We start from the raw sequence: 144179 nt of genomic DNA on the forward strand, positions 1-144179 counted from the left end.
TCAAACTGTCGTCAATGCTGTCAGGTTGACCATATACTTCTTTGCAGCTTCTTGATTCGACAGTTCTGACTGTATTTGAGTGAAGTTTTTCGCATTTAATTTATGTAACTGCATTATGCAAAATCAAGCTCTTGTTTGAAGCACTTTATAGAAGATAAACATGATATTTACGAAGGTTTGGTTTTTTTCTTGAAGTTCTTCGTGTAACTCATTTAGTTTAACTGTCATGTCAGTTACAACATCAGATCCAACAGGCAGCTCAAATGAGACAGTTGCAAATAATTTTCCTCTCTTTCACTCATAAGTCTGTTGACTACATTGTTCCTGAGCTGCGCTGTTGCTGTAGTGTGTACTGTTGCGCTACTTTGGTTGCGATTGTTTCGAAAATAAGTTCAAATGTTCAAATGTGTATGAAATCTTATGGGGCTTAACTGCTAAGGTCATCAGTCCGTAAGCTTACACACTACTTAAGCTATATTATCCTAAGGACAAACACACACACCCATGCCCGAGGGAGGACTCGAAGCTCCGCCGGGACCAGCCGCACAGCCCATGACTGCAGCGCCAGAGACCGCTCGGCTAATCCAGCGCGGCCGAAAATAAGTGATCAGGCGTTTATTTGACATGTCAATAGAAACAACAATCTTAATTTCGATAACACGAAGTTTTCAACTTATCATTGGCTGTGTCGTGGTCACTGTTATTTCGTGGAAGTCAAAAAACAGAGGTCTGTGTTGCCTTCTAGAGGCAGAGCACGTTAGCTCGTTCACGCTCCCCCCCCCCCCCTCCCCCAACCCATACACACATACACACACATATACAAACACGCCGGACACAGTACTTCATCCCGCAGCAGTCCGTGAGTGCTCTCGGCGTTCGCCACAAGCACAGCTGACAACGCGCCACGTTACCTTACCATGCAGGAGGACAGACCGTTGGCTGGCGCGAGCGTTAAATGCGGTGAAGCGCAGATGGAAAAGATAGAAGCGGAAACAATGTTGTCAGATTTACCGCCTAAAATTCCGTGCCGAACACTCATTGTAAGCAAACTGATATATTACAACAGCTCACTTAAACACATTTCGGACAAAGGTTTTGAAAGATGGACTCAAAAAGCTGTGGCGAAGGAACGGCCGATCGAAACGAGCCGAATATTGCAAGCTCTCTGTTTGTGGAATCCGTGCTGATTTTTTAAAGAGGAGATTTTCGTTCTACAAATAGATCACGATGCGACAGGATTTAAAAAAACCTTCCATAATTCTACGAAAGACTGGCGTCTGCGATATAGGCCCGTAACTACGTCCATCGCTCCGACGAACCTTCTTGAAAACGTGAAAGACCTGTAATTTTTTTTCTTTTCAATCACTTGGCACGCTTTCTCCAGCGATCAGCGACAAATTGATGCTAGATGGGAGCATGTTGTTTCAATAATCTCTGCGGAATATAATAGTGCCAAAGACAATGCTTCACTCAGGCAGTGAGCATTGCAAACAAGCAGGGAAACTTGGCTGTTGAGTAAACTCCACGTTATATTGTTTCTCGATTATATCTTACACCAGAAAGAAAAACGCTCTTATCATAGCACAAAAAGGAGACGCAGATTTAGGGATCTAAAAGAGGGAAACCAGCTTTTTGACTTATCTAGCAGCTTGTAAGATCCCCCCACTGAAGTGTCTCACTTTAGTTACTGAGTGTGTAGTGGATGGAATTAGGGGCTGCAGTATAGACGTGCTTTTCCATCAGATATGTACAGAGATTAAGACGACCCGTCCTTGGATTAATTCTGAGTCGTTGCGTCGGATTACCTCCTACCAGTTTTGACCCCAAAGATCTCGTAGCTGATGTCCCTCGCAGAAGCGCCATCGGGTTCTCTGCAAAGTGCAGAACTTAATTCTAAGTTCAAATGGCTCTGAGCACTATGCGACTTAACTTCTGAGGTCATCAGCCGCCTAGAACTTAGAACTAATTAAACCTAACTAACCTAAGGACATCACACACATCCATGCCCGAGGCAGGATTCAAACCTGCGACCGTAGCGGTCGCTCGGCTCCAAACTGTAGCACCTAGAACCGCACGGCCAATTCTAAGTGATGATGCGGGAAACTATATTACTTGAGATGATGTTCGTGGATGCCCTTATATGTTTATTTACGAGAGCATCGTAATCTGATTAACTCAAAATTAGCCATTTCTTGAGAGTACGGTCTTACGACAGAAATAGTTCGGAAGGCATCCTATCAGATTGGCGACTATGGCGCACGGTCTAGACCTCGTAATAAATCCTGAAACATCGAAGCCGTTCGTACAACTTCGTTATTTTAAACATAGTTCATTTGTTTATTGAAACGACTACTTTCTTGTGTAGCAATATTATTGTAAGAGAGCATTTACGACCAATGGGTTTCTCCTGATATCTGTAGTGAAAACCGTGGTTTTTATTAGTAGATATTTATTAAACAAAATTTTCTTACTTCGCGCCAGAATGACTGTGGTTTCTCTGCGTGTCATGAGCTGATGTAACTCTTTCTCACAGGTAGCAGCACCTGACGCCTCCGTCAACTGGCAGCGCCAGATGGACCAGCAGCTATATAAGCGAGCGTGGGAACTGAAATCTTACTCCCTGCTGTGCGTTCTGCAGTATTGCCTGAGGCTAGTGTATGCTACTGATGTCTGCAGTTGCGATGTAAAACATAGATCTGGAAAATAAGGAAATAAAATGTGGGCTGAAAATAAGGGGTACCTTACAGATTCCCCTCCATAAATTATTTTCAAAATCGTGCTCTTTTTTCTAAACAAAACCGCATTTTTGGAAATACTAGGAGCACGGTTTTACAAGTGTTAGGAACAGTCTGTACAGTTCAGGTATTTTATATATTTTCTGTCAAATTATTTATAGTATTTCGTTATGAAAAGCTTTAAACACAAAATCTGATTGCATAACGGATGGCATTAAATTTGTAGCTAGTAAACAGATTTCCTTAGCTTTCTGATTACTTGTATCAACAGAATCGTAGTATTCTATTTCCCATGCTCTCATAACATTAAAGATACATACTCTTTCAAGTTGAGAACTACTGAACACAAGTAACTTCGGAAACATAACACTTAAAATGCAATGTCTAAGACAACAAATATCAGTTTCTGAATATTGATTATGTATATAAAATGTATTAAGACCACCATCAAATAATATTTGAATTTAAAATTCATTTACTTCATTATTTTAAGAAAACAATAAAAACGTTACGTTCACATTTTCCAACGGCTATCTGGCCGCCCCAAAAATATCCCTTGGAGCATTTTTCCAACAATTAACGCGATACAGATACAAAATAGACAGAATACACAGCCCCACTATAGCCGATAAACACGGAAAATTTGTTTCTCTTTACCCTACTACGGTGCACTGCCGTTACCCATAACATTTTTTAGGAGCAGTTGCGACACAAGGTCGTTCTTTCAGAACTCGTGACATTAACACATTAATTTTACTCGAAACACTGTTACTCGCTGGCCGAAGTCGCTGGTCCTTGGAGGTGTGTTTCCCCTGTGTCTCCCTGATACAGCCACCATGTACGCATACACCAACTGCACCTCTTGTTGCTAACTGTTCATCTAGTTTGGCACGTAGGCACGTCTTCTGGTTGTATGTGGTCCGAATTTTCCCTTGTTTCCATCCTCCATTAAGTTTAATACGAGTAAGTGCACTAAAACACATATTTGAGAAACAAGATAATAACAATTGTTTACGTTTCCCATACGATGAATATTTTCAAAATTCTTTTTCTTATTCTGCCCAAGAGGCAAATTAAAAAGAAATCTCTACAAGTGATAATTTTATTAACTAATGAACTCTTCACCTTTAAGTGCATTTCTTTAATTAATTAGTCCGCAACAAACAACTAAATCATTATTTGATACATTAATATTTTTCACTGTCTCATTCCAATGTTTTTCAAATTCTAAGTCCATAAACGATGATTGCTTTAGATATTATTCTTTAATTGATCACTCAACAATGTCCTAATCCTCTACTGGAAAACAATTATACATACGTAGTTCGTTTATCCACTTCCTTGAGCTCAATACCATGCACCTGGTCTGTGTACTAACAGACGTTTTGAGACGCGTCCTTCATTACGTCACGTCGGCGTTCATTCATTCTCACACTCTGGCTGCGTCAGCAGTCGGCCACGTCCTTCACAGACAGTTACCACCGCCCAGGCTGTCCGGGCTCTTTAAATGACTCGCCAACGCTACAACATGCCTGACGTTTGGCTCTCGCGAAATTAATTCAACTACTGTTGCTTACTGTATGTAACAAAGAACTAAATTAGACGGCATATCTTCGTCTTTTACGTCTCACGTGCCTGGGAAACAACACGTTCCAGATCGGCAATAGAAAGGTCTTTTGCAACACAATAGGATAGTGGCTACATAAAATACTTCCTTCTTGCAAGCTTAATACAAAACTCTCACAGATACTGATCAGATGTTCGACTAGAAAAGAACAAAGATAATTAAGCTGAAGAGACGTAAAAGGTACTCAAATGAAGTTTCGCACTGGAAGGAAGGAGAGAGTACTCGGCAGTAGCTGGCTGAAGATATTTCTCAGGAGCGACGTTCAAGAGATCCAAAGCCCAACTGATTGAAGGGATAGTGTTAGCCGGCACAAGAGTTGTCCCAAAGCGTCTGCGGAGGACTGCCGCTGACGGGAGCTGCGCTACCATAAATAGTCGGTGCGCGGAGATACACTTGCGGATCTTCTTCTGCACACGTGACTCGGCGGAGCGAAGCAGATATCTAGTGAGCCGGCGGCCGGAGTCGTGAGGCAACGCCTAGTAGTTATGCATGTGCGCGATGGTCCTGCGTTTGCAGGGTTGCCGGTCCGTCAGGCGTACTGCTGGTATATGTGGCACCCTCCATTTGTTTGCTTAGTAGAGAGATATTCTCGTCGATAGCTCGTATTCAAAGTTGTCGGACCAGCAGGCTTCCGCTTGACCTCCACGGTATCTCTTAGCATCAACTACACTGCATATATGTATACCTCTCCTTGCTTTGGACTCTGGATGTGCTACTTCTACTGTTTGGATCATCACGTATGTCCCTTAAAAAATTTCGTAAAGTTTATTTATCGCAGCATCTTCCTTTGAGCCCTTATTAGTACAATATCTCCCACTACATGTTGATTGTGTACCACTTTGCTGTCATATCTCGCTTTCCGAGACTCTCCTCTTGCTATGAGGGTTGTTAGGAAAGTAAGGAACGATTGGTCGCGAAATGGAAACCACACTGAAAATCAAAACTGTTTTCTTTGCACATTTAGCTACACCCTCCAGGTACTTCTCTACATAATCGCCGCTCCGACTTAGACATTTGTCGGAGCGTTATACCAAATTTCCAACACCATCGTCATAGAAGGCAGCCACTTGTGCTGTCCGACAATTCTCTACGCTGGTCTACAGCGCGTAGCCTGCACCCAACTGTTCGTATCCAGCGCTGCATGTGAACAGAGATGATACTCATGGCGAGCCAATTAGGGCCGTGTTGTGGGTGATCGAACACTTCTCATCGCAAAGGTTGCAGGGGCGTCTTCACTGCCCCTGCAGAGTGCGCCTGAGAATCGCCATGAAGAAGGAAGTGCGTAGCAGTTGTGTTAGGTGGGCTGCATTCATTAAGGCAAAACCTCTCAGCGGGCACTCCTACTTGGCGGGAGACATTGTTGTTCTAGGCACCTTTACTCGCTCGCAGTGCGCTCAGAACTAGAAAGAGCGTCTTTATGCAATCGACAGGCATACTAGAGACACTGCCCAAAACGCCTGTGAAAAGCCTCGTCGAAATTGCACAGTGGTTCCCATTTTGCGACCGATTGTTTCTCACTTTCCGAACAGGCCTCGTACAAACTTCTCAAAAGCCTGTTTACGCTTTTCTGCCAAACCCATGTCACTTCTTTTGGAAATTTCACCCAGCGTTGGGTCATAGTGTCAGGCCTCTTACCCGTCAGCAATACCTTGACTGTTCAAGGTATCTGCTTCTGTCTACGAAAGTTGCGTACTGTCTACATCTTTCAGCTAATTGTATCTGTCAGTAGCCAGCGATCAAATCAAGGCTAGATTACATACTAGCTCCTTCAGATTTCTGTAACAACCTCGAGAAATTCTAGCCTATCATTTTCCGGCTCTATTGCTTTATTTAATACTCTAGCGTCCAATGTTACTTTTACTGAACCATCCTTTTTTGTAACATACACTAACAGGTTGCAGTACTGACTAGTTGATGTCTCAATAATTTGCAAAGACAGCTCCACTGAAGTCAGTGACAACGACCAAGAAACCTCGCAGACTGGGTTGTTAGGCCGCATCGTATTTCTTCAAACAACCGACGTTTCGACCTTTCTGTTGAGATTTTCTTCGGGATGTTTTGGTGTCCAATAAAGATTGATTCCTGAAGAGGATTCCAAACAGAGGGACCGAAACGTCAATTGTTTAAAGAAATATGACGCGGCTTAACAATCCCGAAGATTTTAGCTTAATTTTAGTGGTTGGTGTGGACTGACATTAAACTCATAATGTTCTTCCGTTATTAATATTGGTTTATCAGAACTATGCCTTTATATTTTAATGGTAAATTTCGCAATTCTCCTTTCACATCTTGATGCATGGCATCAATATTTTTTACTTTATCTCTTATTTCACCTGATATTTCTTCTCCAACTTTACTTTGATTTTGATTCCTCCTTTATAAAATACTTTTCTTCTTATTAACTTCCTATTGAAAGCACTCACGCATTTTTTCAGAAAGTATTTATGCTGTGCCTTCTCTTTGTGACCAACTGTATAACCAAATTTAATTTTGCTTTGAGTATCAGGATCATGCTACCATTTCTGAATCCATAACAGCCGCCGGCTCCACCAATAAATCAGCGCCTATTATCTAACGAATGCAAAAGATCTGGAACCACCATGGCACTAACCTGCAACACCACTCCTTTTATTCTTACTTCTAATAATATTTGATTCTTTATCGTTTTACTCTTGCTACCTAATACGCCGATAACTAAACTCCTTGCAAAGACAATAACGGTGCTTCTTTATTTAGTATTTGGTAAGGAAGTCCCTCTGCTACAGTACACAAACTCACTACCCATATCTGTAACCACAACTGTCTTAATGCCATTAATTTCCACATTTACTATAGGTTGCTAGTCCTCTTTACTTGTTACATTTTCCTCCTTAAAGAGATCTTCCTTAATATCCCCAGAATCTGCTTTTATTAAATGTTTCACTGCTACTGTTCCGTCAGTCATGAGTTTATGCTCAGACACCACACGAACCTCTGTATAGTTTTCCCTCTGGTAGACATCTTTTCGTGATCTCTATACTCTATCACCATTTTTTCTCGTATTAGGTTCCTCATATCGACTGTTACTGTAATTATTCGTACGTCTTCGGTTAAAACTCCTCTTCCACGCCTATTAAAACCATTATTATCCCTCTTTTTCCTTGTCTCATTGTGATTATCGTCACGATCCTGTCAGTTTCCATTTTCTCTTGACCTCCAAATCACATTTCTTTATTCATTAATGTTTGTTTCTTCTCCTGATAAAGCATCTAACTGGTCTAATGCTTGAAAAAATATTTTCAGTTTTCTTTTTGTAAACCTTTATTCATTTTTCCTGTTCATTCACTGGCAGTTTGACCAATACCAGTGCAATAAAGGCTTCTTCATCAAATGGCTTATATAGACATATATTCTTTTCACATACACTTTGGAAGTAATCTTAATAACGTTCATAACAACTACCCAAGAAATTTCTGTCCTGAGAAGCACTATTCTTTACTGTACGTTGTGTACTGTTAGATCAATAGTTGTCTACTATTTTTTTAATAAACTACTCGCATGATTGTTAAGATTCTCCTGATCTCATTCGCCATGACAGAGAACCCCTTTCCATCCTGTCGTCCCACTTCTCTGGTAATATACCTTGAAATTGTTTTACAAATGCCTTGGACTGTAGTATCCCTTTTGCTGCGAAATTATGAAATGTACACATCTTTGAGTAGAGGTTCTCGTTGCTACTGTTTCCACTAGCATTACTCATTACAATAAGATTTCTTAACTATGATCCGAACTTTTTTTCTACCCTCTCAGCAAAGATATCGGTACATCTGGCATTAAAATCACCGACCTCCTGCTGAATACCAGCTACTCTTTGAAATATCTATTTAGTATCAGTTCTGTGCTGAATATTTTCTGTCAGAGACTGCTGGCCCAGTTTCATCTATTTTTTTTGTTTAAATTGGAGACTGACAGATCACGTTGTTAAACCTCCTGACTGAAATTTTCATCTGAAGTTTTAGTATTCTGTTGTAGCTCATTGATCACATCTACTACTAGTTACTATCGTGCCTTCTAAACTAAAACTAAACTTAGCTCCTCCCGAACAGGCCATGAAGCCCCAACGGTACCGACCGGCCGTTGTGTCATCTTCAGCCCACAGGCGTCGCTGGATGCGGACATGGAGGGGCATATGGTCAGCACGGAGGGGCATATGGTCAGCACACCGCTCTCCCCTCCGTATATCAGTTTCCGAGACCGGAGCCGCTACTTCTCAATCAAGCAGCTCCTCAGATTGCCTCATAAGGGCTGAGTGCAGCCCACTTGCCAACAGCGCTCGGCAGACCGGATGGTTACCCATCAAAGTGATAGCCCAGCCTGACAGCGCTTAACTTCGGTGATCTGGCGAGAATCGGTGTTACCACTGCGGCAAGGCCGTTGTCACTATTGTGCCTTCGCCAGTAATTATTCCCTTTGAAGATCATTAGCTACTGCCCCCTATTCCTTTATGACATCTCCTATTCTCTCATCCACGTCTTTAAATCTTTTACAGCTCTCCCTGATATATTTCTCTAATTTATCTTTCATTAGCTGTTGGTTGGTGTCCCTAACAGCTTATAATATTTCATTATTAGTCGCCTCTAGCTTTTCTGTCAGAGCTGAAAGCATTTCCGTCATATTAAATTCTATGGTTTCCTTCTTATTAGTTTCATGTCCTGTGGTCGTACACGCACTAACAAGTGTCTGCGTCTTTGACTCAGCCATGTTTTCTGTTGATTCTAAAGTTCCTAATGGTATTTCCTGCTCCTCGTTTACTGCTACATCACTCATTCTAACTGCTGGTCCTTCCTCAGATTTTCCAAGCCGTAACGTACATCTTGAGCCAGATTTTCCTCTGCACTTTCACTTACGTTACTCATTTTAATTGTTTGGCTTACTCTGCCGCTTCTAAGAAACATTACATTATCATGAATACAGTCTTTTTTATTGTATTTCGAGTTGAGCCTCTATGGACTGCGTGGTAACAACCAATATTATTTCAGTGTCTAGATCTTCTTCTTGTTCCAGCTTTGACTTACTTCTTCCGAGCCCACCAAGAAGTGAGTGTTTATGCTCTTCGGACAAAGGTCCTCTCCGTCTTTTGGACGTTGATGTCATTTTAAAACCTTGGTAGTGGATGCCATTTTAAAACCTTGGTAGTTGTTCACCAATCTTTTTAATTTGTTCCTGTCAGGAATTTCTCTCTCTGAGATACCAATTTGCCTAAGACCTTTCTGTCATTCTTCGAACCATTTCGGCCAGGTTTACTTAGATTTGATGAAACTCCACATTCTTTTTGTCAGTCGGTCACCGTTCATCCTCATGAGACGACCTTTAAATTACACTCGTCTCTTCTTAATGGTTGCTGTGATAGGTTGTATCTTGCTGTACAATTCTTCATTTGCTCTCATTCGCCATGGTCCATCAACCCATCTATTACCTAGGATTTTTTTAATATCCTACGCTCTCGCTTTTCCAGCCACTTATCTTGACCTTGTCTATTCCTGTTCAAAGTTTCTGACGCACGTAAGCCGCACGTAAGCCCTCAGATTTTACAACTGTATTATAATGTCGGAACTTGGCCCCTGGTATTCTTTGTCAGTTTGTATGTCTGGCCTAACTTCCTCATCCTGACATTAATTGCTTCTTTTTCTAAACCATTCTCCTGGATGACTTGACCGAGATACCTGAAATTCTTAACTCGTCCGACTTTCTCCGATTGGTGATCATCCATTCAGGTACATTACAGATGTTCGTCATATATTTTGTTTTTGAAAAGAAATCTGGAGTCCAACTTTATTGACTGCTGACTATGATGTTAGCAAAAATGGGCACGTCATCCGCAAAGGTAGAGCAGTCAATGTACACCCCTTTGTTCTTAGGACCAAGTCTGAACCGCTCTTCATTTGTTCCTTCTTCTCGAATGACCTTTCCCAAGACGTAGTTGAAAAGGATTGGACATAGTCCATCTCACCTATAAATTATACTATTGACACTGTGTTAGTGACAGTTTGTTTGATCAGCTTTTTTGATGTATCCTCCACCTCAAACTCATCCAAAATATCCATTAATGTCTCTCGAGCGATGGAGAGATATGCTTTCTGAAAATCAACAAATACGACGACGTTGTTATTTCCTCCCGTTTTTTGTACCTGATGATGATCTTTAGGTTAAAGATCTGTTCTGGGCAAGAACGGCCCGAACGGAAACCAGCTTAATATTCCGCAATGAGTTGGTCAAGATGACCTTCTATTCTGTTCTGTATTGCTTTGGAGAGAATCTTATATGGAACAGATACAGTCTTTATACAAGCAAAATGAATTTTAACTTACTTGAGCTAGGTTTCAGTAATCTATGGTCAGTGTAACGCTCCGGTTTCTCGTAGCGCCTCAAAAATCGAGACCTATACGCAAGCCATACGCAGCGCGCACCGCCTTCTCTGCCGCTGGGCTGCTAGCCTGCTACCCGCGCGATCCATGCGCTTTGCGACGTTTCCTCTGGTCACACGGCAATCCTGGCAGTGCCTGACGCTGTTACTTTCTTTCTTCTCCATCACGACGTCTTCTCGAAGACTGTTCGTTAAGTTTCACTCGCAAAATGTTCGTAAACCCTGGGCGCGGTTTGTACTTTCCACTACGCGGACTTACTACGATTCGCGGCACACTTTTCGCACTCCACGGCGGTTCGCAGTTTTAATGTTGCTCACCCGCAAATCACAAAGTTCAGTCATCTTTTAGACTTAATGTTCGCTTCCCGCTTCCTTTTTCGTTCCACTTGCTGTCGAACTGCACCTCCCATTCTTAACGAAAATTTGATATAAATAATTCCTTCCGCCGCATGTTATCCAAATGCTATCGGGTTCTTCCATTAAGAGAATGTCAAGTGTCTCCGCCGTAGATTTATTCAAATGCGGTCTGATTTCCTCACGCAAGGGATGCCAAATGTAAGAGCCCCACATTTTACTAAACTTCCTAAAGTATCTCAGTTTAATTAGCGAGCAATAGAAGATGCTATAACAGGCATATAGTCAACAGGCCGTGCTTTTCCGTCGGAGATTTTTACAGATTAAGACAAACCGTCCTTTGATTATATTATTGAGTCGTTGCCTATGATTTCTTCCCATCTTTTTTGCCGAAAAGATCTCGTAGCTGACGTGCCCCGTAGAAGCTGTATCAACGCCATCGCATACTCTTGGTTCAAATGGCTCTGAGCACTATGGGACTTAATTGCTGTGGTCATCAGTCCCCTAGAACTTAGAACTACTTACACCTAACTAACCTAAGGACATCACACACATCCATGCCCGAGGCAGGATTCGAACCTGCGACCGTAGCGGTCGCGCTGTTCCAAACTGAAGTGGCTAGAACCGCTCGGCCACACCGGCTGGCTCGCATAATCTGGAAAGTGTAAATCTGTATCCTGTAGTTGTAAGGGATAAGATGGGAAGCCGTATTACTTGAAATCGTGGATGCCCTTATAATGCGTTTAGTTACGGAATCTGATGCTAATGAAACTCAACAGCAGAAATTTATTGAGAGCATGTCTTACAACAGAATTAGTTCGGAAGGCAAGCAGTCCAGATCCAGTACTCAAAGTAGTGAAACAACGTAGCCGTTCGCACAACTTCATCTTAAACAGTGTTCATTTGTTTATTGAAAAAACTGCTTTCTGGCGCGTAATATTGTTGTAAGTAGCTGTTTACGAAGAGAATCTCCTCCTAATATCTGTAGTGGAGAAAATGGCTTTTATTTGCAAAAACGTTTGATCAGTATCCCTTGTTTGGCACCAGAATGGCTGTGGCATGCCTACTTATCGAGTGCTTGTAAAACTACCTTCCTCACAGCTTGCCCCAGTCTCCCATCCCAATTTCTATTGGCAACGCAAGATGGTCCTGCGGCTACTTCAATTAGCGTGGGAACTGAAATCTTACTCCCTGCTATCTGTACTGCAATATTTCCTGAGCTTGCTGAATGCTACTGGTATCTGCACACGTAATATAAAATATAAATTTGGAAAATAAGGAAATAAAATGTGGAGTAAAAATAAAGAGTATCTTGCAAGTTTCAAAGGCATTTAAATCAAAACATCTTGACATATTCACGCTTTTTTTACTTGTCGGGTCTTAGTACTTGCGTCATGCATCGTAGCCAGTAAAACAACATGATACATGATGTCAGTTCTTATACCATGACACGTGTCATCATGTCATCCAACATGGCATTTGTCTTGTGATGCAACGTGATACAGCGTGTCATTAAAGTTAAGGATTCATGCAGCCCCACTCTGGGATACTGCCTAGCGTAGATGGATCCCACTCTCTAGAAGAACGTATAGTTGTGCCTGTTTGCTTTCACGCCCCTCACCACAAAATTAACAGGGGGGTGGATCACACATAGAAACAAAAAAATTGTTTAAGCGTCACCCCAGGAACAAACCCACCCCAAGAAATTTTGACCCCCGCCCAGTAATTATTTTTACTTATTACATATGTGCTCTTCAGCCATAAAATTCCGTGTGTTGTTTAGAATGGCTGGTGAATCTTCTGGATGTTGGGCACAGGATCAGGGAATTCAGCCTATAAGTTTCAAGATGCAGGCGTAGCAACACCTTGCAGCTAAGAGATCTGACTGCAATGGGGAAGCATGGTTAATACGCAAAAAGGTGCGAATGTGTCAACACGTTATGACATAAATGTCCTTTAAGCTGCCAGATAAGTCTATAAGCTAGTTCCCCCCTTTTACATCCGTAACACTTCCCAGGACATATTCCCCTTTTTGTGCTCTGGTAGGTAAATATTTCATTCTGGTTCCCAAATTTTACCCTACCACAATTTTGACAGTAGACCAGCATAGCTCCGCAAATGTTGTTGACTTTTGTTGACTCTGGCGACGACTAATCCGGTACAGTGTTTTTTATTCTCTTCCTAACAACGCTTATTGCGTTGGGGATCGTTGGGCTGGCTCCTCTGCGGTTACCTGCCTGATATAGTCGAACCTGTCCAGTATAGGCTACTGTATCCTCAGAGCACACAAGCCTCATCATCATGTCAAGGCCAGAGGCTTTCCGTTTTATTTTTATGTTTTTCAGTTTCTTCGTTTTTTATTTTTCATTATTTTTGTTATTTCGTTACTTTGTTTTATATTTTTTAATTTTGTTTCATTTTTAACTCTTTTGTTTTATAGTTTTACACATTTTAATCGTACACACATGAAACTGTATGCGAAAACATTTAAATAATAACCAATACTTAATACAGTTTACAAAATAACAGCAAACATACAGGGTTGAACTATATGGGAGAAAAACTTAAATTAATCACATACTACGGCGTGAACACACTTTACTAAACATGTAAACGTCACTACAGATATTCGGATTTAGGTTTTGACACGTTCGATAGCCCTGCCATCATTGGCGATGACGTGGCGCAGACGAGTAGTGGAATTCTGCATGACCCGCTGAAATGTCGGAACATCGATGCTTTAGATGACTCCTGAATGGCTGTTTTCAGCTCCGAAATGGTTTTGGGGGTATTGCTGTACACCTTGTCTTTAATATAGCCCCACAGAAAGGAGTCGCATGTGTTCAGATCCGGAGAATATGGTGGCCAATCGAGGTCAATGCCAGTGGCCTCTGGGTACTCCGGCGCCAAAATACGGTCCCCAAAACATCAAACGTTTACATGCTTCGATGGACGTTTCGCAACACACAGCCACCCGTTAAGGCGGAAGAGATTTTTCGATCGCGACATGCGGATTCTCAGTCCCCCAAATGCGACAATTTTGCTGACTGACGAATCCATCCAAATGAAATGGCCGACAACAACAAGTCACATCCGCATTCCTATCATGCCCAGCGGCCAATCGTGCAATTTGAACATCCTACCGCAAACCGTTGAGAAGTGATGACGATTTTATTTCATATAGTTCAAGAACTGTCACCCTGTAAATGTAATACCGAGCGAAATATTAAACATTGTGTTAAATTTATGATAATAATGCATGTAAATAGTTTAGATTAGGTAGGTAAACTTACGATACGAGCATATTATATAGACAAACCGACGTTGCGACCATATTGCACAGATAAACTTGCGATATGTACAAAAATGTAGAATGGTTGTACAAAAGAAGACGTGATCAAGTGTTTCATGTGAGGTAGCAGCTTCGAAACCTAGGAAACTGTGCGAATCTCTCTGTGTCCACATACTGCTGTTTACAAGGTTGCTTGTCAAATGACGTCTGGACGGCAAAAGGCTTTCGCATAATATATAAGCAGTATGGAACAATACATTATTGTGTTTACTAAAAATAGTTGCAAAGTAACCCACGAGAATGATATGACCAACCACGCGCTGAAACAGTACGAAATAGTACGCACACGAAGATACAGTCGGCCATTATAAAATGGGGAAGTATCTTTATAATGAATGACAAAGCGATAACAACAATGCACTAGGACGGGATGGGTCTTCGACATCCAGTGATTTGACAACAGCAGGAAGAAGCATCCTTAGATTCAAGAAGAACCAACTGACAATTTAATTAATTTGACTGACAATTCATTTGATCATTTAACTAGTTGAGGATTTAACACATTGACTAGTTAACTGATGGACCACATTACGTGCAACTTATTGGGAACCCTATCGATCTGTGGTTAGCCCGTAACAGAGGAGGTGATGTTTTTGTAACGCAACTGGTGATGTTGGGTTATACATACACAGTAATTTCCGCGACCCCTGTACTTCAATGGTAAAGGAGAAATGAAAAGTTTCAACTGACATTTCAAAAGTAACTTTTATTGACATCACTAAACAACTTCGGGCACAGAAAATAAATTATATTTAACAGAACTGACAAATTTTCAAACATATGCAAGCCAATATTTAAATTTGTTACATCTTACATAATACATCTGCTAATTTTACATGAACAAGTAAACCAAATTCTCACAATACAGTATAAAGGTACACGAACCTTTAGAAAAACACATTATGCTGTGGCAAATTGTTCCATATACATAAATTTGCAAGTCACGGCAGACAGTAACAGTGCAGGCTTCGCAAATCGGCACCTAGCAGCCGTTGCAGATCTTTTTCTGTCAGTGCGGTACACGCTTTTTGCATCTCACTTGTTTGCCTAAGTACTGTCTGATTTCATAAGGAACTGCTATCTGGAGTATTCTACTGTTGTTTAGTCGCAATTCATTTGGCAGCCGGGTGTTCAGAAGTCATTGATTGAGATGAGGCTCTCCTTGTTTTTTGGTACGCTTTCTGGGTACCTCTGGATTTCCACGGGATCCTCGTTAGATAACACAGACATTCACAAGGCTAATATTCATGAGAGTGAAAAATATGGCTCACGGCCATCGTCTTGTGCGTCGACTTGTTGAGTACACCGTGCACTTGTCATCTAACGCGTCGCCCCGCCTTTCGTGCTGTTGCAAAAAGCAACGGTTTCCGGTTTTTAGATCAGTCGACTCGGTGTGGTGCATTGAAGATACAAATAGGACAGCCTCGCCCTTCTTTGGCACACGAGAGAATAGTGTTGTCTACTTTGTGAAGCATGGAGGGCTTCTCCTACGTCTCTTTTCTTGGCAGGTAAAAACCAGTTTGGAATTTGTTTTTCGCAACGTTCCCACGTATGTCAAGCCCATGCGAGGGTCATAGCCGGAAAACAGTTATCAGTCGTTATATTGAAGTTATTTCCCATAATGGGTTTAATCAATTGCAACACTAAGTTGGTTTTGAAAATTTCCTCTTGTCATCACTGTGTGTTCTGCCATCGTTATCCTTTCTGGAGTAAATGTAGGCGTTTAGCAAGTAGTGGGTTTTTGCATCTGCGAAAGCCATTATTTTCAGCCCCTATTTAGTATATGAAGAATGGGTAGCTTTGAGGGATGAAATAGTGAAGGCAGCAGAGGATCGAGTAGGTAGAAAGACTAGGGCTAGTAGATATCCTTGGATAACAGAAGAAATAGTGAATTTAATTGGTAAAAGGAGAAAATATAAAAAGGCAGTAAATGAAACAGGCAAAAACGAATACAAACGTCTCAAAAATGGCTAAGCAGGGACGGCTAGAGGACAAAAGTAAGGATGTAGAGGCATATATCACTAGGGGTAAGATAGATACTGCCTACAGGGAAAAAAAAGAGACCTTTGGAGAAAAGAGAACCACTTGTATGAATACCAAGAGCTCAGATGGACACCCAGTCCTAAGCAAAGAAGGGAAACCAGAAAGGTGGAAGGAGTATATAGAGAGTCTATACAAGGGCGATGTACTTGATGACAAAATTATGGAAATGGAAGAGAATGTAGATGAAGATGAAATGGGAGATAAGATACTGCTTGAAGAGTTTGACAGAGCACTGGAAGACCTAAGTCGAAACAAGGCCCCGGGAGTAGACAACATTCCATTAAAACTACTGACGGCCTTGGGAGAGTCAGTCCTGACAAAACTCTACCAGCTGGTGAGCGAGATGTATGAGACAGGCGAAATTCCTTCAGACTTCAAGAAGAATATAATAATTCCAATCCCAAAGAAGCAGGTGTTTTAAGGAAAGGCAAACCTATGTTTCTAGCATTTGTAGACTTAGAGAAAGCTTTTGACAATGTTGACTGGAAAACTCTCTTTCAAATTCTAAAGGTGGCAGGGGTAAAATACCGGGAGGGAAAGGCTATTTACAATTTGTACAGAAACCAGATGGCAGTTATAAGAGTTGAGGGACATGAAAGGGAAGCAGTGGTTGGGAAGGGAGTGAGAGAGGATTGTAGCCTTTCCCCCATGTTATTCAATCTGTATATTGAGCAAGCAATAAAGGAAACAAAAGAAAAATTCGGAGATGGTATTAAAATGCATGGAGAAGAAATAAAAACTTTGAGGTTCGCCGATGACATTGCAATTCTGTCAGAGACAGCAAAGGACTTGGAAGAGCAGTTGAACAGAATGTACAGTGTCTTTAAAGGAGGGTATAAGATTAACATCAACAAAAGCAAAACGAGGATCATGGAATTTAGTAGAATTAAGTCGGGTGATGAAATTAGATTAGGAAATGAGACACTTAAAGTAGTAAAGGAGTTTTGCTATTTGGGGAGAAAAATAACTGATGATGGTCGAAATAGAGAGTATATAAAATGTAGACTGGCAATGGCAAGGAAAACGTTTCTGAAGAAGAGAATTTTGTTAACATCGAGTACAGATTTAAGTATCAGGAAGTCGTTTCTGAAAGTATTTATATGGAGTGCAACCATGTATGGAAGTGAAACATGGAAGATAAGTAGTTTAGACAAGAAGAGAATAGAAGCTTTCGAAATGTGGTCCTACAGAAGAATGCCGAAGATTAAATGGGTAGATCACATAACTAATGAGGAGGTATTGAATAGAATTGGGGAGAAGAGGAGTTTGTGGCACAACTTGACAAGAAGAAGGGACCGGTTGGTAGGACATGTTCTGAGGCATCAAGGGATCACAAATTTAGCATTGCAGGGCAGCATGGAGGGTAAAAATCGTAGACGCAGACCAAGAGATGAATACACTAATCAGATTCAGAAGGATGTACGTTGCAGTAAGTACTGGGAGATGACGAAGCTTGCACAGGATAGAGTAGCATGGAGAGCTGCATCAAACCAATCTCAGGACTAAAGACCACAACAACAACAAAACTTTGACCATCATCAGTTATTTTGCTCCCCAAATAGCAAAACTCCTTTACTACTTTAAGTGTCCCATTTCCTAATCTAATTCCATCACCCGACTTAATTCGACTACATTCCATTATCCTCGTTTTGCTTTTCTTGATGTTCATCTTACAAATTGTAAATATCCTTTCGCTTTCTGTATTTTACCCCTGCCAACTTTAGAATTTGGAAGAGAGTATTCCAGTCAACACTGTCAAAAGCTTTCTCTAAGTCTACAAATGCTAGATACGTAGGTTTGCCTTTTCTTAATCTTTCTTCTAAGATAAGTCGTAAGGTCAGAATTGTCTCACGTGTTCCAATACTTCTACGGAATACAAACTGATCTTCCCTGGGGTCGCCTTCTACCAGTTTTTCCATTCGTCTGTAAAGAATTCGTGTTAGTATTTTGCAGCTGTGACTTATTAAACTGATAGTTCGGTAATTTTCACATCTGTCAACACCTGCTTTCTTTGGGATTGGAATTATGATATTCTTCTTGAAGTCTGAGGGTATTTCGCCTGTCTCATAGATCTTGCTCACCAGGTGGTAGAGTTTTGTCAGGACTGGCTCTCTCGTCAGTAGTTCTATTGGAATGTTGTCTACTCCAGGGGATTTGTTTCGACTCAGGTCTTTCAGTGTTCCGTCAAATTCTTCACGCAGTACCATATTTCATCTTCATCTACATCCTCTTCCATTTCCATAACATTGTCCTCAAGTACATCGCCCTTCTATAGACCCTCTATACACTCGTTCCAGCTTTCTGCTTTCCCTTCTTTGCTTAGAACTGGGTGTCCATCTGAGCTCTTGATATTCATACAAGCCGTTCTATTCTCTCCAAAGGTCTCTTTAATTTTCCTGTAGGCAGTATCTATCTTACCCCTAGTGAGACAAGCCTCTACATCCTTACATTTGTCCTCTAGCCGTCCTTGCTTAGCCATTTTGCACTTCCTGTCGATCTCATTTTTGAGACGTTTGTATTCGTTGTAAGGTGTCAGGCAAATCCAACACCTTCCATGAAAACCCTGACATGATAAGCAAACCCAGTAGTATGTCACATAGCTCCGAATAAATCGTGACATTAGATTGACCAAAGTAATACGAGTAACGAGTGAGCAAATGGAATACCACAGACTAACACAAGAATGCCTAAATGCATGTCATACCTTCCCACCGTAAGACAGACGCAGTTCCGAGGGGAAAAACGAGAACAGAAGCCGAGAGTAGAACCGTGTTAAGCTGGAAGGCCCTACGATAAGGGACGGACACCCACGTCGCCAGCTAACCGCTAGCACCACCCCAGCCGCAAGTTTTAGGGTGAGACTTTTTCGTGTCTCTGTTACGTCAGGACCACTCCCCAGCCCATGTTAAAAGCTAGAGCCCTCCAGAAGAACAGTATAGATCTTACGATAACACTAAAAGGACCACACCAGCTGCAAGTTTTAGCGTGAGACTTTTTCGTGTCTCTGTTACGTTGCAAACTTTAAAAACATTGCCCCACCACGAAAAGTATAATGTTTCTCATTGGATAGACAGAATTTTTGTAGGCGGAGCTTAAGGTTAACATTGAGACCCTGATTGGTCAGATGAAAACACAGCCAGATAGTTTTTTTTAAACCAACTTTGGTAAATTGTAGTAAGAAGAAGTTAGGAGAGAGTTGCTTCCGAGACGGCGAGGTGAGCAGAGCTGTGCTGTCCGCCGCCCCCTGACGAACACCGACAATGTAATGAACGCACGCGATGCCGAATAACAGCGCATAAAGCTTCACACAGAACTGCAGAAGTCTCATCTGTTACACCCCCTTTTTGCGTAACACTAGTGTCGATCGTCAATTAAAGCTCATGGTGTTCACATTTGCCACTTGAAGTAAAAATCTGAAACGCGATGATTTTTCTGTTATATAGTTATTGAGAAGCCACATCAGCCACTGTAATTTACGACAAGTTAGATAAGTAATTAAAGATAATTGAGGGTCACTGTAGACCATTTTGATAGTTTTCTCTTTTGTGAAACTCAATTTAAACCTAGATTATAGATGTGATATGGCATAGGTCATCCTTCGATCCATTGTAGAACTTGGAAACTCGTTCAGGGAATATTCGTTCACATTTTTGTTGAACGCAGTTGGTTTTTACCATCCTGTATTAAAACATTTCCTTTTATCAATAGTGAAATTTATAAACAATGTTTTGTGAGTAGAATAAAATTTCCAATGGTAAACTTAACTGCTTTTTCGACGTTATTTTAGTAGCTAACTAAAAATAGGAAAGCCTTGAACCCCTTCCACTAAATTTAGTTAGTATTAAGATTCTTTTACAGGGAGTGCAGTGGAGCTGACGCTGAAATCATTAAGTATTTGGTTATATCATCGCTAGTCTCAATGAACTCTTCTGAACTGTACATGTCATGTGTGGTCTGGCGTCTCCTTACCAGCAACAGGTCGCAGGTTCAAACTAGTCAATTCCCTAAAAAACACGCTCAGAGCGTCGTTGCGCGAAAGTGGTACGGAGACACGATATAGAACAAACAGACACCAAGCAGAATGTTAGATCGTTTTTGCCTGCTTCATTTACTGCATTTTTATATTTTCTCCTTTCACCAATTAAATTCAATATTTCTTGTTACCCAAGGATTTATACTAGCCCTCGATTTTTTACCTACTTGATCCTCTGCTGCCTTCACTACCTCATCCCTCAGAGCTACCCATTCGTCTTCTACTGTATTTCTTTCCCCCATTCCTGTCAATTGTTCCCTTATTCTCTCCCAGAAATTCCGTAAAACCTCTGGTTTAGTCAGTTTATCCAGGCCCCATCTCCTTAAATTCCCACCTTTTTGCAGTTTCTTCAGTTTTAATCTACAGTTCATAACCAATAGATTGTGGTCAGAGTTCACATGCCCCTGGACATTTCTTCCAATTTAAAACCTGGTTCCTAAATCTCTGTCTTACCATTATTTAATATATCTGATACCTTTTAGTATCCCTTGATGGACATCGTTCCACGGTTGATGACATCTTACGGTTCATGGACATCTTACCTTATTTCAGTTGTTGTGGTTTGTATTCCGCCTGTTAGCCGCGTAGCGGTTAGAGCGAGAGTTCCGGCAGTTGGATGGAAACACAGACCGAAATCAGGCCTTCCGATGGCGGGGTTCGAGGGTGGCAACCAAAATCAAGTATTCCAGTGGATTGGGAACAGAAAACTACGTTACCTTACAACAAGCTTAATTGCAAGATATAGCCATGTTATATACACCGTACAGTCACATCTGCAACACCCAAGGAACGTAAATATCTGCCTTTAGAACGTAAAGGTTATATTAAGACCGCAAATGATATGTAGAACGAACTACGTCGGTTCTTAGCTGCAAGAACAGGCACGCTTGATATTTGTCGATTACAGTGCCATCAACCTCGAATGAAAAACAATGATTTGAGCAAACTGTACGTAGTTGTTTGGCGTAGAATGCGAATATACAAGAAAATGGGGGAGGGGGTTTCCCATTTAAAAACACGAAGTTGACCCCGAGTCTGCATGAGAGGTGGTTAGGAGATCGCCCATTTACTAGTATTCAATATTTTTTCGTAAGATGCGTCGTTTCCGAGCTACTTTGTCGTCTCAAGTCAAACAAAAAAACCATCATATATATAGTGTCCAGAACGGCAGCAGAAAACGAAATGAAACTTAACAGGTTGAGAGCATATGTCATGTTATTTCTGTGATTACAAAATGAGGTAAAGTTCAGAAAGATATTGGCTGTGTGAGCACGCTTAACAGTATGACGTTGCTCCTCATCTGTGCTGGATACATGCACTGATTCGGTTCGTAAAGGCGCCAGAAAGTCTTTGTATACTGCCCTGTGGCAAGGTGAGCCACGACTGTTGTAGCTGGTCCTTGAAATGCTGGATACTGGCACCGCGACAGAGTTGACGTCAGAGTTTCTCCTACACACGTCCCACTGACCATACGAATTCTTCTCCTACCACGCATGCAGTTCATAGAGACGGGTGCTACGTATGAACGAGCATTGTCGTGTTGAAAAATGGCACAACACCAGCACTGTAATAGAGGTAACGGACGAGGCAGCAGGACGCCCGCAACGTATCGCTGTGTCGTCAGCGTTCCCTCCATGACTACCAGTCGTGACCTGAAGTCGTACTCATGGCGCTCCTCACCATGGTAGCAGGAGTAACAGTGTCGTTCCTCTCCAGAACATTGGAGGGATGGGACCGGTCGGTACGTCACCACCATACTCGCTCACGATGGTGACTCATGTAGTGAGGAACGGAGATTCATCGCTGAGTATACTGTGACGCCATTCATCAGCAGACTATGGTTCCACGTCACGGCACCACTTCAGACGCAGCCGTTTTTGCTGTGGTGTTGGCGGCAGCCTTCGCATGGGTCGGTAATTCCCTAGTCCGGCTGCTGCTAGTCCCCGACCAATGGGGTGGGAAAGAATGTTTTAGGCAGTCCATTACTCGTTCTCGGATGGCATGGGCATATGTGATGGGTTTACGATATGCCGGTGCACATTACGGCGGTCTTCCATTGTGGTGGTCAGACGTGGTCGACTGAGATCTTGACCATGAGCACGTTTCGCCGGCCGGGGTGGCCGAGCGGTTCTAGGCGCTACAGTCTGGAACTGCGCGACCGCTACGGTCGCAGGTTCGAATCCTGCCTCGGGCATGGATGTGTGTGATGTCCTTAGGTTAGTTAGGTTTAAGTAGTTCTAAGTTCTAGAGGACTGATGACCACAGAAGTTAAGTACCATAGTGCTCAGAGCCATTTGAACCATTTGCCATGAGCACGTTTCCTCTCATGTTCCCAGGTAGTCCAAAATAGCGTATCCGAATGCTCCACAAAATTGAATAGTGCACGAATCGACCAGCTATCCAAATGGAGACGCACACCGAGTGCATTTTCAAACTCTCTCAGGTGCTGGTAAACGCTGTCCGACATGAGTACATGGCATCTTAAGAGTCTGTGGGGCGGCGGGTGGAATTTTAGTTGCTGTTTTATATTTGAATGTAGAAAAGATGCATTTCCCGGCCGATTAACCATATGTGGGGCGGCGGGTGGAATTAATTGCTATATAAATGTTCCTATTATTTATGCTGTGTTTTGCCATTCTCAACACTGGCTCTCTAACTACAATATTGGCAACCAGAAAGTGATTAGCAAAACGTGAAGCCTGTAATTAGAATTCCTAGTGCCCACTTCATCTGAGAAATACACTTACAGCTACAGCTTAAAGCTCTGAGGAATTAGGAAAATGTCTGGGATTCATAATCAGAAACGATCGTGTAAAAACGTTCGCTATATTCTGAAAGTAACAGATGAAAAAAAAGAAGAAACCACACAATCCAACTACCAGAGCAGTTCAGAGTCTAATGCGCTGATGCAACTATAACTGTCCAAATTAAATGTTTAAGTGAATGCTCGCCATAATTAGATGATAATGTTCATCAAACGCCACGCTAAATAATGGTAGAATGTTTGTCCCGCGGCGGCACGTGAAAATACGACATACGCAAACTGAAGATAGATCATTAAAGTCATCCCAGAATTAACACTTCACTCGAAAATGATTTCATGGTTACGCGTATCCCGAGTAACTTATTACGGCATCCGAGGCTGTTTATAGCAATGATACCGACGCGACGCGACTCCCGACACAGATGGTGTGCTATTCAGCGTCTGGAGAGAACTGGGGCCTTACTTTCTCGCGCAGCGTTCTTATATATAAAGCCGCGGTGCGGACGGCTAAGGGAACGCCTGCTCAAATCGGCTCTCCCGACTAGCCGCTGGGCTAGTAATGCACCACATTAAGTTATTGAATAAATCATCGCTTCCTTTGCTGATGGCCGATGAAGCTCAATTTAAATGTGCATTCAGCACACAGGTAAGTAATCATAATAAAAGTCTGACGTGGCTAAGTCAATTATTTTGGCCGAGAGAATTAATTTAATTACACTACACACAGTAGACGAGCTCTGAACTTGCCCTTTGGAGATACGCTATCGCTATAGTTATATAGTTATTGAGTTGAAACTTCTCACATCTTTATGGTTATAGTGGATCTCCATTCTACTTAAATTTAATCATCCTAGGCTCATTTATTAGCCTACTTAATCTATCTTGCTTCCTTAATTTTTAAGACAAAAACCAGAAAATCATGAATTTCAACAAAAATCTTAATTTATGAGATCCAGAAGACTGTTTCTATTAAATTATTATGAAAAATGAATCTAAGTATAAATTTTCAACTCTCTAGCTCTTTTCTGTTGCGCCAATGATTTTTACAGAAAAACGTCCAAATTTCGAAAATGGTTAAAGTTGTTGAACTGACATTCAACACATATTGATTTAGTATTATTCCTGACATGCTAGAAACGTTTCAGGTTATTTACTTGATTTGAAAAGTATTGCGCAACATTTATGGCGTCAGAGCTAGTTACAGCGGACTAGGCTGGCACACAATGGAAAGACTAATGTGAATTTTATACGGCGTGAGTAGGCTGCTTCCCTACAAGTCCTCCCTAATAATCATTCAACATCTGGCGCTCTTCACGCCTCATTACCAGGTACCTGCCACGATGTACTGTGAAGAGATACGGTACTTAACGTAGGACATATACGTCTAAATCTTCATCGACACATATGTGTATGTACTACAAAAGTCATCCTGCAGTACATGTCGGTGGATACTTCGTACCAATACTAGCCATTTTCTTTCTTTTTCCATTCGTGTATTGAGCCAGAGAAGAATGACAGTCTGTATGCCTCTCTTTTATCTTATTCTCATAAACTCCATGCGAGAAATGCAAGGATAACAGCGTAATGGTCCTAAGATCATCGTCGAATACAGTTTATTTAAATTTCACCAATGGGGTTTTGCGAGAAACGAATTCTTAACTAAATTTTCTGAGAACTTCCGTTGCTCATTTGAATCATACCGAACGGCTACTGTCCTAGGAATGCTCTCTGAATTCATTCAATTCGTTCAATTTATATGGTCTTGCCTACATGTTAAGTACTCCAATCATTGGAACGATACTATTGAAATGGTGGCACATGCATCTTACATGCTACTTCCTTCCTTCCGCCAGGGCGCGCGGCCAGGACATTCGTGGTTTACCATTTTATTCTTTCTGTCAGTCTCTGTCTGTTTTCTCTTTAAGCTGTTTCATTTATAAATTCTTTCCTTGAGTCAATTAAATTTAGCATCTCATATGTTATCTAAAACTGTGCCCTGACTATTTGTGTCGTTGTTTGTACATTTTCACCATTTCATCTCTCAAAGCTACCCGTCAACCTTATATTGCAGCTATTTTACCCTTATCAATGTGTCCCTAATGCTGCCTTTGGAAACCTCTGGCTTTTTCAACATAGCAAGGTTCTATCTACTTCCCATGATAGAGGAGGTACAGGGAGTGAAAACTGAGTGGTTACAGAACTTAAATCTTTTCAGTGTTGTTCACAACGGCCACGGTCAAGCCTAACTGGATATGGACAAATTTAAAGTGGTATGTTACATCAGGAAGTATTCTTTTCTATTATTCCTACTTTATAGATCTGACAACCTCCTACACGGTTACTGCGATCAGCTTTTAAGATATGAAATCTTGCCAAACTCCTCTTTGAATTCTAAATTTTTATTTCGGCTATGAAATTTGATGAGTGCCTTAGAGCTGGTTTGTACCCTCTTTTTTATAGTCACATAGATTGACTTAGTGCTCTCCTTCTTCCCACACGAATGGAGCAGTGAAAAGACGGTGTAGTAGTAGATAAATAAATATATTGATCTATATGAAAATTAAATAGGTATAAGAGGAATAATGTCATATAGTATGGTAACGGAAGAAATAAATCTATCCTAATTAAAGCAAAAATAGCATAATCACCATGTTGTTTACGAATCATTGCCTAGTACTACAAAATATGAACATGACGTTACGTACCAAATAAACAACTTAAGACAAATATATTTGAATATAATTCTAAAATATCGAAGAGATAAATGAAAGTTATGGCTTTCAGAAGAAGGTATCCAGTACATTCCGAGTCAGGATGGACTTGCAGAAGACATTACGGACAACATAAATATCAAATGAGACGTGATAATTAGACCACGGATTTTTAGGTGGTAAAAAAGTGTGTTTTAGGCACCTAAAATAGGCACCTTCAGTAGTTCATTTAGGCTATATAAAACATAAAATAGGCTCCAATAAAAATGATGTAGAGAAAATAAAAGTAAATTAAAATACACAGTGTTGACAGTATGAACATGTTATTAGTCGTTAAAACAAGGAGCATGAATATTTACACAGTTACGGAGCACAGCAATCTACAACATTAATGTTGTACATAACTCCAAATATTTTTGAGTTCCTGCAAGATAAAGACTCCGTAAAAAAGATGTGGCAATGGTTTAATTAATACATTCGTAGTTTCACATATTCTGACCATAGTTGGCTTCACAATAAATAACCAAAATCTTTTCTAGGTTTTCTAGTGAAAAACTGTGGCGCTTGTCAGTCAGAATCAATTTATACGCTGAAAAAGAACAGGGCGTACTTCATTTTCGGCACATGTTGGACAGGAATGCTGCAGTCAGGAGTGCTGGATTTTCCACTAAGTATGTCGGCAACTGCACGCAACTCCTTCAGGCCAGTGTTCTTCTGCAAAACCGTTTGCATTTTTGTCCGTACTTTTTCCCCTACTTCACCTGGCGTTTCATTAATTTTCATTTTGACTTCTTCAAGCAAAGAAATATTATCGTAGATAGGTCTCCCTGAGCCTGCTAATTGTGAAATTATTCTTGCCATAAATGTGTAGTTCGCCCTAATGTAAGGTAAGTTCCGTTTTAAAGAAGAATCTTTGAGTAGTTCCACTGCTGCAGTTACAGATGCAGCATCCTCCGGTATATTTTCAACCACCTTCTGGACAGTTGAGAGATGCGTACTATAGTATTCTGCTGCTATCAGCCACGTGCCCCAGCGGGTGACAACAGGCTCTGGCGGCAATGGGGCACCTGGAAGCTGTTCTTTGAATGCCTGTATTCTTGATGATGCCTTAACAAAAATTTTCTTCACCATAGATATTACTTTATTTACTTTAGGAAATTGTAGCCTTACTTGCTCTGCTATGCGGTTGATCCCATGCACTACACAAGTTACGTGCAGCATCAGTGGGTAGAATACTTTTAATAGTTGAAACGCTGCTATCAGTGGCGGCCAGAAGCACCTTATTCTCATCCACTCCGTTTGGGTATAGCACCTTAAGCCCATTGTTCACAAACTGTGCTATTCTTTGTTCGTTAGTTTTTGCAAGCTGTTTTGGGTAAATCAAATGAGCCCTGGATGGAGCATCTGGATCTAGCTTGCCAATAATCAGGTTTGCAATGTAACGGCCAAGACTGTCAGTAGTTTCATCCACAGAAATCCATATACAAGATTCTCCAACATCTTCTCTGATTGTGTGCAATGCAGCATTGCAAGCTGAATCCACATAATTCTTACGTAAAGTTGAATCTGCAGGAATAGACTGATGGTAGTACTTCTCAAGAAAACCTCTGAAAATAGGGTTTTCTAGTTTCCGAAAGGGAATGTTTGCTGTCACAAGTGCATGACACAAATTTTCGGAGGATTCACCAGATTTATTGGTTAAAAGAGTTTGCTTCAATTTTGACTTTCGTTCAACATTAGCTTTATGTGCGATTCCATCTGCATGCTGAGTTAAGTGAGATTTCTTAACACTCGAAACCCAATACGAGAGAAAAGGGAAATGCAGTTTAGAATCGCATATAAAGAGTATTTCGTATTACTAAGGGATAGCGATAAAAAAGAATCCTAAGTGACAGGAAAATAAGAAGTCTAAGAAAAACATCAACTAACCTCCTTGTTGCATCCTTGGCAGAAAATAATGTTCCCATCTGTTGTATAATGCGGAAAATCTTGCAGCCACTGCCTTATATGAGTATACTTTGAACAAGCTGTTTTCGGCATGGCGTAGTATTCTCACACAGAAACTAGAATTTATTTTGCAGTTAGAACGTCAGTAACACTTAACGCGTCGGTCGCTACACAATGTACTGATTTGTTTTCGCTGGGAAAAAGCGAACAATGACCTTTTTTTTTCCTTTTACTGTGGTCATGGGAGATGTAGGGGAAGTACCGTACTCGTTGCTGACAGATGGCCGCCCCTTCTGAACAAGCGAATGGAATCTACCGGTGCTTCAGATGAAAACATCTCACTGCTGGCAAATTATTTTTCGAACCGGAAAATTCACGTATAATACCTTTCATGAAACAGAGAAGTTTGATAGGACTGCCTGTAGACAGCAGCGAGAAAATGCGCGAAGGGCAGTAATTTAGCTATAGAGGGCGTCTACGATTAACATTGTGATTTTTTAATCCGTGCTCAGCTGAAGGCCTATTAAACCGTTTCTTTGCGAAAATACACAGCTGGCCAGAATCCTACGAACGAAATATTTTCAAATATAACATTTAGTACTCCCTCGTTCGATTCTAATGTGCAACTCAAATCTTTGACCGGTTCCCATTCGCTCACCGTACTTGAGCACTGTCGCGCTCGGCGCGTACTTGGATGGAGGACCATTCAACCGTGCCGGGTGTTGTTGGTAGTAAGGCAAGCAAAGGAACTGTAAACAGTCTCTAACGACCTTCGCCTTCGACGAGACGTAAAGCCCTAAGTTTACTTCCTTTTTCTAATCTTTGAAAACACAAGAACTCTATGTCAGATTAACGAAATAGGTACTTCTTAGGATTTTGATGCCGAAATAGGCAGAATTAGGCACTAACGTCGAAATAGGCTTTTTTAGGTCCTATAGAATTAGCGCTATTAAGTGTAAATAGTCATGAAACGCATAAGTACAAAATTTTATGCAAATAGGAACTCGGGAACAAAATAGGTTTTTACCTAAAATCCGCGGTCTAGTGATAATACATATGAATCTCTGAAAAACTAGATAATAAAAGACAGAAAATGGAAATTTTACGATTTTCGGACTACTTCAGTACTGAATACCTTCAGTCGAGATCAAGTTTTTAAGAACAAAATGTCCTGCCTGGGAAGGCCACATACCGACTCTGCATCTACGTCCGTCCTCCATAAGCCGTCTTACGGTGTGTGATGGAGGGAACCTTCGGTATTACTACCTTCCTCTTCACTGTTCCACTCGCGACTACTGCGACTGTCGACAAATCTCCTTACCAATCTAATTTCCCCAAAGTTTTCCTCGTAATCATTTCGCGAGACACATGTGGCAAGAAGTAACATGTTTCCCATGGTCGTTCCTAACATTAGGCAAGATTAGGCGGGCGCCTAAGGCGGCAAAACTTTAGGGGCAGCAAAGGGCGAAAAAGAAATTAATTTCAAATGAAACAGAGATAAAATGAGCATATAAGGAGAAAAAATGAAAATTAGGAAAAATTAAAACACCGGATTGTATTCAAAAGCATACCGAACAGTCACTACATAAGTCTACTTACTCTGGCAAAAGTAAACACATTGCCTCTACGAAGTATGAAACGTAAACTAACATGGCGATTCATCTCTGTCGAGCGCTGGAGAAAGGCACGTGCGCTGGCTTCTGATCATATTGCGACTTGACGCCATACCTCCCTCAGCTCCTGTTTTCGGTTTTGCCTCTGCCTATCATTTGTTCGGTCGACGTTTTTAGTTCTGCTATTATTTCCTGTGGATAATCGATCACGTATTCACAAGCTTGGTTTTGTACTTCTCTTTCAACATATCTAAATGCAGTAAAAGGTTAAGTGCAGTTCATCGTATCCATACATAAAAATAAGTTGGCGTCTTTCTGTAAGTCTGGTTCTCACAGCACGAGAGAAGAACTAAATTTTCGTTTTCTTAAAATTTGACGCATACACAAATAATAAGCAGAAAGAGATTATAATGACTTTACGATCTTCTAGCAACGTTGAGGAGCTGGGTCAGACACTTCTGTTAATCAGCAGAACGAAAAGCCAGTCCAAAGTTGCAAATTTTTACTTTTTATTCACTCGATGACTAGCTTCGGGCCGGCCGCGGTGGTCTCGCGGTTCTAGGCGCGCAGTCCGGAACCGTGCGACTGCTAAGGTCGCAGGTTCGAATCCTGCCTCGGGCATGGATGTGTGTGATGTCCTTAGGTTAGTTAGGTTTAAGTAGTTCTAAGTTCTAGGGGACTGATGACCACAGCAGTTGAGTCCCATAGTGCTCAGAGCCATTTGAACCTTTTTTTTTTTTTTTGACTAGCTTCGGGTCGAAACCCATATTCCGATCATCGTAACATAGTCGAAAATGGCATTTCGGAAGATGTAAATAAAATGGAAATGTGTGACGAGGGCCTCCTGTCGGGTAGACCGTTCGCCTGGTGCAAGTCTTTCGATTTGACGCCACTTCGGCGACTTGCGCGTCGATGGGGATGAAATGATGATGATTAGGACAACACAACACCCAGTCCCCCATATTCCGATCATCATAACATAGTCGAAAATGGCATTTCGGAATATGTCAAAAATGTGCAATGAACATTTAAAGTGCATACAGAGTTATCTGCATAATGGCTCGTATCCTAACTGTATACCTTCTCTTCTTCGAACAGATAGATGTAGGAGGGGAGGTGGGGATATCGAAGAGAGCGATGGTAGTAGAAAAAAGGGTGCGTAATTTTTCTGTTCGCGCCTAGGGCAGCAAAACGCTTAGCAATGGCCCTGATGTTTCCCGACCCTTCATCGAAAGTATGCTCTCTCAGATTCAACAGTAATCTTTTCCCTGACACACAAAGCCTCTCTTGAAGCCATTGGAGTCTGTTGAGCTTTTCCGTAGCTCTCTCGCGCTTATCAACGATCCCGTGGCGAAACGCGCCGCTCTTCGATCGACCTTCTCTCTTTCTCTCTCCCCCCCCTCCCCCCCCCCCCCTCTCTCTCTCTCTCTCTCTCTCTCTCTCTCTCTCTGTGTGTGTGTGTGTGTGTGTGTGTGTGTGTGTGTGTGTGTGTGTGTCCCTCTCTCCCTCTCTTTCTCTCTTCTGTTGATCCTACTTCATAAAGGTCCTGGGATGATGAAGAATACTCAGGAATCAGCTCAACCTCCTTTTTGTAAGCCACTTCTTTTGTCGGTGTAAAGCATTACCTCAAGATTCTTGCAATGAATCTCACTCCAGCAATTGCTTTTCTTACGTTTTGTTTTCTGTGGTGATTCTACTTTAGCTCATCCCGGACGGTCAGTCCTAGGTATTTTACGTTTCTTACTCTTTCCGATGACTGTTCACCAATAAAGTAATCGAACAGTAGTGGACCTATTCGTCTGTTTGCGCACAACATGTATTATTTATTTACGTTCGGCGTCTATTTCTAGTCACTGTAGCAATCATCGTTCCTCTGCAGGTTGTTGCATACTTCTCTACAGTATCTTGGCGTTGCAAACTTCCTACAGAGAAGATAACATTGCTATCTTCTGTGAAAGTGAGGATTTGTTAATGGAATGAACAGTCTAATGAATACAGAATATGGACTGAGAGTAAATCAAAGAAAGACGAAAGTAATTATAAGCAGCACAATTGAGAACAGCGAGAAACTTAGCCTCAGAATTGGGGATCAGGAAGTAGGTGAAGTTAAGCAATTCTGCTACCTAGGCGGCAAAGTAACCCATGATGGGCAGGTAAGTCTACTAGTATGAGACATAGACCTCAATTTGAGAAAGAAATTTCTAAGAACGTACGTTTGGAGCACAGCGTTGTGTGGTAGTGAGACAAGGACTGTGGGAAAACCGGAACAGAAGAGAATAGAAGCATTTGAGATGTGGTGCTACAGAAGAATGTTGAAAATTAGGTAGGCTGATCAGGTAAGAAACGAGGCGTTTCTCCGCAAGAATTGGTGACGAGAGGACTATAAGGAGAACACTGACGAGAAGAAGGCACAGAATAATAGGCCATCTGTTAAGACATCAAGATTATATTCCACGGTACTAGTGGGAGTAGGGGGCACAAACTGTAGAGAAACAACAAATAACTGAGGACGTAAGCTGCAAGCGCTACTCTGAGATTAAGAGGTCGCCACAGGAGAGGATGCTTAATAAAAGTAAACATTGTCCGTAGTAGGCTGTAATGCGATGTTTATTTAATCGTTCGATTACCTGATTTCGGCTAAGCATTATAGTCATGCACTTATGTGACATCTGTATTTCATGTCATTTTTAAATCACTCTTAATTACAAGCGAAAATTTGCCATATTCCGTCATTTTGCCGGTCGTTGTGGCCGAGCGGTTCTAGGCGCTTCAGTCTGGAACCGCGTGACAGCTACGGTCGCAGGTTCGAATGCTGCCTCGGGCATGGATGTGTGTGATGTCCTTAGGTTAGTTAGGTTTAAGTAGTTCTAAGTTCTGGACTGATGACCTCAGATGTTAAGTCCCATAGTGCACAGAGCCATTTGAACCATTTGAACCGTCATTGCCGGTCGATGTGGGCGAGCGGTTCTAGGCGCTTCAGTTTGGAACCGCACGACCGCTACGGTCGCAGGTTCGAATCCTACCTCGGGCATGGATGTGTGTGATGTCCTTAGGTTAGTTAGGTTTAAGTAGTTCTAAGTTGTAGGGGACTGATGACCTCAGATGTTAAGTCCTTGAGTGCTCAGAGCCATTTGAACCATTTTGAACCGTCATTTTAGGAAAGGATCAACACTACAGTGAACCCTTCAAAGACCTTTTTTAAGGTTATACAACAAGTATTAAAAACCCTTTGGGAGCCGTTCAATGTCAATATACGATCTTAAAAGGTGTCACTGTAGTATGGATCCTTTCGTAAAACGAAGCAATCTGGCTAATTTTTGCTTATAATTAAAGAGATTTGAAAATGACAAGAAATACTGGTGGCACAAATTTGCTTTCAATGAAGCTTAGTCGAAATCAGCTAATCGCACGATTAAGTGAATACCGAATTACAGCCAACTATGGACCATGTTTTCCTTTATTACGAAGAAGAATAGCGTATTGAGATCTACGTCTTATAAGGTGCTGGGTGCAGTCACAAATCTGGTCCGATACTCTAATTTTTTTCACGAGACGACAGTCGGTAGCCATATCAGATGCCTTGTGGAAGACAAGCAATACGGAATAAAACTGAGCTCTCCATTCATGGACGAACAGAATTAGTTTTGTTTCGCGAGATCGCTGCTTGTGGAATTCATGTTGGTTTTCTTACGAGACTCTCGACCTCCAGGTACGTCATAATCCGTAGTAACAGATGATGTTCCACAATTACACAACAGACTGACGTGAACGTCACAGGGCTACGCGCGTCGGTCCGTCGACCCTTCCCGGAAACATTAATGGCCTGGGGTTTTTCCGGTTGCATGGTATCCTTCGTTGTGCCAGCGATCTGCGATAAACTGTTCCTACAAGGGGGCGAAGGTCTTTCACATAAAGGCTGTAGAAACTCAACGGTATCTCATCTGGTCCAGATGCCTTTCCACTATTGACTAATATTAGTTGATTTTTCTGTTCCCTTATCACTTACCTGAATACCAGTGAAGATTGAAAGGTGATATGATATTGCTATGATCCGCGATGAAAGAAGTATCGATCTATTAGTACAACAGACTGAAAAAATTAAACAAAGTATACTCGAAAAGGAACTTTGATAAGCCCAGAAAATGAAGGCTAGTATGAAGACGGATTACTTTTTCAGACCAGCCCGTGAAATGAAGAATAAGAACAGAATTTTCCTATTTCACAGTGACGGGAACACTTGGACTCAGACAGACGTGGACCGATAAGAGTTATCAACGACGATACGGAGAGAGACACTTGCTTAGTGATTAGCCTAGGCGTATCAGTTTGCTCAGGGCCCGCAGGAAGTGGCCACTGGAAGTATAAGCCCGAGACAACAGTGGTACAAGCCGTTTGTCTTCTCGAAGAGGCACACACAGCCAAGAGATGGGCATGGAGAGGTACGCAGGCCGCGTCGCCGTGGTGACGGGCGCCAGCTCCGGCATAGGAGCCGCCATCGCGCAGGCGCTGCTCCGGAGGGGACTCACCGTCGTCGGGCTGGCCAGGAGGGTCGACAGGGTCCAGGTAGGCCGACGCCCGCCCGCTCACGTACTTCTCCTCCCACAACCAAAGAAGGAGGGCTACCAACTAAGTCATCCAACTGCGGTCACGTGACTGCTTTTTAACGTTGAAAACTATGTTGACAAAAATTTCGCAACTACTTACATATTTTATCTTCCTTAGACCACATTAAATAAATATTGTTCTAATGTGACGTCTATTAATTCCATGGCGAGGATGTAGATGTCAACGTGTTTTACACGATGGCTGTTCGGAAAGTAAGGTCCGATCGGTCGCGAAATGAAAACCACAGTGAAAATCAAAAATTTTTTATTCGCAACAGTTAGCCATAACTTCCAGCTATCCTTCTAAACAGTCGCCGCTTCGACTTAGACATTTATCGTGGCGTTGTACAAACTTCCCAATAATCTCGTCACACAAAGCATCCGCCTGTCCTTTCCGCCAATTCTCTACGCTGGTCTGCCTTACGTTGTTTGTGCCAAAACGTTGTCTTCGTAGCCAGCGGTTCATGCGAGCAGAGATGAACAACGGAGAGACCCAGTTAAGGGTTGTATTGTGGACAGTCAAACACTTTCCATCGAAAACGCTGCAGGAGCGTCATCATTTCCCCCTGCAGAATGCGGCTGAAAATTATCGTGAAGAAAGAAAAACGGGTGACTTTTATGTTATGTGAGCTGCATAGCTTCAGGCGAAATCTCTCACCAGATCCACATACTTAGCGAGAGGCGCTGTTGTTTTAAGTATTTCTACGTGATCACTTTGCGCTCTGAACTTAAAAGAGCGACGCGAAGCGATCGACGCGCACACAAAATACACTGCCCGACAAAGCTGTGCAAAGCACCATCGGATTTTCACCGTGGTTTCCATTTCGCTCGTAATCGGACCTTACTTCCCGAATACGCTTCGCAAGAGCAGGGTTGTGTACGTGCGAAGTGTGTGATGAGTCACTAATAAGTCAAACCGACGGAAGTCGCAGATGTAGCGTATAAATGCAGTCATGCGCAATCCTAAGCATCTAGCGTTTTCTCTACTCGTACCATGTTACATCGAAACGCTGAAGATTCGGCAGAACGAGTAACTGCGCGAGTTTACATTTCACACCCTGTAGAAATACGTTGCGAAACTTGGACGCAAGCAGAAGTCTTCCAGCGTGTGGCGCTAGCATTTTCTGCCTGTACGAGCTGCTCACCCGTTTTGTGATGTGGTATCGGGATAAACAGGTGTCATCTGTTCGTGGATTTCAGAACTAATTAATTTCTTACAGGGTGTTAAAATTGCTTAAGGATTTCTTGCGTTTAGTCTAAGTCCCAGATTTCGCCTCTGAAACCATAAACCGTGATTCATCCGGTCGATGTTAGATTTGATATCTTGAAGTGGTGCACTTACGTAAAGTAGAAATGTTATTTGTAAGAGGCTATAATCGATGCGATGTCATTGCCCGACAAGGACAACGAGAGTTCTGCCAGTTGTGGCACTCTTGAGAACTTCATTCCAGAATTACTTTCCATTCCTATGAATGTCTAGTGATGATCCAGATGGATACGATGATGATTCGGCTATTGAACTGGCGGAAGATATGGATGTCAATATACGGTCGTGATGGGAGCGCCGTTGTTTAACTGGTAGTTGCTGTAATAGATGAAGTAGAGGCTACTGTGACTGCTGGATATGGACTGAGAGAGTGGAAAAAAAACACACACACACACAGAGGGAGAGAGAGAGAGGGAAGGAGGTAGGACGATGAACAAATAAATACATAAATACGTGTGTCTGCGATACTTATAAGTACTTTAAATTTTTACGTAATTTCTTTGGGCCAAGTTAATACTAAGGAAGACTACTTTGTATTCAAGTGTTATGTATATTAACGAGGTATCCCTCTTTGAAAGCAAGAATAATAGGTGATTTTCGCGATTCTTTTTTGCAAGTAAAATAAAGAGTAATGCCAAATCTGATGATTTAGTTTTATTCTTTACACTTTTGACTCTAAGTAATCATTTTTTTTTTTTGTTCACACCGGACGCTCCCTACTATAGTTGTGTCAGATGGAAGGACGCGTCGCAGCCGAAACGTCGTTCGTCGCCTGCATTTCCCAAAGACCTCCCATTGGACCAATAACAAAATAATTTGTTCTATAAGTCATTTTCAATTTATTTTCTATCAGCATGCGGAACATAATAGAAAAATATCAAGAATTAACAAAACGGTTACGTGCTAAAGCTATCGTCATTTTCTTCGCCTACAAAATCGAGACAAAGGCTTGCACCGAAAATAGACTTCTGAAGAGATCACAAAACGGCTACACACACTGGTAGAGAACTAAGTTTATAATGCCAGAATAAAATTACGATCAAAATCTTGTGTACGGTTTTCGTGTTATGTATCCTGCCAATATGAAAAATGTGGTTTCGAAAAAATTGCATTTAAAGGTTTGCGTAACATTTTTTGTAGTTACGTTAAACATACCTGTAGTAAGCGATGTCTGGACCACACTGCAGTCCTTCCAGATCCAAACGAGGCCCTATTCGTCCGCTTTTGTGCAGAAGTTGTAACAGTCCGATCTCAAGTTCATTATTTCTGTAATGTCTGTTGGGCCGTCGATGAAATTACGTATCAACTATTTTGTTCCCGCTGAGAATGGTTTTCGGAGACGCTTTTTCATAAATCGCCTTGAAAGTCGATAATGGAGTTTCTGGCGAACTCGGGATGAACTCTGAAACAGAGTAGACATCCCAGAGAACATATTAAGAAAAGAAATCACATTTTCTTAGAATACTTCCACATTAAAGGTGACGTTGCTTTGAAAACCGGAGCATTGTTATTGTCAGATTGCTTCAGCGGCTAAAAGTAACGTATGATTGTTGTCAGTACGTCCGCAAGAGCCTCGACAAAATTCTAGGGAATGTCTCCTGCCCACGAATGCAAGGAATTCAATCCCTGTGCAGGCTGTAGGTGCGAGAGAAATCTAACAAAGAGCTTTCCTCCCCACTACAAGTACTGCTCGTTAGGATGCTCCTTTACTAAGATCCGTCCACAACTAACTTCTGGCTGCTGCCGCATCTTTGCACCAGATGAGTTTCACCTCTTATCATACTATTTTCGTAACCGGTGCGTCACGTCAGCTTGAAATTTAGTTAACTGAAAGCACATCTATAACACAGCTGCCTTTCCTTTGATATTAAATCTCCACGTATTTCTACTGCTTACAGCTTTCATCCTCATTTGACTTTGCACACGGAAAGTTTCCGGTGAAATGTATAAAGAATTACTTTCTCTTAAATATTTCCCGTAGCATATATCGTTTTCCCCATCAGTAACTTCTTATGGTTCGACAGCCCGGTGCTCGTCTTCCAATTGGAAGCCACTTCTGCCACTTGCGTGTCCCTAAATTACCTGATTAGTACTACCGGAAAGACGCGACCTACAATTTAATGTAGAATCTGGCGAATGTTCGTATCACAGAAGAATAGAAAAAGGAAGAGTGAAAAATTTCCGTGGTTCGACCGGGATTCCATCCCGCGACCTCTCGGTTCCCAGTACGCGTTTTATACTATAAACTAGATTCAACATATTTCTAATGTCTCTGCACCAATATACAGTACCAGCAAATTGTGACTGTATTTTAATTTAGTCTATGTCATGTATGTCTGTCCAAGCTTGTTTGTTTGTGTTTTAGTGAGAAGAGACGTGTGTTCAGCTCCTTTTACACGATCGACTTTCTTGACTCTTTTCCTATCCAAGACAGTTGAGTCTATTGCAGCGCCCCTGGCGTTTTATTTCTGTACTGACTCTCATATGTTTCGAGAATTCATTTTCATTTACACGTCGGGGCCAAAAATTGCGTGTGATGTGAGAGATGTCTGCTATGCAGTTTGACATTTGAACTGTGAAAGTGAGGTTATTAGGGACTATCCTTTTCACGAAAATATCGGACTACAGTACATGATGTAGGAACAAGCGAGGGTAATAAAGTGTATTAGTGACCAAAGAAGAGTTCATAATGGACATTCCCTCAAAGGTCGCGTGATGAATTCCTATCTCTCCTGGGAACTGAAAGAATACGAAACGTGTCATCCAAACGTTGCAGAACATATATATTCATTCGCTGATAGAAGCAAATAGCACATTTTTGCTTTATCCTTTGTATCTTATTTTCTTACTAAGTGCCAAAAACATCGAAAATTATTTTTCTCGACACATATTTTTGACTTCTTCACTGCTGATGTAATTTTCATTATAATATGTTAATCTATTTACGTTTGTATTTATGATCAGTGTAGGTTTTTTCTCTGCAAAACTTAAATGCCTTTATGCTTTCAGGTATTTCGTCTATCTTGTAAGAGAACACTTGCAGGAAAAAAATATCAAGACCTTGTGACACTTATCGATGTGTCACGAAAACAAACGAAACAACACAATAAAGTTTAAGGAGACACGAAAGCAGAAAATCCATTTCTATAACAGGAGGGACCTCGGCCACAATAGGTTAACTTGAGATGTCAGCAGACGCCGCCGTAGTCCCGTATCTCAGCGCGTGCAGAACACACTTAGCACAACCTCTAGATCATTGACGTCCTACACACACTCTAGTAGTGGTTGGTTGTTGATTTATACGGAGGTACAAAATATGTACACACTTCGAGAAGTCGATTTATATAAGAAAGTCGCTCGTGTAAAACAGGATTTAGACCAAAATTACGTGAACAAATCAACGAGATTTAGTTATTCGCTTCTTGTTCATTGCCTTGTTGAATTTGTTATGTGGTGTAGACAATATTAAATACACTGCATGGAAGACAATGTTCATTAACCCTAACAATACCATCGCAATTTCCATAACGCGTAATACCAAGGGCATGGGGGTTACATTGTGCCCACAAGAAACGTAAACAAATTCATTAAATGTGTAACTTTTATTAACAACACACTTGTTAAATGGGTCCCGATATATGAGTTCAGTACCTGAAAATATCTTTTTGCACAGTCTGATCAATATCAAAGCATTTTCCATTATGTTTGCACCGAGTACAACTGTACTTTATGAGCAGAACAAAAATTTTTAAAAATTTAATTTCGTTAATTGTCGTTGGTTATCTAGATGTGTAAGAATGGTTCTGAACCTGAAAATATTAATATGACATTTGTTGCGAAACGTCACATTCCCTTCTAAGACTTAAATTTTTGGGTTAAGTTTTACTGAAAATTTTGCAACAGTTACGGAATCTGATATAAGAAATCATAACAATAATAAATATTTCTTTTCAAAACTTTAAAATATAGAGTAGCAGACTAAATTACGATGTTTTCAGAAGGTAAGCACCAAGCACCGAAGTAACCAAATACCCCCCCCCCTCCCCTTTGTCCCCTCGACACCTTGGTATAGAGTGGGTTCAAAATGGCTCTAAGCAAAGGTCATCAGTCCCCAGTCCCCAGTCCCCTAGAACTTAGAACTACTTAAACTTAACTAACCTAAGGACATCACACACATCCATGCCCGGGCCAGGATTCGAACCTGCGACCGTAGCAGTCGCGTGGTTCCGGACTGTAGAACTGCTCGGCCACCGCGGCCGGCTATAGAGTGGGTTAATGGGATTTAGTTGTTATGCAGATATTACGAGGACATAACGGTCGGAAAATAGTGTTCTGCAGTTAAAAATCAGCTACTTGTACTCACTCTTCGTGGAATCGTTAGCGCCATGAGAAAGTAAGACGTTACTACCTCCCATTCATAAGAAGTTGGGTTAATGTTATCAACTCAAGTCATGGTCGTGATCATAACTTTTTTCAAACTTCTATTTATGCTCCGAGTTCAACGTTTTTCTAGACTCTTGTTTCGGAAACTGAGGATATCCGAGCTGAAGGACTTCCGTCGACAGGCGCTCGAGCTGAAGGACGCGCCTGGCACACTACACGCTGTCGAGGGAGACGTCAGCAGCGAGGAGAGCGTCCTCGCAGCGTTCAAGTGGATCAGGGAGAACCTGTCTGGCGTCGACATCCTGGTCAACAACGCCGGCTTGGGCAACGACAGCGACCTGACGTGTGAGTACTTGGTGTCTTTCTAAACACGTCCAGAATCACGTAAGTAGTAATGCGCAGGGTGACGATTATTGAACTACTATGTGAAAAAATGTAAATTAGTCACAAACTACGGAGTGCACACGCTTCATTCAACATGTAAACGTCACTACAGATATTCGAATTTAGGACATCAAACACTCTCCTGCTTCGAAGGGTCGACGGATCTTGCATGAACAAAATATTGTCGAAATCAGGGCCACTTCGGATAATGGGGATGAAGTCACCTTCCAAAACCTTCACGTACCGTTCGGTAGTCACCGTGCCATCGATGAATATCGCACCGATTATTCCGTGACAAGACATTGCGCACCACATATTCACCCGTTGAGGATGAAGACACTTCTCGATCGCGAAATGCGGATTCTCAGTACCCCAGATGCGCCAATTTTTCTTATCGACGAATCCAACCACATGAAAGTGGGCTTCGTCGCTAAATCAAACTATTTTCACATACTAATTGCCATCATGCTCCGCGGCCAACCGTGTAGTTTAACTGTCCTAACGCAAACCGTTCAGAAGTTATGACGATTTTATTTCATACAATTGAATAATTGTATCCGTGTAATTACGGCGAAATTTTCTGTGACTTGTCACCTCCGTTAATGAGGCTGAATCGTCACTGCAGACGATGGTATAACATCACAAGGCGGCTCCGAGGCAAAAGATGCGCGTTACGTGAACATCTAATCGGTCGCCCGGCCTCGTTGTTCGCCTCTAAACAAAGACCTCTCGAATCGCTGAAACGTAGTTGATTTTAAAATAAGGAAATGTGGCTGAGCTGCTGCCCATCTATGTAATTTCGTAAGTCTTGGAGGTTATTTTTATTTGTAATGTCTCTTTCTTAAATTTAATGTAAAAAGTTTGTCGGAATGTTTAAGTTGACCTATTGCTAACACAACAATTACGAAAAATTTTTTTCAGAAATTAATTATGTTGTTCAAATCAACGTACGCGAAGTTAATTGTTTATTTGAGCAGTCCTGAGAATTGCAGTGCCAGTACTTGTAACGTAGGCTGTGGTCAGTACAACCCGTCTCTAGAAACTGCACCGGTGAACAGTCAGTCGCCAGTCCCAATAGAATAGTTATTTCTGTTGTTCCCTAACCAGTTAGTTACCAGTATCTTTTGTGTTGCTAATTTTCTGCATTGGTGAAAACAAACAGTAGCTGCCTATCTTCATATCAGCAGCATACATCTCTCTTCACTACCAAATTTCGTTAAAATTTTGTATATTACTAGTATGACTGTATCATTTCAAAGTTTCTACGCAAATTGTTCGTGAAGTGTTAACGTATTTAATATTCCCTTTACTAAAATATGCATGAGAATATTTGTGCAGTTTCTGCCACTCGTGGTTCAATCGCAATTACACAAAAGCTATCAAATCTGTTTTTTCCCAGTGACAACAAACATGAATTTTTTTTCAAATATCAGAGGCAAAAAGAGAGAAATCTGATCTCCCTTAACAAAACAATGTGGGACGATGTATGATCTTGCTTTTCTTCAGTAGAAAAATGTTATACAGCTTGCAGTTAGCAGGTCGTATTCTATTCAAATGTTTCAAAGCAAACCACACCCCCAGCTCAACAAGACTATTCGGTGATTTGAAATTCGTAACATCCCATCGTATTAAAATCGGCGTTTCATCCCCAGGTCATGGTCCGAGCTTCACGTCTTTCTTGCCTCCATTTTCTTCCGCCCATAGGAACTCAGTATTCGATTTCGGAAATAACTGGAGAGTGATTTTCACTGCTTCAGCCATCTGAACCTGACTGACTTCAACAATGTCTAAAAAGCAAATGTCTTTGTTCCTCATGCGTTGCGTGTGCCAAAAGTTTTACTTCCTTGGTTGAAGACCACAATCAGTATTTAATGTTATTTTTCCTCCGCCAAAGTTCATCTTTCACAGATTACAGTAACTATATAGTGGAGATACAGTGCCATAAAATATTTCGCAACGTTTCTTTTAAAATACGTTTCATTCAATATAAAGAAAGTAGTAACACACGTAATTTGCTGCATACAACTGCATAAAACATTTTACACAAAACATGGTTAAAGAAGATTAGACAATATAACATACGTGTGTGAAGTGTTTTAGGACGCAAAAATCGATGTTTGAATGAAAACGAATCTGAAGGCTAGATAATCCCAAGTCGCTGAGGGAACAATGCCTTCTGTTGTAACAGACGACTATTACCAGCACCTTCAAAGGCGTCATTAATGTGTTATTTGGCAAAAAGTTACACATTCCTTTGAAACGTTCTTCCTTTTTTCGTGATCGAAGTGCGAATGTGGAGTTTTGTGAAGTGATTCACCCTAGTATGCATGCTGTTGAAAACACACGTGAATACACAAGCATGCCCTGCGAGGCCTATCCTCATTTTAAGTTGTTCTCTTTTTATGTATTCATTTTTTAGAGTTGAATTTAGTTATTCCTAAGTTAGTGACGGACTGAAGTATTCCTAAGATCTACTGAAAGAGTCTGGTGGGCCCGAGTAATACCTTATTAATTTTTAAAGATCTTTGAGAGTTTATTTTTATCATTTACAATCACTTACATACAACATATGCAAATAATATTTATATCAATGCACCTATAAGTTGCACTTCTACATGTTATAAGAGTTCTTAATTTAACCTGCTTGTGTTACAACATCTTTATCGTTCACAATAATATGAATTACAAGCTCTATTTTGACAAACAACTATTCTACATTTCACAAACTTTTGCGTTTTTGTTAGTTTACAACACCTGACAAACAAGAAACATGAATAATGCCACTGAGTTCTTTACGGACATTGTTTCTACACTTTACACATACCTTGGAGTTTTTCGTATGTTTGTTGTGTGGACAATATTTTCACCATTCCTCTTTCCTGATACAGCTAACTGGTTCAGTGATGAGACATGTTTTTCCACACCACATCTGTACAAGGCCGTAGTTGTTCTCTTTGGGAGATTAGGTAAATGAATTAGAAGCTCAATTAGTGGTCTTACCATTTCTTCTATTAGATCTATTAGGAACAAACGCCTTCTATCGGTTCTTTCACTGTGGTATGTCGGGCACTGGAAATACAATAAAATTTCATCGATCATTGCTCCGACTTCCATCGTATTCATCCGTAATGTAAATGGCCATCTCCTTGTTTGTCTCTTGCACGTATAATATCGCACTTTCTGGTCCGTTTGATCTACTCCAACCTTTGTGAAGTTACAGAACCTCATTGTATCTAGTTCGTTTTTTGCTTGCGTTTGATCAGTGTCTACGTCGTGATGCATTGTGCTAATGAGAATTATTGATTTTTCTTTTTCGGAACATAACTCACCATTGTGATTTCACCACTAAAGGCAAGTAATTTAGATCTAGATAAATACTCTGCAATTCAAAATTATGTGCCTGGCAGAGGGTTTAGTTAACCACTTTCAAGGTATTTCTTTACCGTTCCACTCTCGAACGGAGCGCGGTAAAAACGAACACACAAATCTTTCTGTGCGAGCTCTGATTTCTCTTTTTTTTTGTGATAATGATCGTATTTGCTTATGTATGAGGGCGCTAACAGAATATTTTTGCAATCGAAGGAGAAAGTTTGTGATGAAATTTCACGATAAGATCCTGCCGCAACGAAGATGATTGCCACCCCTCCTCCCCCCACCCCTAACGTATCGTATCCATAGCACTCCCAGCCCTATTTCGCGATAATACAAAACGATCTGATATTCTTTGAACTTTTTCGGTGTCTTCCTGCAGTTCCATCTGATGTGAATCCCAACCGTACAGCAATACTTCAGAAGAGGCGGACAAACCTGGTGTAACCAATATCTTCAATAGACCTGTTGCATTTTCTAAATGTTCTGCCAATAAATCATAGTTTTTGGTTTGGTTTCCCCACAACATTATATATGTGATCGTTCCAGTTTAAGCTATTCTTAACTGTAATCCGTAAATATTTAGTTGAATTTACGACCGTTAGATTTCTGTAATTTATCGTGTAGCCGAAATTTAAGACATTTCCTTTAGTACTCGCGTAGTGAGAAATACATTGCTCTTGGCACGGACGATTTCACCTTATTGGTGATTTCTGGTTTATTTTGTTTGATTGTCCCCACCACTATAATTTGCTACTTAAGCATTCCTCCCGCCAGTTAAATACTAGTGAAGGAGTTGTCAACAGTAATGTTTCTGGAGAATCGTTCTATGCTTTTAGCAAGATCTTTCACCACGTTCAGTCCAGGATTCATGCAGCGTCCTTCCCGTGTACACAAATCCTCCTATAGCAAATGCAGATGTATTATCACATAACCAAAACATCTTTATACCATACTTGGCGGATTTTGTGGGCATATACTGTATAAAACCGCATCTGCCATAGAATGGGAGTAACTAATCGCCAACTGTGAGCGAATCTTTAGGAATCATTCTTTTAACACACTTGTCAAGAAATAGTTCCCCGTACATAGTGAACAGCTGCAAGTTTTTCTTCTACAGACTGAGCTTCACGTGTGCACCTACCATGGAATTTTATTGCTCTCTACATATCCTCGAATCAGTTTTCTGACGTTATACGAAGGATTAGCCTTTACATCCAAGAATAATTCTCTTAAAGGGACATTCCAACTCCTCTCAACACCATCAAGCAGTAAAAGACAAAGAAAACCCTCCATTTCAACAAAAGAAACGTTTCTTCATGTTTTACTATGTGAAGCAACCACTCTTCTGCCTTACATATCTGTGCAGCTGATAACTTCATCTAGTATTTCATTGGAAATGAAATAGTCCCAGGCATCCTTAAGTCCACGGGCTGGAGTGGTCGGCTTCTTTATGATACTGCGAACAAGCATACGAAAAGTTGCAGGAGGGCCAAAATTCCAAATGGTTCCGTTACTATCAATGCATGTGAAATCATCTCTGAGCTGTTGACGAGGAGCTTCATTTTCAGATTTTGATGACGTCATCCTATCTGAAATACTGTAATCTTCCAGAACATTGGTATCAGCGGTTTCAAAGTTTGATTCCTCATTACTTCTGTCTTGAAAACTACTTCCTTCTTCTCATCAATCAGCTTCTTCGAATCACTGAGCGACAACACCTCCAATATTAGCTGCATTTGCACGTACCGACTCCCTTATATTTCTTGACGAAGTCATAACAAAATACTTGTCCCTTGGACAACAGTTGGTGCAACACTAAACAAGTCACGATGGTAACAATACCGGCATTGGGGCAACAAACGACTAAACTCACCATGACTGTGGCAGTAACAGCAGAGAACAACAATACAGAGCTACAATATAACATGTGATTGCATAAAGCTGAGAGGTATTTCCATATCTCTAATAAATAGAGGTAATTTCTATTGCTTTTGCTCTTGTGCTACTACTAATACTGCTGGAAGACCAACACTACCTGTACTTCGGTTACTGTTGTATTAATAACTGCTCCTAAAAAATGTATAAGTCAGTGTTGAACAGAGAACAGCAAGGAGGCTTCTGAAGCCTTGCATATACATTAACGGTGTTTCGGCAAATATTTTGAATAATGCAGAAACAAAAACAGTTTAGCTCATACTGAATAAGAGAGATGCCACACGGTAAGCGGAAAAATACTGGAAAGGAGTTTGAAATCAAATCAAGAATTACAGGAAAATTTGAAAAGTAAGACCTTCATGGGGCTCTGTGGCCTTGTATGTGCACTGTAGCGTTAAAAAGCAGCGGAATGGCTGAGCTCATGGCAAAAATCTGTATAACGTGATGCTGCGGCTATTGATATTTTTGACAATTGCTGTGCGAATACACCGAATGTGATCTGATATGTCCTCGCGCCATCCTTATCGACCGTGCGTGATAACACATTCAGTGTCTCCGGTCTTATATTTCGGAACATGACGTCGCAGCGTTGTCGTGCGCTCAGTTCTTATTCGTTACTGAAGAGCAAATGTGAAGACTTAGTGACGTGGTTAAAACAACGGAATGGAACAGCGCGCTAAAATTGTTTCCTGGTACTACCAGGTCATCCCAGTCTGTTTTTGTTATAGCACGAAAGTCCCTGCTATTAATATTGATAACAAGGGTCACTTCTACTACGCGATGGGTAATCCGATTACAGAACAGTGGTCCTCGCAGTTTATCGGTGTACCAGTTTCCGCAATGGTTTAAACATGAATTACTTGTGCGGCCTTTACTATAATATAGAAATCACTTTGTGGTGTTGCAGACGAGGTGGCTCATCAGCGCTCTCTTTCTTTAGCCGCTTTTAAGGGGTGTGATGGCTATACACAAATATCTACAGTGGGATTAGAAAACGCTGGTTAAGAGTCTATGGACATATTAAAAGAATGAAGTCTAACATACATACAAAATAAATAGTCGAATTCTTTGACAACAGGAGTAAGGCGAAAACGGACGCGATACAATGGACTGTCCATGTAAAAACTAATCTGAAACTCGCAGGGATTACATCCGAAGACGTCGAAAACCGAAAAATTTTCAGAACAAAAATGCACAAATGACAGGGAGACCGATAGGAAAAACCAATGAAAAAGAGTGGAATAATACGGTCTGAAGAGAGAAAGGAGGAGACTGAAGGAAATAAGGGCGCAAAAAAAGACAACCGCCCACCTATAAGTGCTTTGCGCAGTCATAATGGTCTTGTACTATAATAATAACAATGATAATACACATATGCAGGTCGTTTTCCCAATCTCATCACATTATTTTCTGTTTCTGTTCTGCCCAAGCAGAACTCTAATCATAAGCCAATGACTGACAATCTGAACTTCTTTACACCATTTGTTTAAATTTTAGTAGAAATTAGCAGAAATTGTGTTCGCAAGTATCCTGAATATTAAAAGCAGCGACGGCTGTCACTTGTGAGAAGTGCAAGTGGATGAAATGTTTTAGGATCATCCTGTGTGGATTCAGCCACGCAAGTAACATTTTCATTACTGCAGATTCTGTTATCCAATTTTGACTGCTGCATTACGTTCTTTTTGTAATCACGATAATAGGTGTTATTGTGCGGTGTGTCAGAAGTAGCTGCAAAATCTGGCGTCTAAAGGAGTAAATTTCTAAACAGGTGTACTAAATAGAAGAAATCTATGAGCAGCTAACAGATGCTGACATACTGAACATTTACTCGCTACCAGTGTTGAAAGAAATGATGATCATCAGGCAACATGAAATTGTTGTAGCTGCCTCCAAGGTGTCACTCTTACTGTAGCGACAGTAATAAGACTGAAAGTAATAAAACTCATCACGAGTCAGTGACGTCAGGGGAAAGAGCATCTGTTGCATTGAGTAATGTAAGTGCACTGTTCACTTCCGTGCGATGTGTGGAATGCATTCTGCATACTCGCGAACAGGACACTTTATTTCCGTTTCCATGTTTCCTAGTCGATGCAAAATGAATACAATATACTGCGTCCTGAATGACGACAGTTTGATTCAGGCGTTCGTATACAGCATTGTATTCTGCCAAGCGTATCAAATGCCAAGAGTACTATACTACGATAAACTTGATGGTGGCCGTGGAAGAGTGGAGCCGGCCAGGTATCAAGCACGTCTCACTGTCAGCTGTGCGGTGCCACAAGTTGAGCAGGGAGCTGGCCCGGTCGCCTTATGGGCCCCGCATCATGGACGAGAGTCGGTCACCTGTCATCGACCAAGGGTGATTTCGGTCTAGTGTAGGAGGACCTTCCAAACAACTGTGCAACACTGCAGCCAACATTTCGGACGAAAATGCGGGAAAACACAGGACCCACCTCGTCAATATTTTCTAAAGAAGACGGGAGTCAGCCGTTGAAATAGTCTCTTATATCTGCTGATATGAGCCAATTGAACGTACTTTCGATCAGTTAAAATCAGCAGTTCTTTGTCGGAGGAACCCTCCTCACACACAGGAAGACTGTTGGAGGGTACCCTCCACAGCGTGGCACAGACTTCAGCAGCGGCGGCCGAACATCTTCATTTTTTTATTTACTGGCGGAGAAACCCGGCGTTGGCCAGGTATTATAAAGCTGTGCGCCCCGCCCGTAGTGTGTAGCGTCTGCCCTTGTGCTTTATGTTTATGGCTTGACATCTCCTGAACGGTGTGTCGTGCAATGATAAAATTTTACACTTACATTCAGTGGTATATGTGCAGACTGTCTGCAAAATTTCTCAAGAATACAGTTAGTAGTACAGAAGTAATAAATTATAACCTCATGTCTCATGTGGCACTTTTACTGCAAAAATAGCGTTAAAGTAGTAAGTGATGAACTTTTCTTCCTTTCATCATTTTGTGGTCTCAATCTCAAATACTGGATGAAAAAAGTCTGAGAATTCAAGCGACGCAAGCTATGTTTCTTTTTCATTCACACCCCCACCCCTTAGATGGGTAGGTGGTTATTAACCCCACAGTGACTGTCGACTGACAGTGAGGTGTATGTGTACTCACATTGGTTCAAATTGGTCAAGTGGTTTCGGAGTAGATGTGGAAAACACATGCACATCAATTTTTATACCTAATATATATGGATTTATTTATTAAATCTGGTCAGATTGGGGCCTTCAGACACTCTCCTACATGGCACCAGGGTTTTCACCTACAATACTTTTTTCATCCTTTATTTAAGAAATAATAATAAGTTTAATATGACAAATACTAATAAAACAGTACTAATACAATTAAGAATGATTTGACTGTATGTAGAGACAATGTGAATAAACAGTCCTGACAAAGAACTAATAATGTTAACACAACCAGTTAAACAGCTACTTCTGCTGCTCCTGCTAATAATGCTAATAATAATAATAAATGAGGGAGAACTGCTTGCAAAGAAAGATGTAATGTACTAACGAGTGCATACAGAGACACTGGTAGACCTTAGTGTTGCTTCAGTGCAAGTATCATTAACTCCCTTCTGAAGCTAGAGATGTAATTCAGTTCTCTAATGTAATGAGAAAGGTCATTGCAGAGTCTGAGTCTTACTATTGAAATGTTCGAGAAAGCAACTGAATAATGCGATGGGACAGTGGTACTGCTATACGAGGTGATTCAGTTGCTCCTACCACTGGGATTTATGCAACCAGCAACACCTTCAAATACCAAGTGCAAGATTCATATTCTCTCGATCGCTACATGGTAGCTATTAATCCTACAGAAAAATGAACAGGACCACTTTGTAGGAAATTTAAAGTAGTCAGATTTTTAATGGGATACGTTTTGGTTAGAGTCCGTAGTTTTCGAATTATTCAAAATAAACGTCAAAACTTAACTTGAAATGTGTTATTCTTGAATGAATCGAAAACCGTAGCCTCCACCGATAATGTATCCCAGTTTTTATTATTATTATTTATTTTATGGCCTTCATTGGACCACTCTAGTCAAAAATACAAAGTTGTAAACAAGTTGTAACACAGGGATACAATTTGGCTCAACAATAACTTAATATGATATTTAGGTAATATAATTATTAGAGTCTATTCTTATAATAAAGTTGTTTTGCTCTTCTATCTCCCCAATATTTCTTCATTCTTTCAGATATTTTCTTTCTTCCTTCATCTGAGACCACTCTTCCTGTACTCCTTTAATTGATTTTCATTTGTAGTCTGGTTTGCGGGTCTTGCAAATTCTAGTTTTCTCTGTCTTGTTTTTTAGGTCATCTACTGTAATTTGGATTTCTTTTATATCTTCCTTAATTTCTGTGATCCATTTAATGTCGCTCTTGTTATTTTACAATTTTTGTATTTTTTTTTTACTAATTGTGTTTTCTGGAATTCTGATCAGATGTCCAAAGAATGAGATGCGTTTCTTCCTGATCGTGCTCATGACTGGTTCTATTTTCTTATATGCTGTTTCATTTGATGCTATTCTCCAATGTTCATTTATTTTATACTGTTTATTTATACATGTCCTAATTGCTCTTCTTTCTATTTTTAGTATTCTGTCAATTTCTGCTGTATTAGTTGTTTTGAAGATAGTTTCAGCTGCATATGTTATTTCTGGTTGTGTGACTGTTTTATAGTGTTTTAATTTTGCATCTATAGATAGGCTTCTTTGTTGTACGTAGTTTTGGTAATGTAATTTACGTAGTTCAGTTTTTTTATTCTATTCTGCCATCATGGCTTCTCATGTAGATTGTATGTTATTATTTTGCCTAAATATTTAAATTTATCAACAATTTTGATTTCCTGTTCTCCTATTGTAATTTTGTTTGCAAGTGGTGGATCAGTTAGCATAATCTCCGTTTTTTCAAATGATATTCTTAGGCCTACTTTCTCTGCTATTTCTTGTAGTAATTTCACTTGTTGCCTGGCTTCTTGAACGGTGTTAACTAGGAGAGCACGATCATCAGCAAATCCCAAGCAGTTTAAGCTAATATCATCTTTTGCACTTCCAGTTCTTACCATCTTTGGATTGTCTTTGTACCATTCTCTCATTATGTATTCCAGCGCACAGTTGAAAAGTAATGACATTTTTGACTTTCTAAGGTTGTCAACCTTAGCTGAAGCAAGCTCCGATATACAACAACGATTGTTAACCTCAGAGGGTGTGTTTGGTCCGCGAGAGCACGATCATCAGCGAATCCCAAGCAGTTTAAGCTAATATCATCTTTTGCACTTCCAATTCTTACCACCTTTGGATTGTCTTTGTACCATTCTCTCATTATGTATGCCAGCGCACAGTTGAACAGTAATGGTGGTAGGCAGTCACCTTGTCTTAAGCCTGTTTTTATGAGGAATGGTTCCAAAATTTCTCCTCTAAACTTCACTTTTGATTTGGTGTTGGTTAGAGTGAGTTGTATTATTTTAATTAGTTTTGGATGGAGTCCTAGATTTCTTAAAATGTTTAATTCTGAAAGTCTGTGGAGACAGTCATATGCCTTCTTAAAATCTACAAATGTTATTGCCAGAGGTTTGTACCGTTTCTTGTAATATGCCATAATCAATTTTAAACTAATTATCTGCTCTGCACAACTTCTCCATGGTCTGAAACCTCCCTGATATTCACCTAACTCCTGTTCTAATTGCTCCTTGATTCTTTCATATAGGATCTTGGATAGAATCTTGTATGTGCAATCTAGCAGAGAGATCCCTCTGTAGTTGTCTGGGCTGCTCTTATCTCCCTTTTTGTGTAGTGCATGGATGATAGCAGTGGTCTAATGTTCGGGGAATCGTTCTTTTACCCAAATTTTTGTTAGAGCCATGTGTAAGGAGGTCTTGACTATGTCACTTGCATATTTCCACATTTCAACAAAAACCCGATCTTCTCCACATGCCTTATAATTTTTTTGTTCTTTAATAATTTTTTCTACTTCTTGGAAAATTGGAGGGTCTAGTTTGTTAAGTTTGGTTTTTATTGGGGTATTTATGTTGATCTGTAAAGGTTCTTTGGGTTCCTCGCAATTCAGAAGTTTGTTAAATGCTTTTGCCATGATTTCTGCATTTTTCTTGTTACTGTGTTTCTTCCATCTTCATCTTTCAGTATTAGTGTGGGGGCCTCATATTGTTGTAGTTGTTTCCCAAACATTTTATAGTAGTTCCTGGAGTTGGTTTTATGATAATTTCCTTCTATAGAGTTTATAATATCTTTATGGAATCCTCTCTTGATTCTTCTAATATTTTGTGTGAATTTTTTTCTTTCATTTTTTAGGTTGATGGCATTTTCTTCAGTTTTATGTGTTTGAAACTTTAACCATGCTTGGTGTCTATCTTCATGGAATTTGTCACATTCTGATGTCCACCATGCATGTTTCCTTCATGGGTTCAAGGGAGCTAGATTCTCTGCTTCTTTTTTAAGATTAGTCACTAGTTGTTCTAGAACATCTGTTAATTTGTTGGTTTGTGTTATTTGTTGGTATTTATTATTTTTAATTAGCTGTGGGTCAAACCGCCTTTTTATTTTATTAGGTTTTCCGGTCCTCTTCTTTAACAGAGTGAATTTGATTTTAATTTTAACTATATAATGGTCTGAGCCTGTGTCTACTCCTATCAGTACTTTAACATTGTGGATCTCCTTATGAAAATTTTTGTCCATGCAGACATGGTCTAGCTGCCACTCCCCCTTCCTGCAGTCTGGATGTTTCCATGTTTTAAGTTTCCTTGGCTTCCCCTTAAAGTATGTTGATTTAGATATAAGGTTGTGTTCTCTGCAGAGTTCTACATGTCTTTGACCCGTTTTGTTCGTAAATTTATGTGGACTCCATTTCCAATTATATCTTTATATTTCCTTTCTTTTCCCAACTGTGCATTGAAATCTCCCAATAAGATTTTTATTTTCTTTTTATTTGCTCTGTTCACAGTTTGTTCTAGAAGGTCCCAAAATTTATCTACCTCTTCCTTTGTTTTTGTTAGACAATTTTTTTCATTTGTTGGGGCATGAACATTTATTATTGTATAGGTTTTATTCATTGTTTTAAAGCTTAGAGTCGCAATTCTTGGTGATACTGCTTGGAAATCCGTTACTGAATGTATTATTTTTATGTTTACTAAAAACCCTGTTCCAAACTGGGGACATTGTTTCATTGCCCTCGGTTCTGGTTGCCCATTATAAATTCTGTATCCCTGTGATTCGAATGTGTCCTCTGTGGTGTTTCTCATTTCTTGGATCCCTGTAATTGAATTTTTTTGTTTATTTAGTTCATCTATGAGCTCCTTGAGTTTTCCTGTCTGAAGTAGTGAGTTTATGTTGTGTGTTGCTATATAATTTATCTGCTCATGTTAAATCTTCTTTTTGTGTTTTAGTGTGCATTTTGATGGTTGCAAACGCTCCGATTCGTTGCTGTCTTGTAGTTGACTACCCACCGAATCCGACGTAGCCTTTTCCTGCCTTTTTGAGCAGGACGGTGGAATTTTTTTCCTAAAAGACGTTTCCATTTTTTACTTTCGAAGGTTGTCAACCTTAGTTGGAGCAAGCTCCGATATACAACAACGGTTGTTAACCTCAGAGGGTGTGTTTGGTCCGCGAGAGCTATTTTATTTCACTCAAGTCCGCCGGTAAACCGGTGAGGACTTCCCTATCCGCCACCTGGGACGCGCCACGTAGGAGTATCACCTCTCCTCCTACTATGACAGCATAGTAGGTTCGTGGAATGTATCCCAGTACAAAATTTAACTGCATTAAATTTTCCACAAAAAGGCCCTGTTCATTTTTTCTGTAGGACTAACAGTTTGCACGTAACGAGTGAGCGGATATAAAAATCTTGCACATGGTACTCTAAGGAGTTGCAGGTTGCATAAAATCCAGATGTAGAGGCAGCTGATTCACCCTGTAAAGTTTAGGCAAGAGCATTAAGGTCGAGGAAAGATATGATGGACAGGGTATATTGGTAAGACATGAGCGGTAAGTAAATCTCTACGCTTGTCTGCTTGTAGCCAACATAACTGTGCATAAGACGGGCAAATATTATCATAGATTCGAACATCACAGATATTTTGAACCTTGCAGTGTAACACTGCTGGAAGTGCAAGCGTTTGTACAAGTTACGTCTTCAGGTCGAAAGGGAAGAGCTTTCTATATTTTTGTAGGACATGGAGAGATTATGATGTCTTCTTGCACATTGCAGCTATATGTTCAGCACAGTTTAGCTTTTCATCTATTATTACTCTCAGACTCTTTGCCGAGGGATACACGTTGACATTGTTCCCATTTAGGATTAAAGATTGTAGAGATTCCGGATTTTTCAGGGTAATGAACCAAGAATTTCCAAGCAGGACCGCTTGGTTTTATGTTGGTTGAGTTTTAACCAAATATCCCAGCTGCATGCAGAGAGGCCAAGAGATTTCCATACTCTCTGTGGTCTCTGCTGTCTTATGAAAGAACACGACCCCTCATATCTCTCCTCGACCTTAACGTTCTTGCCTGACCAACAAGACAGAAACATCTATTCCTATCAGAGTAAAATCTTTTCTGTCCCACAACATCGTGCAGTCACCTTCTCGAAGTTCGTCCCAGGAGCAGGAACCCGGCGCTGGAACAACTTCCCGCATTATATTACAGAACTACATAACATCTCCAGCTTCAGAAGACAAGTAATCTACTAAAGAAACATCAAAGTTAATGTTGTCCCTGTACGCATTCGATAGCCTTGTACATCGCTCATTCCAACCTGATCTTCCTCATTTCCCAGTATTCTCAGCCGACGTAGTCTCCTTAAATTTTCTTTTCTCACAACTCCCTAAGTCAGAAAACATTTATTTTTTTAGACCTTCTTGTAACTCTATCATTATCGTTGTTAGTGTCACCGTTAATGTCACTGTTATTATTATTATTATTATCATCATCATTATTATCAGTGGTTGCAGCTGCAGTTGTACATGTAATGCCAGTACTAACTTTGTTAGTTCATAGTCAGTATAATTTACTCAGACTCCAACTTCAGACGCTCAGGTTATTTTAATACCAGTTGTCATATTAAAATTATTTCTTAGATGGCGATGCTGTAACAGATACTCTGTGTGTGTGTGAAACCCTGTGCCTGATGTCCCTAATCGGATCAGGTTAAATAAAAAAATATATTCTGTACCCATTTCGATAGTGAACACAGGTCAGTATTGAAATCCTCGACAGCTATGTCCGAGCTTTTGGACAACAAGTCAACCAGGATACAAGCTGTGTACGGTTTGGAGCGACACGCTACATAATTTCATCCACGAGATTTTGATTTCATAGACTTGCAAAGATGTGCACTTCCGAACAGGTTGCTTTTATTTTGGTTATTGTTTTGTTTATATTTCACAGTACCGTTGGACTTTCATTTACCGCTCCCCTTGAACCTAACGCCACACATCTTAACGCACATGTAGTTGGCGCAAGACATCTTTTGGTCAGCCTATAGAAGTAGTGATAGCAAGGTGCTCTGTTCCATTTGTTGTTTTGTGGTACTACTTCATAGATTCATTGAGTAAGATGTCTAGATAACAATTTTGTTTTTCGGGTGTGTGTTTGAGCAGCAGGCAAGACGGAAGACTGGAAGCGCATCCTGGACGTGAACGTGCTGGGTCTGAGCATCTGCACCAGGGAGGCCGTGCAGGACATGCTGAGGAGGGGCGTCGACGACGGCTTCATCATCCACATCGGCAGGTGAAGCGGGCTGGGCAGTGAGCAGCTTAACGCGCCTGAGTTAGTTGGCGCCGTGTAGCGGCTGACGTCTCTCACCTTTGTTACACTAGCGAATACCTTTGAACCAGATGGAAATATTCATACGTCTACCTCCATACTGAGTTTTCTGTAAAGAGACGTAGATAGTGAAAACTTGACGTCGCCTACAATCCTACTCGGACCGCAACTTCGTATGCGACTTCGCACAAGATTTCGTCTTCAGTGAAGATGCTCCTGCGATATGATATAGGCTACAGGCAGGCATCGCGATGGTCTCTCGTATCCTCTTCAACTAAAATATCGAAATACTTCAGAAGCTAAAGAACAATAAGAATTCATACTAAAATACTGCAGTGTTACCAACTTAAAGTGCGGTCACGTGGGCCATAAAGCTGTATGTTGCCGACATTATATCCCGACAGTATTACCTGGGAACATAGTGGCCAAACGAAATGCAACCACGTGTAGCACAGCATTACCGGTTGCTACTGTCTGGCGATGTTTGCGGCAGTACATTAACAGGGCAAAGTTTTCACAAAGAGACACACTATTACCACAAAATGGACGAAAGCGAGCTAGTAGAATTTAGTGCGGCTATTGCATTTACGTCACACAAAGAATCAAGAAAGCAAAAACAAGAGAAATCGAGCTATGTTGATGCACTATTTTTTTAAGTAAGGGGAATGCTTCACAAAAGTTAACTAGTGAACTGGTACGGTCCCAGAATTATACTAGAATGTCGACAGACGATTTCGAATATTTCGTACAAGCAATTTGTCCGAGAATTCATAAAACCGATACAAATGAGAGAGTATACCAGGTACTACCCGACTGGCAATCATCCTTCGGTGTTTAGCTCCTTGTGTGTAGAAGTTTAACATATCTGTTTCAAGTTCGCTATTTGTCAATAAGCCTCGTGTTGCCAGAAGTATGCAATGCTTTGGTAGGAGGACCGAAAGATTTCATTAAGGAAGGTTAGAAATACGAGTACAATTTTTCTATTGTTTTGGTCGCCAGCACAAACCAATGTTTACAAATTCCTGCTCCCCTCTTCCTATCAAACTTTTTTTGCTTCTCATTTGGCATAGGTTCAAAGACTTCGGAATTTTTGCGTGTCTTAATCGGAGCTCATCAGTTCGTCAACTGGACTTTTTTCATTCTGCGATCTTTGTAAACATTAATTTCCACGTCCCAAAGCTCTGGTTGCAGATAAATCGCATTTATAAAATTCATTGTTCTCTCCATTGCTGTACACAACAAAATCACGACAACAAAAAACGACGGCATGTGTGCTTATATGTAGGCGCATAAACTTCCGAACAAAAGCGAAACGATGTTGTATTCTGCAATAGTGACCAGCCACACCACGAAAGTGCTGTCTACTGCAGTCAGAATGGAGCAATGTTGATGGCAACGCTATTGCCACCAAACATTCCCGTAAAGTCTGGCCCATCTAAACACCCCTTTACAGAGTTCTTAACGTTACCTACTTAGCTGCTGCAGCTGATGTGCTGTAACGGATTTTACAGAAATCGAATACGTTAATATATGTGGTCAGTCGTGCTACCTTCACCTTTTTGCCAGAAACTGAATTCGATAGTCAACAAGTCTTTTTTTTTCACACTATGTCTCTAGAATATTTTGGCTACACTTACGGTGTCCGCGACCCTTCGTTTGTGTGTTGCTGCTGTCAATTCGTTGTCATTGGTCGTAGCTAATCGTGAGCTAGTATACGGTAGCCAATGAGAAACGCTCAGTGTTTTAATTTTGATTGTCGCAAACATTTGGTTGTTGTTGTTGTGGTCTTCAGTCTAGAGCCTGGTTTGATGCAGCTCTCCATGCTATCCTATCCTGTACAAGCTTCTTCATCTCGAAGTACCTACTGCAACCAACATGCTTCTGAATCAGCTTAGTGTATTCATCTCTTGGTCTCCCTCTACGATTTTTACCCTTCACGCTGTCCTCCAATACTATATTGGTGATCCCTTGATGCCTCAGAACATGACCTACCAACCGATCCCTTCTTCTAGTCAAGTTGTGCCACAAATTTCTCTTTTCCCCAGTTCTATTCAGTACCACGTCATTAGTTATGTGATCTATCCATCTCTTCTTCTTATCTATTTACCGTCCATGTTTCACTTCCGTACATGGCTACACTCCATACAAATATTTCAGAAAAGAGTTCCTGACACTTAAATCTATGTTCGATGTTAAGGAAACAGAAACGCTTTCCTTGCCATTGCCAGTCTGCATTTTGCATCCTCTCTACTTCGACCATCATCAGTTATTTTGCTCCATAAATAACAAAACTCATCTACTAGTGTAAGTGTCTCATTTCCAAATCTAATTCCCGCAGCATCACTGGATTTAATTAGACTACATTCCATTATCCTCGTTTTGCTTTTGATGATGTTCGTCTTATAGCCTCCTTTCAACACACTGTCCATTTCGTTCAGCTGCTCTTCCAGGTCCTTTCTTGCTATCTCTGACAGAGTTACAATATCATCGGCGAACCTCAAAGTTTTAATTTCTTCTCCATGGATTTAAATTCTTACTCCAAATTTTTCTTTTGTTTCCTTTTCTCCTTGTTCAGTACACGGACTGAATAACATCGGGGATAGGCTACAATCCTGTATCACTCCTTTCCCATCCACTGCTTCCCTTTCATGCTCGTCGACTCTTATAACATCCATCTCGTTTCTGTAAAAATTATAAATAGCCTTTCGTTCCCTGTATTTGACCCGTCCACCTTCAGAATTTGAAAGAGAATATGCCAGTCCACATTGTCAAAAGCTTTCTCCAAGTCTACAAATGCTAGAAATGTAGGTTTGCCTTTCCCTAATCTATCTCCTAAGATAAGTCGTAGGGTCACTATTGCCTCATGTGATCCAACATCTCTACGGAATCCAAACTAATCTTCCCACTAGGTCGGCTTTTACCAATTTATCCATTCGTCTGAAAAGAATTCGTGTTAGTATTTTACAGCCGTGACTTATTAAACTGATAGTTAGGTAATTTTCACACCTGTCAACACCTGCTTCCTTTTGGATTGGAATTATTATATTCTTCTTGAAGTCTGAGGGTATTTCCAGGTCTCATACATCTTGCTCACCAGATGGTAGGGTTTTGTCAGGGCTGCCTCTCCCAAAGCTGTCAGTAGTTCTAATGGAATGTTGTCTTCTCCCGGGGCCTTGTTTCGACTCAGTTCTTTCAGTACTCTGTCAAACTCGTCACGCAGTATGATATCTCCCATTCCATCTTCATCTACGTCCTCTTCCATTTCCATAATATTGCCCTCCAGTAGAAGCCCTTGTATAGACCCTCTATATACTCCTCCCACACTTCTGCTTTCCCTTCTTTGCTTAGAACTGGGTTTCCATCTGAGCTCTTGATATTCATATATAAGTGCTTCAATTTTCTCCAAAGGTCTCTTTAATATTCCTGTAGACAGTATCTATCGTACCCCTAGTGATAAATGCCTCTACATCCTTACATTTGTCCTCTAGCCATCGCTCCTTAGCCGTTTTGCAGTTCCTGTCGATATCATTTTTGAGTAGTTTGTATTCCTTTTTGCCTGTTTTATTTATTGCATTTTTATATTTTCCCCTTTCATCAATTAAAATCAACATCTCTTCTGTTGCCCAAGGATTTCTACTAGCTTTCGTCTTTGTACCTACTTGATCCTCTGCTGCCTTCATTACTTCATCTCTCAAACCTACCCATTCTTCTTCTTTCCCCCGTTCTTGTCAGTCGTTCCCTAATACTCTCTCTGAAACTCTCTACAATCTCTGGTTCTTTCAGTTTATCCAGGTCCCATCTCCTTAAATTGCTACCTTTTTCCAGTTTCTTCAGTTTCAGTTTTGGGTTATTTTTTCCGAATGTGTCATGATTTGGGTGGTTGTGGTTACATTAGGATCTGAGCGCATGGCTTTAAATCCTGCAAATAAAACGAGCTGCAATGAAATTTACAATCTTGGTTGTCACAAATATTTCTTCCGAATATGTCACAATTTGCGGAATGTTGATTAGCATAGGACCTAACAGATGAGCCTATTTGCTGGGTGTGGAAAAAGTACCATTTACGAAGCATAAGAAATTACGAAGGAGCCATGTGACTGGCTGCCCAGATCCGATTTACGGTTTGTCATGCTCACGTCTTGTGACTCAGCACCAACCGCAACACACAACGGAAAAACTGCGGATATCGTAGGTGCCGTTTTACCGTATTTTTTAGTATAGGTGTAGCTGAATCTATAACGATTAACATGATGAAATATCAGTAGCTACTATTTTCCTATCTGGAGAACGTGTCACATTTGAAAAAGAGACATTGACTCTGTTCTGCATCGTCTCTGTCGGCAGTGTACTGGGCCACGTGCCTCCTGGTAGCAGCATATCGGCAATGTACAGTGCGAGCAAACACGCAGTCAAGACGCTGCTGGAAGGACTAAGGAAGGATCTGGTCGCCAGGAAGAGCAACATCCGCGTTGGGGTAAGTCTCGACTCCGCTTTGTCTACGAAGAATGGTTCTCGTGTTTTATCATGTTCTTCTTGTACACTCTTAGTAAATGGCACTGAAATTTCTGTCTGTAGTATAATCAAGAAGTATACAGGGTGAAGGAGATGAGACATCCCACAACAGATGTATCCAAAACTACTAAATACATTGACGTGCGGTTTTCGCTAAGCTATAACAGGCAATATGACGAATGTTGTGACGCACCTAAGTAATTTTTAACATTTCTAGCTGCTGAATAATTACACTGATTTTTTATTACTGTTTTGAATGAAGGCACACACACTTTTCCTTGGAATCAGAAAGAACCTTCGAAGACGACTTCAATGACGAAACACACACTCATGGTGAAATGTGTTCAGACACTGTTGTTCATGTAGAATACCCTTTAAACTAAAGACCACAGCCAGAGATATTATTTGGTAAACTAACAGTATGGCGTTTACTTCCTAATCTGTTTGTATAAAAGTATTAAATAAATTATTCTGCAAAAAATAAATAAAGATTGGCGATCTTTTACAGAAGCTCGAAATTTAGCGCGGACTTCAATGCGAGATGCTTATAACAGTTTCCACAACGAAACTTTGTCTCGAGACCTGGCAGAAAATCCAAAGAGATTCTGGTCGTATGTGAAGTATTTTAGCAGCACGAAACAATCTGCGCGATAGCAATGGAGACACTATCGAAGGCAGGGCTTCCAAAGCAGAGTTACTAAACACAGCTTCCGAAATGCGTTCACAAAAGAAGACAAAGTAAATATTGCAGAATTCGAATCGAGGACAGCTGCCAACATGAGGAACGTAGAAGTAAATATCCTCGGAGTAGTGAAGCAACTTAAATCACTTAATAAAAGCAAGTCTTCTGGTCCAGTCTGTATACAAATTATGTTCCTTTCAGAGTATGCTGATGCATTAGCTCCATATTTGACAATCATATACAACCGTTCGCTCGACGAAAGATCCGTACCCAAAGACTGGAAAGCTGCACAGGTCACACCAATATTCAAGAAAGGTAGTAGGAGTAATCCACTAAATTAGAGGCCCATATCATTAACGTCGATATGCAACAGGATTCTGGAACATATTGTGTTCAAACATTATGAATTACCTCGAAGAAAACGGTCTATTGACACACAGGCAACATGGGTTTAGAAAGCACCGTTCTTGTGAAACACAATTCTCTTTATTCGCATGAAGAGTGCTATTGACAAGGGATTTCATATCGATTCCGTATTTCTGGATCTCCAGAAGGATTTTGACATTGTACCACACAAGTGGCTTATAGTGAAATTGCTTGCTTATGGAATATCGTCTCAGTTATGTGACTGGATTTGTGATTTTCTGTCAAAGAGGTTACAGTTCGTAGTGAATGACGAAAAGGCATCGAGTAAACCAGCAGTGATTTCTGGCGTTCCCCAAGGTAGTGTTACAGGCCCTTTGCTGTTCCCTATCTATATAAACTATTTGGGAGACGATCTGAGCAGCCGTCTTAGGTTGTTTGCAGATGACGCGGTCGTTTATCGACTAATAAAGTCATCAGGAGATCAAAAGAAATTGCAAAATGATTTAAAAAAGATATCTGAATGGTGCGAAAATTGGCAGTTGACCCTAAACAACGAAAAGTATGAGGTCATTCTTATGAGTGCTAAAAATAATTCGTTAAACTTCGGTTACACGAGAAATCAGTCAAATATAAAGGCTGTAAATTCAACTGAATACCTAGGAATTACAATTACGAACAACTTAAATTGGAAAGAACACATAGAAAATGTTGTGGGAAAGGCTAACCAAAGACTGCGTTTTATTGGCAGGACACTTATAAAATGTAACAGACCTACTAAGGAGACTGCCTACACTACGCTTGCCCGTCCTCTTTTAGAATACTACTGCGCGGTGTGGGATCCTTACCAGATAGGACTGACGGAGAACATCGAAAAAGTTCAAAGTAGGGCAGCATGTTTTGTATTATCGCGAAATAAGAGAGAGAGTGTTACTGAAATGATACAGGATTTGGGCTGGAGATCATTAAGAGAAAGGCATTTTTCGCTGCGACGGAATCTTCTCAAGAAATTCCTATCACCAACTTTGTTCTCCGAATGCGAAAATATTTTGTTGACACCGACCTACATAGGGAGAAACCATTACCACGATAAAATAAGGGAAATCAGAACTCGTACGGAAAGATATAGGTGTTCGTTTTTTCTGTGCGCTATACGAGATTGGAATAATAGAGAATTGTGAAGATGGCTCGATGAACCCTCTGCTAGGCACTTAAACATGATTTGCAGAGTATCCATGTAGATGTTGTGGATAATTCTGTACCAGCTGGCTTCACACAGTGGGAAAGAACTGTTCATACATTCAAAGACCATTACAGTGAAAAAAATATAGTGGCAATGTTAGAGCTTTGTAGACACTCCTCTTCCACGTATCACTTCGACAACCTCTTTGGCACGAAACGAACCAGTTTTTTCGTAGTCTCTGAATTATTATGTTGCCAATCCTGTTTTAGATATTGTTTCATAGCTGTCTTACTTCGAATTTCATGTTTTCTTTCGAGCGTACTCCAAAGATGTTCAGTTACATTAAGGTCTACGCTCTGAGCTGAAAACTTGAGAATATAGGGAGTTTGGTACCATAAGCACAAACGAACAATTTCGTTGTATGAGTAGCGTGATTGTGTTGTTGAAAGTGGTAATCTATGCTTAAACCGAAGCTATTAACATAATTATGCAGATTTTCCTCTACGATATTTATATACTGAAACCTATTCATGTTACTTTCAACAAAAACAAGTAGTTCAACAGCAGATGTAGCCATACATCCCCATAACCCAATTCCTCCGCCACCGTGCTTCACTGTGGTCTAAACGTGGCTCAGATCCGGCTCAGTGTTTGGCCGTCTCCACAACAAACGCCTGCCATCATTTATAAATGTGTTAAATTTACTTTCATCTGTGAACAGTACTTTTGTTTACTCTCGAGCAAATTCAAGTCTCAATTTCTTGCTCTTCAAGCTGATGTATGGTTTTCATCTAGGTACCCTAGCTCCATAACCTGCATTACCTAAAATATGGCGAACGGCTCTTGGTGTGATTACCTCCCCGAACTTATCATTAAAATGCGCAGATAACACAGAAGATGTCGATTTAGGATCTTTTTTTGACCAAACTTTTTAACATATTTCGTTTTTTTTTCCGTTAGTATCTGTGGTCGACCTCTTCTGTCACACATTTTTTTCTCTACATCACGATATTATATGGAGTGCACAGTTGCTCGTCTTCTTACAATAACGCTATTTCTGAGAATGATTTTCCCTTTCCATGTTGGGAGATAAGTATTTGCCTTTCCTTCCCTTTGCGGCCCATTTTGCTGTTGCACGGCTTTCACCGCGTCTCCAAACCGACATACACAATGTGTAGCTTGCCACTGACGGCGTCCCATGCTCCACGCGTTTGGTTAGTCGTTTCTATGTTTACATTTCTAGTAGTGTATGAATACTTCCCCCTACCCCCTCCTCGTGTCTGAAGCCAGCTGATGCAGAATTTTTATTTACTTTTTGTAGGAGGTTAATTTAGTTAATCCTTTTATACATACGGATAATAAGGGAAGCCCCATACTGTAAGTTTGTCAAATATCTCTGGATATGGTTCTGATAAACGGGGACTCGGCCAAATAGTAACAAGATAACAGCACCTCAAACCACCCTGTTCCAGCGTCAATAGACGAGGCCCCACGAAAATCCTCCGCACTCTACCAGATAAGCAAACCCATAACACAAGTACGATGCGCGTGTCGTATATCTGTGCGCTTAAAGTCCACCAGTGTCACCTGCTGGTGTAGCTGCCAGTGGCCATGAAGCTGTTCAGACTTTCACAAAGCACACGAGAGTCGAAGAAAAAACAACAAAACTATTTTTGTTTCTGATTAATGTCACCAAAATGTGGTAACAGCAATGCGCTTGTATGCTGCAATGTCTCACGAACTGCGTTTGTGAACATTATAAAAAGAAATTCAAGAGACTGGAAGCGTGAAGAATAAAATATGCCACCGAAAAAGAGCAGCAACTGACGAGAGAAATGCAGCTGACATTTTATAGCCGTAACTCACAGTCCACGTCTCACTACGAGGCAGCTTAAGTGTGCAGCCGACCGCTGTGACAGAGCGGTTCTAGGCGCTTCCGTCCGGAACCGCGCTGCTGTTGCGGGGTCGAAGTGGCCGTGCGGTTAAAGGCGCAACAGTCTGGAACCGCAAGACCGCTACGGTCGCAGGTTCGAATCCTGCTTCGGGCATGGATGTTTGTGATGTCCTAAGGTTAGTTAGGTTTAACTAGTTCTAAGTTCTAGGGGACTAATGACCTCAGCAGTTGAGTCCCATAGTGCTCAGAGCCATTTTTGCTGCTGCGGTCGCAGGTTCGAATCCTGTCTCGGGCATGGATGTGTGTGATGTCCTTAGGTTAGTTAGGTTTAAGTAGTTCTAAGTCTAGGGGACTGATGACCTCAGATGTTAAGTACAATAGAGCTTAGAGCCATTTGAACCATTCTTAAATGTGCACTTGAGATCAGCCAAAGGAGCGTTCTCCAAACGCTGTATTCTAGTGCGTTTCGTTCTTTCCATATTTCGCTGGATCGACAGCGTCATGGCAACGATTTAAATTAGATAAAATTCTCGTAATGGTGTCTACAAAAGCTGCTATGCGATGCAGTATTTCTATGAAATATTTTGTTTACGGATGAAACATTGTTTACAAATCATGGGTAATTCAATGGTAGCTCTATACACTACTGATCAGTTGAAAATCCACGCCGGCTCAGAGACGCGGAAAAAACAACGATCCTGGACTGTTAACTTCTGGTGTGGGCTTTTCTAGAATAGCACGTTTTGCTGATGTGTATTAAATAGCTACAGTTTCTAACAGATATTCTACCGTAATTATTGGAAGACATCCCGCTAGACACAAGGCAATCCACGTTGTACCATCGCGAAATATCTCCCGCCCACTCAGCACTAATAATTACAGCCATTATCACAATATTTGGAAATCGACAGATCGGTCTGTCGGTAAACACAAAATGGTCTAGTTCACAACGGACGCTACAGATGTGGGTAAATATCTGTGGGAACATGAAAACAAGAGGTATACAAGGAAACATCGATGACTTCCGAAGACAAGACATTCCGTACAAAATGGGTTTGTTGTGCTGTAAGTGCATGCGAATTTCAGTGTACAGCAGTGTGAAGCCCGAGTCGCAATGTAGCCAGCATCACCGCTCTAGCTCAACATTTTGAGTTCCTGATGTGACAGTCAGACTAATAAGCACACAAACCATACCTGCGTTACGCGTTTGCTTACATTTGGTACACTGGGACAGATGTTTAAGGGACTGTATCATTAATTTTAACACACGTTAAGTCCTTGTAGGCCTCTTCGATGTTTCCTTCCACTATTACAGAAAAAGTATATAGCTCCATTTTTAAAAAATCAAAGTCAGTCGTAATACGTCAGCTATAAACATGTGAAGTTCGCCACATGGTTCTCTATAATGCAGCGAAAACGGGAGGTCGATATATAGTATATTACGTCGTTCCTTAGCCTTCCTTGGCTGCCTAACTCCGGAGAACACTGTTATTCATTTTGTTTGGAGAACAAAAGCCGATACTACTGTTCCAGCACACCAATAAGTTCGCCACTAAAGTAAGTTCGTCATTTCCCTCAAGCCACAGGGTCTCTAACGAAGTGGAGCATTAATTAAACAGCTGCATTTTGTCGTCTTAATGATGTGCAAAGAAATGGGGTAGTTTTCGCGATCGGAGATACCGTCTATAAAATCAAGTCGCTGTAACACCATAGGCAATTAATTCATTAAATTTCGTCGGTGTTTACAAAAACTAGGCTAGGTGTTCACGCTGGATTCACTACAAAGTAGATTGAATCATACGAGTGGCAGAAATAATCTGTCTCCGTGTGACACTGTAGAAAGTCTTGTTCACTCTAAAGAAACGAGCTCAACATATATAAATCCTTCGAGACAGAAGAACAAATGATAAAATGATCTGGCCAAGATTTTGCTTCGGGAGAGCTTTCTACTAGTTCAAAGATCATTAAGTTCACTTTTTCGAACGCGTTCAGTGATGTCTCCTAAAATTGTCTGCTGCTAGATGGTGACAGCAACAGTGTAGTATACCCATACGGTAAATATTCAAGTACATCCGTTACATTCCTCGTGATATGAGTATTATTAGTTTGATGTTTGCAGTTCTTTTGTGTCTGCGTCCACTGGTAAACAGGTGGTTGGAAGCAAGCACTGCTGACGTCCGTTTATGCTCGCATTTGCAGAATACAAATTTTGCGCCACATGAAACCGTTACTTTGGTCACTCTCAAACTTCTTATCCATACACAATCACATTAACCTGCAGTATATGTCGGAGATCACGAGTTCATTTCTTCGTGTGTATCACACCAGCGAGCTATGTTTAGCCACAACGATCATGTCCTTGCCACATATTATCTGTTACACTCGCTTATAATCACTTCCATTCTCAGCTGAAATCAAAACTGTACATACATTATTGCACATCATTGCATCTTTAGCCCATTAACATACAAGTCTGTAAAAATACTAGATACGAATATTAGTGAGCTGTTTCATGCAAGAATCAATAATGCGCAGTTTTTGGAGATGATCAAGAATCAAATACACTCTGACCAAATGAATCTTTCTGGATTGTATAACTGTTGGGTAAATACCTGCAGATAATAGAAGCGTGTAAAAGGCTTTTGTAACAATGTGATACCAAGGGAAAAATTGTCGTTATTCACCATAGTTAATCAGTGAGGCTTGATACATAGCTGAGTAATAATGTGTTGGAATTATACGTTATAAAATGTTCAAATGTGTGGGAAGTCCTAAGGGACCAAACTGCTGCGGTCATCGGTCCATAGACTTAGACACTACGTAAACTAACTCAAACTAACTTATGCTAGGAACAACACACACACACACACACACCCATGCCCGAGGGAGGACTCGAACCTCCGGCAGGAGGGGGCGCGCAATCCGAGTGATGGCGCCTCAAACAGCGCGGCCTCTCCGCGCGGCTTTACTTTATAAACTAATAGAAACTGGAGCACTGATAGAAACACCATTAACTTTTTCATTAAGTAATTATTATAAGCTACATGTAAGAAGATCAGTGAACAACTGAAATTGTAGTCGCCTCTATGACTAACAACGTAATCTGACTGATCAGCTGAAACATGGAATCACAATGGCAGTTCTTTAAGCAGAGACGTCTTATGTAGACAATGTCAAGTGTGACTGCTGTCTGCAGCATGTACTACAAGGCTACGTGATACTGAAGTTATATGGTGACTGACAGTTTAAAGCGATCTAAAAATGAACTGAACTTCGTGGAGCATACTGTTGAAAAAATGTTCCTACAGTGTAAAGATACAGTAATACAGACTTTTAAAGCAAGCTTGTAAATGTGACCCACTAGGCAATTTTCCCCTCATTTTATTCTTCCTGATTGTTATACGGTACTTTTACTTGCACACAAAAATAGTTTGTTTTAGTAATGAAAATACTGTTACACTTATAAGAAGGCAAAATGAGCGTCATGGTGTAGCAGTCTTGTCGTTCGTGTTATGGCTGGTTTGGTGCGATGTTCCATTTCCAAGGGGTGGACAAAAATGTGGAAACAGCAGAAGCATAACACATTACCATTCATAGTACGGTGTAGGAAAACGGCTGGCATTCAAAACAGCTTCCAGTTGTCTCGTACGACTCTTGTACGGTTTTCATGGGACTCTTACACCATTATAAAATGCGAATTAAAACATCTTTCAGCTGTCTAAATTTCCAATTGTTATTTTATTTGAGCAACCAGTTTCTGCGCTACAGCACGCCATCTTCAGGTCCTCTGACCGACGTGTAGGAAGAATCTCATCTCTGGACCAGTCAAAATAGGGGCTCCTATCCGTAGATTTTTGACACAGCAAATCATCACTTGCTGCCTCGGTCAGGACGCCTGATGACGGTGCAATGTAGCGCCGGAACTGCTTGCTCAAATAAAATAACAATTTTAAGTTTAAAAGCCTGAAACATGTTTTGGTTCGACATTTTATATTGAATAACCGAGGTCCCGCAAACATCTCTATGAAGATGGACTTACAGAATCTTATACCACTGTTCCTGCAAAATAGTCGGAACATCAGCTAACGATAATTGGGGTGGACAGCAATCACGCATCCTTCTCTCCAAAGCAGACTACAAAGTCTCAGTAATGCTTAGGTGTGGTAAATGTGATCGCTAGGAGATATACTACAGTTCATTCTCGAGCTCACAAATACCGAACGAGGTGGCGCAGTCGTTAGCAGACTGGATTCGCTTTCGGGAGGACGACGGTTCAAACCCGCGTCTGGGCATCCTAATTTACGTTTTCCGTGACTTCCCTAAGTCGCTCCAAGCAAATGCCGGGATGGTTCCTTTGTAGGGGCCGGCTGATTTCCTTCCCCACGCTTGACACAATCCGAGCTTGTGCTCCGTCTCTAATGACCTCGATGTTGACGGGACGCTAAACCCAAAATTCATTTTAGCTCACGAAAGCAGACTGAACTGGGGGCCTGTAGTCTTGGAACATATCATCACCATAGGGGAACACGTTGTACCAGGGGTTGGAGCTGATCATCAAAATGGTCACATATATCTTTGGTAGTAATGCGACCTTGCAGACTAATCATGAGGCTCATGGAATACCATGATATGACTGCCCAAGTCATCACCGAACCTCCGCCTCTTGTGACGCAGGCTCGGCCAGAAGTTGGGAATAGTGTGAAACAAGACTCATTCGACCAAATGACTTTCTTCCATTGCTCCATAGCCCAGGTTTCATGGCTTCGGTACCGCGTTTTCTTGTCAAGAGGATTTACACCACTGATGAGTTTGCTTTGGAATTCCAGCTCGTGCCGCATTACTCTGCTTATGATACTGCATTCGTGTTTTTTGGTGCTGACGCAGTTCGGAATGTGACATTCAGTTCTGCAGTGACTTTTGCAGCTGTCGTCCCCTTATTTTCTCGTCACAGTCCTCTTCAATGACCGTCTGTCACGATTACTCAACACACACATTCGTCCGCGCAGTGATCCAGCGGATGATGTTTTTCCGCTTTCCCTTCATGGAGTATAAATCTTCGATTCCGTGCCTCAAGCACACACTACACGAACACCAACAGTTTACCCACCTTCTAATTCTCTTAGCTCCGCGTCGGCCGGAGTGGCCGAGCGGTTCTAGGCGCTACAGTCTGGAACAGCGCTACCGCTACGGTCGCAGGTTCGAATCCTGCCTCGGGCATGGATGTGTGTGATGTCCTTCGGTTAGTTAGGTTTAAGTAGTTCTAAGCTCTAGGGCACTGATGACTTCAGATGTTGAGTCCCAAAGTGCTCAGAGCCATTTTTCTTAGCTCCGACATATTGCGCTCGCAACTACACAGAACTCTGTTCTGAACGCGACTGACACTTGCAATGTATTTAGTACGTTGCACAGGTGTCGTTCGTAGTCAGATACAACAGTGCAGCCTGCAGGATCTGCTGGCATCGGAATTTATGTTCAAACATGCATTACTCGCGGTGTTTTCATATTTCTGTCCAAACCTTGTACTTACAGCCCATATTAATTTCGTAGCCTCTTCATATCTACTAAACACTATCTCCACAATAACGTCTGGCGTATTCTAGCTCTTTTTGTTTCCACTACACTTCCCTTCAGCTGCCCCGTAGTACCACAGTAAATACGCCATTACGCTTTACTCATAACGCAAGTCCCCCAATTCATCTGTAAGAAAAATGTACTTAGCCATTACCCGTTATTTATCGAATATTGCGTTCTAAATTAATGATAGTACCTATTTGTCAAGCTCCATATGCATGTATATTTGAGGATAAAAGCTATATTAACTGACGTTTACTGCACTTATTAATTCTTTGTTTTCAAGTTACTTACGTTGTCTCAACACAGGAAATTTCTCCGGGAGCTGTGAAAACAGAAATCATCAAGACGAACTTCAAAATACTGCCTCCAAACTTTTTCGATACGATACCGTCCATGGAACCAGAAGATATAGCAGAGGCAGCAGTTTACATGTTGTCTCAACATCCACGGGTCCAGGTAAGTTCCATACGGCACTGACTTTCAGCATTCAGAATCCTACTGACTTCCCCAGGGCTCACTCTCGGCATTGGGGAGAAGAGTCTATCAGGCTACTGAGCTCCATTTCTTCACATATTTATCTAATCTTTTTATTTGTGTAGACTTACTGTACCCAGTTACCTTGTTAATCTCTTTACATTCCTTTTTGTCAACACATACGATCATATGCCTTACAACTTCCATTCCATTGTGACAACTGTTTCTGCTATCTTTACCATTAGGTTTTCGGCACACTTCACTTTTAGTATCCCGATGTTGCATCATAGTATACATGCTACCAGTTCTTTTTTTCTTTTTTTATGTTCCCCATGTTCCACGTTTCCCTCGTCTGAATGATGCTCTCTAGTTCTACAGTTTCAGGAATACCTTTTCCGACTTTGGGCCAGTGTTTGATCCCAATGGTACTCTTCTACTGACTAAAGCATTGTTTCATATTTTTTGGCTGCGCTAACCTTACGCAGAGTGCTTCCTAGATAACACATGTTTCATTTCCTCGTACTGTCGTGTGCTGAGAAGGAGTAAGGAGGACAGCTCGATTCGTGACAAGTGACCTTACCTCATTCGATGAATTCCATGAGGTTAACTGGCGGTAGACCGCCTGCTGATTCCTCGAACGCGGCTAAAAAGGAAGCTTTGAATGGTGCAGAGCACGGAACTAGGTAGGCTTATTCAGGAAACTGGGTGGAAAATTTTTTACATGGCTGCACGTTCAGAGACCGTGAATAGTTACAATTGAAAGAAAACAGCTCTCTGTCACTATTTTTAACGAATTAACCGTGTTTCAACACTGCTAGGAGTGTCTTCCTCAGAATTTAGATCAAAGAATGGTCTATAACATGGTCACAGAATCATGAATAAAACCGTATGATACAGAGTATAAGTACAGAATCATCGTGAAAGACTGGCAGTGCTCATATATCATTTATAAAATAATAAATATGCCAAAAGGGCATTAGTCACAAAGAAATTAAGACAAAAAATTGTGAAGGCGAGCCGTTTGCAACCTGTAACCGCGTAAGTAACGAGCAGCCCTTAGTGGCTCAGCATCACGATTTTCTTTCAATTGAAACTGGGTGGAATTATCTAAGTACAGAAGCGAATGCGTTTCATGCAAGTACCCCTCGCACTCTTTAATATTTACAAGTTCCCATCTATAACTGATTGATTCTTCATTCTCTACGTCTTCTAAGTGCCCTACGTTGGCCAAGGCAAGTGAAAATTATCAAGTCCGGATCGTACGGGCGGATGTAGTGGAGGGGTACGGCGTCGTCCGCCCACTGCTGCCACTGTACTCTTCTTCAGCAGGGTAAGAGGGCCGTATTTATATTGGATCTTTGGAAGTTTCGATGATGATGCGCTGGGAGTGGTTGGTCACTCGGCTAGTGAGTGGTGCCTACTGTGTGTGGTTCTTGTGGAATATTCTCCCGTTGCTGCCCTTTAAGGTACGGGGCGCTGGTCACGTAGTCCGCTGTTGGTAGTTACGAGGCGGCGCTAGTATCCGTTATCGTGTTCAAATATTGGTTCGCCGCTTCCGTCGCAGAAGCAACCAGCCAGCTGCCTCCGGCCCAGAATTACTCTCTAAACCGTGTTAGATAACTAGTCGGGATATTTCAACATTCGCGGCAATATGTTTCGCAATTCTGCTTTCTCCTTCATAATACTCCTGAATACTCTCAGATTGGTATTTATTTATCCTCAATAACTGAGCAAAATAAGCTCTCCATCATTTTCAACACTTACTCTTATTTTCAGTCGGAATTGGTAGGGTAGCCACAGATTCATCCCAAACTCATTTGCGCCTTAATTTGCATTCTGACTAACATTTAACTTCCTTTATTGCACCTACAATATGTAATGCCGATACTAGCTGGAATAAGCTACAGCCACGCCCTTAATACTCCTAGTATCCGTTTAACGCTGAAACAAAAGAAAAGAAAAACGACGCTCTTTCCGTGTAGGAACATTACTAACATTTATTTTATGAATATTTCTTTAAATTTATTTTAGACATAATCGCGCTTTTTTTTAAAATTGTAAATGATTTATGCTAAATACTGGCAATCGTCACAAACGTAAGTGCTGAGTATCATTTGATGTACAGAGATTTGACGACATGCGTTGTCAAACTTGCTTCACTTCATATCTATTTTTCCCTAATCACCTACGTTTGGTATTATGCTTCTACATACTAATTTTTCAGTGTTTGAGAGCAATGCGATATTAGTTAACGCACCGCGAGTTCTCAAATTTACCAGAATAAAATGTTCAACTGTGTGTCAAATCTTATGGGACTTAACTACTAAGGTCATCAGTCCCTAAGCTTTCACACCATTTAACCTAAATTATTCTAAGGACAAACACACACACCCATGCCCGAGGGAGGACTCGAACCTCCGCCGGGACCAGCCGCACAGTCCATGACTGCAACGCCTTAGACCGCTCGAAAATTATCAGCTTGATCCTTCTTCGGTAACGTGACAATACTACTGTGGTAATGCTATAACGCACTCCTGTTCCTTAGTTTTAGAAATAATGTCATTCTTGCATATTCGACAGGCTTAAGTACCTCCGAAGATATCTCATCGACCGTAGCTGACATGTTTAGAGATATCATTCGCTACTCTATAAAACTATATATACAACACTGGTTCATCAAAACACAATGTAGGCCTCACAAAAAATGGAATAAGTTGGATTGCACCGAATGTGATGGCATGTGGCGGAAGAGTAGAAACACATCATACTACGTACGCATTAGCTGAAAGTTGTCGCAGTCAAGAAATTTGCGTTCAACTCGTAATCATGTTTAAAACTGAAGTTTCTGCTCTAAATTTGACCTAGAATGCGACCAATCAGTAGCGAAAGATAATACAGAGAGGGGGCGAAAGCTAACTGCGTGCAGAGAGTAGTGCCTTTAAACATAGTGTCTTCATGATCTCTGCGACTAGTAACAGCAATTTTTTGGTGAACTTCCTGTAGAGAAGGGCTGCAAGAAGCACCAGGGTGCCCGCCTGGTGAGGAGTAATACGGCACCTGACTCTAAACGAACCTTGTGGACTTGCGTTATCAACATCTACGTCAAACCTCCGCAAGCTACCCGAGGGGGTGTGATGGAGATTACTTCTGGTATCACTATCGGATCCCCTTCCAGTTGCATTCGCGAACGTCGGGCGGAAAGAATGATAGATGTAAACGTCTGTATTAGATCTAATTTCTCGATTTTTCTCGTTGAGCTCAAGCTGGTTTCTCTATACGATGAATGATCTATTCTTGAAAAAGACTGCTCTCCTGTGGTCCAACATTAGTATTTTGTAGAATGAAACCGTCATTATTAGGTCGACACGAAAACACATATACACTATCTGATCAAAAATATCCAGACACGCCAGTCAAGAGAAGCGGATCCGCTAGTACAAAAGGATGTGTGAAGCTGTCAGTAGAGAAACAGAATGTGTCAATCGGGAGAGATATGTGACATCGAACTTGGACTAGACATTGGATGTCATCTGAGTAACAGATCCGTCAGGAGCATTTAAAGCCTTCTAAAGTTCCCCAAGTCGACTGGTGGTGTGTATGTGTGAAGTGGAAACGCGAAGGAACAGCTAAACCAGTCCAAGGAGGCTTTATATACTGACTGACGGGGACCGTCCAGTACTGCAGAGAGCGGCTGTGAAAATCGCATGAAAATAGCGGAAGACATCATTCGAGAGCTCCGAAGTGGTGCCAGTGGTTCAGCCAACACGACTGCTGCACGTAGGGAGTTACAAATAATGGGATACGATCGTCAAGCATCTCCTCATGAGCCACGCGTTTCTGTAGAGTTTGCTGAGCCACGATTGATGTAGTGTGAAGAGAGACACTACTAGGCAGTGGATGACCGGAAACCAGTGATCTGGGGTGATGACTCACGATATACTCTGTGGCAGTTCGAGGGAAGTGGCGTGGCTTTGGCGAAAGCCTGGAGAACGTTACCCACCATCATGTGTAGTGCCAACAATCAATTACGGAGGAAGTGGTATTACTGTAGGCGGGGTGTTTTTCGTGGTGAGTGTGCTTAAAAAAACCCTTAACACGGAAGGACATCAGCACATTTTACAGCATCGTTTACTGCGTGCAGTAGAGAAACAGTCCGAAGACGTTGAATGTAACATGACACTGCACCCTGCCGTAAAGTAGCATCTGTGACGTAACGGCTTGTGGATACTAACATCCCTGACAGGGTGTATCGTGTCATAGTCCCGACGTAAACCCAACGGAACACGTCTGGGACGCGTTAAAAGTCGACTTCGCTCGAGACCTCTATGTCTAAGTTCTACTCTGGTTTCGGATCTTGACGAAGAATGACTGTCATTGAAAATGACCCCAGCAGAGTTCAGAACGTCATAAAGACGAAGTGTGTACATGCCTCATATTAATGTCCACTAACAGGTGCCCACAAAATTTTGATCAGATTGTGGATGTCTCCCGTTGTCAGCTACTTCGGACAATGTTTCGCTGTTCCTCAGTGTAATTTGCACACCGCCATGAAAATGTAGATGTCCTCTCTTTCCACCACCATATGCTTTCTCGGCCATATCTGACACGTTTCACATTCTTGAAGTGCCATACCTCAAATATATCGCCTGTGGTGGCAGCGGGGAATGACCAGACTTGATGTGAAAAAGCTGCCCCATTCCTCTGAGCACTAACCAACAAATTTCTCTCGTCATATGCAGCACTTAAGTGGAACTTCTGGACAAGATGCTCACTTTAGGAAAACCATCTCAATAAGACTTCATACATCTATCAGGGTTGCACCGGCCTGTAACCTATAAACTACCAACAATAGTAGTCTACCCTCTAAAATGTAACTGGAGCCCCTTGACCACCAGAGGCATTCTGACAGTAGCATTTCCCACAACCACTCTCTTGTCTGCTGTGAACAGACGACGCAAGCGGGCTGCAGCTTCAGTGCTCTGGTCGCCTGCAGTAGCTTCCATGACGCTTACCTTAAATTACTAATCACCGGAGGGGCTCAAATTTATTAAAACTAGGAAAGCGTTAGCCGTTCACACAATTTTTGCTGTTGGGGAACCATACTTAAATGAAATAACAAAGACGTATTCTAGTGAACAGAAAAATTCCAAAATGTGTCAAGAAGAGATTTAAGTTTATGGTAAAATATTTTATGAGAGTAAGTAGTAAAACTTTTTGTGGCCTAAAGTTCTAAAGCTTTCTGTCACCGACTCATTGACGAAAGAAAAGGTACATCTTTCTTCTATTTTCGTAGATGAGGTCGTTACCTTTCTCTCCAAATTGTATTTACGCCGTGCGTTCCTCCTGGCAATCGTCCGGCACATTTACTCTAGTGTTTCGGCAGATGCACACATCAAAAAAAGTTTTGCATCATCGCAGTTCCCAGAACTCCTGACGATAGACGTTGACTGTGGATGTTTTATCACAGACACAGTCCCCCTGACTGTTCAGAGATGACACTAAACCCGCCCAAAGATGTAAACAACCATGCACGAGAAGCGCCTGTTAGACGGAGGGGGTCCGACAGCCGATCAGTCCCAGTCATTCCACCAGGAAGGAGGTACATGGCTCGTGTTGTCTGTAGTTCAACCATGCCTAGACGGCCAATACCGCGATTTGATCGCATCCGCATTGTTACTTTGTACCAGGATGGGCTCTCAACAAGGGAAGTGTCCAGGGGTCTCGGAGTGGACCAAAGCCATGTTGTTCAGAAATGGAGGAGATACAGAGAGACAGGAACTGTTGATGACATGCCTCGCTCAGGCTGCCCAAGGGCTGCTACTGCACTGGACGACCGCTACTTACGGATTATGTCTCGGAGAAACCCTGACAGCAACGCCACCATGTTGAATAATGTTTTTCGTGCAGCCACAGGACGTCGTGTTACGACTCAAACTGTGCGCAATAGGCTGCATGATGCGAACTTCACTCCCGACATCCATGGTGAGGTCCATCCTTGCAACCACGACACCATGCAGCGAGGTAGAGATGGGGCCAATAACATACCGAAAGGACCGGTCAGGATTGGCATCACGTTCTATTCAGCGATGAGTGTCGCATGTGCCTTCAACCAGACAATCGTCGGAGACGTGTTTGGAGGCAACCCGGTCAGGCTGAACGCCTTAGACTCACTGTCCAGCGAGTGCAGCAAGGTGGAGGTACCCTGCTGTTTTAGTGTGGCATTATGTGGGGTCGACGTACACCGCTGGTAGTCATGGAAGGCGCCATAACGGCTGTACGATACGTGAATGCCATCCTCCGACCGATAGTGCAACGATATCGGCAGCATACTGGCGAGGCATTCGTCTTCATGGACAACAATTCGCGCTCCCATCATTCACATCTTGTGAATGACTTCATTCAGGATAACGACATCCCTCAACTAGAGTGGCCAGCATGTTCTCCAGACATGTATCCTGCCGAACATGCCTGGGACATATTGAAAAGGGCTGTTTATGGACGTCGTGACCCACCAACGACTCTGAGGGATCTACACCGAAACGCCGTTGAGGAGTGGGACAATTTGGATCAACAGTATCTTGATGAACTTGTGAACAGTATGCCACGACGAATACAAACATGCAATAATGCAAGAGGACGTGCTACTAGGTATTAGAGGTGCCGATGTATACAGCAATCTGGACCACCACCTGTGAAGGTCTCGCTGTATGGTGGCGCAACACGTACAGTGTGGTTTTCATGAGCAATAAAAAGGGAGGAAATGATGTTTATGTTGATCTCTCTTCCAATTTTCTGTACAGGTTCCTGAACTATCGGAACCGAGGTGATGCAAAACTTTTTTGATATGTATATTTGTAGTTTAGTTTCTCGGTGTTTGTATGGCGTCCGCGTGATAAATACTGATACTTATGCTGATATTCTCTCTAGTTGCAAACAAAATTGTTTCTTTCGGTTGATTTTGTGTCCCTATTCAGTGGAGCAGTCCCACATTAGCCTAGTGCTCTATTCCATTTAATGACATTTGCTCTAGCACTTATCACGTCTGCAAACATATGCTTGCCCCACCTCACTTGCTCGACTATGTCTCGTGTGCTGGCGTGCGCGCCACTATCTGTCTGCTACCACGATGCAGCGAAGATACTCCGTATGTGCTAAATTTATGATTACTGTTCGTGTTTTGTTGTCTCTGTCAATACATGCCTTTAAACCGAAAGTCACACAAGGCTCATGTGGAGGCACTTTGTCGAACGGATGAATATAATTCATTTTGAAAACACATTTTATTTGTAACGAGACCAAACCGACGTTTTCCCTTGACACTAGGCATCGTATGTAAGACATGATGAAAAGTACTTTCGAAATAAGATAAGCATTACTTTTCGTGCACTTTCACTATTCCTGTAGTGATCAGAGTGAGTACACATCCATGCAAAACACAATTCGCAGTGATAAAATAAAACCTTTACTTCAACAGCACATAAAATGAAAAGATTCACAACCAAGGCCCTCAGGAAGCAAAAAGATTGAATCTGATAACACAGAAAATAAGAATCTTCCTGATCTGACGTTTGATAAGGACTAATACCGTCTTTTTTTAAATTTCAGTGTAGCACTTGGAACCAACGTCCTCAGTTATATGCTGGATGTATTCCAATCTCTGTCTTCCTCTACAGCTCCCTTTAGCACCATGGAAATTTTCCCCTGATGTCTCAACGGATGGCCTCTCATTCTCTCTCTTCTTCTTGTCAATGTTTCCCACGTATTCTTGCCTCTCCGACTCTGCGGAATATCTCCTCATTCCTTAGCTTATCAGTTCACCTAATTTTCAACATTCTTCTGTAGCACCACATCTCCTATACTTATATTCTCTTCCGTTCCGGCTTTCCCTCAGTACATGTTTCGCTAATATACAATGCCGTCCTCCAAAAGTACATTCTCAGAAAACGTTTCCTGACATTGGGGATTGCGGGCTATATAGACTTTTGCTGGCCATGAATGCCCTTTATACCAGTGCTAGTCTGCTTTTACGTCCTCCTTGCTCCGTCCGTCATGGGTTATTTTGCTGCCTAGGTAGCAGAATTCCTTAACTTGATCTACTTCGTGAGCACCAATTGCGATGTTAAGTTTCTCGCTGTTTTCATTTCTGCTACTTCTCATTACTTTCTTCTTTCTCCGATTTATTCTCAGTCCATATTCTGTACTCATTAGACTATTCATTCCACTGAACAGGTCCCATAATTGTTCTTCACTTTAACTGGGGATAGGAATGCCATCAGCGAATCTTATCATTGATATCGTTTCACTTTGAATTTTTATCCCACTCTTGAACCTTCCTTTTATTTCCGACACTGCTTCTTCGATGTATAGATTGAACAGTATGGGTGAGAGCCTACTTCCCTGTCTTACACCCGTTTTAATCAAAGCACTTCGTTACTGGTCTTACACTATTATTGTTGCCTCTTGATTCTTACGTATGTTGTATATTACCCGTCTTTCACTACAGCTTACCGCTGTTTTTCTCAGGATTTCGACCATCTTGCACCATTTACCAATGTCGAACGCTTTTTCCAGGTCGACAAATCCCATAAACATGTCTTGATTTTTCTACAATCTTGCTTCCATTACCATCAGCAAAGTCAGAACTGCTTCTCTGTTGCCTTTATCTCTCCTAAAGTGAAACTGATCGTCATCTACCAGGTCCTCAATTTTCTTTTCCATTCTTCTGTATATTATTCTTGTCAGCAGCTGTTAAGTTGATTGCGCGATAATTCTCGCGCTTATCGGCTCTTGCTGTCTTCGGAATAGTGTGGATGATGCTTTTCCGATGGTATATTGGCCAGTCTCGTACACTCTACACACCAACGTGAACAGTCGTTTTGTTGTCACTTCCCCCAATAATTTTAGAAATTCCGGTGGAATGTTATCTATCTCGTCCGCCTTATTTGATCCCAGAGCTCGTTTAAATTCTGGCTCTAATACTGGCTCCCCTATCTCACCCCTATCGAGTCTGTTTCTTCTTCTATCACGTCTTCACGCAAGTCCTCCCACTCATAGTGTACTCTTTCCACCTATCCGCTCTCTTGTCTGCATTGAAGAGTGGAATTACCATTGCACTCTTAATGTTGCCGCCTTTGTTTTTAATTTCACCAAAGGTTGTTTTGACTTTTCTATATGCTGAGTTTATCCTTTCGACAATCATTTCTTTTTCGATTTCTTCACATATTTTATGGAGCCTGTTCGTCTTAGCTTCCTCGCACTTCCTACTTCCCCTTAAGTGATTTTTATTTCTGTATTCCTGAATTTCCTGAAACGTTTTTGTACTTCCATCTTCCGTCGATCAACTCAAGTATTTCTTCCGTGAACCATGGTGTCTTCGCAGTTAACTTCCTTGTACCTATGTTCAGTAACTACAGATGGTTAATTGGTGTGATTCAGAGTCCAGTGGGCACCTATCGCTGACAGAAGTTATTTGGTAGGATAACAATATTCAAGTGAACCGGCGTACACCAACGCGAGAGCACAGAGTCCAAGTGGGGTCGAGGTCATAGGAAGCGAGGGCGGCTGCTGCAAGGCTGGATCTCGTTATAGGCCAGTACGGTCCATCACACACATCTATGCCCGAGGCAGGACTCGAACCTACGACCGTAGCGGTCGCGCGGTTCCATACTGTAGCGCCTAGAACCGCTCGGCCAGTGCGGACGGCGAAGCAAGTAGTACCGTGCTTGCAGCGCCTCCAGTGGCGAAGCGGGTGCCTCCCGTTCCAGTGACTTCTGCTGGAGATCTACTCGAAAACGAACTCGTTGTTGTGGTCGGCCGTATTGTTTACCTGCTATGAAGTAGAGTGACCAGCAGGGCCTGAGCTTTGGCAGCCTGCACTCAAACTTCCAACGCTGATAGCTGGGGTTTCCGGATACAGCAATTCCAGTATGACTTCATCAAATGTGAGCAGCATTCCACAGGTGCAATGTATTTAAAAAACAGAACTGTATTCTTCCAAAAGCTGATATATTGCCTACTTTATTTATCTAAACCAGTTTCTATCGCATGACCATCTCCAGTTGGACTGTGTGTGTACAGTATATGTGGTGTCACCGCCAGACACCACACTTGCTAGGTGGTAGCCTTTTAAATTGGCCGCGGTCCGCTAGTATACGACGGACCCGCGTGTCGCCACTGTCAGTAATTGCAGACCGAGCGCCGCCACACGGCAGGTCTAGAGAGACTTACTAGCACTCGCCCCAGTTGTACAGCCGACTTTGCTAGGAAAGGTTCACTGAGAATTACGCTCTCATTTGCCGAGACGATAGTTAGCATAGCCTTCAGCTAAGTCAATTGCTACGACCTAGCAAGGCGCCATTTATCCTTTGCTATGTATCTAAGGAAGCATGTACAGTAACAAGACCAATGTTCACCAATTGTGGATTAAAGTTAAGTATTTTAGCAGCTACGTACTTTTCTTTATAGCATTCATTACGTATCCTGTTTCAGACCTCACGCCAGCCTGCGTGAGTTTAAGCGCGTGCCTTTCGGTTACCCGTCACTGTGGATTGGCTGTCTTGCCAGCCCACAACAGTATATGTATTTATACACGGAATATATATAAGTTAACATAACCCGAAATATTTTCTGCATAAGTTGTCATTATCATTAACGCTCAAATCAGATCGACTTCGACAAACAAAGTAGACAAGTCGACAGCTTTTGGCGGAATATAATTACGTTTCTTAAGTAAACTAAGTCAATGTGTAATACTACTATTAGCTCTGAATTAGCGCCCATGTTTCGGGATCTTCTACTAATTTTTATTAATAACTTCTAAAATGGTACTAAAATAGGATCTTTACTCGAAGTTACCTTCCCTGGTAAAACATCTCCGAAAAACCTATCATCTAATTATAGTGAGGTGTCTTGCTACACTTGGTAACTGACAATTATAATTATTATTATTTTATAAATATTTTTCTCGTTCTTCAATCATTGACAAAGTTTCTTCCTATTTTCCGCAATTTTTGTGATTTTTCATTATTTTGACTTTCCAATCATTTATACATGTAGGTGTAAGAAAGATATAAACAAACTACCTTCTTTAATTATTTTCAAGTCTCATACAGTAATAAGTAAATTTATTGCTTCCGACAATTCTTTTGCAAGCTGACGACAGACTTCATTGTCATGCATAGAGATATTTACATATTGTAAAAATTTCTGTCAATTTCTGCAATATTCAGTGAATCATAGTTTCGTCAATATCACTGAAACAACGTCATTAAAAGGAAATTATTATTAACATTTATCAGGATTGCATTGGAAGACACACATAAGAGAAACATCTAAATCATTCACCAGACTATGTTTTGCAGATGCTCTTAGCATGTACAGCTATCACATATTTAATAGAATAGGAATATGGTAATAACTGAGTAAAATTATTGTTTGTTTCAGGTTCAAGACATCATCATATATCCTACTTGCAGTGAATAATGTCTACGCTGTTTTTATAAATTGTTTCCAGAATTGAGTTGTTGACTTGTATTAAAAAATAACTGATTTTTAGTAGAACATTACAGTTTGAATTGTAATTTCTCTTTCAATTAAAATACCATTCACCCACCGTTGTTTCGTTTTGACATGGACATTTAATGCAGTACTTAGTGGTATCCATTCATGTAGATGCTCAAATGAAGGAACAACCATTAATTTAGACTCAGATAAATCTGGAGGAGGGTAGATGATATAAGTGTAACTAAATGTGCTGTATGATACAAACTCTGGATTTTTCAACCATTCTTGAAACAGCCAAAATATTATGGTGAAAAATGATCAAGGTGACACCGATCTATTTCTGATTGAAGTATTAGCAGGAATCAACAGGCAGTTTTAAGCAATATTTTATAAGACGCAGTTAAACCTTGAAAAAGGGTAAAAAGGTCTGTATCATAACTCTAATAAAATCATAAAATATTGCTTTCAGTTTGTCAGCAGTGGGGAAAGTTTAGTGACAGTTATTATAGTATCAAGAAAGAGACACATAAATCTGTTTATATCTGATTTCAAGAAGATAATTTATGATATTCTACCACAGTTTTATAAAATAATATCTGCTAAATAGTTTCAAATTGATGGATAATAGTCGTGAAACATTAAGTGAAGATTAACTCATAATGAATTCATAAACGATATTAATACATTTTGGACACTATTTTATACTATAACATACAATACATCTAGAATTACAGTCTCCATAATGAGAAAAAAAACTAATTTCTTGCTCTGTCGAGCCCTTCCATCATCCACTGTGCGATTTCACATCTGTCTGCCACAGATAGTGCCTTCATTTACCTACAACTTAAATTATACCTATGATTTAGTTGCTGCACATCAATTACTGATAATATTTGGAAAACCTGTGTAGTTCCGTGTTCTAAATAATGAAAGTTAAAATTAAGGGAAAAATAAATATGTGACAGCGGTTGTCAAGATAATTAATACTGATTTTACACATAAAGCAAAGGAAAGGCATGTAAAATTATAATAATTATCTGCCGCCTACGAGAAGAAAGGTGAAATATAAGTTAAACAGTACTTTATCATTTTATACTATTTACCAATAGTGTAAGGACTCAGTCGACGTGGTAAGCAAAGACACATAAATGTTAAACCACTGTTAATCATTACTCATACACATTCCATCCTTATTCAGGCATTTCACCATCTGTTCCTATGTTTTACTCGTATATTCAGGTAACGAATGTTTCTTTTACCTAAAAATAGGACTGACAATAAATCAGCTTATTGGCAGTGAGATGGAGTGTCTGTTATCTCATGAGGCCCATAATTGATTTCAAAAGAAGAATCTTTATCTAAATCAGATACCTTTAATTTAATTCTAACACAGAGTCCCTTTTATGTTCTTCTGCCTTTCCTTCCTTTTTAAAACCTTTCTCACCATGACTAGCTTAGCCACCTCCTTTTATTTCCTGTTATGTAATAACATTCCTAGGTAACCTGATTTTATTGGTTTGCTTACAGTTTTGATGTCATCCTCTTCCTGCAATGACTTAATCACTACATGTAAACCTCCCACTTCATTACGTGGCAGCGCTGTGACAGCGCTCAGCTCCTGTCTCTGGCAATATGAAGCTCCGCGACTAGCCAAACCGGATGACTTTAAACGCATTTGCATTTGCTGTCAAGCGTGTCTGCTGGCGATGATAGACATGTCATTGTCGAAAAGTTCAAACAGACTCTCTGATCACAATTTTAAGACGGATAATGAGTACTTTAATACGCACCATGCCTGCAGAGACATCCAGCACATTTTAGTTATATGTTTGGACGACTAGGAACAGTTGTCATGAGACTTTCGGCGACATAGAGTTGTACGTCATCAGTGTGTCACAGTCTTCAAATTCCTTATTGTAGACTGCAGTGGATTGGAAATGTGATCTGTGGTCTGTCGCCTTGAGTACCTCCTATAACGCGGAAAGCATCCTAAGCATATGGAGACGAGGGCACACATGGCGGATTCCGCTATTGGGCGCGCGTTCCGCTTTGGCACAATTGAAGCCATCTATTCGATTGATACTTATTTGTCACGGCAGATTATATTATCCTTCTGGATGGCAAACATAATCTAGAATCAAATCAAAAGAACCTAATGTTCCAGTTTCTCCTATTATTGTGTCCATACTATATTTATAACTTACAATGTTGCGATGTTCGAGAAATTAAACTATATTGCTACAGTAATTGCACCCGACAGTTATCTCTGTACTTAATAAAAATATTGTCACAAGTCTGACTTGTATAACAACTTTGTGAAAAGTAAAGAGATAATGTAACATTGAAAAGTACATTAACAACTATTCTATTACGTTCACCTTTATCAGTGTATACACTGTACTCTTGCATTATTACTGTTTTTAGCTTCAGAAGTGCTGTTTCGGAGCGAACTTTCTACCACGAGAAGACGAAACATAGCCTGTTTTCACTTGGCTTCTTGCTGCAGCAAAAAGGCGTCTGTTCTCACCACTAATAATAGGAACGTAATTTCGTAACTATCTACCTGAAACGTGACATGATAAATAAGAGACTCGTATCTGTAGTTATACTTCATTCATCTTCGGTATTTGTCATGGTCGTCTCAACATGACACTCCTGTATTTTTAGGGCCGACAGTGACAGCTGACAGAAATGTAGGAAACGATAAAATAGTATGCAGGCAGAGGTAAGTATAGCTATAGCGCAACGAATAAATTACCTCCCAATTCGAGTATCGAGCCATACATTGTCTAACAGTTCCTAGTGATGCACCCATGACTCATCTTGGTCTACCTGCTTTCATAATTATATTTCCCTCTCGCTTGCATCTGATCTACCTGACGTCCACGACCCCGCTGTAGTAAATCAATATCTACCCCAGGAATCTGAAAAAATGTATGCTTTTGCCTGCAAAATAACTGACACGTCATGAAAGCGATTTGCTTATGGAAGAACTTCTAATACGAACATACAGACCTTTTATTCGTGTCGGAATGGGGTCCTTGCCGAACTGACAGCTTGTGGTAAGTAGTAGGGAAGAGAGAAAACCTGCACTTCCACAAGAACCAACTTTCTCAACTTTCTCCCGTCCCCCAGTAACTTCTACAAGACAAACAAACTCCCATCCCACTTTCCTTGGTCTCGGACACCCGCAAGTCGGCGTGCCGAGGGAGTATGCTTATATTTATAATCTGTATTCCATGCGATACTTGTTAGTTAAAGAATAGTTCACACATTATCTTGCCTGTGAATGTGCAACGCAATTTGGTACAAACCGCTTCAGTATCTGCTTTGTGAGAATGAAAGTGCGTATGACTGATTTTGGTTAACACTCTCGTACACTCGGGCACAGTCTCGAAAGGGCCACACTAATAACATAAATATGAAGGTAATTCCGTATGCTAGGTTTTCATGACTAAACCTCTGAAACGATTTTAACTGAAATGTGCTACGGAAATTTCCTCAGTTCTAAAGAAGAACAAAGGCTACTTAAAAGGGAAAAAAAGTGGAAATGGAACGTCTTTCTTCACGTCAGTGGACATAAACCATGTGAAAAAATTATTAAACTTGTTGTACGATGTACATGTTGTATAATATACAGATACTTCAATAGCACGAGGCATAGATCGGCGATCACGGTCACGCCCATCAACATGCACTGCTCAACAGCAACACTGCGCATGCCGTGTTGTCGTTGGTGGGGGTGGAGGCGGCCATCACGACCTACGTTTACCCAAACGGATAGACACGTGAGGGCAGCTCACTTAATAAAATTTGCGCTGCACCAAATTACAAATTATTTATTTCCTTCTCCACCATTTTAACATTATTTAATAATTTTGGAAAGTCCACAGTTTATCTTAGTGCCCAACTTCATTCCTTGAAACAGGCATCCATTGTGAAGTGGATAAAAGATATTTGTAATTTAAAATTCAGTGTTTAATTCCATTTTGACAATATAATTACAAATTAAACTGATGGTTTTGCTTTTTCGATTGAAAAGCTTGCGATTCCCAGTAAAACCAGCTATCAAAATGATGATAAAGCCCAAGGGCAAACACTAAAAGTTGCCAAAGTGCATTTTGAAAAACCATGATTTCTCACTTTCATTCAACTCACAAAGGGAGAAAGCTGACCAAAAGCTTTTATAGAGCTGTATTAAGATTTTGCAATAAATGAGAAGAAACAGAAATTTTTGATGTTTTTTAGATTTTTTAACTGATTCGGCATATGGTAAAATGATAGAAACACTTCCATTATGTATGTGTATACCAACATTCCATACAATTATACATACACGCAACATATGTACACCACTGTATACCAAGACATTTATAAATTGCTATCGTACTTACTCACCACAAAACGACTGATGAATCAAATCTTCTTGGTTTTCAAGCCAAATCAGTTCGAATAAAATTTCAAGCTTTTGATGACTGTCTCCACCATCGTCGTCACCACTGACTGACAGGGCTAGCTTTATTTTATTTGTTGATTTTCTTTATCCTCCACTCCTAGGAGTGCAGCCAATTATCAGACAAGCTAACAATGGGGCAAATGGGAGAGCCCAATTGAGAATAAATGCGTGGGGCTTACCAGTTCTGGCATACACTTCACAACCAAGGTAAACCTCCAAAAAACCTTGGCCAAAACTGAGGTGGTGGAACCATATTCTGGATGTCGTACCAGCCAAAAATTAAAACGTTGTGCTAGTGTGAGGACTATGAATGTTGTATGTATGTGTATATCTTACTGAACAGAATGAAATGATGAAGTGGCTGGGGCTAGTTTTTTTCTGTACTGCCATTTTATTCCTCCACTAGGGGATGGGCTTGCAGCAGCCATGTAGCCGCTCTTCAGCTTACAGTTTTGAATGTGATAATGGAATTTTTTTAAACATAGAAAGGTGAACAAAATATGAGTACTGAACATTTCTGGATGACTGATGAGGTGGAGGTGGTGTTTCACAAAGAGCTGCTCAGAGACGTTGAGTTACAGGATATGTTGCTCATGTGGCATCTGCTTGATAATCAGCTCCAGGTTGATAGGAGAGATTGTAGGACCACACTGAGAGTGAAAAAAAATGAGAATAGATAGCTGGCATGAAGTTGTGGAGAAGGTTGTTACTGTCGTGTTTGTCAAAAGGGTAATGATGGCATGAATCGAGGATGCTGTGGGACTGGAGAAGCTACTCAAGGATGGGATGCAATGTATCAGACAAAGGTGTCCACTCGGGCAAAGAGGAAGTGGGCGTGGTTTTGGGAATATTTGGTACTGTGTTTAAATGAAATATGGAATGGGCTGCCAGGGTGACCTGACAGAGGGTATGTGAACGCTTTAATGGGTTGATGTGATGAAGCAGATTATGTCTTTCGCAGTAGGAGTAGGATGCTGGGAATTATTTGGAGTGATGTGTCAAAAAAGTGGATTGGGACAGTCAGCTTAGGTTTGGTGGAAGGGGGTTTGGCTGTAAACTTATAGGAGTAACTGGGATGGGACTGATTGCAGATGGGTGGGAACTGGAGGTTGGGACAATGTTGGTACAGGTGGCTGGCTTTGCATAGAGCAAATAGAAGGACTTTTGAAATCAGAAGTTAAATGATCATTGTAGATGAGGCATTTATGGCAATGGTAGGCTAGGGATCCAGAAGGCTTAGCTTTGTGTTTATGGTGACAGATGATGGCACCATTCTGAAGGAGGTGATCTATGGTCGAGAGACATTCAGAAACTACACGACTGAGGATTTTAGGATCAGAATGATGATGAATACGAAGGGCTTCCCAGATTTGGCAATCAGGATTGAAATTTAGCTCTCATTCAACCTCCCCCACTATGATCTCAGTGTCCACCCCCTTGATCACAGCAGTAAGAGTCAGTGGACAGTGTGGGGTTTAGGTTATCTGGGTCATGGTGGGCTGAGTGGGAGCACATAGGCTTGAGGACCAAAGGTGATGGAAGGGACTCATTGCAGTAGACGGGTTAGAAAATCAGGTTCGAAAAATTTGATGATTATGAAGTCTTTAAGGGGCATGATTTGTGATATGTTGAGATTTGGAAGATACTTTTTTATTTCGAGGGAAAGTGTTGTAAGACTGAGGAATCTGAGGGCAGGACATGGTGGGAAGAAGGAATAAGTTGAGGAGATGTGTGGGGTGAGATACACTTCATAGGTTCCAATGCATGGGGCTGGTGAGGTAGGTACAGTGCTGACATTAGTGATGAGGGTGATGGTAGTGGCAGCAGCAGCGGTGACAAAGGAGCTGACAACTGCAAGTGAGTAGTGAATTAGGTCTGAAAATGCAGTTTGTGAGAGTGGGAAGGTGCACAGGGTCATTCAAGTAGTGGGGAAAGAGGGAAATCAAGGAAGAGGAGGAGTGGGCAGTGAGTAGAGGGTAAAGGAGTAGGATGGAGGTGGGAGTGGAGCACAGGTGCTAGTAAAATTGTGTATATAGTAGTTGTAGGTTGATACATCGTTGGAAGAGGGTAGAAATGGTGCTGACTGCTGGGTGGAGGCGAAGACTGGCAGCGAAGACTTGGGCTTGTGAGCACTGGCGGTGTTCAGCTGTGAGGATGAGAACTAGTGGTGAATGTGATGACTGGCAGTGAGGACTTGCAACATTGGCGATGACTGGCAGCGAGGACTGGCAGTAATGCCAACACCTGGCCGTGGAGGTGATGACGATGGTAGCCAGCAAGGCCGGCTGGCAATAGTGAAGACGGGTATGGCGTTGGCTGGAATCAATCCTGAGAGGCAGTTGTTATATCCTGAGAGGAAGAGAAGTTACAATCCTTGGATAGTGAATTTCCGGGGCTAGCATAGTTTTCCACTTATACAGGCGTGAATGCAGTCTCTGACGCCAGTCAGAGAGGGCCGAAATGATGCATGTGTTGAAGGTGAGTTGGGCAGCTCACAGCAGCTCCAGCCCACCATGGGATCGAATGCCATCAGGTGGTATGAGGGGCTGGCGCCACGTTTGAAATTGCTGCTCCCACCTCCCTACCAGCGTCAGGCATGTGTAGTTACTTCCTTCCGACATCCAGAGCCTGCCCCCGCACCCTGCTAAGTGTGTACCCCTGGATTCGGTTAAAATTGTTGCTGTTCATGCTAATCTCAGCAGCCTCCTCCATTACGGAGTCCCAATAAGCTGACGAATGATCCAAAACTCTCTTGTGTTTAAAAACTGTATTTTATTTCTGTTTTCCAGGCAATAACCAGCTATAGCCAACTTTTCAAGCTCCTGTTGTTTAATATGTCGCTTGTGATCAGTAAAATGCTCTGACCTATGTAGAAGCTGCCATATTTGCAAGGGAGATTGAACACACTGAGCACATGAAGAGTCTGTAATGGGGAGCAGCATGTCGCGTATCTTAAGGGGCAGACCAAAACACTGGTCTCACTCTATGTCCGACGTATGTGTTCTAACTTGATGCTCATTACCTGACAGCATGGCAGGGAAGTAGCTGGCTGATATGTGAGAATAGCTGTGGTTAGCAGCTAGTTTTAAGTAGAATGGAGAAATCCTCTGAAGTGTCCCATCCATAAAGCGGGGGTTACATTAAAAATTTAAAGACCTATGACATTAGGTATACTTTAAGTATTACGGAAAAAGGTGAGAATCACTAGACTACCATTCCTAGATGACTGGAGCTAAATTCTACTTTTAAATTCACTTTCTTTGAATGCGTTTTCCGAACTCTCCAGAATAAAACATTTCTGAGTCGCTGAAACTAGAAGACGCTATAGTTCCTTTGAAACTAGGTAGTAGTAGTCAGTAATATGAGTGCCTCTTAATATTTGAAACGGAAAGAAGTTATCTGTGTATAAATTATGAACTTCTAATACGTCCTGTCCTTAGAATGAAGTTAACGAATCAGCTGGCAAGCCACATTATCTGTGATGTGACCAAGAATGCGAGATATTATTACATGAAGACATTGTTCATTTATGACTTGAGGCATGACGACTCTCTCCTGTACCAGGATTCGAGCACAACTTTAGCCAAGGATATGCAGTGTTTTCAGTGATGCAACCAGGCAATTTCGGCTGCCTGCTGGACAGAATAGGGCGAGCCCGAGCGTTTGTGGCGGCCTTTCTGGATCTCCGCATGGGAGACTACTTGGCCCCTCAGCCACTCTCCTACGTCCCAGACAAGCCTCCGAAAGACAGAAGGGGGCGCTGTGACGTGAACAGCTCCAACTAACAGCTGACTGTCTGCTCCAGGATTCCCCACCATCAGGCCCACTGAAACGTGTTCGCCAACTGTCCGGCTGACTTTCTTCATACAGGTTTAATTTATACCACCATTCAAGATTAATTCTGGCACATGATTCGGTATGGGAGCAGGAACTGATCAGATATGTCAGAAATAACTGTGACATGACAAGTACCTAGCACATTTGTACTGCCCCATTATGTAGAGATAGATGCAACTCTTCCTATGGCAATGTATGAGCAATTTCGATTTACTTTAAGTGATAATATATCCGCTTTATGCTGTTTCCCACCTTGCCAGTTACAGTTGAATCCTTCTGATCTGGGCCGGCCTCTGTGGCCGAGCGGTTCTAGGCGCTTCAGTCCGTAACCGCGCTGCTGCTACGGTCGCAGGTTCGAATCCTGCCTCGGCCATGGATGTGTGCGATGTCCTTAAGTTACTTAGGTTTATGTAGTTCAAGGACTAGGGGACTGATAACCTCCGATGTTAAGTCCCATAGTGCTTGGAGCCATTTTTGAACCTTTGGCCTTTGGGATGGGCTTGTTTTTCGCCACAAACAATGGCAAGCTCCTCCTACATGACAATGCAGCCGACACCTCGGCGCATTTCGGATGAGCATTTATGCTCCGAGGGAGGGCTGCATGGACATTTGCTTTGGTATGCTCTGGAGAGAATGGCTTGATAATAGAGAGCACTGCCCACACGATGGGACAGTTATGCCTTGGAACTACACAAACCTGTAGCACATTGAAAGCATTTCAAGTGCATTTGTTTTTGATTCCGTTCGCCTTGTCGGCTATTTCAAAATTTTACTACAGAGGTGAAATTCGAAAAGGCGGTTTCCTCTCTCTTCGTAGCACAACAACTGATCGCGAGCCTTAATTGTCCGATGGCACTTTTGGTGCGCTATTTTCCCATACATAGCAGAAGATGGGGCGATTTGAAACGGCAATTTCCTCTCGTTTGACTGGATTATAATTAGCTACGGACTTTGATTGAGCAATGGTAGTTTTCGTTCACTCCCTTTTTTCACGGCAATGCTACCAGGAGTCGAAAGAAGGAAATTTTCTAGTCACTCTTCCGCGGACGCTGGGGTGGGACTCTTCTGCGAGATTCATCTGTGGGACGTGAGGCACGGACACCGGTTCTGGACACTTGCTCTGCAAGTGCCGCGTCACTCCAGTGGTCGATCTAAACCAAGAGTGGGTAGAGCTTAGTTTTGATCAGGAGCTGACTGATTTTAGGGTCCTCTCAGTGATACTCGATATATTCATTACCAAATTATTGCCGGCTGGTGTGGCCGTGCGGTTCTAGGCGCTTCAGTCTGGAACCGCGTGACCGCTGCGGTCGCAGGTTCGAATCCTGCCTCGGGCATGGATGTGTGTGATGTTCTTAGGTTAGTTAGGTTTAAGTAGTTCTAAGTTCTAGAGGACTAATGACCATAGATGTTAAGTCCCATAGTGCTCAGAGCCATTTGAATCATTTTTTGAACCAAATTATTTGTCTTCCCTCGGTTTAATGATTCCCAGGTGGGTTTCATCTGAGTTAGTCTTGTGCATACGCATACCCATTCCCCATTACAGTGCCAGATACTCGTTTCCATGCCTGTCTAGCACACCCTTTCACAGAATGGTCAGTGCAGTTATTTCTGTAATATCGTCGGATGCGAGGGCGATCGCTAGAGTTTTTCATTTCGTTTCCCCATTACCTTGGGATCCACTCGTAGGTGTTTTAAAGTTCATGCGCTATGTGATCAAAAGTATCCAAACAACCCCCCAAAAAATGCGTTTTTCATATTTGGTGCACTGTGCTGCCACCTACTGCCAGCTACTCCATATCAGCGACCTCAGTAGTCATTAGACATCGTGAGAGAGTAGAATGGGGCGCTCCGCAGAACTCACATTCGAACGTGGTCAGGTGATTGGGTGTAACTTGTGTCACAAGACTTCCACACTCCTAAACATCCCTAGATCCACTGTTTCCGATGTGATAGTGAAGTGGAAATGTGAAGGAACACGTACAGCACAAAAGCGTACAGGCCGACATCTTCTGTTGACTGACAGAGGCCGCCGACAGTTGAAGATGGTTATAATGTGTAATAGGCAGAAGACATCTATCCATACCATCACACAGGAATTCCAAACTGCATCAGGATCCACTGCAAGTACTATGATAGTTAGGCGGATGGTGAGAAAACTTGCATTTCATTGCTGCCCATAAGCCACACATCACGCCAGTGAATGCCAAACGACGCCTCGCTAGGTGTAAGGAGCGTAAACATTGGACGATTGAACAGTGGAAAACGTGTGAAGTGACGAATCTCACAATGTGGCGATCTGATGGTATGGTGTGGGTATGGCGAATGTCCGGTGAACATCATCTGCCAGCGTGTGTAGTGCCAACAGTAAAATTCGGAGGTGGCGGTGTCATGGTGTGGTCGTGTTTTCCATGGTGGAGGCTTGCACCCCTTATTGTTTTGCGTGGCACTATCACAGCAGGTGCCTACATCGATGTTTTAAGCACCTTGTTGCTTCGCACTGTCGAAGAGCAATTCGGGGATGGCGATTGCATCTTTCAACACGATCGAGCACCTGTTCATAATGCACGGCCTGTGGCGGAGTAGTTACACGACAATAATATCCCTGTAATGGACTGGGCTGCACAGAGTCCTGACCTGAGTCCTATAGAATAAATACCTTTGGGATGTTTTGGAACGCCGACTTCGTGCCAGGCCTCACCGACCGACATCGCTAACTCTGCTCAGTGCGGCACCCCGTGAAGAATGGGCTGCCATTCCCCAAGAAACCTTTCAGCACCTGTTTGAACGTACGCCTGCGAGAGTGGAAGCTGTCATCAAGGCTAAGGGCGGTCCAAAATCATACTGAATTCCAGCAATACCGATGGAGGGCGCCACGAATTTGTAAGTCATTTTCAGCCAGATGTTCGGATGGTTTTGATCACATAGTGCATAATTTAAGATTTACTCATGTACATTGCTGGCATTCTAATGCAAATTTTGTTCATAAGAAGTTTGATACGTATGTGCTAATTAGAATCAATAAAAAACTATGTACATATATGTCAGTGACTGGACTGTTCTATTCATTCGATAGGTAAGGAATCCCTGCCGTTATTATTATTATTATTATTATTATTATTATTAAGTGATTTTGCAATCTTGTCACGTATTTTTCATTTACGAGGGCGCTTTTCCATTTATCCGTTGCGCTAACCTTCAGTTACATTTCTGAACAAATGGGGAGCAGTCTCGCTGCCTTAAGGTGCAGCTGGCATCAGAGATTGATTCGATTAGCACGTTAATCCTGACAATGAGCAACTTCCACCATTCCTGTTGTGTGATGCATAGCCAAGTGAAGCGGAAGGCCCCAATGGGCCCACTTAGTGAGCACGGAATGCAATGCATTTTTCCTCTCACATACGCTAAACCACAAATGATGTGTCTGTCAAGTCCCATTTCTCTTTACATTACTTAACAGGTGTGGTGTTTCTTTTTGAAGAGCTCTACGTCTTAGACAGGAAGCTCATGTTCACTATTCAGCACCCTCACTTCTCAGTTTAAATCTAGGAGTGACTGCTTTGCTTGAATATGCCTTGTATCATTTTCGGTTGTAAATATTGTATACTGTAGAAGGAAAAAAATGTTCAAATGTGTGTGAAATCGTATGGGACTTAACTGCTAAGGTCATCAGTCCCCAAACCTGCACACTATTTAACCTAAATTATCCTAAGGACAAACACACACACCCATGCCCGAGGGAGGACTCGAACCTCCGCCGGGACCAGCCGCAGAGTCAATGACTGCAGCGCCTTAGACCGCTCGGATAATCCCGCGCGGCGTAGGAGGTTAAGATTATTGTTATTACCCCAAGGCAGCCTTGAACAATTTTTATTACTTTTGTTTGTTCGTTCTCTTGCCAGCAAATGCAAATGAAGGGGATCCTAATTACATTTCCGTATGCTTGTCTGAATTATTGTATTGTGTAGGTTTAGTTGTAATGTTCAGTCCTCCTGTTGATTTTGTTTCCTAGATTTTAAAAAAGCTATACTACATTTTTTTATGGTCAAGAGATGACTCCAGAGCTGGGAGGGGGGCGGGGGGGGGGGGGGGGGGGGGGCAGCTTAATATTAACTGTTACGGAACTTCGCAAGACTGTCACGTGACATGGGACGTGCGTGGGCAGCTGCACAAGAACTTTGCAACCAATAAATTAGGTGACAGCCAGGGCCCTTCGGCAACCACAACTCAGTGGTGTATCCATAATTCACCCATAAATTTCCCTGCTAACTAGCTTAGCGCCCGCGCTTTGCTCGTGTAGACTGTATGAACAGATTTTTTTTTCTTTAAACGAATTTTTCTGTTGTTCGCAAAATTGCAACATCTTCTGAACTTTTGATGGTAATTAAAGTCTTAGAAGCACAGTCTTTTCCGAACATATTTCTGACCAAAAAACGATTCTGGTAACCGAATTCAGAGTTCATTGTTAATCCTGCCTTTTGAATTGTTGTGGTGATATTTCCACTGAAACATTCATTTACTAACACGTATTCCTTTAAAAGTCAAATACTAGTTTCCATAGCCTTAGCTTGAGAGAAGTTTTAAAATAACAAAATATCTTCAAAAACACTGGAATGTGAATCCTTTTATTTCTAACTGAGATACCAAATACCAATTTTCGTATTTCTGGCTTAAAAACTGCCTTAATAGCATGATATTTGCAAAAAACGTTTCATGCCCTGCTTAACTTCCTTATGGATGTCATTTTGAACAATCGCTTACTAAACGATATCTATAGTATACGATCCACAATCTCTTCAAACTTCAAGTTTACATCTTAAGCGATTCGGCCTGAACGATGATGAGTCAGTGAATCAGTAAGGTCCTATTTCGCACCTTAGGGGTCGAATTTCCGAAAACACTGAATGGCGTCATTTTAAAAAAAAAAAAAATGGTTCAAATGGCTCTGAGCACAATGGGACTTAACATCTGATGTCATCAGTCCCCTAGAACTTAGAACTACTTAAACCTAACTAACCTAAGGACATCACACACATCCATGCCCGAGGCAGGATTCGAAGCTGCGACCGTAGCGGTCACGCGGTTCCAGACTGAAGCGCCTAGAACCGCTTGGCCACACCGGCCGGCGTCATTTTTTATTTCCAACCGAGAAGCCAAATTCAAATGTTCATAGATTTAGCTTTAAAAATTTCATAAAAATATTCATACCCTGTTTCGCCCCCTTAGGGGTTGAATTTGCAGCTAGTGTCACTAATCGCTGCCTCATCTACCTGCAGGCACTCGACGCCTCGCTGCAACAGCCGTTTAGCTGTTCATTACAATGAGCTGAGCACAGCAATGTCATTTGGTTCATTCGTTTGGTGAGCGCTAATACCTCACGCTACGACTGCAGACCATATACGCCAGCCAAGGGATGAGATTCACCAAGATCTCCACCATTTTTGTCACCTCCGTCTGCTTCTCATGGTTCCGTAGTCTCTCTGGTCAGTGAAGGGGGTCCTTGGTTTAATGTTGATCTATTCCATTCTGATTTTAGAAAGTATCTCTGCTTTTCTTTTTTTCTCCTAAATCTTCTTCTTAATAATGTTTCGAAATGCAGCCAAGGTGGCTAGCCACAGCTCACGGGCGAGACACTCAGGGGCAAGTATTCTGCGACGCACCCGAAAAGGCATGTGGAGTAGCCGTGTATGTTCGTACAGCCTTAGAGAATAGCGTCGTAACTCATGTAGTTCGTAGCAAGAATCCACGTTCTCCTATTAAGAAGGTAATCTTGCCACCATTGGAACTTCTAACGGTAGTAGTGAGAACCCGACTACTGTGTTATTTCCGACGAGCCATATAATTTAAAATCTTTCATGGAAACATTGTTGACGGACGCTACAGCATTGCGATCTGAACAGTTGAAAGACCTTCGTTTGTAGGAGTGTGACGGAGACATAAACACTCATGACTCTCACTCAACGGAGACGCTTCTCAGGACAGGACAACCCAGCTGATCATTTTTTCTAACGAGGACTCCTCGGAGGTCAAATACATCCCCTGGAAATTTGGTGGCATGCACTGCCTTGGTTAGGGTCTGTTCCTGAGTGTTGGCTGACTGATACTCCGTCAATGGAGCGACTACCTCCTGAGGAGAAGACGAAGAAAAACCACAGCTAGATGCTGTCGATATCTACACCGTACATTTTCATGAGCTATCTAAATTCATCCTATACTGGAGACTTATACGCACTACAGCATGAACTCTCCGTATTATACACAACATTAGTCAGAAGGAGCAATCTTTCGGACAGATTACAGCTACTGAACTGTCAGTTCCCAGAATTTACTGGATGCGAGTAGTCCAGAGCCGGCCGCTGCGGCCAAGCGGTTCTAGGCACTTCAGTCTGGAACCGCGCGACCGCTGCGGCCACAGGTTCGAATCCTACCTCGGGCATGGATGTGTGTGATGTCCTTAGGTTAGCCAGGTTTATGTAGTTCTAATTTCTAGGGGACTGATGACCTCAGATTTTGAGTACCATAGTGCTCAGAGCCATTTGAACCATTTGAGTAGTCCAGAGAGAAATCTTCGGCAAAGAACTATACCATTGCCGAGAGCTTAAAAAGTCTCACGATAAACCCCTTTCATGGAAGACTCACTGATATGCCTAGGAGGTCGATTGTTGTGCACTAGCCTCGACGTGGAACAAAAAAACCTGCCGGTGCTCTCTGATAGAACCCATCATTTCACGCAATTGGTTATTCCAGACACACACATCCGCCTCCATCAATTTGGGCATTTTTCTGCACCGTTCGAACCACGAGTTGAATTTTTGATCCCCAGAGCTCGTCAGGCAATCAGAAGAAACCTACAGTCTTGCTTCGGGTGTAAGATCTTGAAGAAGCCTAGGTGACAACAAAATGAAGTAACGCTGCCAGCTGAACCAAGTTACTTCTGCTAAACCATTCGCTGTGCGCGGGTAGACTTGGCTGGACCACTATTCATCAAAGTGGGAACAGAAACGCACAAGTCCCATATCACTCTTTTCGCATGTGCTGCCAGGCGAGCAGTGCATCTCTGTACAGGCTTGCCAATAAATACTTTTCTTATGGTACTCCAACGGTTCGCCGGAATACATGTACCCCGTACGATTTACATAGACAACGGGGACACATTCCACACAGCAAACATGGAACTAGCACGACTTTGGAAGCCGTTGAGTACCACAAAGATTTCCCAATTCCTTGAAAATCACGTTATTACATGGAAATTCATTATCTCACGAGTGGCTTGGTGGAGAGGACGTGGGAAATAAAACTGGGCAGCATTGTCTGCTGAAGATATTGCGGCTCGGAAGACTGACGGATAACCGATTGACCACCACCTTGATTAGCACTGAAGCCGCTGTGAACTCAGGGCCCTTCACTCAAAGAGACGCTGCACTGACGCCTTCCCTTTTCGTAGCTGGAGAAAACCACGAAACATCACCAACGGGACAAGAGCCAACGTCGAATCTAGCAAAGGAATCCGACTGAGCCAGAAAGTCTCCGACAATTTCTGGAAACTTGCGCACCAAAAGCGTTGTATCGTATTAATATAATAACATAGCGTACTAAATCCACAAGAAATCTTATTTTTTGTCACAGAACTGCGTAGACTAAGGTGACAAAAATCGTGGGATAGCGATTTGCACATCACAACACACAGATGGTATTGGTATCTCGTACACGGGCAGTGCATTGGTGGAGCCGTCGAAACACTCGGCTGATTCATGTGAACATATTGCCGACGTGGTTGCGGCCGCACCTCAAAATGGTTCAAATGGCTCTGAGCACTATGGGACTTAACATCTGAGGTCATCAGTCCCCTACAACTTATAACTACTTAAACCTAAATAACCTAAGGACATCACACACATCCATGCTCGAGGCAGGATTCGAACCTGCGACCGTAGCGGTCGCGCGGTTCCAGACTGAAGCGCCTAGAACCGCTCGGCCACAACGGCCGGCCCGCACGTCAGACTTCGAACACTGAATTGTAGTTGGAGCTAGACACATGGGACATTCCATTTCGGAAATCGTTAGAAAATTCAATAGTCCGAAATCCACAGTGTCAAGAGTGCGCCGAGAATACCATATTTCTGGCACTGTCTCCAGAGCAGCAGCGTCTGCTTAGAATTGTCAGCGCTAACACGCAAGCAAACACTGCGTGAAATGACCGCAGAAATCAGTATAAGACATATGACGAATGTATCCGTTAGGACAGTGCGGCAAAATTTGGCTTTAATGGGCTGTAGGAGCAGACGACTTTCCCGAGTGTCTTCCTTAACAGCACGACATCGTTGCAGCGCCTCTCATGAGCTCGTGACCACGTCCGTTGGATCATAGACGACTGTAAAACCGTGACCTGCGCAGATGAGTTCCGATTTCAGTTGATAAGACCTGGTGGTAGCGTTCGAATGTGGTGCAGACCCAAGGAAGCCAAGCATCCAAATTCTCAACAAGGAACTGTGCAAGCTGGTGGTGGGTCCATAACGGTGTGGACTATGCTCCGGTCCAACTGAACCGATCGTTGACTGTAAATGGTTAAGACCGACTACTTGGAGATCATGTGCAGCGATTCATGGACTTCATATTTCCAAACGACGATGGTATTTTTATAGATGAAAATGTGCCATGTGACTGGGGCGATTGTTCACGATTTATTTCAAGAATATGCTGGACAATTCGAGCGATTGAGTTGCCCACACAGACCCGCCGACATGAAAATCAGGGAACATTTGTGGGACATAATCGAGATGTCAGTTCGTGCACAAAATCCGGCACAGGCAACACTTTCGCGGTTATGAACTGTTGCAGAGGCAGCAGACTTCCAACGACTTGTTGAATCCATATGCAAAAGGAGGCGGAACACGATGTCACCTCAGTATATGTGTCAACAAGTCAGAAATATTTCTTCAAAGATTAAGCAGATAGTCTCTCACTCATAACAGGTACCTCATACCGAGACACCTTACCCCAGTATCCAAATGAGGTACCCTTCTAGCAGGGACGTTACTGACGCCTTTCACGGTAGGATACAGGATAGTAAATCGAATTTAAATTCGTGCGACCTATTAACAGTTATCGCGCCCGCAAAGTGGGACACCGTGAGAGTTCTTGAAGGTGGCTTGGTGTAGCAGTAGTAGTAGTAGTAGTAGCAGAGGGTTCTTTAGGTGCACCACAGCAAAGTCTTCAGCGCCCGCCCAGTAACAGATTGAGACGGGTGTCAAGAAAATACTCAGAACAGTAAGATAAAACAGAATGTAAAACACAGGTAACAAGGTGTGAAAAATATATCCCTACCCACACCGAAGCGTGGGACGAAGCATGTCGTCAGCAGTAAAACATCGACAACACAGGAAGAAAGTGGTAGAGGGAGCCAAAACAATATAGCAGATGGAAGTGGCTGGCTGACCGCAAGGAGAAAAGGGAGGAGCCAGCCACTCTCCAATACACTAAAATCTCCAGCCTAAAAGTTTAGGCCAGAGTCCAGACACATCACAAAACATTAAAACCCCCTGACATACACGTCTCATCGTTAGCTAAAACCCATGGCAGATCCCCATCAACTTGTGCTTCTGCCCTTGCATCAGGGTATAAAACGCAGTCTGTTAAAATGTGCAGGACAGAGATGTGCACCGTACATGGGGAGCTGACAGGACTTGTCTGCTCCAGTTTTACAGGGCGTTTGTGCGATCTCGGCTCGATTATGGGTGCACGGTGTATGGGTCCGCGAGGCCTTCTTACTTAAAGATGTTGGACGTCGTGCACCATGAAGGGCTTCGGTTGGCCACTGGGGCATTCACAACTAGCCCCATACCAAGCCTCTGTGCAGAGGCTGGTGAACCGCCACTTCATATGCGGCGACGGCTACATACGGTGCGCCAGGCGTATAAAACTTTGTCCACACCATACACTCCTGGATACCATACCGTTGCTCAGCTTCCTCTGGCACGGCTATTTCATAATCGGCAACGTGCGACACGGCCCTATGGGTTTCGCGCACAGAATTGCCTCTCTGCGATGGATATGGCTGGTCTTCATGTTTTACGTCACGGTTGGAGCAGATTTCCACCTTGGCTCCTCCGGAGACCCAGACTTATTTTAGATTTGACTAATTTTAAGAAAGTACACAAGATTTTACATTCCAATCTCTGTTTTTTAATATTTTAGATGTGCATCACGGTTTTACAGTCGTTTACACTGATGGCTCTAAACAGGAGAATTTGCTTGGCTGTTCTGTAGTGTTCCCTGATCATGTTGCCCGGATTCGCCTCCCTGATGAATATACCGTATTCGCAGCGGAGCTCCACGCGATCCTGAAGGCACTGGAGCTGATGAATCGTGTTCGGGGCAATCGATTTCTCCTCTGCTCCGATTCTCTTAGTGCCTTACAATCACTGCAGAATCTGTACCCAACTGAAGCGGTGGTCCAGCTGATATATGACCAGTTCTATCCGCTCCAACGGCGCGGTAAGAAGGTGTCCTTCTGCTGGCTGCCTGGTCATGTAGGAATATGGGGCAATGAACAGGCCGATGGGGCTGCCAAGGAGGCCTCCAGAGAGGATGATGTAGTCCAGTGTCCTATTCCCTTGCAGTCTGTCATCTCTGCACTCCACAAGAAGTGCATGGGGTTTTGGGAGGAAGAATGGCTGGCGGTGACGGCCAATAAACTGCGGTTGGTGAAGTCAACAACTCGGCCGTGGCGTTCCTCCTGCCGGTTGCTCAGGCGGGAAGAAGTGACCCCCACGCGTCTTCGGATTGGACACTGTCTTCTCACACATAGCTTTCTATTACGGCGGGAGGATCCCCCGTTTTGTGATGATTGGTGTAGTGGTGCAAAGTGCTAAGTGCGAGGTGGTGGCGCGGCTACGGACTTCCCGTGGGACGGACGTACCCAGGGAGCGGCGCAAAAGGTGCCCACAAGGGCCCAAGCACAGCGAGCAGAGAGGTTGCAAATACAGGCTAAAAAACTTGTAAGAAATGTGATTTAAGAATAAATCAGGAGAAGTACGTGAGCTCTCCTACCCTCGTGGACGCATCTTCTGTCCGCGATTGTAAATGAACGCTGTTGTCACAGTACCATTTCTTAAGAAGCGCATCGTCCGAGCATCAACATAAATAAACGACTACTGTGGAAGAGACGTCTGTAGCTAACACGATTTATGTGTCAACAGTATGTTTGGTTCACAGAGCTGCCGTCGCATAGCTAGCTCAAGATCAACACTAAAATTCTTAACATCCAATGAACGCAAGATTTAAAGAAAACATGAGCACGTCTGAAGATGTATCGCGCAGCTCTGAAGTAAACGTTAGGAACAAAATGCCCAATCAGAAAAAAATCTCCGCACCATGAAGGAGTTATGCAACATGAACGAAAGTTGGTAGGAGTGTTTCTAGATCTTAAAGTTGAGGTATATTTAAATTTCACTCCACTCGCATGAGAGTGGCACCAGTAGCGCCACTAAGAGGATGCAGATTAGGTTTGCTTTAAATACGCGCTGTAACGGTCGTAAGCGTTAGTAACCTTTGAGGCTGGACGTGGTTAGTCGATGTTCGTCAAGAGCGCCTTTAAGGCGACAAGCAAGCCATATCCACACCTCACTGAGTTTGAATGAGGTTGAGTAATAGGACTACGGAAAGCTGGATGTTCCTTCTGCGATATTTAGAAACACTTGGCAGGAACGTAGATACTGTACATGACTGCTCACAGCGGTGGCAACGAGAAAGTACAGTGACACGAAGACCGGGCACCAGACAGCCACGTGGCACTACCGAGAGGGAAGGCCGCCGTCACGTGCGGAGTGGCCGCTCGGTTTCAGGCGCCATGTCACGGATTGCGCGGCCCTCCCGCCGGAGATTCGAGTCCTCCCTCGGGCATGGGTGTGGGTGTGTTGTTCTCAGCATAAGTTACTTTAAATAGTGCGTAAGTCCAGGAGCCGATGATTTTAGCAGTTTGGTCCCTTAGGAATTCACACACATTTGAACATTTGAAGACCGCCGTGTTCGGCGTGCGTCTCTGGCGCATCGCACCGCATCTGCAGCAGCAATCCGAGCAGTGGTTGCCACCACAGTGACACAAAGAACTGCTACAAATGGGTCATTTCGAGGGCAGCTCCGAGCCAGACGCCCTGTGGCGAGCATTCCATTGACCCCAAACAACCGTCATTTGCTGCTTAATTGGTGTCAAGAGAGAGTTCATTGGAGGGACGGGTGTAAGTCTGCTATGTTTTCTGATGAAAGCTGGTTCTACCTCGGTGCCAGTGATGGTCGTGTGTTGATTAGAAGGAGGCCAGTTGAGGACCTGCAATCAGCCTGTCTGCGTGGTATACACAGTGGACCTACATCTGGAGTTGTGCTCTGTGGTGAGATTTCTTATGACAGAAGGAGCGTTCTCGTGGTTATCCCACGCACCCTGACTGCAAATCTGCGTGTCAGTCTGGTGATCTGATCTGCTGTACTGCCATTTATGGAAAGCATCCCAGGGGCTGTTTTCCAACTCGATAAGGCTCGCTCACGGACATCTGTTGGAACCCAACATGCTCTACAGACTGTCTACATGTTCTCTTGGCCTGTTCGATCATCAGACCTGTCTCCAATTGAGTCCATAAGGGACATCATCGGACGGTAATTCCAGCGTCATCCTCAAACAGCTTTAACCGACCCTGTATTGACCGATCAACTGCTACAGCATGGAACTCCAGCCCACAAACTGACATCCAGCACGCGTACAACATAGTGCATGCACGTTTGCATGCTTTCATTCTACATTAATCATTTTTTGCTATTGTGGTTTTTTTTGTCGGTGTAGTTTCGTAGACCACGAGCATACAACGTGGAACATTCAGCAGTACTGGGGTAGTTGCCGCTACTTTGCTACAGGTTTGTAGGTTCTCAAAGGTCGCTGAGACTGTGCTGAAGCATATGTGCCGCCTGATGCACTGCTTCCGATTTTCCCAACTAAGGACTGGAACAAGACGTGTGGTGGATGAAGCAAGCAAGAGTTGGAGGGGAAATACAATTTACTTGCTTGCCTGCCAGTAACTTTGCTGCTCCTTATTTTCGATTGCTATGATCTTCTGTGTAAATAAAAAAGAACACACCTTCTTTGGCTGAGTAATAATACAAGTTGTCCTAGGAGTAATGGTGAGTTTCAGGACATGACAGGAACGAACATTCGAAGCAGAATAGTCTAGTAAACGTTTGCTGTAAAGTGTATGTCTTAAGAGTTATGAGCACTTGTTCAGTAGACGATGTGTCGTTCGTGAGCAGTTATCTAGGCGATCTCTGACGAGATGACAGAGCAGCTGCTACTTAGCAGAGTACAGCGCAGCGTGACTTCAGTAACGCAATCAGTGAGGTTTCGCTTTGCTCAAAGTAACGGAGTGCAAAATAAAATTGTAATAAGAAAACAATTCCAGGAAAGGGATATTTTCTCAACCATTAATTATAGTTCCTTTTCTTTTCTTTGTAATTAGCTGTTATCCAAGGCAGCACCCACTTACCAGTAGTTTTGTTATGAATGGTGATTTTGCCCACGTAAGCTACTGCATGTGCAATAACACCCGCTTCCCTCATGTGTCTGCCTGTTCGGGTATCTATGGTGAGTGTGATGCGTGCCCCACTCTACCACCTCCCAGGCTGTCCCAACGCACAATGCGTCAGCATGCAAAGCATTGCTGCTGCGTGGTGCATACAGAGGAGCACGGGCAGCAGAGCACACCTATCCATCTCGCTTTTGCAGTGTCCATACATTATACATCGTATACAACAACAAATTGTGTGGCAGTATTGATTACACACAATGAAGATTGTATAAGCTTTGTCTTTATTACCTCGAATCCTACTACCAATAAAATCATTTTCAAAAATATGATAGAGACCAAAGTCAAAAAGCTTTTTCAAGAATACACATTTTTCCCTAATTCGCATAATATTAGTCAAATCAGTAAGTATCTTGCGCTACACACTTTTTAATGTAGTCTGTTATCTCCAGACCAGATTCGTCTAAATCTGTTCAGCGAGTTGGTCGTGAAATCATAACAAACAGGATTATGGTATTATTGTGGTTAACACTGTCAATGACGATGTCTTTTTTTCGTGATCCGATTTCGATGAAGTAAAAGACTGCGGTGTCCCAAGCTACGCTCAATTTAACTGTGAAAATCCCATGAAAATTTATCTAGTAGTATTGGAAATCAGCATGTTCCAAAACAGAGAGACAGACAGATACGACGGTTTTAGATAAAACTTTAAACCACTATATTTTTCCGTGATCCGATTTCAATGAAATAAAGCCTGTGCGGTGCCGTAAGCAATACTCAAGTTACCTGCGGAAGCTCCACGAAAATTCGGCTGTTAGTTTTGGAGAAGCATGTTCAAACAGACAGACACGACTGTTTTTCAGATTTACAATTAGCATAAAAATTAATAATGCATGACGAGAAAATAAAGTGTGTTCTTTATTTTACATCATACGGAAATCATTGTGCAATTGCTGCATTAAACAAAAAGACACAGATTTTGTTATACTTTAAGAGAGAACATATAACTGGCTTAATTAAAACTGGTAGTGAGAGGGGATAGATAACTTATTTAATTACCATTGACGAATGTATGAGACGTAGGTGACGATATGTTGAGTGGATTGGTGCAGTAATGGCGTGAGCAGACTACCAGTCGCCTATGGGCTTTGAGTCTCAAAATATTCGACGACATGAAATCCTACAGCGAGATATCTCTGATACAACAGGTGTGTAGGGACCGACGCTTTTCAATGGTCAGGGCGGCGCGCTCCCACCGCCCTGATACCAGACACCCACGTCGCTTCGCGAGACAAGGGAGCAGATTGGTTAGTTTAATAGCCGTTGGCGATTACAAGCAAATGGATCCAGCTCCGCTAGATGCTCGAAAGTTTGTGAGCCACCTTCTACACAAATCATGATGCACAATTCTCAAAAACCATACAACATCCGAAGCTAGGCTCGCCACTGGCCGAAAATCCTACTTCGTACCACAACTAGAGAAGCGAAGAGACAGGACACAGCTTTACCGCTTCCTGATTGACTGAGCTTCGAGAACGATGTGCTTCAGTGCAGCACTTGGTAAGATGATAGGTGGTATCAGGGGGATCAAACAAGGAGTAATGGGATATGTTACACTGCGGGAACAAAAGTCAATAACACCTGAGTAAAAAAGCGGGATGCACACTTACAGATGATGGTAAAAGGGTACTACACTGGCCGAGCTGTCACTGTACTCTAGTGATTCACGTGAACTAGTTACCGACGTTAATGTAGCCGCACTGTTGGACTCAAGACTTTGAACGGGAAATGGTAGTTGGAGCTAGACGCATGGGGCATTCTGTTTTGAAAATCGTTAGGAAATTCAGTATTTCGAGATCTGTAGTGTCAACAGCCATTACCTCTCAGAACGAAGAACGCAGCAGTGACCGACAGCCTCCACTTAACGGCCGAGAGCAGCGGCATTTGCGCAGAGGTATCAGAGCTTACAGACCAGCAACACTGCTTGAAATAACCGCAGAAATCAATGTGAGACGAACGTATAGGTTAGGACAGTGCGGCGAAATTTGGCATTAATGGACTATAGCAGCAGACGACCGTCGCGAGTGGCTTCGTTAACAGCACGACCTCACCTGTGGCGCCTCCCAGGGACTCGTCATCGTATCTGTTAGAACCTAAATGACCGGAAAACCTTGGTCTGGTTAGATGAGTCCCAATTTCAGCTGGTAAGAGCTGATGGTACGGTTAGAATGTGACGCAGACCCCACGAAGCTATGGACCCAAGTTATCAATAAGGCACTTCGGAAACTGGTGTGGCTCCTTAATCGTGGCGGCTGTGTTTACACAGAATTGGCCGGGTCCGCGGTTATGTTCAGGTACTCGGAGACCATTTGTAGCCATTCGTGGGCTTCATGTTCGCAAACAACGATGGAATTCTCATGGATAACAATGCGCCATGTCACCAGTCACAATTGTTTGGACTGGTTTGAAGAACATTCTGGACAGTTAAAGCGAATGGTCTGGCCACCCAGATCGCCCAGCATGAATCCCATCGAACATTTATGGGACATAATCGAGAGCTCAGTTGCTGCACAAGGTCCTGCACCGGCAATACTTTCGCAATTATGGACGGCTATGGCCCAGTATTTCTTCAGAGGACTTCCAGCGACTTGTTGAGTCCTTGCCACGTGGAGCAGCTACACTACGTCAGGCGAAAGGAGATCACACGCGATATTAACAGGTTTCCCATGACTTTTGTGCTAGTGTTGTGGAGCATCAATGTATAGGTTCAGAATACTTCATAGAACGTACGTCTCATCATGTGTGTTGGTCCGTTATGATTCATTGGTCACGTAGGTTGCTGAAAGAAACTTCTTCCAAAGATCATAAGTGCCTTAATTGTTATGACATCAACCAACGTAATTGGCTTAGAGCAACGATTTCGAGGCAAACTCTCTACCGACCAGTCACTGTTGCCATGTGTTAACGCTGCTGATTTTTCAGCTTATTTTGGTGAGAACCCTTGTGCACGATACAACCCAACAATATTAGATGCAGGTAATGTAAATCATTGGAAGTGGCATGCCTGCAGTCACAGTGCAGGCAACTTACAGTGTCCTCATACACACACACCTCACGACCTATCGGCGACAACGACTTCAGTGTTTTTTTTAATTTATACAAATTTTACTTATTCACTGCAATGTTACATTTAATTTATTGAGTTCAGTATTTTATATCAGCATCAGTCATTTAAGTAATATTATTCAACACTTCGTTTTTACGAAAAAAAGGTATAAATTTGTTTAATCTGCAAAGAAAAATTGGAGGAAGGTAGTTTTACCGGCAGGTGGGGGGAGGGGGAGTGGGTGTGAGGGGGGGGGGGGAGGCTCAAATGTGGCAGTGGTACCGGATCATTTCGATACAGCTCTGACCTTAGTGCTCCGTTCTTTGAGCATTAACTATCCCAGGGACGTCTCCTCCTTCGTCAGGGAAATTCGGCCTATTCATGTGCCATATGCTAGCCCCCTAGACTTTCAGTTTTTTCTCTGGGACGTATTGTCTCGGAATTAATTAAAATTGCCTCCATTCTCTGGTTCTGACCAATGTTCTAATGAGATTTCCCATGGTTGTAAGGCAAATGGAAACATCCTGCTAAATATTCACGACTTGGAGTCCCACTGCTTCCCTATCAGCTCGCTTGATATCTGGTTGTCGACACCCTGAGTGTTGAGGGGATTTGTATTGGAAGGCCCTCTATACTTACAGAATGACAAGTATACAACAAAAAACTCAAGTTGCTTTGTAGTTTCTCTGGCAACGTTGGTGCTCCTCGTTTGACGAGACTGCAGTTTGGTCCAGCTTGGCAGCATGCAATCCTCACCACTGAGAGACCGCTACAAAAGGTAAAGGTAAGTCACATAAAAAGAATTGTATTTCCTACTGCGAAGACAGCGTCATAAGCGAAAGCAGAGCTGCGTATCTCAAAGTAGTGTGGCATGACTATAGAGTAGTAATATCTACAGCATGATAATTCAGACGGGCAGAACACGATTTTTGTCGTCAGCATACATTACCCTCAAAAATCAGCCCGGATAGCCGAGCGCGTTAAAGTACTGCTTCTGGGATACGGGATGTGAGTCTGCCCGGATTCAATCCAACTCGCGGATTAAAGATGAGGGCCTATGAAACGACCAGCCTGAATATTGTTTTTAGTCGGTTTTCCACACCAAACTAGGTAAATACCGGCTGGTCGGCATTCCCGCCTGAGATACATACTACGCAAACATTTACAAAACGTCCTCATGCTTGAATCTAGATTTACTCCAGACGCAGACATATACGGTATAGAGATTCCATACCAACCGTACAGGTAGCGCCAGGAACGGCGAGCCGTCAACCAAATGCCACAAACATTGCCTCAATGGCGAAAGAAGGCAGAAAATAAAGCGGCACCTATTTCAGCTTAGGTGCCAACACTCAAGAGGTTTCGAGAAGATGACGCTCAAATTTCCTATGCTGCTTCATAAGTCTTCTCGTGCATCCTAAAACCACGAGTTGGTAGCGCAATGCCTAAGACAACAGTCTGGAAATTTCTCGAGCCATGTTCAGATCTATTCTTATGTTTTGTTTTTCTTTTGTTATCGCTGAAATATGTCACATGAATGTTTTAATGACATCTTAAAATACAATGGATTTATTGACAAAGGAAATAAGCACATTAAATGTTATTAGAGGTAGATTATATCATCATCAAACATAGCTGGATAACACTAACTGAAAATTAACAACATTAGAAATCAAGTGTCTCCATTATCATTTTACTTTTAATGCTTCAAGAGAATCATGGAGTCATAAAAGCATTCAAAGCAAAAATATGGGCATCACATATGGTAAAAATACAAAGAAAATCAGTACAGTTTAATACCCTGTACCAAAATTACTTCACTGAATTGTTAAATTTAGTCAGTGCCAAATACACCATACACTACAGTTTAACTGACGTTTTCCTGAATATATCGAACTTGGGGAAATGACTTCCTTGTCACTTTTGTATTTGCGAATTCGTTTATCAATTCCTGAAAATCTTAACTGACTGTCATGCCTGATTCTATTGTTAGTACACCAAGACTGACCAGTCATTTTTGATTTTCTGCTATCTGTAGGTAGTTCTCCATCCGTTTTAAAATAGAAAAGGACCTTTCACCTGAACAGTTTGTTGCTAGAGTACCGTTGTAAATCTTGAGTTGTAAATCTTGAGTGTCCACATCTGGATAGACACCAGTAATTTTTTTAAACCAACATTCTACAAAGAAATGATGAGAGGACAATTGTCACCATCTTCTTTCCTCGTAGACAACATATAGCTTATAAAATGTATGCATTCTTCATCAAAGTTGTTCCCTATGCCGGATATATCGGTGGCTCTAAGTTTCTCTGCTGCATCATAAATTTGAACAGCTTGTAGTTCAGTGATATTTGACAGAAATCAAAATCTTATGTTATGTTCTCTGCAGACATTAACTTTTTCTGTAACTCTTCCTGAAGAGCTCGTATAATCTTTAAGTACGATATTTTCATTCTCCATAGCTCAACACAGTCTGATCAGTATCTTCTTCAGGACTTTTGTATTCGTCTTTTGAGTCAGATAATTTATCGAAGAATCTCTTGTGTTTAATTTTAATATCCATTTGTTTCTTTTCTGCTGAATCCTTTTGATTTGACAAATATGTCTGAAACTCAGCTAAAAACATTGCAAGAGAATCATACATTTCAAAAGAAGTAGAAACGTCTACATCCTCAGCTTTCAGTTTTTTCATTGTTTTGTCATACTATCGCAGAATACAGCCTTACATTGATGTCAATAAAGCTACCTCAATCCTAGTTATCGTTCTAAAAAGTCCTTCGGTTTTATTACCAATATAGTCTTTCCAATCTACGTTCAAACTCTTACAAGCAACCTCAGGTGGACGCCATCGTGTTGTAGACATTCACCTCAGTAGCATACTCGCAGAACCAAAAAACGTTTCCAAGATATTCCATCCGCCTGTAGAATCTGCAAAAAAGTTGTATAAAATTTTAATTAGCTCAAAACACCGTACTGCAGCTGGCCAACACTGTGCAGCTCAGCTCGTGAATCAACTGGATTCTGCGAGTGTGCCAAACATAGAATAAAAAAAAAAATTAAACGGTTTTGGTCCTTGAATCTTGCTTGGTTCAAATGGCTCTGAGCACTATGGGACTCAACTGCTGAGGTCATTAGTCCCCTAGAACTTGGAACTAGTTAAACCTAACGAACCTAAGGACATCACAAACATCCATGCCCGAGGCAGGATTCGAACCTGCCACCGTAGCGGTCTTGCGGTTCCAGACTGCAGCGCCTTTAACCGCACAGCCACTTCGGCCGGCAAATCTTGCTTGAAAGCCTGAATATGCGCCAGTCATGTTGGTTATCTGATCGTATGACTGACCTCCACAGCTGTCAAATTTCAGTCCATGTAGTTCTAAAGAATTCAAAAATGCTTCAGGAAGCTTCTTTCCAGTGTGACCTGCATTTTTTGTTAAACACAGGAATTTTTCAACTGAGAGCCTACCCTCATTTACGTACCTAATTATTACACTTAATTTATCATATATATATATATATATATATATATATATATATATATATATATATATCTGGTGTATAATTTACTAAGACTAAAAAATATTTTGAGAAATAACTTCTTTAAATATTCTGGAGTCACTGAACTCCCCATAAGAAGTATTCAATCTTCATAAGTTGCTTGTGAGACGTAAAGTAAATCGTTTTCCGGGGTTACGAAACCTTGCTATATGGTCAGCCAAAAAAGAACTATGCTCCGCAATTAATTCTAGACATTCAAAATACCCACGGGTGTGCTGCCGGTCTATAGTGTCCAACGGGCACAATATTTCGGCAATCATACATGTCGCCATCATCAGGTGAACTGACGAACTGAGCTCCTGTGAACGTGCCAGCACGAAGATCCGTACGCTATGGCTGCTCAGAGGGAACTGGGTTCGGTCGCGGCGGCGGCAGATTTAAATACCCTCCGCCCGCGGCGCGCTCCCTCCGCCGTCCGCGCCCCGCGCCACGGTCGCGCGGTGGAACAGATTGCGATGGCATCTGAGATGAGGTCGGTGTGATGGCTCTGTCCGCCGTGGTCGTCACAACTATACGTTTGCTCGATTTACTCTTGATTAACCCAATCGCTGGTTCCCAAGCCTTGCTAAGATTATAGCCACAGTCACGGTTTATGAGGTCGTCATTGGTGCGAATCTCGATGGCCCCTCTAACAACGCTGTCCCAGTATCTCGACGTCTGTACCAGGATCCTCGTGCGGTCATACTCCATAACGTGAGTTTCCGACAAACAATGTTCAGCGACCGCCGACTTGCTCGGATACATCAGTCGAGTGTGCCGCTGGTGTTCACGGATTCGATCCTCGACGGTACGCATCGTCTGACCAATATACGACTTGCCACATTGACACGGAATTTGGTACACGCCGGCCTTCCTCAAACCGAGGTCATCTTTGGCGCTCCCCACCAGTGCTCGGGTTTTATTCGGAGGACAAAACATAGTTCCGACCCGGTGTTTCTTCAGAATGCGGGCGATTTTCCCCGAGAGTGCGCCTGTGTATGGAATAAATGCAGTGCCTACCTCCTCCCTCGTGACTTCATCCATCTCAACAGGTTGTGCTGCAGTGGTTGGACGGAGAGCACGTTGAATCTGCCACTCTGAGTACCCATTTTTTCGAAATACAGTTCTCAGATGTTCCAATTCCTGGGGTAGACTCTCTGCGTCAGAGATAGTGCGCGCCCTATGTACTAGAGTTTTAAATACCCCATTCCTCTGTGAAGGGTGGTGGCAGCTGTCTGCGTGCAAATACAGATCAGTGTGCGTTGTCTTCCGATACACCCCATGACCTAGGGTGCCGTCAGCCCTTCTCTTGACCAAGACGTGAAGGAAAGGTAATTTAATCTCCGTTTCAGTCTGCTTAGTGAATTTGATGTTGGGGTGTATGGAGTTTAGATGTGTAAGGAAGTCAAGGAGTTGATCCATACCATGTGGCCAGATGACGAACGTGTCGTCCACGTAACGGAAAAAGCAAGTAGGTTCCCATACGGATGACGACAGGGCTTCCTCCTCGAAGTTCTCCATGTACAAATTCGCTACCACCGGTGAGAGTGGGCTACCCATGGCGACTCCCTCCGTTTGTTCGTAGTATTCTCCATTAAAAAGAAAATACGTGGAAGTCAAGACATGCCTAAAAAGTTCAGTGGTCTTCTCGTCAAACTTCTGACTAATAAATTCTAGTGACTCTCGCAGGGGTATCCTCGTAAACAAGGAAACGACGTCAAAACTCACCATTATATCTGACTCATCCAACCTGAAGCTATCAAGGCGTTTAACGGTGGTAGCGAATTTGTACATGGAGAACTTCTAGGAGGAAGCCCTGTCGTCATCCGTATGGAAACCGACTAGATTTTTCCGTTACGTGGACGACACGTTCGTCATCTGGCCACATGGTATGGATAAACTCCTTGACTTCCTTACACATCTAAACTCCATACACCCCAACATCAAATTCACTATGAAGCCTGAAACGGAGGGTAAGCCGGCCGCTGGTGGCCGAGCGGTTCTGGCGCTACAGTCTGGAACCGCGCGACCGCAACAGTCGCAGGTTCGAATCCTGCCTCGGGATGTGTGTGTTGTCCTTAGGTTAGTTAGGTTTACGTAGTTCTAAGTTCTAGGGGACTTATGACCTCAGCAGTTGAGTCCCATAGTGCTCAGAGCCATTTGAACCAACGGAGGGTAAATTACCTTTCCTTGACGTCTTGGTCAAGAGAAGGGCTGACGGCACCCTAGGTCATGGGGTGTATCGGAAGACAACGCACACTGATCTGTATTTGCACGCAGACAGCTGCCACCACCCTTCACAGAGGAATGGGGTATTTAAAACTCTAGTACATAGGGCGCGCACAATCTCTGACGCAGAGAGTCTACCCCAGGAATTGGAACATCTGAGAACTGTATTTCGAAAAAATGGGTACTCAGAGTGGCAGATTCAACGTGCTCTCCGTCCAACCACTGCAGCACAACCTGTTGAGATGGATGAGGTCACGAGGGAGGAGGTAGGCACTGCATTTATTCCATACACAGGCGCTCTCTCGGGGAAAATCGCCCGCATTCGGAAGAAACACCGGGTCGGAACTATGTTTTGTCCTCCGAATAAAACCCATGCACTGGTGGGGAGCGCCAAAGATGACCTCGGTTTGAGGAAGGCCGGCGTGTACCAAATTCCGTGTCAATGTGGCAAGTCGTATATTGGTCAGACGATGCGTACCGTCGAGGATCGATGCCGTGAACACCAGCGGCACACTCGACTGATGTATCCGAGCAAGTCGGCGGTCGTTGAACATTGTTTGTCGGAAAATCACGTTATGGAGTATGACCGCACGAGGATTCTGGTACAGACGTCGAGATACTGGGACAGCGTTGTTAGAGAGTCCATCGAAATTCGCACCAATGACGACCTCATAAACCGTGACTGTGGCTATAATCTTAGCAAGGCTTGGGAACCAGCGATTGGGTTAATCAAGAGTAAATCGAGCAAACGTATAGTTGTGACGACCACGGCGGACAGAGCCATCACACCGACCTCATCTCAGACGCCATCGCAATCTGTTCCACCGCGCGACCGTGGCGCGGGGCGCGGACGGCGGAGGGAGCGCGCCGCGGGCGGAGGGTATTTAAATCTGCCGCCGCCGCGACCGAACCCAGTTCCCTCTGAGCAGCCATAGCGTACGGATCTCCGTGCCGGCACGTTCACAGGAGCTCAGTCCGTCAGTTCACCTGATGATGGCGACATGTGTGATCGCCGAAATATTGTGCCCGTTGGACACTATAGACCGGCAGCACACCCGTGGATATTTTGATTATCAAATACGCCGGGAGAAACTCAAGAATCACAATTCGAGACATACCATGAAATTTCCATTTTTCATAGAGCCAAATACCTGTCTGTCTGCAGGAAACGCTATACCCCTAGATGGTATCTCCTTAACTACAGAATTAATTATTTTTAGCGTATTTTTCATACATGTAACTTCATGTTCACACTGAGTGAGTAACCGTTTGACAATTCTCTTCATCTCGTTTTCTCTGCTTTTCAGTTTTAACAAGCCGTCTCAGCGAGAGGTAGAGTTTCCATGCTTAGCTATTGGTCCTCCAACATGACTCCGATCACTGAAACCAGATGTTGTAAATTGAGATGCACCACCGAATAATTTACAACATGCACCGAACGTAGAAAAATCAACATTTTTGTTTTGATTAATATCATTTCTAACCGAATGATCCAGTGTCTACTCATTGTTTTTCCAATAAAATTATCCATTACTGGGACCAGGAAAAATCCTGTGCCTTAGAGCGCGTAGATTTTTGACGTCCCTCCGGAACTCAGTAAGAAGTTCTTCATCCTGTTTATCGCTTAGAACACTAATTTTGTCAGCGCTTACAGAGCTACACTGTTCGTTGTTACTGGTTTTAACCGCAAGTTGACCTGGATGTTCAGAGCCACGTTGTTCGCTCTCGCTTTAACCACTAAAGTATGAGTCTAGTCGCGGTGTTTTCTGTTAAAGTTTACTATCCCACTCTCTTTTTTTTCTTTAGCTTTGTTTCGATATGCAGGACCAGTTAACCTAGATTGTCCACCCATACCGCTACCGTGAACTGAAGAAAAACAAATCTGCGATGCAGTGCTTGAAACTGAACTACCCAGCCTAATGTGGCAGAAGGTCAAGCTGGACAACAAAAAAACGGTGTAGGTGTGAGTTTGTAAATTCTCTCTTGCAATCCTAGCAGTAGCGCTAAAAACGCCCTTTTTATGCCGAAACCTAATTTTATTAACATTTTCTGATTTCCATAATCATTACATGTTTTTTTTCGTTTATCACCCACTTTGGACTTTTCAATTTAAAAAAAAAGGAACTGAAGAAACAAAGAACACAAGAGTTGCCCAGAGAACTGATCTCTACGTGTTTTCATTGTTGTTTGTAAACGCTTCTACGTATCGTTTCTTGAAGAGTGGTTCCCGTAATTTATTCAGCATTTTAATCGGGTCTCCAGATGTGTTAGAAGCACAGAAATAGATAAAAAATTTTGAAACTCAAGCAGCATTGTAGCCGGCGGCTATTTTCTAATGATTTGGAAAAGTACAGTATGTACAATAATGTAGTCCTCATTTTATAAGGGGTAAGTGTTAGTATGACATTATTTAAGTAGGCCGGATAGTCGAGAGCCAACTGGATTTTGATTGTATCAAATACACCAGAGTCAACTTCACCACAGTCTGATATTAAACTGTGACTTCACTATGACAAAGTAGCACTCAAATTGCATAGCTTAATTTTAAGTTGAGAACCACGTGACCGGTTGTGTTGTGTATGGTGGTTTAATGCGATTCTGTCTGTTTTAATTATTTGGGAGTTGACCGTCTGGTTTTAAACTTTCGTTGCTTTTTGCGTTTAATTTGATTGGGAAACCGTTGAGATTGAACTTAACTTATACATGGATGGGCATGAGAAATGAAAGGTTGCAATAAATTTTTCATCTGTGATTATTACTTTACGTATGAAATATTCTGTTGCAGAGTAATAAAAATGAATGTCTTTGAATATTCCCAAAATAATGATTCAAGTTTTACTTTTATTCAAGTACTAAAGTTGTTTGTGCAAGAATGAAAATATTATTGTCCATCGAACTTAGCAAACATTTTTGCGTTGAAGTGGATTTTTGTTTACTGGATATACCCCGACTACCTTTGAAGCATAAGACTATCTTTACTATATGAAAATGTTTTCTTTTTTATAATGCTAAGCTCTCATGAAAATTATCCGGTTTTAAACACACTTTACGATATGTTCAGAATTTATCACTTTTCGAATGAAAATTTACAATTTACAAAATCTGCAGCTTGTATCCACCTGTGAATGCACAAGATAAAATCTGCTATCTCTTTTTATTCTGCTTCTGGAATGCTGTGAAAAGAAACACTTTATTATTTTCGTTCACCTCTACCTGTACCCTTTTTAGGATGTGGTCGTTACAGCGATCGTATAGTTACTCAAATCTGCTGCTGCTGCAGACTGCTCGCTCGCAGCGCAGCTCCGCACCGCCAGCGATATCCAATAAAATGCTGAAATTTCTTAAATAAAATGTGTAATGTACGGCGCGAAATTTGCAGTACTTGTGACAAACAGATTTTACTAGATAAATATATTTTAACAGAAGCAGTTAAAATCTTTACACACCTTTTACAATCCCAGCTACAAATGGCGTCGATCATCGACTTATGACAAATGAAAACTACGTAAGAGCCTAATGCAACGTCACATGTTCCTCTCCCATTCAGTCCGTGTAGAAGATAAGCGATTTTACTACAATATATTGCCTATTTATATCTTAACTAATTCTTCTACAGTCTTTGTCATTTCTCATTACATATCGTTTCTTCTGTGGCAGTTTTCACATCCTCCGCCACAGATAGTATTTCACACTCTTTGAACAATCATTTGTAATAGCAAAATTCGTAATTATACTTTTCCTCACAAATTAAGTTCAAAAATGGTTCAAATGGCTCTGAGCACTATGGGACTTAACTTCTGAGGTCATCAGCCCCTAGAACTTAGAACTACGTGAACCTAAGGACATCACACACATCCATGCCCGACGCAGGATTCGAACCTGCGACCGTAGAGGTCGCGCGGTTCCAGACTGAAGTGCCTAGAACCGCTCGGCCACTCCTGCCGGCACAAATTAAGTGTCCTTTTGAAATTCAATTAACAGAAATACATATAAATTATTTGTTACAGTGAGCATTATACTTCGAAATGTTCCTTTAACTTTCACTTTGGATGCGTGCTGCCAGAGAAGGTTACAGTGGCAACACAACCATGAATAGCTGAAGAACTGCATAACACAACACACGCAAGGTCTCATAGGCTACGTGACTATGCGAAGAGTTAAGTACGGTTTTGGGTTTTTTGTGCGAAGAGACCAAACAGCGAGGTCATCGGTCTCATCGGATTTGGGAAGGATGGGGAAGGAAGTCGGCCGTGCCCTTTCAAAGGAACCATCCCAGCATTTGCCTGGGGCGATTTAGGGAAATCACGGAAAACCTAAATCAGGATGGCCGGACGCGGGATTGAATCGTCGTCCTCCCGAATACGATTCCAGTGTGCTACCACTGCGCCACCTCGCTCGGTGCAGTTACGTACGTATGTGTCAAACAGCGAGCGGGCTGCCCGTGCGCTCAAAACGCCATGCTACCTTCTGCGGTCGGCTGTGGTCAAACAGAGCGCGGCCAGGGAAAATTTTTTTTTTACTTTATTCTTGTTTTAACACCTGAACAAACAGGTAGGCTGGCAGCGGCATGCTACGCCGCTCTTCAGCCATAGTGGTGACAAAAACAGTACAAGAACGGAGAATTAAAATGAATAGAGTGATGGGCAAAAAATAGTGGTCACAGATACACAAACAAAAAACGGAGCCGTTCACACGCGACGATAACGACACTGAAAACACGTTGACACGGCGCACATAACACTGATGAATCCGACGGCACAAGTGAACGTAGAAGCGGGACGGCGGACACTAAAAACACAAAACGACGTCACACACACGAGACACAGATGGCGATGATCTCCGGCGCGCGAAAGTCCACGTAGCGTGTGCGAGTCCGGGGACCTGCCAAGAGGGGAAGAAGGGTGAGGGCGGGTGGAGAGGGTGGAGAGGGGAGAACAGAGATGCCAATGGCTGAGGAGATGGGAGGAGGAGGAGAAGGACAGGGGAGGGGAGGCCCGGGGGAGGCGTGGGGAGAAGGGGAGGAGGGATGGAGGTGCCCAAAGGAACAGATACAGGAAGAGGGAGGGAGGATCAAAGTTGGTAGGAGGGGTAAATGGAGGGGAGGAGGACATCATCAGGGAGGGGGAGCTGGCGGAAGCCACCTTGGGAGTGGGTAAGGAGGGTGGAGAGATGGAGACCGGGTGGGACGTGGGAATACAGGCGCGGCAGTGGGCAGGGGTGGGAGAGGATCGGGGAGACGAGCGGGTGAGGAGGATCGAGTTTATGGGAGGTGTACAGGATCCGTATCCTTTCAAGGAAAAGGAGGAGGTGGGGGAAGGGGATGAGATCGTACAGCATCCACGTAGGGGAGTGGAGATGGATGCGATAGGCGAGGCGGAGAGCATGGCGTGCAAGGATTTGGAGGGATTTGTAAAAAGTAGGGGGGGGGGGGGCGGAGATCCAAGCCAGATGGGCATAACAAAGGATAGGGCGGATGAGGGATTTATAGGTGTGGAGAATGGTGGAGGGGTCCAGACCCCACGTACGGCCGGAGAGGAGCTTGAGGAGACTGAGTCGGGAGCGTGCCTTGGCTTGGATTGTCCAGAGGTGGGGAGTCCAGAAGAGGCGACGGTCGAGGGTGATGCCAAGGTACTTAAAGGTGGGAGTGAGGGCGATAGGACGGCCATAGATGGTGATATAGAAATCCAGGAGGCGGAAGGAAGGGGTGGTTTTGCCTACAATGATCGCCTGGGTTTTGGAGGGATTGACTTTGAGCAACCACTGGTTGCACCAAGTGGTGAACCGGTCAAGATGGGATTGGAGAAGGTGTTGGGAGCGCTGTAGGGTGGGGGCAAGGGCAAGGAAGGTGGTGTCATCGGCAAACTGGAGAAGGTGGACGGGGGCTGACGGCAGCGGCATGTCCGCCATGTACAAAAGGTACAGAAGGGGGGAGAGGACGGAGCCTTGGGGCACACCGGCGGAGGGGAAAAAGGTGTAGGAATCTGTGTTATGGATGGTGACATAGGAAGGACGGTGGGAGAGAAAGGAGCCGATCAGACGGACGTAGTTAATGGGAAGGGCGAAGGTTTGGAGCTTGAAGAGGAGACCGGAATGCCATATGCGGTCATAAGCACGTTTGAGGTCCAGGGAGAGGAAGATTGCGGAGCGACGGGAATTAAGCTGTTCGGAAAGGAGATGAGTGAGGTGAAGGAGAAGGTCGTCGGAAGAGAAGGACGGCCGAAAGCTACACTGGGTAACGGGAAGGAGGCGGTGCTGGCGGAGATGCTGGTGGATGCGTCGGGTGAGGATAGATTCCAGGACCTTGCTGAAGACCGAGGTAAGGCTGATGGGACGGTAGGAGGAGACGGCGGCCGGCGGTTTGCCAGGTTTAAGGAATATGAGGATACGGGAGGTTTTCCACAGGTCGGGGTAGTAACCGGTGGACAGGACTACATTGTAGAGCCTGGCCAGGGTGGAGAGGAAAGAGACAGGAGCTTCACGAAGGTGACGGTAGGTGACACAATCATGACCAGGAGTGGTGTTGTGTTTTGTGCGGAGTGTATCAATGAGATCCTGTGTAGTGATAGGGGCATTGAGTTCCGTGTGTGCAATGTTGTCCAAGTACTGGAAACCAGGAGCGAGGGGAGGGACAGAGGTGTCAGTTCGATCGCGGATATCCGGGAAGACGGAGTAATCGAACTGGGGATCATTGGGGATGGAAAATACATCGGAGAGGTAGGAGGCAAAGTGATTGGCCTTACTAAGGGTGTCAGGGAAAGGGTGATCATCATGGAGAAGAGGATAATAGGGGGAGCGTTTAATTCCGGTAAGGCGACGGAAGGCCGACCAGAACTTGGACGAGTTGATTGGCAGGGTAGCATTTAAACGAGTGCATGTCTGTCGCCAGTCCCGGCGTTTGTTAGCTGCAAACAAATTACGAATGTGTCGCTGGAGTTGCCGGTGGCGTCGTAGTGTGTCCGGGTCACGTGTGCGGAGGAAGGCACGGTAGAGACGACGGGATTCACGGAGGAGGTGGACGGCCTGTGGGGGTAAGGGAGGACGGTGGGGGTGGATGGCGACAGTAGGGACGTGGGCCTCCACGGCCTCAGACAAGGTCTGCTGGAGAAAGGAGACAGCATGGGTGACATCGTCAGGGTGGTGGTAGGTGAAGGGGTGGCTATCGACCTGGGTGGAAAGGGTATCCCGGTAGGCATTCCAGTTGGCATGGGAATAATCATGGACGTACTTAGGGGGAGGGTCATTATGAGGGTCGGGGCGGGGGCGACGACCGTCTGAAATGGTGAGAAGGACAAGGAGATGGTCGCTACCAATAGGCTCCAGGACATCCACCATCATGCAGCCAAGGAGGTTGGGGGAGGAGAGGATAACATCAGGAGTGGAGTTGGATTCGGGACGGGTGTGCTGGGGGATGGGGATGAGGTCGCCTTGAAGGGAGGAGAGGAACCGATGCCACCGCCGTAACTGGGCAGCGGAATGACTATGGATGTTGAGGTTGGTGGCAATCACGTATGAGGAGAAGGTACGGTCGATGTGGGAGAGGAAGTCGAAAGGAATAGGGGCGTTGGGGTGGACATAGATGGTGGCGCAGGTAATGGTAAGGCCGGGGAAGAGGAGACTAAGGATCAGGTGTTCGGTGGGGTCGGGAAGGAGAGGTTGGAGCCGAACGGGGATCTGGTGGTGGTGACCAATGGCAACTCTGCCACACGCAATTGGGAGGGGATTATCGGAGCGGTGGAGGAGATAGGGTGAGGTGTGGATGGAGTGGTGGGGTTGGAGGAAGGTTTCATTGAGGAGGAAGGCATCCACGCGGTGGGTGGCAAGGGTGTGCAGGAAGAGGTTCTTGTTGGCGGGAAGGGAGCAGATATTATTGAAAAGGATATGTTGCTGTCGCGCCATGACAGGGATTTAGACGCGGGTGTCAAGATGGGAGAAGGTGAAATGGGCCTGGTTGTTGGAGTAGGTGGCGTACATTTTGAGGTGGAAAATGGAACAGGTGGTGAGGGAGATCTGTTGGAGGGTGTGGGGGCGCTGAAAGGGATGAAAATTCTGAAGGACTATGGTGAGGAACCTGATGATGTCCTCAGTGGTGGGGGGGGGGGGGGACAAGGGGAATTGCCAGGAGGGGTGGGGGCGTCCAGAGGATGGACAGATACGGTGAGTTCAGGAGTGGTCAGAGGGGGTCAGGCTTTACACTTTTGGGAGTAGGTGGGATGGGGGAGATTGCAGGTATTGCAGGAGGGAGGGGATTGAAGGTTAGGGCACTGCCGGAGGAAGTGCGCTTGCCTACAATGCGGGCAGGTGGGGGCCTCGCGGCACTCAGCTGTTGGGTGTGCGTTATAGCGCAGACACCTCTGGCAGCGCAGGGATTGAGGAGGGGAACGGGAGGGGTCGACCTTGTAGCGCTGCTTGAAGAGGAGGGCACCCTCCTTCAGGAGACGGTCAATGGAGGGGGCGTCCTCGGAGAAAACCCGCATAAGGCGGGTGGGGCCGGCCGAGTTGAAAATGCAGCGGACCGCCCGCACCTCCAGCGTGGAATGCGCTTTGAGCTCCGCCAACACCTCCTCCTCCGTGATCGACGGACTGAGCCGAGTGATCACGGCGGTGAGGGTCGGTGGGCGACGCGGGGGTTGGGGTTGGTGGGTAGGAGATGGAGAAGGAGCAGGGGTGAGGGAGGCGTTGGGGCCAAAACGGGTGATGGAGAGGTGGGAGAGGATGTCAGTATGGAGGGTTGGGCTGGGGGAGGAGATGAGAACAGAATCCCGTCTGGGAGTGAGGAGAGAGATGGGGGCACCAGGGAAGTGTTGGCGGAGGAGGAGGGAGAGATTCCGGGTCTCGAGAAGGGAAGGATCGGGACGGGAGAGGAGGTATTTGTATAAAGAGGGGGGAGGAGGAGGAGGAGGTGGCGGAGGGAGCAGGGCCAGGTGGGGAGACATCCATGGCACCCTGGGGAGGGGGAAGGAGGACGGGGCGGGGGGCCTTTTTGGGAGTGGAGGAGGTGGTGGTGCCACTAGGGCATTTAATGGCGGCAGAAGGGCGGGTGGTGATATGAGGGATGGGAGCTATGTGGAGGTGGTGGGAAGGGACAGGTCCCGGCGTGGACGCAGCAGTCGGCGCCGGAGATGGTGACGGTGAAGGCGACGGCGATGATGACGGTGGCGGCGGTGATGGCGAAGGCGATGGGGAGAGCTGGGCATGGACAGTGGCCCGACGGGCCACCACCCTAGCTGGAGCTGCAGTGACAGGCTGGGGGAGTGGGGGGAAAGGATCAGATCGAGAGGAGTGGGAGGAAGAAGCTGGAGAGGGGGCAACAAAAAGCGAGGGCGAAGGGAGAGTGAGAAGAGGTGGGATGGAAGGAGGGGGGTGTGACTGGGCACACCATGTTACAGTGGTGGAGGAGGCGGAAGGGTAAGTATAAACTATGGCTGTGGTGGTAGTGGTGGCGGTGGTGGGAGGGGCGGACATGACGACAGGGAGAAACAAAAACGCACAGGACGAAAAAGAACGGACACAAACTGGGGACAGACGAAGACAAAGACGGAGACGGAGGAAGACGAAGACGGACGAAGACCAGGGTCGGACGGCGACGGCGACGGCGACGGCGACGGCGGGCGGCAGGAACGCCGCAGCTGCTGCCGCCGCCGCCGCCGCTGCTGCTGGCTGGCTGGCTGTCTGGCTGGACCGCTGCTGCTGCTGCTGCTGCTGCTGCTGCAGGAGGACTGGCTGGCTGCTGCCGGCGGGACCGCCGCTGCAGGCCGGGACCGGGACCGCTGCTGCTGCTGCTACTGCTGCTGGACCGCTGCGGCTCTGCTCGGCTGGGCTGGCTGGCTGGCTGGCTGGCACCTGAAAAACCTAGCACTTCGATTAGTGCTGGAATGGCACAGTCGAAGGGCGGTAACCTTGCGGTGTACCGCCGGAGATGTATGAGCGCAGCCAGGGACGCAGCGATCCACTTAAATAGCGCTCGTTCCGGGCTATTCAGCTGGTGTCCAGTAAACATGAGCAGCAGTTATCAACGACGATCAGCTGCTGCGTTTATCTGCACTCGCTTCGAGGAAACAAAGGCAATGGAAATATGTAATTAACAGTGAACGACAAGATGATGGAGAACTTCACCGTCTTTGCGATGAACTGCGGTCTCGTGAAGACCGTTTCGTCTGTCATTTTCGAATATCTCGCGAACAATTGGAAACGTTACACAAGCACATTCAACTGAAAATCTCAAAAACTGAAACGAACTAGAGAAACTCATAGGTTCACAGGGAGTACTCGTCAATTTGTTTGAGGCAAGCACATTATTTATTATGACAATTGATTCTTCTGTCGCTGCTTGGTGTAACATTATTTATGATACAGCGTTATTTATGGTAGAAACCATCTACTTTATTTCATTAATTACCGAAGTATATATTCTCAAAATAGAAATAATCACAAAACATGGAGCTATATTAATAAAATATAAACTGAAAAATATTTTCGACACTGTACGAACGAGTGTGAGCTACAGGTCAATCGTCAGTCGTCTATGCTGAAACCAACTTCTGCCTTCTCATGCATTTCTCTGGCGCTATAAAAGTCATTGGAAGATTCCCGTGGTTCCAGAATCTCAATGGTGACTTCACTTTATGATATAATACTTGCAGTATATTGTGGCACCACTGAGCTGGGTGATACAACGATTGAGGGGGATGTATGTTGTCGTGTTTCATAGTTTAATATCGCAAGTTCAGTCTCTCTGTTCAAGTGCATTTGTAAATGGGTCTGTGTTCGAGATAGGAATGTCTTGAACGAGTGTGCATAACTCAAAAATAAGTTGCCATTTGGTAGAACACGCGCTTCTCTCTCCTGTTACTGTCTATCTATGATGTGTTGGTGATTTATGATTTCAGCTACTCCTCCAATTATTTCTTTTCGTTTCTCTCACTCCACCGAATGAGCTGATATTATGACAATTTCCTAACTGTCCTGGAAGATAGAGTGGAAGCATGTTTGAATAAAGTATCATAAAGACAGTGGCTTAAAGTACAAACACTTGTCTTCAATTGCCCCGCTTGGAGTTATTGATCACGATGACAACTGGTGGCTATCGCCGTGGACAGCTGCGACAGACACTGTGACACAACAAGTTCTGAAAACACTTCATTTATCCGCAAATTCATACAAGGAAAATATGTTTTGCTTCCGAAACCATTGTCGGGCACAAACATGCCCTTCCTTCATGTGCTGACAGGTGATGAAAAGTTTAAATTTCGAACCTATCTCATGACTCCTCTCCCGAAATCAGCAGCCTTGGAAGATCCTTCAAAAGCAGTTTCCGATTTTAAAAAATATTCAGGGGTCGTCGTGTGGTCGAAAATGTGTTCCGTATACTCGCGCAAGAGTGAGGATTCTTTTTAAGGCCTATAGATGTAGAATAATCGATACTGCAGAAGTTGCTGTGAAAGCTGCATATTTGTAGCTTAAATTGTGCTGCAGTGACACCAATACTTTGTGCAAGCAGCCGGCCGGTGTAGCCGTGCGGTTAAAGGCGCTTCAGTCTGGAACTGCGTGACCGCTACGGTCGCAGGTTCGAATCCTGCCTCGGGCATGGATGTGTGTGATGTCCTTAGGTTTGTTAGGTTTAATTAGTTCTAAGTTCTAGGCGACTGATGACCTCAGAAGTTAAGTCGCATAGTGCTCAGAGCCATTTGAACCATTTTTTTTGCAAGCACATTATCATTTCAGCTGAACAGTAGTGTGCACTATAATATTGATATGGTACTACAACGCAACTGCGCATTTATTTATAAGCAAAGAAAACACCTATTTGATGTACACTTTCGTTAATTTCCTCCCTTGTCGCCGCCTTTTCGGTCACCTGTTTATAACCGCAGTGTAGTACACCGCACAAAAATACGTTTTCACGCACAAACTGAAAAAAAAAGGTTCAAATGGCTCTGACCACTATGGGACTTAACATCTGAGGTCATCAATCCCCTAGACTTAGAACTACTTAAACTAACCTAAGGACAGTGCACACATCCATGCCAGAGGCAGGACTCGAACCTACGACCGTAACAGCAGCGCGGTTCCAGACTGAAGCGCACGACCTCAGTCAGTCTTTCTGTTTCTGACTCCATCTTGCGCACACATGCCCGCTAAGGACTTTATAGGAAACCACAACCTGCCAGCTGCACTTCGCAGGCAAGGGCGGCCTACCACAGGCGCCCGCCTCCTGTTTCACAGAGACACGGGGTTCCGGCGCAGATTGCGCGCTCCCTGTTCGACAGGGCCTTAATGCGCTCGGAAACGTTATGCAAGTGGACCAGTGGTACAATACGAGTTTAATGACTGGTACAAATATTTGTCAATATTTTGTTAACAAATAATGAATGCCTGAATGCTAATGCAATTAACCTTAAAATTTTGCTCTGGGCAAGATTATGTAGAGGAATTGTTGCTGAAGTTTAAAAGAAAAGTTGACCAAACACCGAACAGATATGTACCTAGTGGAACAATTCATGATGGGAGGGTCCCTTCAGAGTGAAGGAAGGAAGCGGCACAATAAGTATAGAACGTAACATATGCCAGTAGATAGTAAAAGGTAAAATGATGGATATCAGCCAGCCGGTGTAGCCGAGCCGTTCTAGGCGCTTCAGTCTGGAACCGCGCGACCACTACGGTCGCAGGTTCGAATCCTGCCTCGGGCATGGATGTGTGTGATGTCCTTAGGTTAGTTAGGTTTAAGTAGTTCTAAGTTCTAGGGGACTGACGACCTCAGATGTTACGTCCCATAGTGCTCAGACCCATTTAAACCACTTGCTGGATATCAAAGGACAACGTATAAAACCATTCAACGACTATCGTAGTAGAATGTATCGAAAGACGGTCACAGAACTCAAAGAAACCTGGCTATATGTAAAAACTATCAGTCTGACCATTGTGTTACTAATGTCCAGGCACTCATGGACGCCACAGGAAATGAAATTGTGCCTTATTGTTGTTGTCCTCAATCTGAACAATGGTTTGAAGCAGCTCTCCACAAAAGGCTATCCTGTGCAAGCTTCTGCCTCACTGGATAACTACAATAACCGGCTTCCTTCCGAACCTGCTTGCTGTATCCATTTCTTCGTCTCTCTCTACAATTTTAATCCCCCACACTCCCCTCCAATGCCATACTGAGAATTCATACTTGATGTTTTCTATAAACCGATCCATTCTTTTAGTCAGGTTGTACCATACACATCTTTTCTTCCCAATTCGATTCAGAAAAGACTTCCTAATATTTAAATTTATATTCGATGATAACAAATTCCTGTTTCTCGGAATTACCTTCCTTGCTATTGCTATACTTTGGCTTTCATCAATTATTATGCTGCCCAAATAGCAAAACTCATCTGTTACTTTTAGTAGCTCATTTCCTAATCTAATCGCCTACCTTAATTCGACTACATTCCATTATCTTTCTTTCGCTTTTGATATCTTATAAAATAGTTTCAATACGCTATCCATTCCATTCAACTGCTCTTCCAAGTACTTTGCTGTATCTCACAGAATTACAATGTCATAGGCAGACCTCAAAGATTTAATTTTTTCTCCCTGAACTTCAATTCCTGGTCCAAATTGCTTCTTCATTTTCTTTACTCCTTGCTCAAAGCACAGATTGAATAAGATCAGGGATAAGCTACAGCCCTGTCTCAATCCCGTTTCAACTACTGCTACTCTTTCATGTCCTTCGACTCTTATACCTCCAGTTTGCTATCTATACAAGCTGCATATAACCTTTTGCGCTCTGTATTTTATCCCTGCTATCTTCAGCATTTCAACGAATGTATTTCAGGCAGCATTATCAAATGCTTTCTCTAAGTCCACAAGAACTACAAATGTAGATTAGGCTTTCCTTACCCTATATTTTAAGATAAGTTGTAGGGTCAGTATTGCTTCACGTGTTCCTACATTTCTATGGAACCAAAGCTGGTCTCCCTGAGGTTGGCTTCTGCCAGTCTTTCCATTCTTTTGTAAATATCTCGTGTCAGTACATTTCAAAAGCGACATTAAACTGATAGATCGGTAATATTCACAACTCTCATCACGTGCTTTCTTTGGATTTGGAATGATTACTTTCAAACCAGCGTCCGGCCATTCTGATTTAGATTTTCTGTGATTTCCCTAAATCGCTTTAGGCAAATGCCGGAATGATTCCTTTGAAAAGGCGTGGCTGATTTCCTCACGCATCGTTCCCTAATCCGACCTCTCTGTTTGGTTCCCTTCCCCAAATCAACCAACCAATCGTCTTTAACTGACTTAAGAATGTCTTTTATCTCATCTTACAGTCTTTCAGTCTCTTCATTATATTTAGAGTCAGTTGTAACACGGACTTGTACTACAGTGGTGGGTGTTGCCTTCATGTCTGTCTTGGTGGTGAAGTGCATTCACTGTGCTGTTCATAATAGCATACCCACATTCCTATTTTGTTGGTCATTATTAGACCTATTAAACTAAAAACTAAACTCACTCCGAACAGGCCACGAAGGCCCACCGGTACCGACCGGCCGCCGTGTCATCCTCAGCCCATAGGCATCACTGGATGCGGATATGGAGGGGCATGTGGTCAGCACACCGCTGTCCCGGCCGTATGTCAGTTTCCAAGACCGGAGCCGCTACTAGTCAGTCAAGCAGCTCCTCAGTTTGCCTAACAAGGGCTGAGTGCACCCCGCTTGCCAACAGCGCTCGGCAGACCGTTCACCCACCCAAGTGCTAGCCCACCCCGACAGCGCTTAACTTCGGTGATCTCACGGGAACCGGTGTTACTACTGCGGCAAGGCCTTGGCATTAGACCTACTACTGTATTCATTTTGTGTTTATAGCCCTGTGCTCATCTAAACGGAAGTCTTGTTCTACCACTGCACTTCACAAAGTCCCACTGTATCTAATTTCAAATTATCCATTTAAGTTCTCTAACCTTCCTACTTGATTAATGGATCTAACATTCCACACACACAATCTTAGTATGCCAGTTTTGTTTTTCTCGATGACACTATCCTCCTGAGTAGTCAGTGCTTGGAGATTTGAATGGGGGACTATTTTACGTACAAAATATTTTACGCAAGAGGATTCCATCATCATTTAACCACGCAGAAGAGTTACATGCCCTCAGCAAAAATAACAGCCGTAGTTTCCCCTTGCTTTCAGCTGTTTGCAGTTCCAACACAGCAAGGCCGTATTGCCTAATGTTATAAGACTAGATTAGCCAATCATCCAGACTGTTCATCCTACAACTACTGAAAAGGGTGCTGCCGTTCCTCCACAGGAACCACATGTTGGTTTGGCCTCTCTGCAGGCACCCACCACTGTGAATGCATCTATCTTCATGGCTATCTCTATCGTTGACACACTCAAGTCATCCCCAGCTCAGGAAGGTTCATCTTTGATAGGGACAACAACGCAAAATAGAAATTCTGATTTCCGTTTCCAAATGTTTATTTAGAAAGGAAAATCCAGACCTATTGCCTCCATTTAATTCTCGCAGTATAGCAGACATAAATGGCATAGGTACCAGTGTCAATGACACTGAGAAACAGGGCACAGCTAAAGCTAAGCAAATCTCCAGATTCTATACAGAATTTTTTGTGACTTAGCACCTCCTTTAACCGAAATACACTGTTGATCCCTCAAGCCACAAAACATTGCCCAGTTGCTGGAAGAAAACACAGGTCAAATCTGTCTTCAAGATACAAGGATGGTCAGATGGTAAAGTGACCCACAACATTTGCGTTCAGTGTCTTTGACATCATTCTTTTATATTATGTTAGAAGATATTCTGACCTCAAATAGATATCTCAGTCTGAAAGACCTCCCGGCCGGCCTCGGTGGCCGAGCGGTTCTAGGAGCTTCAGTCCGGAACCGCGCGATTGCTAAGGTCGCAGGTTCGAATCCTGCCTCGGGCATGGATGTGTGTGATGTCCTTAGGTTAGTTAGGTTTAAGTAGTTCTAAGTTCTAGGGGACTGATGACCTCAGATGTTAAGTCCCATAGAGCTCAGAGCAATTTGACCCAAAGACCTCCCGCTTGAAAACTGGTATGGATTCTGAAAACATCGGTCAGGTGAAACGCAACTCCTGACTTGCTCACGTAACATTCTGGAAGTTAAGTTATGGATCACATCTGTCAGATAAATGTAGTATTGCTTGACTTCCAAAAGTAGTTGACTCAGTACCACACAACCTCTTATTAACGAAAGTAAGATCTTATGAGGTATTAAGTAAGGTTTGCGAATTGATTGAAAATCTTGGTAGGGAGGCCGCAGGATATTATCTTGGATGGTGAGCTCAGCGACAGATGCGGTAGTAGCTTCAGGCACGGCCCAGGATAATGTGCTAGGATCCACCTGTCAATGTTGTGTATTAATCATTTGGTTGCTAATGGTTATAGAAACTTCAGACCTAAATAATGTACTATTTGAAAAACTGCAAAAAATATTCAATCTTATTTCAGTGAGACATCAAAGTGGCGCAGAGACTGACTACTTGCTTTTAGATATTCAGAAACCTAAAATCGTGCTTTTCACATAACGCAGAAATGCAGTATCATATGAGTATAGTATGTGTGAGTCACAATTGTAATCACCCAACTCTTGCAAATACTACATATAAAAATTTGTAAGGATATGAAATGGTATGACCTCATAGACTTAGTAGCTGGTAAGGCAGGTGACAATATTTCAATTATTTTTACGATACTGGGAAAATAGTATCAATCTACAATCGAGATTGCATAAAATAAACTCATGTGACCCAGCCTAGAATATTGCTCAAATAACGGAGACTCACACGAAATAGGACTTACATGAGACAATGAAAGTGTACAAAGAAGGTAGTAAATATGGTCACATATTCGTCTGATTCATGTGACAGCGTCACAGAAACGCTAAAGAGGCCGAAATTGCAGACACCTGTACACAGATGGCAACTATCCTGCTTATAACTAAATGTACTTATAAAGTTTTAAGAACTATCATTTAGCTAGGAGTCTAAGAACGCACTACAATTCCTTATGTATTGTTCCCATAGGCAATATTAGACTAATTACAGCAGGCACAGGGGCATTTAAGCAATCCTTCTTCCCACGGTTGATATGTGAATGGAATGGAAGGAAGACGTAAATGGTTTAAAATGGGAAGTGTCTTTTGCCATATAGTTCACAGTAGTTAGCGGAGTATAGACTTCCTTAATTAATTTATTTATTCATTCATTCATCTCTAAGCATTTGCTTGCAACTGATTTCGCCATGAGTAATTCTACAAACAATTTTTCATTACACACTGACATCTTAGAGAAAGCGTGGCGAAATTTTTCCCTTCTGTGAGATAGTATGTTTGGGTTATGTTTGCCATTGTTGCTGTTTCTGTTTCTGATTTGCTACTTCCTTATTAAGCGTTCAGACAAACTGTGTAATTCTTTTTAATAACCACATTATGAGAAGGATAGACTGCTACCCACCACATAGACAGGATGTCAAGTCTGAGACAGGGCAACAAAAAGAATACTAAACATTTGTGCTTTTGGCCAACAGGCCTTCTTCTAAAGTAGACAATACACTCACACATACAGCTCACACATACATGACCATCGTCTCTGGGCACTGAGGCAAGCTACTGTGCATGTTGAGAGATGCAATCTGGGTGATAGCAGTAAGAAGAGCATTGGGGTGGGGGTGGGAGGGATAGTAAAGTAGGTGTGAGAGAGGGTGTGCTGCTTCTTGTCGAAGCGTACAGAGCCGGCCGCTGTGACCGAGCGGTTCTAGGCGCTTCAGTCCGGAACCGCGCTGCTGCTACGGTCGCAGGTTCGAATCTTGCCTCGGGCATGGATGTGTGTGATGTCTTTAGGTTAGTTAGGTTTAAGTAGTTCTAAGTCTAGGGGACTGATGACCTCAGATGTTAAGTCCCATAGTGCTCAGAGCCATTTGAACCATACAGGGACATAGTGAGGACTAGATGAGTAGCTAGGTGCAGTCAGGAAACAACAGTGCAAGGGGGGGAGGGGGGGGTAGAAAAGGAGAGAAATAGGAGACTGTTGGTGTGCTGGTGGAATAGAAATTTGTCTAGTGCTGGAGTGGGTGCAGGGAAGGGGATACGTGGGTGAAGAACAGGGACTAACGAAGGTTGAGGCCAGTGGGGGAATGTAGGTTGTATTTCAGGAAGAGTTCCCACCTGTGTATTTATAAAGGCTGGTGTTGGTAAAAAGGATTAAGATGGTGCAGACTGTGGAGCAGTCACTGAAGTAAAAAATGTTGGGTTGAGCAACAAGCTCAGCAACTGGGTAGTCCAGCTGCCTCTTTGCCACAGTTTGTTGGTCGCCATTCATACAGACAGACAGCTTGTTGGTTGTCATGCCCACGTAGAACACTGTACAGTGGTTGCATCTTAGCTTGTAGATCACATGACTACTTTCACATTTAGCCCTGCCATTGATGGTCTAGATGATTCTTGTGACCATATAAGAGTAAGTGATGGTGGGAGGGTGTATGAAACAGGTCTTGCATCTAGGTCTACTACAGATATTGGAGCCGTGAGATAAGGGGCTGGAAGCAGAGGCAGAGTAAGGATGGGCAACGATGTAGCGTAGGTCTGGTGGCTGGGGAAATACCACTAAGTGAGGGGTAGAAGGATAGTAGGTAGAATATTCCTCATTTCAGGGCACAACGAGAGGTAGTCGAAACACTTGTGGAGAATGTGACTCAGTTGATCCAATCCTGACTGGTACTGAGTCACGAGGGGAATGATCCTTTGTGGACAGACAGTTGGACTCTGTGATGTAGCAGTTGACTGGAGAGATAGGGCATGGGATATCGATTTCTGTGAGACATTGGTAGTGTAATTTCAGTCTGTGAAGGCCATATGGGGGCCCTAAGTATATTATGAAAGGGATTGCTCATCACTATAGTTGTGATGGCCATGGGTGACTAGGCTATATGGAAGGGACTCCTAAGTATGGAATGTGACTGGAGATTACTGTGCAGTTTTTATGAACATTTCCTTTATATTTTCTTTATTTTCGAACGACTTAAGTAGTAGTTTAGTAATAACTATAGAACAATGACCAAAAACGATAAACTTCAAAGAAAACAGATACTGAATATAAAACTCTTTGGAGGACTATATAAGCCTTTATTAGCATATTGTTAAGCTACTACCATTATTACCATTAATGTTTCGACTATTGGAACAGTTACTAGTACATACTGCACCTTGTCAAATGTAGATGCTCATGTGAGCCATTTATGCCTTGTGAAGTGAACCCTGTGAAAATATATTGCAAAAAGTATCTTAAGGTATTTCGTATTCAGAGTAATTGGAAAAGTTAACCTTTGAAGACAGTGTTTCTGCCCAAGCAAGTGCTTAATTACAAAAAGGAGTTAATTCAGCAAAATCCCAAGCTGAAAGACATAAAGCAAACGATAAAGACAACGAAAAGTCAGAGATGTACCAAGCATTCTTGAGGGTTGACACATAGCAACTGCAAGGGAATAATATCACTGACCACTAATGTAAACGTCAGAGTGGAAAAGACACAGGATTTTGCATGGAGGTATAAAAAGAAGGAGGTGGCACTACAGACTGATGCTGTATGTCGTTTTGAATCCAGAGTGGGCGGGGTCTACCACCATTTTAAGTAGCCCAAAACATTAGCAGACTACTGTTTACAAGTGCTTCTTGTTCATTATTTCTGTCGTGTGCGCGCAACAACTGTTTCAAATACTAAAAATTATAGAGCTTACATGAATAACATAGTGTCAGGAAGGCAATTTCGAATGTTTTTTTGTTCTCTAATGCATATTTGCTCTAGTAGCAGGACACAGTCAGAGTGACATCACATAGAAGTCTCACGTGTCACTGCGATGAACTGTGGGGGTATAGATGTGGTGAACCTAATGTTTTGGGCTATTTAAGGTGGCACCATCGGATTCCCGTTTGTGACGTAATGCCACCTCCCTTGTTTTTTTTATCTCTATGGGATTTTGCGATAGAGTGGAAATATCTCTGGGGTGAGCCTTAAGCTCTGCACATTGAAATGGAAGCACTTTCCCATTTCTCTCCTTCCCATTACTATGTGCAGATCTCAGTATCTACTTTCGGTTTTATGAAAATTATGTACAGATCTTAATTATGCACTATTAATTTTAAATGTTATTCAAATAACTTTTATATTGTGTGCAGATCTTAATTATCCATTTTCTGGTGTGACAAGATTATTTATATTAATTTTAATTATGAATTCATTAATCTTTCCAAAGATGTTAATGTTTTGTCAATTGTTTGTTCTTTGGAGGAGATGTGTTTTGGAGGAAAGTTAGAACGGCAGTTGAATGCATGTGGCTGGTGTTGATGGAACAATTGGACAGTGAAAATGTTTTGCATTTTTTGTGAATAAACAACGATGACTCAAAAATTCTGCAGATAATTATTGCAACATACACATATAGGAAGACTAGCTGCAGTAAGACCAAGGATTCTATTTCCTAACGGAGAAACCTACATCCAAAGTAATTTAGGTTAAGTATTCCTTAACCAGCAACAGAGAACTGACTCTATAAATACAAGTTTTTCAGTTTTTCCGAATGTTTAACGGGTGGTGGAGGAGACAAAGAAGCATGTGCTTAATTGTGTAAATGATGATATTACTATTCAATGCAATCTTTAACATGTGAAGAACTCGCTGATTACATTGGTAGTAATTGGAATGCTTCCCAAGGTAGTGGGAACATTTGAATGTGGTCGAGGAGCTGGTATTGCACAAAGCTGGTCTTTAATATGTTCGTATGTTTGCAGTTAATAGTGAGTGTTGCCATGAACAAAATTCGAGCAAGAATTTGCGGATAAAAGAAAGTGAGAAGTGAAGGGTGACCAAATCATCGCTGGACTGCCACACAAAAGACGAGTACGATAATTTGCAGCAATTTTCTCTTCAATTCCTTTTCGTAGTGTTTGCAAGTGACAATATTGTAGGCAGGCTAAGGCATAAAATGTGTGTGATGAAGTTCAAGGTTAGGATTTGCTGTTGTGTATACTGGTCCTTGCTATAACAATCATCATGTCTAGTTCCAAGAATATAGGCGTCACAGGAGAAACATCTACTCCACCACAACAAATCCACATGTCGACATGAAACTGGCAGCAATCATCTGAAAGCCCGTCGTTTTTGGGATTTCGATCACGGGAGAAAGCACCTGGTTTACTAGCGAATTTAGCAGAACTATTAAAACAAAATAACAAAGATCTGCACACAAGTTGTCAGCATTGAACTGCGAGTGGCACGTGATCTCAGGACGAAATGAGGAGTATTCTACCTACTATACTACCCCTCACTTAGTGGTATTGTGCCACCCACCAGACCTATGCTACATCGTTGCCCATCTTACTCTGCCTCTGCTTCCAGCCCCTTATCTCATGGCTCCAATATCTGTAGTAGACCTAGATGCAAGACCTGTCTCATACCTCCTCCCACCATCACCTTCTCCTATATGGTCACAAGAATTATCTATACCATCAAAGGCAGGGCTACATGTGAAAGCAGTCATGTGATCTACAAGCTAAGACGCAACCACTGTACTGTGTTCTGTGTGGGTATGACAACCAACAAGCTGTCTGTCTGTATGAATGGCCACCAAAAAACTGTGGCAAAGAGGCAGCTGGATTAAGATGGTGCAGGCTGTGGAGCAGTCACTGAAGTAAAGAATGTTCGGTTGAGCAACACGCTCAGCAATTGTGTAGTTCAACAACAGCAATGAGACATATTCACATATACACTCATTACCAGAACTTGTTATAAATGCAATTAAGCCCACATCCAGGTTTCTTGCAAACCCTGATTTATTGAGGAAGTGCCTTCATGGAAAGACATAAAGTGTGGAAGAAAGCCTCAATAATTTAATATGTGTTAGATGCTCAAAAAGGACATTCTGTGGACATGTAGTACTTGAAATAGGTGTCTATGATGCAGTTTTGTGTTACAATAACGGAAATAAAGGTGCTGAAGAGAGTTGGTATAGATCCTGGTGTGTTTACAACCAAAGCATTTTACACCATCGATGCGAGCAGAGTCTAGAAGGCTAACAGATCAGTGTCTTACCTGCAAATACAGGCCAGGTAGATCCAAAGAGGAGAGAAGAGAAACCTGGGGGATGAGGAGTATCAATATGAAGGATTCTAAAATTGAGGTAAGCTTATTGCATGTAGAAGTATGAGAAGAAGATCTTTGAACCTCATTTTTCTCTGTTTTACATTTGTTACGTTATTAGAAGCCTTTTCTCAGAAAGTATATCCACTAATGCTATGAAATTATCAGGAATCTTTTGCAACGTGTTGCTCCCTGGAACTAATAAAATGTGAGATCCTGCAATTAAATTCTGATTTTTAGACGATTGTATGTAGAAAAAAGTTAATTTTAGATGAGCAAAATTAAAAACTCTATTATTGTTACAGTTTCTATCATAAATTAATAACTGTAACTCAGTGGTCTTATAACCTTCTCAGGACACTACAATAAAATGTTCAGATTAATTACGTGATTAGAATTTGAGTTAAAGCTTTTTATAAAAAAGACAAAAGAAAAATTAGAAATTCAAATTTCTGGAAAAATAATAATCCTGCACATTTTATATTTAATTATATTTTTCCGTTAAAACACAGCTCTTTTGCTTTACACATGCAAAATTTTAGATTTGTACATTAATAAAAATTTCTGTAATGATATTTAAATAAATGTTTACATTTTCTGTTACATTCCCCCTTAATCACTGAAATGACAAACCTCGTAGTTTAATATCGTTACTATAAAGGGATGAACATCGGATAAAGTTATCTGGAGGAATGCAAATTTGTCAGTATCGGCATAAAGGTAAGGCAAAGGAATCTGCGAGATCATGCCTTCTTTTATAAATTTTCTTTCTCTCTCTGGATACATTGCGCTCTAGTAGAGCTTCAGTACTTTATGTTTAATCATTCAAGGCAAGATCTCAATAATTTCAGACATTATAAAATTTTCTTTCACCTTTTGGAGAGCACACTCCATTGCTTTTGAAAGCAGTGCCTTGGAATGATACAAACACAGCGTGTGAAGTTTAAAGTTAGATTTTTTCTTTTTAATATTGAGATAGGACTGTTAACACTTTAATAAATTTAAAATGGCTAAAGGCACTAGACCTAGAATGTTAGAAAAGGAACAGTTGATAGAGTTTTGATTGAGGGAGAATTTGCACGATGAAGAAGATGTCGAATTAGAAAACGATCAAGCGATAATTTGTCATAGCATTTCAAATTCTGACTTAAGTAATGAATGTAGTGTTGGGGTGGCCTCTAGTTTGGTCAAGATGAGTTCCAAAGTGGTGAAATTATATAAGGCTGTGATACTGCATGATCCAAATATGAATGAGGATATTTGACTGCCCACAGATGCTTGCTCAACAGGGATGGTGCTTCTCTGTTCCAAACTGAGCAAACAGGTAAAAATCATCAGTTTCACCAGTACAATTTTATCAAGATGTTAACAGACCTACATAGTGACTGAGCTAGAGGAATTAGCTGTTAAATTGGTGTCAGTAAAATGTAGCTATTTTGTGTTTGGAAAACACATAAAAGTTTGCTGTGACCATCAGTCAATGAGTTTTCTTTTATGATCTAGGCTGTTACATGCTAGGTTAGCCAGGTGGGCATTGGTATTGCAATTTTGTGATATTGAGGTAATCCCTGCAAAGTTCTGGCAATATGCCTTATCTATTTTTCCACAAGAACATTCATATTGTCAAGAAGTGATTGAGGAAAATTCACAATTTAGTCTTGTTCATAAGGAAGACACCATTCAAGTATTATTACATAATATGGGTCATAATACGAACAAATTGCAGGATGATGATCCACAATGATATCGTATAAAACAATAATGAAGGCAAGATACAGAATTCGCAATTCATCTGATATCTGATGATATACTTTATTATAGTAGTGATAGGCAGATAAGAGGCGGCGAATTTGTATCCCTTCTCAATATGTCATGAGCTTTATATGATTTAACCGTTACAGCTGGGGCTATTTCGGCATTGACAAATGTACAAACAAGATAATGCAGCATTGTTACTAACCTAATATGAAAATAAAAGTACAAAGATTGTTGATATGTAGGGTGAAAAGGTCAGCTCAATTAACAGGTGTAGTAAGAATGACTTACATCTAATAATTCCAACAAAATCATTCCAGTTACTTGACCGCTCCCCACTGCTAGAGTTAATATATTTTCTGTTTGTGATTTGCTCAGTAGATATCTTAAATTATATCCCACTCGATCTACAAGACTCGTGTGCAGAAATTAGAGCAGAACTATACTAATGACCACCCAGAAGAAAGTCCAGTGGAAAGGATATCTCATGAACTAAATCGCTTCATGAGGTGATATGCCTCAAAACAGCAGACTAAATGGATACAGTATGAACCCATTCTCAAGAATATTTTTAATCACTTGCCCCATTCTTTCACTTATTATATACTGGCAGAAGAGCTACTAAATGAGAAAGAGTCAAATGAATGGATATACCTTCTTCCAAAGATAGCTGATCAAAGTATTAATCAAGAAGAAAAACTAAAATTAAGATTATAAAATCTGAAACAGAGTGCAGAAATGCATAAAATAATATATGACAGTAACTTAGGTAAAGTCATTAAATACCACGTGGATGGAAAGATATTGCTCCAAGTTCACTCCAAGCCCTCAATGCTGAAGAAGAAAAATAAAAAGTGGCAAACAATGTACATGGTTCCATACACAATTATCGGTATACCCCACGATGGCAGTTATCTCACAGTATACCCATCTTATCTCAATTTATATCCCACTTGATCTACAAGACTCTTGTTCAGAAATTCGAGCAGACTTTCTGTCGAACCCATATAGTGCAATGAATCTGTCTAGAAAAGATGAACTGCGGAAAAGTTTCCATAGTGCACATTTACTAGTGGCAAATTGGTCAGTGACATGTTTCAAGAACTATAAAAAGTAGTTTGAGAACTTATCACAAACATAGAAGGCAAGTGCAAATTCCATTGTTAGGTAGCTCCAAACTAATGTCATTCTGTTCTATAGAAATCATGTGTGTGAATTACTTTGTGGGAAATCACTAAAAGAACATGTGTACTGTAATCTATAAGAAAGACAGGACACAACCCTTGAATATTGTGATTCATAAATGTGGTGTGCTACAGATTTGTTTCAGAATTACATCTTAAATAATAAATCTGCCATAAAATTTTTTAACTTCAAGTGTAAATGAGGACCACTATAGCAACAATCACTGATGTGTGGAAAAAATATGGATAACATGTTCTGGTAACACACTGTGGAGTATATAATATGCTTGCTGGTTGTAACAAACTATTTATATAACAATCTCAACATAATAGATGAAATAAGGACTGCAAAAGCAGCTATCACTATGATGAAAATGAGAAGTGTTCTGTCATTGTGAGCATTTGTGCGAAGTGAACTGCTTTAGCAACAACCACATTAACGCTTTCGTGATTATTCAATGGCTGTTCAAGTGGAAACTTTATTTTATATCGATGATGTGCTCAGTAATGAACTGATGATACGGTTGTTATTAGGAAGGTGCACAACAGTGCAAAGTTATTAATAAAATGGTTGATGTACTTCTGCTATGTTGTTCAGAAATATGCAAACAAACGAACTGTTATTTTAATTAGCTGTGTGTTGAAAAAAGATGTTAGGCTATCACCACCATGATTTATGAAATGCACATGGCTATAAACCAAGTGAACTTTTCTTGTATGTGGTTTTTCAGGACACAAGATGCAGATTATTAGTACTGTTTCATATTCATGGCTACAAGTTCATGCACACCTAACTGCAGGCTACCAGCAAGTGGCTGGTTGTCTGGAAGGGCAAGAGTTCAAGCCTGCAGAGCTACAAGAAATGGTCCTGTTAGACCTCAGCTTCTGCTGTCAACCACAGCCGTAGTGGGTCATCACATTTGTGACCTCCTGTCTAAGAGAAATGGTTCTGGCTGTTAGCCACAGGTCTAGCAGGTAATCACATCTGTGACCTGCTGAAATCACAGACAACAAAGAGCAGAATCCCAAACATACGTCACTGCTAATTGTAAAACTCAAATTCGAGTTTGATACATGTACATGTATTGAAATATATGGGTTGGAATTACATAAGTGAAGCAAACTTGTTAGGTACTTTCCTTAGTTACAAGTGGACTTATTTGAATGTAGCAACCTGTTACATTTATTTTAATTTGAATCTTGAAAGTTGGTAGGCATATTAGTGGATAAGTTGTGAAATATTTAAGTTGAATGTATTTAAGATTTTCTTACTATGAGTATTAGAAATTTCGAACTACAATTTATGTTTTGATTTATGTAGACATTAAGCATTGAAATATTTAAGTTTTCTTTACAAACATTACTATATTGTGACCATGTTTGTTGCAGAAATATTTAAGTAGTAATAATGAGATACTTAAGTTATCTTGACCCAATGTCAAGTTTAATTGAAATGGGATTTATAAGTGCCGTCCTGACTAGATTGTATTTCGCTATTAAGAGCTGCCATTAGCACGTTCAAAGCAGGTAAAGTGTGGCATGCTTCTAAACTATGATTAGTGAAGCAGGTATCCACTCACACTAAACACAGTTCAGGAGCTTTGTAGCCACACTATATGTGATTGAAGATTACTGTACAGTTTTATGAGCATTTTATTTATAATGTTTTAATTTGTGAATGACTTTAGTAATGTTTTAGTAATATGAATACAGCAAATATAAAAAATGATACAGTTCAAACAACCGAATATTGAACATAAAACTCTTCTGAAGACCGTGTAAGCCATTGTTAGCGTATTGTTAAGCTACTACCATTATTACTGTTACTCTTTCGATTAGTGGTAGCATTACTAGCACTGCTTCTTGTCAAATGTAGATGCTCATATGAGCCATTTATGTCTTCTGAAGTGAGCTTTATGAAAATGTATTGCAGGAAAGTATTTCACAGTGTTTTTGGGTTCTGAGTGATTGGAAAACTTAATCTTTGAAGACAGCGTCTCTGCCCAAGCAAGTGCTGAATCACAGAAAGGATTTAATTCAACAAAATCCCATCCATAGAGACAGTTTCAGATCATGAAGTTTTTTCAGAATAATAATTCGTAACAAAAAGTCAGAGAGGTACCAAATGATCTTGAGAGTTGACTCACAGTGACTGCAAGGAAATAATACATCTGACCCCTAAAATAAACATTTCTAACTAATCACTAAACAAGCCTATGTAAGTTATTTATTGTGAAATGTTGGAACTTTTCCAGAATAGACTGAAAACAGAAAGTGACTTGTTGCAGAACTGTGATTTTAACTATCTATTTAACGAAATAATGCATGCTCTACCAATACCTACTTTATTAACATCTGTAAATGTGTACAGTGAGCAGGAATGCAAATGGCACAGTTTTCTCACACAGATTATAAACTGATGCCCCATACAGCAGAAAACATTAGTTCATAAGGAAACTGAGCCACTTCCTGCTACAATAATTGATCTAAATTGCTTCCCTGAGATCCCAGTGACATCAGTTGGAAGAAAACAGATTATATTCATTGAGCCAAGCAGAGGGTGGTTTCAAATTGTAACAGCTGTCAAAGTGGAGGTATTGCTGGTTGTTGGTATGTTTGATACGAGTGGAGGGACTGATGCAGCTATCTTTGAGGTGGAGATCAACATCGAGGCGAATGGGTAGAAGGTATTGATGTTCTGGAGTAATATTGATAGGGTGACCTCACCCAAGATCCAAGTCACGAATATGTTATCATTGAATCTAGACCATGTGGAGGGTTTGGGATTCTGGTTTCCTCTAGATGGACTATGAATAGATTGGTATAGGATGGTGCTATGTGGATGCACCTTGCTGCATTATGGATAACACATGCCAACGAAAAAAATTGTTTTACTTTGATAGCTAATCTTTATAGATTTTTATGAACTGAATCCAAATCTAGCCTTAGTTTTGTCGTATTACCCATAGTTTTCAAGCAATATGCTTTTTATTATATAGTATAAAAATCCTATGCTATTCGATAAATGGGGAGATTAATGAAATGCTTTGTTACAACATAAGCATGGTTTGTATTTACAGTAAGCTACTTAAAACAACGATATGTGTTAATAAAGGTTTCACTTGTCAGCTGGAATTGTTTATATTTTCTTTCTATTATTTTTTAAGCTTCTTGTGTAGCTTTTTCTATGATCTTGCTGAACTTCTCAGTGAAGTGACCAACAGCAGTCTCCCATCATGTAGGTGTTCCAGCGGCCTTAGTAGCATTTCTCCATCACTTTAATGTCCTCGTGAAAACGCTCTGCTTGCTCGTCACTAACATCTCCCATATTGTCTGGGAAGTAATCAAGGTGACTGTTCAAAAAGTTAACTTTCAGGCTTATTAAACAACTTAATGTTTTAAACTGCTTTACCATTGCAGCTATAATAGAAACATATCCTGGGTATTTTTCATGTCCTAAGAACTTTGTAACGACTTGCTTGAATGATACCCATGCTTCTTCCTTATTTAAGGTCATTTTGGTTTCAAAGTTAACATCAGACATCAATTTTCTAATGTCAGGTCCGACAAAGACACCTTCTTTTAGTTTAGCTTCCAAAAGGTATGAATACTTCTGGCAGAGATACTTAAATCATGGTCCATCTTTAGGCAAAGCCTTTACAAACTATTTCATTATGCCTAACTTTATATGTAGAGGTGGCAGGAGGACGTTATTTGGATCTACAAGGTTTTGTGTTCTTCTCACAAGGTTTTAAAGACTTCCTCACAGACGAGTTCTTTCTGTATCAGTGTTCATCCCTAGCCCTACTGTCCCATTCACACAAGAAACATGGAAATTTGGTAAAGCCACCTTGCTTTTAGATCGCCACATATCATCCAACCATGAGCAGAATAGCCTATTTTATTTAATATTATTTCTAGGTTTTCATAGCATTTTTTCATGTGTACAGAATGTCCAACAGGTATAGATGCATACATGTTACAATTGTCTAATAAAACAGCCTTAAAAATTGTTTTGGATGAATCAATAAACATCCTCCAGTCTTCCTTGTTGTATTCAATACCAAATTCATTCATCAGACCTGGAATGTCTGAGCAGTGCACTAAATCACCTTCTTGTTGAAAAAAGTTGAAAATTGCTGCTCTCTCTTTCTATGCATGTATATGCTGGTTTCAACTGCCAATAAGTTCTTTTCTTTTAATCTAAAGCCAAGCAATTCAACTTTTTCTTTCATTAAGCCCAGATCCCTAACCAAATCGTTAAGCTCGGTCTGAGTAAACAATTTGGGCTCTAGACTTTCTGTATTACATTGGAATTCATCATCATCTGGTTCATCTAAATCACATTGTGCATCAGAAAATACTTATGTTGGAACAGAATTTAAATCATCTGGTGGGTCAGGAAACGGAAAATCTACACCATGCCTTACTGGTCGGATGGCAGATGAAAGATTAGAGTAGCTTATTACCATTTTTGTTTTCCGCATAATGACCAGTAATATCAACACTGCAAAAGTAGCAATCATCGGAATGATTTCTTGGCTTCCTCCATATCATGGGAACAGCAAATCTAAAGGCTTTTCTCTCCATTTTGAACCATTTTCTCATGTCTCCAACACACACACAATATACCTTGTGTGGCGCCTAAAATTTATCTTGATCACCAAGTTTAGATCGGAAGTATGATAGATAAACCTTTTTCAAAAAGTCAACAATATTTCTTTGGTGTTTTTAATCACAAATTCAACACAAATATAACAAAAACTGTCAGCAGAGTTTTTACAACCACGATTAAACACTTATTGAGCACATGTACAGGAAACGAGAAAGTGAAGTTAGATTAACAGTAAACAAACCACCATCTGTTAGCACAAATATAGAATTGACCTTTTTTGCCATCAAATGTTACTCAGCAGTGCTACCAACGTCATATACATTTATTACACCTCATTTTAAATTATTTTAACTATACAAAAGCTGTTAAATTCTTTAAAAAATCGCTTAATTTAATAAATTTAACTGTAAAATGTTAAGAAATGGTGGGTGATACAGTTTTGAAGTATCATATTTAGATTTCCCACCCTAACAATAAAAAGAATAAGGTATTTTCACCAAAAAGTTTTCCATTGTTGGTCTGTCTAATTATTTGTTAATATGGATTTCTCTTCACTGTAACTTTTCTGGTGCTGTAAGCTGTATATTTTTCTCAAATTTGTAACTTTCTGCTAATTAGGAGATAGCATTTCTTTGGAAGTACAATTGTAATGACCATTCATATATGATGCAAAAACTCTTCATAAAGGTTTGTTTTCAAATATGAGCTGTAACGTTACATGCATTCTGCTTAACCTTAATGAAAGTTATCTTAATCCATTTTGACAAATAAAAAATGTTTGTTTTGTTTTTTTTTCTCTGCATGCAATAATTCATATTGTCACAGAGTATGAAGTTTCATGGCAAGTCACATCTCCGATGGAATAAACAGCTGAACCAGCAAGTACCACAAAAGTATAGTAAAGCAGCTGCCGTCATTTCACCTTGCAGACATGTGGCGCCCATCCTTACCCATGTACATGCACAGACAGTCATAAACTTCCAAACAATATGCTTTTAGACCAACAAACGTATAAAAAACCGGTATGCTCACAATGATACTCATCATTTGTCGGCCTGGTAGACATTGTGCAACACATTACCTTACCCAAGTGATATGTTATACTGTATGTCACCTTTTTGTGTAAGTAAATGATGTCATCACAACCACAGGACATAGAGAAATAAATAATACTGCTAGTTCAGATTGTACATTTGTCTTCAGAAACGAAAATTGTTAAAACTTTGTGAAATAAAAACCCTTTACCTATGGTATTTGAACTAAGTACTATTTCATATAATTCCATTTCAAAACATCTTTACTCATGACATAGCCCTAACCTTACTTAATGGTTACTTGTGGATTACTTACAAAGGCTCATTAAAAATTTATCATTTCAATGTATCTGATCTCAAATACTTTGCTTCAGGTCGGATAAACACTGGTGCAAAGTAACCATCCTTCAATATGAATTTGAATTCTTGAGGTAAGTTATAGTCTTAAAATGTTATGACCATATATTATTTTTTCATTGTCTCTATTTCTCTATATATGTGGACCAACCACAATGGTGGCTGGTAAACCAGCTGTACCTCTGTTTTAATTATCAATGGTCTATTCAGACCAGTGAGTATTCGTAGCTTAGTCATGCTGACTGGACATGGAGTAATTATTAATTCCTATTATGAATTGATCATAGTTGTATCTTCATCTGGATTACCAACTAAACTTGTAAGGAAACATAGGCTTAGGAGCCTCATTTCTTATTTCCTCTACACTTCTTTCAAGTAGGATAAGGTAAGCAGGCAGTTAACCTACTTATTTTAAGTTAAGCTAACATTCCCCAAAAATGTGTATAAACTAAATCATGTGATTTAACCATTCAAAATAAGTAAAAATTCCCCTCGTAAAAAGCTCCTAGCAAACAAAGGTACTGCTAACCATGAGAAAAGTACAAAACATTCTAAGGAATAGTTGTGAAACACGCAAACATCCCAAGTTGTTGGATGTATACATTCAGTTCTGACAGCAAATTATAGTTTTCCATAGACACTTGGAGCTTTTCGGAGTTTATATATTAATCTGTCAATTCCAAACAATCAAATGTAATAAATGTTGAGAACAACTAGTGTAGTAAACTCATTAACTTCCTACTTTCTGTGTTAAGAGCAGCACACAAAGTTAAGACAATTCTCTCCTAGTTATCCATTTCTGAAATGAGTATAAGAATTAGACCACAAAACTCAGGTGGGTTCCTATATTTTGCAA

General features: G+C 42.1%; 1 protein-coding gene across 1 annotated transcript; it reads left to right on the forward strand.

Annotated features, from left to right (window-relative positions):
* The first annotated feature begins 34013 nt into the window (after positions 1-34013).
* On the forward strand, positions 34014-81507 carry LOC124777721 (dehydrogenase/reductase SDR family member 11-like). The gene is made up of 6 exons (XM_047253219.1): positions 34014-34145; positions 40019-40181; positions 55152-55281; positions 59662-59791; positions 69832-69981; positions 81442-81507. The coding sequence occupies exons 1-6, from the start codon at positions 34014-34016 to the stop codon at positions 81478-81480; spliced, it is 744 nt and encodes a 247-aa protein (XP_047109175.1). The 3' UTR covers positions 81481-81507.
* Positions 81508-144179: the final 62672 nt, after the last annotated feature.

Source organism: Schistocerca piceifrons, chromosome 2 (genome assembly GCF_021461385.2).
Source record: "Schistocerca piceifrons isolate TAMUIC-IGC-003096 chromosome 2, iqSchPice1.1, whole genome shotgun sequence".
NCBI classification, from domain to species: domain Eukaryota; kingdom Metazoa; phylum Arthropoda; class Insecta; order Orthoptera; family Acrididae; genus Schistocerca; species Schistocerca piceifrons.

Coding starts and splice junctions, on each gene's coding strand:
- LOC124777721 (XM_047253219.1), top strand. CDS start 34,014: ATGGAGAGGTACGCAGGCCGCGTCGCCGTGGTGACGGGCGCCAGCTCC. Junction 34,146..40,018: donor GGAGGGTCGACAGGGTCCAG/GTAGGCCGACGC, acceptor TTCCGTCGACAG/GCGCTCGAGCTGAAGGACGC. Junction 59,792..69,831: donor AGAGCAACATCCGCGTTGGG/GTAAGTCTCGAC, acceptor GTCTCAACACAG/GAAATTTCTCCGGGAGCTGT.